Source organism: Hibiscus syriacus, unplaced genomic scaffold (genome assembly GCF_006381635.1).
Source record: "Hibiscus syriacus cultivar Baekdansim isolate YM2019G1 unplaced genomic scaffold, ASM638163v2 tig00110670_pilon, whole genome shotgun sequence".
Classification (NCBI taxonomy): domain Eukaryota; kingdom Viridiplantae; phylum Streptophyta; class Magnoliopsida; order Malvales; family Malvaceae; genus Hibiscus; species Hibiscus syriacus.
In genome coordinates, this window is record NW_024062818.1 from 336,850 (window position 1) to 474,424 (window position 137,575).

The 137,575-nt window shown below is 33.1% G+C and overlaps 6 protein-coding genes, 1 non-coding gene and 7 pseudogenes across 8 annotated transcripts; 2 read left to right on the forward strand and 12 right to left on the reverse strand.

The window, feature by feature from the left end:
• Positions 1–10,215: 10,215 nt before the first annotated feature.
• LOC120137436 lies at positions 10,216–11,139 on the forward strand (annotated as a pseudogene).
• A 1,051-nt stretch (positions 11,140–12,190) lies between these two features.
• On the forward strand, positions 12,191–12,263 carry TRNAR-ACG. Its single transcript has one exon. It is a non-coding gene; the product is annotated as a tRNA-Arg (tRNA).
• Positions 12,264–13,189: 926 nt separating this feature from the next.
• LOC120137437 lies at positions 13,190–29,583 on the reverse strand (annotated as a pseudogene).
• Positions 29,584–31,420: 1,837 nt separating this feature from the next.
• On the reverse strand, positions 31,421–33,383 carry LOC120137439 (cytochrome b561 domain-containing protein At4g18260-like). Its single transcript, XM_039153183.1, has 4 exons — positions 33,237–33,383; positions 32,969–33,130; positions 32,187–32,335; positions 31,421–32,038 (listed from the first exon to the last, which is right to left on the reverse strand). The coding sequence occupies exons 1-4, from the start codon at positions 33,381–33,383 to the stop codon at positions 31,666–31,668; spliced, it is 831 nt and encodes a 276-aa protein (XP_039009114.1). The 3' UTR covers positions 31,421–31,665.
• A 5,999-nt stretch (positions 33,384–39,382) lies between these two features.
• LOC120137418 (60S ribosomal protein L18a-like) lies at positions 39,383–41,208 on the reverse strand. The gene is made up of 4 exons (XM_039153168.1): positions 41,105–41,208; positions 40,748–40,863; positions 40,573–40,636; positions 39,383–39,851 (listed from the first exon to the last, which is right to left on the reverse strand). Exons 1-4 carry the CDS (start codon positions 41,117–41,119, stop codon positions 39,510–39,512), a joined length of 537 nt encoding a protein of 178 aa, XP_039009099.1. The 5' UTR covers positions 41,120–41,208; the 3' UTR covers positions 39,383–39,509.
• Positions 41,209–44,377: 3,169 nt separating this feature from the next.
• On the reverse strand, positions 44,378–45,074 carry LOC120137440 (annotated as a pseudogene).
• An 852-nt stretch (positions 45,075–45,926) lies between these two features.
• Positions 45,927–48,789, reverse strand: LOC120137415 (annotated as a pseudogene).
• A 2,945-nt stretch (positions 48,790–51,734) lies between these two features.
• LOC120137423 lies at positions 51,735–56,971 on the reverse strand (annotated as a pseudogene).
• A 6,343-nt stretch (positions 56,972–63,314) lies between these two features.
• Positions 63,315–66,826, reverse strand: LOC120137460. Its single transcript, XM_039153196.1, has 4 exons — positions 66,448–66,826; positions 66,135–66,338; positions 65,112–65,672; positions 63,315–63,724 (listed from the first exon to the last, which is right to left on the reverse strand). Exons 1-4 carry the CDS (start codon positions 66,701–66,703, stop codon positions 63,375–63,377), a joined length of 1,371 nt encoding a protein of 456 aa, XP_039009127.1. The 5' UTR covers positions 66,704–66,826; the 3' UTR covers positions 63,315–63,374.
• Positions 64,803–85,391, reverse strand: LOC120137458. 2 transcript variants are annotated; one of them, XM_039153194.1, is made up of 6 exons: positions 85,013–85,391; positions 84,700–84,903; positions 83,677–84,237; positions 81,920–82,288; positions 65,458–65,461; positions 64,803–64,813 (listed from the first exon to the last, which is right to left on the reverse strand). In XM_039153194.1, the coding sequence occupies exons 1-4, from the start codon at positions 85,266–85,268 to the stop codon at positions 81,939–81,941; spliced, it is 1,371 nt and encodes a 456-aa protein (XP_039009125.1). In that variant the 5' UTR covers positions 85,269–85,391; the 3' UTR covers positions 64,803–64,813; positions 65,458–65,461; positions 81,920–81,938. The 2 variants fall into 2 exon arrangements, with proteins under 2 accessions (XP_039009125.1, XP_039009126.1); XM_039153195.1 differs by lacking the exons at positions 64,803–64,813; positions 65,458–65,461 and having other exon boundaries at positions 81,810–82,288.
• Positions 70,504–75,503, reverse strand: LOC120137441. Its single transcript, XM_039153184.1, has 3 exons — positions 75,361–75,503; positions 71,895–72,395; positions 70,504–70,967 (listed from the first exon to the last, which is right to left on the reverse strand). The coding sequence occupies exons 1-3, from the start codon at positions 75,446–75,448 to the stop codon at positions 70,504–70,506; spliced, it is 1,053 nt and encodes a 350-aa protein (XP_039009115.1). The 5' UTR covers positions 75,449–75,503.
• Positions 85,392–94,075: 8,684 nt separating the features above from the next.
• On the reverse strand, positions 94,076–97,762 carry LOC120137461 (annotated as a pseudogene).
• Positions 97,763–115,104: 17,342 nt separating this feature from the next.
• On the reverse strand, positions 115,105–116,837 carry LOC120137451 (glucan endo-1,3-beta-glucosidase 11-like). Its single transcript, XM_039153191.1, has 3 exons — positions 116,756–116,837; positions 115,498–116,561; positions 115,105–115,228 (listed from the first exon to the last, which is right to left on the reverse strand). Exons 1-3 carry the CDS (start codon positions 116,796–116,798, stop codon positions 115,145–115,147), a joined length of 1,191 nt encoding a protein of 396 aa, XP_039009122.1. The 5' UTR covers positions 116,799–116,837; the 3' UTR covers positions 115,105–115,144.
• Positions 116,838–122,061: 5,224 nt separating this feature from the next.
• Positions 122,062–135,936, reverse strand: LOC120137442 (annotated as a pseudogene).
• Positions 135,937–137,575: the final 1,639 nt, after the last annotated feature.

A 137,575-nucleotide genomic window follows, 5' to 3' on the forward strand; every position in this document is an offset into this window, starting at 1 on the left:
CAAGCAGAAATATTTATTGTTTTCACACTTAAATGGCTACAATAACTTCATTAATGATCACCAACGTTTAGAAGTGATTCAAGGTGTATTTAAGCAAGCTTAGAAGCCATTGATCAACAACAAGAAACATCAAGAAACTAGAATCAAGAGAGAATCAAAGAGAAAGCATCAAACCTCAAGTTTGAGCATTTCAAGCCTATTTTTCATTCAATGTTCATTTTACTTTCAAGAACACTTATTGTGCTCAATAGTATTTATTCTTGAGTGTTCTTTCTTTGTTCTAGAATTGTGCATACATATTTGCCTTGTGAGGATTTTCTTGTAAGTTTGTAAATTTGTAATCTTCTCTTTGAGAAAAGAGTGTTCTCAAGAATTGGGGTATATTCTTGAGTGAGTTGTAAGGTTATCTCTTTGGCCTCAAAAGAAAGAACAAATTAGTGAATTTGTTGGAAAATCCTTAGTGTGGATAGCTAAGGTAGTGGACGTAGACTTTGGTTGATAAAGTCGAATCACTCTAAATCACTGTGTAATTAATTTCAATTTTCTGCAAAAGCTTACACAAAATTTTTAATTGCCAATTCACCCCCTCTTGGCCGATTCCGTCAATCGATTAACTCAACAATTGGTATTAGAGTCTAATTCATTTGAAGGTTTAATCGCCTCTTGAGTCGATTCGGGAAGAGTTATATCGATAATCAAAGTCATCAATGACCTCTGCTTCAAACTTCGACTCTGGTCTCGATTCGATGCCCGTCAACAAGCCTCTTTTCTTCAATGGGGCTAACTATGCCTATTGGAAAAATAGGATGATGTACTTCATTCAAGCAAGTGACATGAGAGCATGAAATGTCGTAGAAGAAATATACATCAAGCCTCTCACTCATCCAAGATTGTGGAGTGAAGGAGAGACAAAAATGTTACAGCTCAACTCCAAAGCCATCCATATCATATTTTGTGCTCTTGGACCATATGAATACGGAAGAGTTTCATCTTGTACAACCGCCAAAGAAATATGGGACAAACTTCAAGTCACTCATGAATGTACCGATGAGGTAAAGAAATCTAAAATTAGTATTCTAACGCATAGCTATGAAAATTTCAGGATGAGACCAAATGAAGATATCAAAGCTATGACGGATAGATTCTCAACGATTATCAATGGTCTCAAATCATATGGAGAGATCATTCCAAATGAAAAGCTTGTGAGGAAGCTAGTTTACTCCCTTCCAAAATCATGGCAATCAAAGAAGACGACAATCATCGAGTCTAAGGACCTAACGTCCTTAACTCTTGAAGAACTAATCGGTTCCCTCCTCACTCATGAAATAATGCTTGAAGATGAGGTGGACCTCGATAAGATTGACGAGACACCAAAGGAGAAGAAGAAGAAAAACATTGGAGTTGCTCTCAAATCCACAAAAGATGAGAGTGATTCTAATGAAGATGACGATGATGAGGAAATATCATTGTTTGCAAACTTGTGCTTGATGGCATTTGGGGAAGATTTTAAGGTAATCTCTAACTCATCTGATTTTGATGATTTATCCTATGATGAGTTATTAGAGGAATATAATGGGTTGGCTTCATATTATGAGAAATTGTTTTTAAAATATAAAAATGATGTTTCAAAATTGAAAAATGAAAATAAACTCATATCCAAAACCAACAACGATCTTGAAAGTAAAATCAAAGATTTGCAAATCAAACTATAAGAGTTTGAAAAGAAAAATTTGGATTTGCAAAATTTACTTTCAAATGTCAATGATGATCATCAAAAGAAAATTGATGATCTTAAAGCTTCTTTTGATAAAGTTGGAACAAAACATTTTGAAAATGGAGAAAATTCAAAATCCAATTTTGTTAGAAAAAAGTTTTAAAAACTACAATCATAGAGGTCCCCGAAAAACCTCTAATGGAAAAATCATTAGAAGTATATGGGTTCCCAAAGAACTCATTACTACTAAAAATAAGGATATCATACATCAATGGATACCTAAGGGGACTAGGATTTTGGAAACTAATGAATATGGACCCAAAAGAATTTGGGTACCAAAAAATTAGAAATTAATCTATGTTTGTAGGAAAATGAGCATTGCTACAAGGCACGGGAAACAAATTCAAATTCATGGTACCTTGATAGTGGATGCTCGAGACACATGACCGGAGACAAAAGCTGGTTCATAGAGCTTAACGCCAAAAATGGAGGAGAAGTGACTTTTGGTGATAATTCAAAAGGTCACATTGAAGGTATAAGTATAATAGGTAATACCTCTTCCATACAAATTAAAAATGTGTTATATGTGAATGAATTAAAGCATAATCTCTTGAGTATTAGTCAATTATGTGATAAGGGATTCAATGTCATATTTGAAACTAATGGTTGTAAAGTCATTGACATTGCATCTAATAGGATTATGCTTGTTGGTCATAGAATAGGAAACATATACATGGTGCATTTAGACTCTATAGAAATGACTAATTTATGCCTAGTTGCAAAGGATGAGCATGATAGTTGGTTATGGCATAGGAGACTAGGACATGCTAGCATGAGTGTTTTACAACGGTTAATTCAAGGAGAATTGGTTCGAGGGCTTCCTAAACTAAAATTTGATAATGATAAAATTTGTGATGCTTGTGCTAATGGAAAACAAAAGCGAGTTTCTTTTAAATCCATTAATGATGTGTCAACTAGTAGAGTATTACAATTGATCCATATAGATCTTTTTGGGCCAACTAGGACTACTAGCTTGGGTGGAAAGCAATATGCATTTGTCTTGGTAGATGACTATTCTAGATATACTTGGGTTCTATTCTTAAGTACTAAAGATGAAGCATTAGAAAATTTCATCACATTTTCAAAAGTAATCCAAAACGAAAAAGGTTACTTTATCACTAGTGTTTAGAAGTGATCATGGCACTGAATTTGAAAATCTTGGATTTAATGAGTTTTGTAATTCTAATGGTATTAGCAATAATTTTTCATCACCTAGAATCCCTAAACAAAATGGAGTTGTTGAGAGGAAAAATCGAACTTTAGAAGAAATGGTTAGAACCATGTTTTGTGAAAATAATTTGCCAAAATATTTTTGGGCGGAAGCCACAAATACCGCTTGTTATGTTGTAAATTGAGTAATGATTAGGCCAATTTTAAAGAAAACTCCATATGAAATTTTCAAAAACAAAAAGTCTAACATTAGCTATTTTCATCCTTTTGGAAGTAAATGTTTTGTTTTAAACAACGGTAAAGAAAACCTTGGCAAATTTGATGCTTAAAGTGATGAAGGAATTTTTCTGGGTTATTCCTTAAATTCTAAAGCGTATCGAGTATTTAATAAAATAACTTTAGTTGTAGAAGAGTCTATACATGTTGTTTTCGATGATAATCCCCTTTCAAGGAAGGATTCTTGTTTGAATGATGATGTAGGTATTATAAATACAAATGACGTTAGACATCACGTTGGAGAATCATCATCAAAGGAAGAAACAAAAGATGAGGAAACTCAAGATCCTCTCGAAAATCCAACCATTGAAGAAAGGGAAGTATCTTATCCAAGAGAGTACAACTATGTCAAGGATGGTGAAATTATAGGTGATCCATCAAAAGGGGTAACTACTTGATCTTGTCTTAGAAATATTTGTAATTTTGTTGCATTTATTTCATGCATAGAGCCTAAAAACATCAAATAAGCATTAAAAGATGAACATTGGATTATGGCTATGCAAGAAGAATTAAATCAATTTGAGAGAAGTAAAGTTTGGACATTAGTTGAAAGGCCTAGTAATAAATCTACTGTAGGTACTAGATGGGTGTTTAGAAATAAGCTTGATGAAAGTGGTAATATAGTGATAAACAAGGCTAGACTTGTTGCTCAAGGCTATACTCAAGAATAAGGCATAGACTATGATGAAACATACGCTCCCATAGCTAGGATGGAAGCAATTAGAATGTTATTAGCGTTTGCATGTTTCAATGAATTTAAATTATATCAAATGGATGTTAAAAGTGCATTCTTAAATGGTTTTATAAAAGAAGTGTATGTGGAACAACCTCCAGGTTTTGAAGATTCAAAATACCCTGATCATGTTTTAAAATTGACAAAAGCACTTTATGGTTTAAAACAAACTTCTAGAGCTTGGTATGAAAGATTGTCAATTTTTTTAATAGAAAAAGGTTTTTCAAAAGGGAAGGTTGACACTACATTGTTTTTAAAGAGAAAAGGTAAAGATTTATTAGTAGTTCAAATTTATGTTGATGATATAATTTTTGGTTCTACTAATGATGTTCTTTGCCAAGAATTTTCTAAGCTAATGCAAAGTGAATTCGAGATGAGCATGATGGGGGAGCTCTCATTTTTCTTGGGACTCTAAATCAAGCAAAGAAAAGATGACATCTTCATCAATCAAGCAAAATACGTCAAGGATATGCTTAAGAAATTTGGATTGGAAAATGGGAAACCTTATGCCACTCCAATGAGTTCTTATACAAAGCTTGACTTGGATGAAGAAGGTAAATGTGTGGATGTTAAATTATATAGATCCATGATTGGTTCATTGCTTTATCTAACCGCAAGTAGACCGGACATTATGTTTAGTGTTTGCTTATGTGCTAGATTTCAATCATGTCCTAAAGAATCACATTTACTAGCCGTTAAGATAATCTTTAGATACCTTAAGGACACTCCTAGTATAGGACTTTGGTATCCTATAGACTCTAGCTTTAGCTTGCATGCCTTCTCAGATGCGGTTTATGGAGGATGCAAATTAGATAGAAAAAGCACCTCCGGTACTTGTCAATTCTTTGGAAATATGTTGATTTCTTGGTTTTTCAAAGAAACAAAATTGTGTCGCATTATCTACCACTGAAGCGGAATATATTTCAACCGGTAGTTGTTGTGCACAAGTGTTATGGATGAAACAACAACTTTTTGATTATGGAATTGAAGTAAGTACTATTCCTATTAAGTGTGACAATACTAGTGCTATTTGTCTAAAAAAAATCACATCCAACACTCTAGAACTAAGCATATTTAAATTAGACATCACTTCATTAGAGACCATGTCGCTAAGGAAGATGTAGTTCTAGAATTTGTTGATACTTTGCACCAATTAGCGGATATTTTTACAAAACCCTTAGATAAGAAAAGATTTGGACACTTAGGAGAGAATTAGGTTTAACTGACATATCTTCACTTTGTGTTTAAATAATAATTTTAACACTTTTAAGAATAAATGAAAAATGCTTATAATAAATTTTAATTGCATTCTTTGCTATTAGTTAGGGAGAGTTTATGTTATTTGGTGAAAATTAACTTTATGTTCAAATACAGTTAAAAGAGTATTTTTTTATTGAACATAATTAATTGATGTTATATGAGTTGCCAATACCACTTAAGTAGTTTAAATTAGCCTTTTGAGTGTTCAAAAACGGATTTTTGACATTTATGTGCATAGAGTATCGATACCCCTGAAACAGGTATCGATACCCCCTTTGAATAGGTATCGATACCCTTTGAATAGGTATCGATACCCTCTTTGAATGAGTATCGATACCCCCCCTGATGGTATCAATACCCCCTATCGGGTTTAAGTATTAAATCCCTATTTTCTATTTTATTCTCTCAAACTCTTTAAACCCTCATACCCGCCGTTTGCTCTCTATCTACCCATACTCTCAAATCTTGCTCAAAATCTTCGTTTCTAGTTGGATTTAACTTGTTTCTCAACTCCAAATCCTGTTTGCATCATTAAAACATGCAAAATATCACTACATTCCACTCAAATCCGATTTTTCAAGGTATTATTCCAAAACTATTACTTTATTGATTTTTTGAACTTAGAACTAGTTTAGATTAGTTCTAGTTTGAAATAATTATCGGGCATTGATTATTTAATGATTATAAACTAGATTTTACAACAAATTTCGTCAAAAACACAATTTTTTTTCAAGATTTTCTTTGAATTTTGAAATACATAAAAAAAAGAAAATCTTTGATTCGTTCATATGTTTTTTATTCAATTATGTTGTTTTCATGAACACTATACATATTATGATTCTCAAACATTATTTTCAAAATAGTTTCAAAACTTTGCCCATTAGGATTGTTTTAGAGAACCTTGAAATATTGAGGACTCATTTGAGTTTTGGGATTGATATATTTGCATACATGTGTTTTTCATTAATGCAGGTTATCATTTCTGTTCCGATTTTCAAACCATGTCAAAACGTCCTAGGTCTTCCTCGAGTCGTTCGAGTCGGTCTAACCAACCTCCAAACTCTCCTCCAAATCCTCCACCTATTCCTCAAATTCCTAATCCTAATCCCGATGATCCAAATATGAACATTCGTAATTCTTGTTTTAATGAACCCGGTCCTAGGAGAAGTCTTTTCTTTAGGTTCTCTCAATACTTTGAGTCCAACAAAATTCGAGAAAAAAGAATTCCATCTCTTCAAGTCATGTTAGATATCAATTTTCGATATCTTCATACTCTTATGGAATGGAAATTTGACAAGCTCTTTGAACTAGAACCAATTATTTACCATCAACTTGTTCGTATATTCTATTCTAATGCCGTTTGTATTAAAAATCAGGATCAATCTCATACTATAGGAATTCGCTCTTACCTTCTAGGGCAATTTATCTATCTTGATCCGATTTACATAGCTAATGCATTAGGTCTAGATAATGATGGTTTATCCAATGAAAAACAAACAGTAAGTTCTAGATTCAAAAGAGGGGATAGTGTAAATGTTTTAGATCTTCATGATTGTTTCCTTTATCTTATGATCTCTTGGTGGTTTCGACCATCCGGAGGTAAATACTCTACCCTTCGTGCTTTAGATCTTTGGTGGCTACAGTGTATCCAAACCAAAACAAAATTTAACCTTCCTGAAATTATTTTTGCCGAGATTATTGAGACCATAAACCTTGCTCCTAATAAGAAACATTGTTCTTCTCTTGTTTACGGTTGTATTCTTAGTAATCTCTTTTCTAAAGCCGGTCTTAGAGTTGGTCTTGATGTTTCCTCTCCACTCAAAAATCAAATTAATCTCCTTTCCTTAACTCGATCGTGATGGACAAAGGATTCAGAAACCGATGAATGGGTTGAACAAACTCTGGGAGCTAGCTCTTCATGAGCACCTCCAGCACATTCTGACGATGAAGATGTACCGGAGTAGCCTGCAGAGCAAGTATAACAAATGGATCAAATGCCTCCTTATTTTCAATCTTTTATGGAGACATTTGATTTCCGATATGCATCCATGGATTCGCGCTTTACTTCTATTGAGACCCATTTATCCACTATGGGAGCTCAACAATTGGAAATTCTCCGGGAAATACGTGCGAACAATGAAGCAACAAACGCTCGTATTGATGAACTCTCACATGAAATGGCAGCTATGGGAGCTCATTTCTCTCCTCCCGGTCCTCCTACGGATGCTTGAACTTCGCTTTGCTTTAAATGTTTGGATTGAACTTAGGTTTACAGATCTTTGAATTGTTAAAACATTTTGAATACTTTTGGATTGTTTTACTTTGGTTGTTGGATGTTTTATGAATGTTTGAACTTTTGTTTAATTATTATTGCATCATTAGATATATATATGACCAATTTCCATTACATATTTATGAATATTGATTATGGAACTAATGACTAATCTTTCTCTTGATTTTGATCTTGGCAGCTTAAGCTTTATCTAATTAAAATCAATTGGCAAAAACTTGTTTTTATAAAAAAAAAAATTGAGTCTTCTTTTTGATTTAACAAAAAGGGGGAGAAAATATTAAAGTGTTTTTTAAAGGGGAGAAGTGTTAGAGTAAGGGGGAGTAATTTTCAATCTTGATTTTCAAAAATAATTTTCAATTAGAAAATCTTAAAACTACTAAAATGTTTTGTTATATAAAAAAGGGGAGATTGTTGAAAACATTTTAATGTTTCGATATAACAAATTAAGTGTTAATGAATTTTAAGATTTTATATTGAAAATTAAAATATATATTCGATTAACTTTTTCGAATATCAAAAATATTACTCAGAGTTTTCAAATGTCTTTTTCAATCCTTACTCAAGTGTAAAATTAAGTTTCAATCATAAAATAATTTTGAAACAAATTTTACAAAGTATTTCAAGTCAAAAATAAGTTTTATTTAGTATGGTATCGATACCCCCATATAGGGTACCGATACCCCTATGAACATTTTAGTTCCGAGAAATAATAGAATGCTCGGATGGTACCGATACCCCCTATAGGGTACCGATACCCCTATGAACATTTTGGTTCCGAGAAATAACAGAATGCTCGGATGGTACCGATACCACCTAGTAGGTATCGATACCCCCCATGATATAGTATCGATACCCCCTACTTAGGTACCGATACCCTCAGGCATTTAACGGTAGAAATATTTGAATTTTACACTACAGGTACCGATACCCTATGAAGGGGTATTGATTCCCCCTACGCTCCAAGCAGAAATATTTATTGTTTTCACACTTAAATGGCTACAATAACTTCATTAATGATCACCAACGTTCAGAAGTGATTCAAGGTGTATTTAAGCAAGCTTAGAAGCCATTGATCAACAACAAGAAACATCAAGCAACTAGAATCAAGAGAGAATCAAAGAGAAAGCATCAAACCTCAAGTTTGAGCATTTCAAGCCTATTTTTCATTCAATATTCATTTTACTTTCAAGAACACTTATTGTGCTCAATCGTATTTATTCTTGAGTGTTCTTTCTTTGTTCTAGAATTGTGCAAACATATTTGCCTTGTGAGATTTTTCTTGTAAGTTTGCAAATTTGTAATATTCTCTTTGAGAAAAGAGTGTTATCAAGAATTGAGGTATATTCTTGAGGGAGTTGTAAGGTTATCTTTTTGACATCAAAAGAAAGAACAAATTAGTGAATTTGTTGGAAAATCCTTAGTGTGGATAGCTAAGGTAGTGGACGTAGACTTTGATTGATAAAGTCGAACCACTCTAAATCGCTGTGCAATTTCTTTCAATTTTCTGCAAAAGCTTCCACAAAATTTTTAATTACCAATTCACACCCTCTTGACCGATTCCGTCAATCGATTAACTCAACAAATTCCAATTTAATTTCCTGCCAAATTGAATTTTAATTCATTCACAGATTTTAATTCAATAGTAAGCATTCCAACGAACCAAAGCCACTAAGTGTATTCTAACCCTCAGCCGTTTATCTCCTTCTTCCCCTCTTTTTCACTCCTCTATTCTCTTTATATTTCAACTGAAATCCTAGGAGTTTACCTACGCAGGAATTTATCCACGCTGTAAGATGGGCACTCCCTGAACTCCGATTACCTATATCGGTAATTAGTCGAACTCACACGCTGTAAGTTGGCTACTCTCTGAACTCCAATTACCTATAACGGTAATCAGTCGAACCCAAAGTCGAACTTACACGTTGTAAGTTGGATATTCTCTAAACTCCGATTACCTACGACGAACCCGACCGCCAGGTAAAGACCCAAACTCTCCTCTACATTCTGCTTTTACTTCAAAAATCCCTTATTTTATTATGCTTCTTTCAACAATAGAACACACACACTACGCTAAATTAAAAATGGACTCAGAATAAATATACCTTAAGAAATTGCTATTGCTTTGTGAATGAATGATCTTTACTTGCACTGGAAGAATGAAATAAAAAAAATGCTTTCCTTTATTCCTCCGAAAATGGTGGTCGAGAGACCTTTACAAAATTCTCTATCTGTTCCCCCTTGTTACTTTCCTGTTGATCTCGTTCCTTGTTAATGCTCTCTGGGTTTTTTTATTTATTTTTTGCTGTGGTTGATCTTCTTTTTTTACTTCTATTCCTGTTTTTGTCTAGCTGATGTATCCTCCCCTCGTTATTGTTCTGGTTCTCCTCTGAAATTGCCCCCTGTTTGAATCCTCTCTGTGCTATTTTATGATAACTTGTAATGGTTGTTCCACTGAGATCTGTTAAGTGGAAGATTAGGTTTCAATTTGTTATTGTTTGTGGGATTTGGGTGGATTTTATCTGAAGAATTGGGTTGATTTTTGGTATTATTTGCAGGTAATGGGCGTTTGTGTTAAAATAAGGGATGGTGGGAGCTTGATGGAAGATAGAGACATGGAATAATGGAAGGTAGTGGAAAAAAAAATGGGATGGTGCTTGGTGGAGGCATGAAACACGTGAATGGTGGAGTGGGTGGAGTATGGGCTGTTAAATAAAATATGGTGCTCACAAGGTGTTAATTCCTTCTCCATATTGGGGGAGTTACCTTGACATGGCGAAGCTGGCCAATGTAAGACCTGTTATTCTTCCAACACTCTCAGCTGAAAATTTCCTGTTGGATCCGTAGCTCCTCGACTCTAATATCACTGAAAACTCGAGGCTGTTGATTCTATGCAATGACCACTGCTCGAAAGAATTGCCGAAGTAAAGCATCCCAAGCTGCTGGTGCTATCCGATGAAATTTACGAGCATATAATTTATGCACCGGCAACTCACTCGAGCTTTGCATCACTGCCAGGCATGTGGGATCGGACTCTAACTCTCAACGGCTTTTCCAAGGCTTTTGCAATGACCGGTTGGCGGTTCGGATACATTGCAGAACCTAAGCACTTTGTTGAAGCAATTAATAAACTCCTGGCTCACATCAGTTCAGGTGCTACCAGTACTATAGCTCAAAAAGCTGGGGTTGCTGCACTCGGCTTGGGCTACGCTGGTGGGGAAGTGGTTTCCTTCATGGTGAAAGCATTTCGGGAACGGCGAGATTTCTTGGTTAAAAGCTTTAATGAACTAGAAGGCATAACGGTATCGGAACCGCAGGGAGCTTTCTATCCATTCATCGATTTCAGTTCTTACTACGGAATAGAAGCCGAAGATTTCGGTAAAATCTAGAATTTGGAGTCGCTTTCTCGATACATCCTGGAAAAGGCTCAGGTTGCATTAGTCCCCGGAATTGGATTCGGGGACGATAGCTGCATACGGATATCATATGTACCGCATCACTCACCAATTTACAAGCTGCTTTTGAGAGGATTAAGAAAGCACTATCTCCCTCAGGCCTGCTGTTCCTGTCAAACACACGGATATTGAATTTTTGAATAAAAGACTTGAAGGCATGTCCTTGAATATGTGCAACTAAATAAATCATAACCAACTACATCTATGCATTTCCTGGTACAAGAACGCTAAGGTTTCGATTTATTCATCATACTCGGAATCAGATTTCGGTTTCTCCATCTTCACCAATAAATTTCCTGCAAATAAACATGTTTCCACCATTAAATTGTACTGGCTAGCATATTACCAAGTTATCATAAGTTCATAACAGATACTGCAAAATCATTTTTGGAACATCATGAAAACAGACGGATTATATTTAGTTACGGAGCATGGTACAATATCATGCTGCAAGCGAACTGAAAATAGCAACAGGGAATAAAGAGAGCCGTTCAAGATTACATTACGCAAACCTCGTATATGCTATCGTCTTTCACTTCTCACCACATGCCTTCCCAATTCATTAGCATATATGCCTTCTATATAAGAACCAAAGCCCACTGTCCAGAATATATATATATATATATAATACGCAGATAGATTTTAGCTCTGAAACACAACAAAAATCTTCCAAAGTGAGGCCATAAAAATAAAGAAACAAAGACAAGCTAAGAAGCTAGAGCAACTGCAGCCAAGAGAAAAGGTACTACCAAGCAAACTTAACCAAATATATGAACAAAATGATACACAAGGTACACACACAAGAAGTAAAAGAAGCAGTAGGTGGAATCTAAAATTACAGATAGTGACAGCCAACTAAAATTATTGTCTAAACATTCCACAGGAAGAAAACAAAATTATGTTTTTCACACTTTTCGATTATATACTATATTGAATTTTATTTATGTATACGTCTCATTTCGTACTAATTTCCATAATAAATGGAATCTAAATTTAAATTTCCAAACAAATCATAGAATTCATTTAAAGAGACTTCAAATAATAATATGAGTAGGTAAAATGAAAAGAAGATAATAATGTAATTCCAATTTTTTAATTTTACAACGTTAAAATTAAAATTTAATATGAATATATTGCATTGATAATGTAAGGAGCTTTCCAACTTTTCGGGCAACGGTCATCCAATGGTATCAGATAGAAACAAGAAATTGCACAAACACTTTCAACGAAGTGACTCTGTGGCCCAATGGATAAGGCGCTGGTCTACGGAACCAGAGATTCTGGGTTCGATCCCCAGCAGAGTCGATGCGTTGGTGGCACAGTTTTTGACAAAGAAGTGTTAAAAAATGCTCCACTCTTTAAGTTCTATCTTGTTCTTCAGGAGCCAATTCGTTGTTCAATTTATTACAGTGATTTCATGCCGGTTTATCATGGCAGGTTACAAAAATTTGATATTTAAATTTTGCTTGTTATCATAAAGAATCGACAGAGATTAATGAGCATTAATAATAACAACAAAGATAACTGAGAAAACACAGAGCTGATCCGTCCAGGGTAAGCATGCGATATGCTTTGCTTGCAAAATAGTTTGATTGCACAATTGCTTCCAATGAATTGGCTCCGCGGCCCAATGATTAAGGCGCTGGTTTACGGAACAATTGCTTCCAGTTTTTTTAAGTAGACCACCCAGAATTCAAGAATACTAAACAGAGAAAGTTTAATCTATGAATTGATAGACTCAGCACAGCTCCTCCGCCCCACCGGCACCGGAGCCTCTTTATTTGTTTTATTTTTTAATCGTTGATTCAAACTGTCGAGTTAACAGTTGAGAAATCAAAATCAAACGGATCGATAATTGTCAATGTCAAATGGTTGAGAATTATATTTAAATAGATATTACCTTGTACTTATATCAGAATAATAAAAAGAAAAAGAAATTAGAACCGATCTTATTTGTAAACCGGTGACTAAAATTGAACCGACCAAAACCATAAAGGACTACCTGTATAATTTACCCTTTATAAAAAATATGTGTTAAAGTACCTTCAAAGATGCGATAAAAATCGATAATTTATTAACATTATGACTTACTTCGATAGAATAAAATAAAATTTTCAATCTTCATCGTCCACAATACCAATTGCTTTGAATAAACGACAAACTCAAGTACTCAACCAATCAACCAAACTCAAACAAAAAGATATTTTTTTTAAAATACAAAGAAATGATGTTCAAAAGAAGCATGCAGCCAATGAAGCTAAGGCAGCTAACGCAGCAGGAACAGCCAGAGCCACTCCCGCATTATCCATGGGAGATGGCGTCACCGCTCGTTGCTCTTCCCTCAAAGCAGTGGCTCCGGTGGCCAAAGCGGCAATGGCCATTTTGCTAGCCTCCATTTTACTTGGCAAACTCAAAAGTGAACAGAGAATAACAAAAGTGAGAGAAGATGAAAAAGCTTGTGTGTTTTGAGCTTCACTTGGACTGCAGATATTACAAAGCGTTTTTATAATGGCCAAGTATTATGCCAGCTTTGTTTTTGTTGGTTTTGAAACAAACCAAATCCTATGGAGGCATGTTCATGTGTTGTCAAGCTAATTTGTTTCCACACTCTTGGAAACTCTAAACCAGCCTGGACAAAACATATCAAACCATGATTGTTAAATTCATTCCAATCACTATAATATGCGATCGAATATCATATTCAAAGATATAACAATTGAAATTTCTCATATTCAATGGTTTAGAATAGGAACTCCCAAGGTTCTGGAATACCACAGCTGGCATGTGGAGGCGATGACTGGGATGTATAGAAGCTTGGAGACAGTGGCATGGACCTAAATTAGTAACCTGCATCATATGTGTTGTGGAACACTTCTACAACGCCATTCTTATAGTTTCTGATCAATAAATGTAAGTAATCTTCCACTTTAGCCTCTCTCTGAATTTTAAGTTTTGGTTGATTAACTCAAGTGGTTTTCGAATTTAAATCACTGTTACGTTGATTTCAAGATATAAACATTGTTCTGTTTTAATTTCTAACGTGAAAACAAAATAAAGATTCAATTGTCTATTCAATTCATTATATATTTTAGAATGAAACAAAGGATGGATATATGGCTTTTTAGTCTCATAAGTCATAATCTCCCTATGATTCCCAAATTTGAAAAGTCAAAATCCTTTTTACCTTTTGCTTATACTGTGTCACTCATATACTTGGCATTGATGTAAATGGGTTTTAAATATCTACTTCGTTCTTAGATTATTAAAGGTGTAATCGAAAATTACTTTTGATTCTTTAAAAATTTCTCGATTTCTCATATAGTTTAATTTGTAATTATTAAATGTTGATGTTATTTATTTATTTATTTGGATTTTAGTTTGCTTGCTGATTTCATAAGATGAAACTCTAATACCTAATAAATCTTATACATTTTTTATGCATTCTTGTCCCGGATAATATTGATACGAGTATAAATTGGCGTAAGGCGATATTGTAAATAGGTAGAAGTGTGGTGTCTTTAATTAGTTGTACATATTTTCTTTACATGTTAATATGTTTACATATGTATGAGCATGCGAATAATTAATTTAAGGATCACATGAGTTCATTCCTGCATCAATTTTGTACAATTTGTATGATACCCTCATGTGCATAACTCGACTTATAAATACATAATCGGACTAAGGGTAATACCATTTTAATTTAAAATTGTCTTGAGTGACTTGTCTTAATTGATTAGAGAGTCGTTTTGACTATTTTAAATTAAAAGTGTATCCCAAAAGTGAAACAAAAAAACTTGATTCGTCACCTAAAATTTGAGAACGAAAGAAAATGAAATGTTCGTTTATTTAAATTTATCGAGAAAATATTGTTATAACTTTTAAGATCTAATCTCGATATTTGTAAATAATTGAACATTCTTTATCTTTCTAAAACGACTCGGTAATTTTAATTTAATTTATTTGAGTGCTTTTGAATGTTTTTAAATTTACATCTTTGTTTTATGGGATCAAAAATCAAATTGAATTCGAATTTGTAAAGTTCATTGCAAATACGCCAATTAATCGACTAGGTACCATTTTAGGGCGTTGTGGGGGTGCTAATCCTTCCATGCACGTAATTGACTCCCGAACTCGTATTTTGGTAACGCAGACCTTAATTTGTTGTTTTAATTAAAATTATTTTTTATTTAAAATAACAAACATTTTTGGGTGCCCAATCACACCCTAATCAAGGATTGGTGGCGACTCTTCGAACCATTTTTTTATCCTAAAAGAAATCTAAATTTTTTCGAAACGAGAGGTTTTTTAAATCACATTTGTTTTTAAATTAAAAATCAATTGAAAGAGGTAAATTAAAAATTAATGTGGTTTTTAACATTTCACTTTTTCACTTTTTAAGGAAAAATTGTTTCGACAGCTTGGCGACTCCGCTAGGGACATTTTTTTAGATAGTCAGGCCGATAGTCGATTAATTAATTGTCTTTGCAATTGAAAGTTATAAATTCGTTTTAATTTGGTTTTTGATCCCTTGTTTGGTTTTTAATAAGTTTTGTTTGTATTTTGGTTTTTTTAATTTAATTTGATTAACAATTAATAGTTGTAATGATCTATTTGCTAATGGTTTCAGAATAATTGTGTGTTTTGGGAATTGATTGAGTGTTTTTATTGTTTGTTTTTTCTATTTTCCTCACACACTGTACAACTGCATTATCATAACATGAGCTAAAACCCCGCTCCGTCCTAATTAATTAGGAGTGAGAGACTATGCCCTCGTGTGGTTTTCACCTCCGCATGGGATAGTGGATTGCTCCTGGAGCTCACACCTTATGGTCCTCGTGATGGTATTCACCTCCGCATGGACATAAGGAGGTGTGTTCCCTCAAAATTGAACTCGATCCCCTAAAGCCTGTGATGGGTTAGGATTGAGGGTTCGATAGTCCAAGGGGGCACCGACAAGGACAATTCGAGAACCTATTACTTTAGAACTGAACCCATCATATAGTAAACATAGAGCTTGAATTTAGGTCGAGCCTAACCCGAACCTTAAGAGTCCCGTGAGGAGGGTACACAAGGAAAAGCTTTTTGAGTCATTCAATTTTGCTTTTTGAATAAATTTATGCGAACTAAAAATCATGCGGTTAGGTTTATTTTTCTCAAACAAGCATGCGAATTAGATATCATGCGGTTAGGATTTTTTGTGAATGACAAAGTATGGGGTAGATATCATGTTGGGTAGGATCAACTAAAGTATGATTGGGTAGCCAGCATGTGAGGGTAGGTTTTATTTGATGTTTATGGTACTTATTATTTTGTTGTTTATATTATGTGCACTAACCCATTTTTGTTCTATGTTTATTTTATTTTGATTTAATTGCATTCATATCTTCATGTCATCACAAGGTGTTAATTCATAAGTGATTGACTAATAAGAAGGCTGGACATATTGAGACAAGAAATTCTCAACCATGTAGTCAAAACCGAGAGATCCAAAGATGTTCAAATGATCCATGAAGAAGGACATCCGATGAATGAAGAAATCTGAAGCTGATTGAAGACTTCTTTTAAAGAAGTGAAGGCTAAGATATTCCCTCAGAAGATAGATACAGTTATACCAAGGACAAGAAGACCCTTCACAAAGACATAAAGATCACTTTGTATTGAAAGTAAAATGGAGACCTCAAGATTCAATTTAAGGACATCCGGCGTCATCAAAGGTGATAAAGTACGCCGACAACTTTGGGTGCAATATTAGATTTCATGAAGAGTACGGCTCAAGGAAATGAAGAATCGCATTTATACTTTGACTACATGGTGTACTGAATTCTTGTTGTCTAAATGAAGGTTGTTCTATGGTGGTCACTTTTAGAATTAACCCCTTGTGCATTTGCATTTGCATTTTCATTCTTATTAGCATTAATTTATTTATTTTGCTATTGTTGTTTTTTGTCATTTTGTTATCTAATTTGTATTAACTTGTTTTTATATTGTTTTTTCTCTTTGTCCGCATTGCATGATCATGACATATTCAAAAGGTGTTGATTTGTGAGTGGTCATCATAGTAAAAGATTTTCATGATGGACAAGGGGTTTCGTGATCAAACAGACTATAACACAATCAAGAAATGGCATCCTGAGAAAGCTTCGAAAATAGTGGAGAGTTGCGTGCATAAAGATCATATGTCTGACGAAGAGCACAAGGAGATAAGAGAGATAAAAAAGCAAATGTCCAAGATGATGGATAGAATAGATGTTTTGTCCAAAGGAAGAGAGACTTCTACAAAAGAAAAGAAAGAACTCAATGAAAACAATCTCGAGGTGTCAGATACGCAAGGGACTACTTTAGAACCTGTTGATTCTAGTCAGTATGAGAAATCACGCACAATCATTGTTCGTATCAACAAGTTGTTTGAAAATGACAAGGAAATAATGGCAACTATATAAGTTCAGAAGGATGAAAAGAATACATGCAGTCAAAACTCGTTGGTGTTTGATAGTTTACTCCAAACAACAAGGAAAATAAAACTGGAAACTCCAGTTCAACCCAAGTTGAGAGGTGACTCTCGTTGTGATTCCATCCCAATATCATATAAGGAATTGTATGATGAATTGTTAGAAGCCCGAGAAGTGGCCTCGCATTATGTGAAACCTTTGCAACCTCCATATCCAAGTTGGTATGACGTCAACGTTCGTTGTGAGTATCATGCTGGAATTCAAGGACATTCTATTGAGAATTGTTCTACCTTCAAACGTCGAGTCCAACTTCTTCTAGATAATGGAGTATTGGAGTTTGAATTGAAAGGACAACCCAGTTTGAAAACGGATTATCCTGTTGAGTTTGAACCAAAATTGACCAAAGGTAAGGGTATTAGTGAGGACATCCAGGAAGAAAATTGTTTGCCAAAATACGAAACTCTGATTCGCCATTTAAAGAGTGAAAATGATAAATTGAGTAGAGAGATAGAAGCTATGCAAGATGTTTTTCAAATGATCAGTCAAGCTTTTAAATTTGTTGGTATAGAAAATATCCCAGATGAGTGGATAATAGGGGTCACTAAACTTAAGAATGATATTGAACAATTGAGAAACAATTGTAAGGTGCAAGAAGGTCGAGCCGAGAAGTTTTCTCATGATTTAAAAATTGTAGAAAAAATACGCAATATAGTTGTTGATAATTTGGGAAGATATCAAGCCGAAATTCAGACGTTGAACACATCCATTGCCAATATAGAAATCTCATATCAGCGCTACAAGCGGGAGACTAACGCTGAGCTAGAAGCCACTAGAGCCAAGAACAAGAAGTTAATAAAGATTATAGATGACTGTAATGACCTTATATAAGAGCTTCATAACCACAATGACTTTCTTACAAGGAAGATTCAACAGCAGTGTCTACAGCTCCGAGAATCGACACTCAAGATAGAGAAAAAAGACAACGTAATGAAAGAAGCTATGACCCAAGCAAGCAATGTGGCTCAGAAATGGGTTGATTTAGTTGGCTTTGCAAGAGAATTGAAGCATATTGACAACTCGACCCCCGAGCATGAGTGGAAATTAAATTGGCTTTTGAAGGAGATAGAAAAATTTGGATTGAAAGATGTCCGTTATATGTAAAGTTTGTTTGATGTACCGAGACCTTTATGTTCAATGAAAGTTGTTTTAAGATGGTCACTCTGGAATGGAACCTTTTGTATTTGCATTTGGCATTTGTGTTTGCATTACATGTATTTATTTAAGCATTTTACATGCATTAATTATAAAAACATAGAAATAATTTATGGAATGATATGTCGCAGTAATCACAAGATCATCCATTCATACTACTTCCTCGTCGTCATGAATAAACAAATGGAAACAATGGAGCAATCTCATAAGGGATCACAAGATCAGTTGCAAGAGCAGTTATTTGGGTCACAACAAGATACGAGGAATCAAGCATCGGGTTCTTTGCAAGGCGTATCGAATCAAATGATCCAGGTACTGGTACCACAGGCTGCTGGTAAAGAGAAAATGGAGGATAAATGAAATCAATCTCATCAGACTGGTACATCAAGAGTGATAATTTGCCCTGGAGCATCTAAGTCAGACCTAGGGATGAGCCTCATCAATTTTGAGCAATTTGAAGACAAATTCAGGTGGTTGAATGAAGCCATTAAAGATATGAAGGTTGTTAATGCCCCTCGCAAGGAGTTAGAAGCTAGAGAACTCAGTTTGGTTCCTGATTTGGACATCCCACATGAATTTAGGGTGCCTAATTTTGAGAAATATGATGGCACTAGTTGTCCCATAATTCATCTAAAGATGTTTTGTAGAAAGATGGAAGAGTACCTAAATAATGACAATATGTTGGTTCATTACTTCCATGATAGTCTTGCTGGGCCAGCTGTAGTATGGTATAACCGTTTGAACAAAGAGCAGATCAAGACGTGGGTCAACTTAGCTGATGCTTTTATGGGGCAATATCAATATGTTAAAGGCTTAGCCCCAAAACGTCATGACCTTCAAAGAATAAGAATGAAAGCTACTGAGAGCTTTAAAGAATATGCCCTAAGATGGAGAGGAATGGCAGCACAAGTTCAACCTCCTTTGTTAGAAGAAGAAATATCATATATGTTTCATAATTCTCTTTCAGCTTCTTTCTTTGAGTTAATGCTGGGAAATTCGACGAAGGGCTTCAAGGATCTTATGATGACTTGAGAGATAATTGAAGATGCAATCAACAAAGGAAACTTGAAAGACACTTCCAAACGTTCAACTGATCAAAAGGAAAAGGCTGGTGAGGTGAATGAGTGTCACATCCATAGCTCCCACAATCGCAAACGAAAAGGGGTAGCGGGTTACTCGAGACGTCCACAGAAAGTCCCAAGATCGAAAAATACTTTGAAAGTGTTCCAAACTCCTATCTCAGATCTGTATCCCCATTTGATTGAAGGTCAATACCTCATACCGAGGCATTGGGGGCATTGGGACATTCTACGGGAAATTGTAGGCCGCTGTTAAAGGAGATAGAGATGCTTGTGGAAAATGGGACGTTAACAGAGGAATTGGTGGAACAGTGGATGACGAGCTTGAGTGAGGCATCAAAGAACAATATGTAACATCCGTTTGAGTTAAGTACCACAACATTAGATGGGTAATGGGGCATCCTAATTAGGAAGAGATCATTTCATTCATCATGGAGCTTTATTTCATTTGCAACATCATGTTTGAACTTGTTTTTCATCATTTCTCAGTTTTTTTTTATAATGATGTTTAAGTAAATTCATGTTACTTTGAGGATGGTGGGCATTGAATCGAATTTACAACTTGAAATTCTTTGAATATCTACTGAATTAAAAAACTCTGTAAATGATTAGAGTTATAAATCTTTGACAATATGACAAGGTTGAAACCTGATAAAACAAAGACCTTTACCTTATCTCCAGAAGATACAATCGAACACCATACCCTTCTATTGCAGGGACCGATATAGCCTTCTTCTATCGTAAGGAGATGAACAATAGGTTTGGTATTCAGGTATGTATAGGAGCGGATAACATGGGGCATCTTTTGTGTATGATGTTACAAAACCGACTAGATTACACTTCTGTTGATGACGTTCAATGATGATTATGATCCTTACAGATGGAATAGTAGAGTAGGTGAATCTAGTTTAGGTCAGTTGCTTGGAAATTGAACTCTAATGATGAGATTTTCTGACTTTCAACAACACCTAAACTATGACAGGTTCTTCTTGACAAACTTAAGAAATTGGACCCGTATACCCAAATTATAATATTATATGTATACAATAAATCTTGAGCTGTCCCTCTAGAGCAATTGGTTAAACGCCCCGGCTTTATGGACAGAATTTAGCTAGCCTAATAAATGTGATGATATTATATATATACAATAAAGCTGAGCTATTCCGCTAAAGCAATTGGTTATAGAAAAAACTCGAAAGCCCTGGCTTTATGAATAGATTATATTCAAACCATAGCCTTGATCGGGTACCTGGCAATTTGGTGTATGCTCCACTGTGATTGTCAAGTCAAAGACTTTGTGATGAGATGAACCCTTCAGCTAGCCCGATAGAGGCAAATTACAATAAAGCTTATTTCAGCTAGCCAGACACTGGAAAATTAAATCAATTTTATGAATAAGGTAAATCGGTAAAAATGGACTAAAGGAGTTAAGGAACACCTGTTATAGTGAATTTCACACGGGCACTCAGGAATTTCATTTTTAGACCGATATTTTTGCACTACCTTTGTTAGAGGAGTCTACGAGGCTTGAACAAATGGAAGATTTCAGAGAACTGAAATAGAAGTGTTCTAGAAAGTCTAGTAATTGATTATGAAAGTTGCGTCATTTTGTCCGTATCCGATTAAAATACCAAGCTAAGAAAGAGGTCCATGTTAAAATGTTCACGAAGACTGAGAAAGAAATGAAATTTTGGTGGCCAAAACCTTAAAAAAGGAAAGCCAACCTGAAGCCAACTCATCAATTTCAGCACTTGTCAAAGGGTTATAACTCTGAAAACATTAAAAAGAGCTATTGATTCTTTTTGATATTATTTGAACTCATGTTTATGATTTGATTTAATTGTGAGCTTGAATTAAGGGGTAATTTTTTATAAAATTCTTTCATTCTTTGATCCCTAAAATAAGATAAAGAGAAAAACATTTTCAAACAGGACAATCTCAAATGTCAAAGGTCCTTGAAGCTGGAAAGATTCATTCTGCCTCTGTTGTAAAAAAAATAAATGATGCCAGAATAGTGAAGCATTTCACAGTATTGAAAGCAAGTAGTCCGAGAGATTAGAAAGACTAAAGAATATAACTTGTAATATTTCCTTGTGACGTTATTAGTAACCCGCCAATAAGAAGATGGTCTCATTATTCGGAAGGGGCATTATCCCAACTTGTATAAAAATACAAGACATTTTGTTAAAAGAGTTGGCCACTTCTTAAGTGTTTGTGGAGATATGAAGAGAAACCCTCGAGCTATTTGATAATACTTTTGTTTAGTGACACCAGATTGAGACTATTCAAGTTATGATATGTTGGGCACAAAGAAATCCATGAGTACCCACTTTGGGGCATGACCAGAAATCCAGATCATGTTGGGATGACAAGATTTAAACCAAGAAGATATTGAGAATGGGTCTCACAACTTGAAGTGTCAGGGGCAGACCGTGAATTTGAGTAGAGCTTAAGTTGTAGAGGAAGCCAACCAAGCATCAATCAATGGCAGAGTCCTTAAAGAACAACTCAGAAATCATAATTGAGCCAAGGACAGAAATGGGGCAACACAGTGGTATTTCTGATCATAGCAAGAAGTTGATAGAGAAAGAGATTTCTCCGAAATGAAGATAGAAAACGAAGACAACAAGAAGATAGAATAAGATCATAAGGCTCTTCAAAAATGCAAGTTGAAAATTGTGAGTTGTTATACAAATATCTAAAGCAAACCCCAGAGAGGAATGATCAAGTAGAAAAAGATTGAGCTCACCACTTTGAAGTCAAATGAAGATTGAATCGACATTTATGCATTCATAAGAACATCATTTGCATAAAAGAAAATGCATTACACTGATACATTTCATTGCATTCATGTTTCATACATAAACACATGGTTTTGAAAGATCTTCAAGTGAAAAGTGAAGATGCAGGATGTTAAAATCCCGATAATTGAAAGGTAGAAGTTAAATATCAAATACATGGAATCATGTTTAGAGAGGCAGAACCCGAGGAACGCAGGGGTCAATCCGTAAATGAAGCATTACTTTGAAGCGGGGAACGAGGCTTGACCTTTAAGTTATTTTATGAAGTGAAATGAGAAGGATTTCTCATTAAAATATGAAATTTGAGATTTTGAAAAATAAGTAAGGTTTCTTACCCAGTAAACAATTTAAGTCCTTCGGGACATCAATAAGTCTTTCGAGCATGATGATGAAATCCTTCGGGTCATCTGTAAGCCTTTAAAGCAAGATGATAAGTCATTCGGGTCATCCATAAGACCTTCGGGTAGGATGTTTTCACATGAGTTTGAAAAATAAGAAAGTGATATTTTAAGAAAATGAAACCTTTGAAAACTAAGAAGGATTTTTTCCAAAATTCCGCACTTAGTAAGTCCTTCGGGCCATCAATAATTCTTTTGAGCATGATGATGAAGTCTTTCGGGCCATCAGTAAGTCTTTCGAGCATGATGATTAAATCCTTAGGGTAATTTGTAAGCCTTCACAGAAGAGTAGTGAAACAAATCCATCAGTAAGTCTTTCTAGCATGATGATGAAATCCTTCGGGTCATTTGTAAGTCTTTCGAGCAAGATGATAAGTCCTACGGGCCATTTTAAGCCTTCACGGAAGAGTAGTGAAGCAAACTATCTTAAACCTTCACAGAAGAGTGGTGAAGCAGAATCACACCAGAAGATTGTTCGAGTTCTACTCCCTAAAGCAAGAGGGAGCGAACCCATAGGCAGAAGATTATTCGAGTTCTACTCCTTGAAGCAATAGGGAGCGAACCCGTAGGCAGAAGACTGTTTGAGTTCTACTCCCTGAAGCAAGAGGGAGCGAACCCATTGGTCGAAGATTGTTCAAATAAGAGAGAGCAAATCCCTCATCAAGTTTCAAAGCACGAAGATGGAACTGGACAAAAACGTAGTCTTTTTTATCTTTGCCCTATTCTTGTTAATACAAGAATGGGCAAAGAGGGGCAGCTGTAGACACCCGTTTTTTATTCGGGTTATAAATATTATATTATAATTATTAATATTATATTATAACTATTATTATTATTATAACAATTAAAATTAAAATTATTATTAGTATTATTATTAATATTGCTTATGTTTTTATTGCTTGCAAGCTTTATAACAAGTCCAAATCGAGCCAGTAACCCCGAACCAAAGCAATCCATACTTCTAGAGGCTAATAGTCTTGTTCTTTGTGCAACCGCTTTGATGTGCCTACAACAAACAACCAGATAGTGGGGGGATCAGTTTTTATCAATTAATAACCGAAAGGTAGAGGGGGAATAGTGGGTAAAAAAAAAGAGGAAACCGTTTGTAAAGGGGGCATTACATTTTGAAGGGAGGCATCAGAAAAGGGAGGGATGGTGGAAAAAGAGAGAATTATCGGAGAGATATACCAGCAATCATCCAAAGCAATCACCAGAAGAACGAGGAACAATTTTTAGAAAAGGAATAAGAACTCTCATTCTGAACGGCCTACTTTCCTTATCTCTAACCCCTCAACTAACTCCTAAAAGGAAAAAACTCGAGAACTGCCAAAAAGAGACTGGAGATTTTCGACTTTGAAGGCTTTGGTGACCTCTGGGGCTTTCCTCCACCCCTGACAACGAGCCTAGCTCCGACGTCCGAGTACTAAAGCAAAGAGCATGCAAAGATGAGACGGACTCGGGATCCAGTGCTGACATGGAATGTGAAGATCTGATAGAGGTTTGGAGAAGGTTCTGGAATACCACAGCTGGCATGTGGAGGCGATGACTGGGATGTATAGAAGCTTGGAGACAGTGGCATGGACCTAAATTAGTAACCTGCATCATATGTGTTGTGGAACACTTCTACAACGCCATTCTTATAGTTTCTGATCAATAAATGTAAGTAATCTTCCACTTTAGCCTCTCTCTGAATTTTAAGTTTTTGGTTGATTAACTCAAGTGGTTTTCGAATTTAAATCACTGTTACGTTGATTTCAAGATATAAACATTGTTCTGTTTTAATTTCTAACGTGAAAACAAAATAAAGATTCAATTGTCTATTCAATTCATTATATATTTTAGAATGAAACAAAGGATGAATATATGGCTTTTAAGTCTCATAAGTCATAATCTCCCTATGATTCCCAAATTTGAAAAGTCAAAATCCTTTTTACCTTTTGCTTATACTGTGTCACTCATATACTTGGCATTGATGTAAATTGGTTTTAAATATCTATTTCGTTCTTAGATTGTTAAAGGTGTAATCGAAAATTACTTTTGATTCTGTAAAAATTACTCGATTTCTCATATAGTTTAATTTGTAATTATTAAATGTTGACGTTATTTATTTATTTATTTGGATTTTAGTTTGCTTGCTGATTTCATAAGATGAAACTCTAATACCAAATAAATCTTATACATTTTTTATGCATTCTTGTCCCATAATATTGATACGAGTATAAATTGGCATAAGGCGATATTGTAAATAGGTAGAAGTGTGGTGTCTTTAATTAGTTGTACATATTTGCTTTACACGTTAATATGTTTACATATGTATGAGCATGCGAATAATTAATTTAAGGATCACAAGAGTTCATTCCTGCATCAATTTTGTACAATTTGTATGATACCCTCATGTGCATAACTCGACTTATAAATACATAATCGGACTAAGGATAATACCCTTTTAATTTAAAATTATCTTGAGTGGTTTGTCTTAACTGATTAGAGAGTCGTTTTTGACTATTTTAAATTAAAAGTGTATCCCGAAAGTGAAACAAAAAAACTTGATTCGTCACCTAAAATTTGAGAATGAAAGAAAAGAAAATGTTCGTTTATTTAAATTTATCGAGAAAAGGTTGTTATAACTTTTAAGATCTGATATCGATATTTGTAAATAATTGAACATTCTTTATCTTTCTAAAACGACTCGGTAATTTTAATTTAATTTATTTGAGTACTTTTGAATGTTTTTAAATTTACATCTTTATTTTATGGGATCAAAAATCAAATTGAATTCGAATTTGTAGAGTTCATTGCAAAGACGCTAATTAATCGACTAGGTACCATTTTAAGGCGAGGCGTTGTGGGGGTGCTAATCATTCCCTGCACGAAATCGACTCCCGAACTCGGATTTTGGTAACGCATATCTTAATTTGTTGTTTTAATGAAAATTAATTTTTATTTAAAATAATAAACATTTTTGGGTGCCCAATCACACCCTAATCAAGGATTGATGACGACTCTTCGAACCGTTTTTTTTATCCTAAAAGAAATCTAAAATTTTTCAAAACAAGAGGTTTTTTAAATCGCATTTGTTTTTAAATTAAAAATCAATTGAAAGAGTTAAATTAAAAATTAATGTGATTTTTAAAATTTCACTTTTTTACTTTTTAAGGAAAAATCGTTTCGACATATAATTTACACACATTGTCAACAAGAAAAAAAGTTTTGTTTACGGTTTTGTTGATTAGAGTGTAAATCAATGATTCTTATGATATTAATATCATAACCATTGAGTAATTGATGCAACTAATGAGAATAATATCAATGGTTTTATTTCAGAATATGGTGAAGGATACAGTCAACTACTCGACCAACTTGAGCAAATATGAAGGGTCCTCAATCACGCATGCGAAGTGCATCACGTTACATGACTCCCAAATCTGCTCCGACTGCAAGTGCGAAGTCAGCCTTGTTTATCACCTATTAAGAAAATGTTACAAATTCATGTTAGAACTACCAATAAGTGCACTCAATGCAATGGAACAACAGAATAAATAAAATCAAATACCAGGAGATCAGCTTGGGTTATGCCAGGGCCACCCTTCCGAGGGATCTTATCACCACCAGATACATCTATTATATGGATAATATACTCAGCTAGTTCTCTGCTGAAGTTGGCAGCTAAATTATCTGCATCCATAGAAGTTCGCATAACTAAATCAGTAAGTTATTTTTCATTTTCCAATTAGCACAAAAACACCTTGTTCGGTACTTTCAAAATGTGGTACGTCCTCAAAGTTTTCATGCCAAATCACTTTAATAGAAAAATTGTACCTACCTCCTCCGGATTCACAAAGAAGTAAATCTGTTCTGTACAAGTTAGAAAGCTCCTCAAGAGGACCGAGATTGATGCTGATGTCTTCACGGATAGCAGCATGCGGCAACATCCTGTTTCTACAGCGTGTATTCTTTCCTCGGAAGTGCCCCGTGTTTCACCAAGAACTTGCCGTCCTCTTTTGTGAATGTCATTAGTCACCTGAAGTTTACAAGATTCTTCTCAATGCATCGATTCAAGTTTGGGTTAGCTGCTCAAATCATAACTTGTTTAAAGACTGACCACTAAGACACAATTGAATCAATTATGCTCACAGTTTAGATAACATTAAGAAAACTTTTACCTTCCGTAGCAGATAAATAGATATCAAAGAGCCAAGAAAGAGTCTAATTTAACATAAGGTGAACACTTATCATCAAACGGTAGACTGGAAGCTCAAAGTACAAGATGCACAATACTTACAGCAGCAAGACTGTACTTGTCTCGCAAGAATGTGCACAATGTCAGCATTAAAGCCGTTTTCCTGCATGGAACATTAAAATATTTCATCAGATTCCAATTCTTAGGATGTTTTAGGATATCACCAAGAGTTGTATAATAGTCATACAAATAAACTAGAGGAAAAACAACGGATAGACCATGACTAGGAAAAGAACAAAAGAGAGCTTGGACACAAACAAAGATATTTCAGGGGCTCAAAAAACTAGCTTCATAAAACAAAGACCAAAAAACCTTTTAAAGGAAGGGAAAAATCAGCTGATGTAAGATTTTATTAAAAATAAATCCGCGGTAAACAATGATGAGGAGAGGTCCATATTACAACACCATAGAAAATGGAATACAACAATGAGAACAGAGTAAAAAACAAAACAACTTTGGCTAAGGCATTCAGTTTACCACAACCCAAACTTCGGTAAAGGCATCTGCCAAACTGTTGGGTTAGCTGAACATATTTAGAAAGGAAACCTCGCCTATTTTAGAGAGTAAACTACTATTACTATACATATGTGTTATTTGGTCAGTGGATTCTACAGTCTTAACCAGCAAATACTAAGTCTAAGTCTCCACTGCTAATTCAGGTACAATAAAGCATAATCTTTGTTGAAAATTCTTATATAGCAGCTTAATCTTTATAGCCAAAGAAATAATAGATAGTATTATACAAAATAAAGAACAAGTGAACCCAAGTAGAAGATGCCACTGATTGGGGTACTCTAAAGCATCATGTTTGTTGAAAATTCTAATAAATATCAGATGGAATTATAAAAAATGCAGAATAATCAAGGTGAAAATAGGAAATACCCAGTACCAACAGGGCCGCCAATACCAACAGTGAAAGCTCTCTCATTGAAATCCCTGTTGACAAGCGACGGAGCTCTTCTGGTGAAGTATCCAGGCGAGTAAATTTGTTCATGTGAGTGCGGCGCCAGTCCATCATGGCTATGGTAAACCTTCCCATCAGCTCCCACCCATGATGTTGTCGATTTGCTGTTGCACAACCAAACATATATATATATAACCTGATAACCAAAACCCAGACGGTCAAAAGAGTTAAAACTCCATTAAAACAACTGCCAAAACTTGTATGGGAATATAGATTTACTTACTCATCATGGTCATGCTCATGCTCATGATATCGCTGGAAGCCATGTTGACTACTGTCTGAAAACGTGGTTGTTTTCAGAGTGAGGAAATTGAGAAGTAATCTCAGTTGTCTTGTTTTAGTCTTTTAGATAGATGAGATTATGATGCCAACAATGCCCTCGTGTCTCGAACCGCGAGTAACTCTAACCCCTGACACTTGTCACGTCTGATTTGGAGCATCTTTTGGATTTATAAAATTTGACTCTAATTAAGTTTAATTGAATTAAGGGTAAATTACACCATTACTTATTGAATTATACATTCTCTCTTATTTTACTCATCGTAAATATAATTTGTTTAATTTACCTACTGAATTTTCAAAATTATTCTTATTTTGATTACTCCAAATTATTTATTATTATTTTGGTATGACATGAAATTTATAGTATTATTTAATATAAAATTATTTAAAATATAAAGTAAAAAACAAAAGGTAGCTGGACGTCATCGTAACATCGACCGTCATAGATGATGGCTGCCGTTTGGTCCCAAATTTCATGTGTTACTTTGTCTCGACCCCCTGAGTTCGAATCTGTTGGTTGTTGCACTGAAAAATGTCCAAAAACCTGTGAATCTTGATTAAAACGTTTCGGCCTCCTTACTTTCAATCTTCAATTCGTGGAATTCAGAGCAATTTACGACATAATGGAGGTCAAATTTGGACTCACAATGTCAAGGTGAAGCAACCCATAAAATTTGGGGCGAACGACCACCACCTACGGCGGTCGTCTACGACCTAAGGTGGTGTTCGACCACCTTCTATTTTTATTTTATATTTTAAATTATTTTAATTAAATAAGAATAAAAAAACTATGTCATATGAAAATAATAATAAAATAATTTGAAGTGATCAAAAATAATTTAGTGAGCAAATTAGAAAAACTGAAAGTAGGGTGAGTAAATTAGGAGAGAGAATATAGTTGAATAGTACGCCTCTAGTCGGTAGTATTTCGGAATTCGGATAGAATTGGGTGGGGCCCTGATCGAAAGCGTACGTTTTCAGTTTCAAGCGCGTATAAGATTAAAAAACCTGGTACTCCTGAAGTTGGGGTATCTCCATGGGAGGTGCTGAGGAAGTTTAGAGGCCTACCTCGAACAAGGATGCTGCTTTAGACGATCTGTAAAGTCGCCTTCTTTCCACATGGAGTGTGTGCGCCGTCACCTTTCGGATGATCCAAGCTGTGCGATTTGAGGCTCGGTTGTGGAAAGAGTGTCCCATGCGTCCTATTGCGAAAGCAGCATGGAAGGAAGTTGTGAAGCCACAACGTTTAGAGGAGTTCATTTCAAGCAATGTGACAGATTGGATTGTAATAAACTTGCAGCGTCCTGATTACTTCCCGAAAATCAGTGAAGATTGGGATCTTTTATTTGGATCCCTGGTATGGTGTCTTTGGACCCGTCGTAATAGGTTAATTTTCGATGCAGAGTTTAAGGAGAGCGAGAGTATCCTGCAAAGGAGTATCCGTTTGCAGCAGGAGGTCCGAACGACGTTGTATTCCAGGCAAAGTCTGCAGATTGTTCAGCTGCAAAAGGCTAATCGTGAGGAAAAATGGAGGACTCCTCCGATTGGCTGGATGAAGTTGAACACTGATGGATCACGAAATTCAGACACGTGGTTTGCGTTGTGCGGAGGTATTGTGCGCAACCAAGATGGTGAGTGGGTGATTGGCTTTTCCAAATGCATTGGTGTATGTTCGGTTTTAGATGCTGAACTATGGGGAGTTTATATGGGTTTGAAGGTTGCATGGGAAAGAAATTTTCGGCGCTTAATTGTTGAGGTGGATCATATGGAAGTGGTTGGTGTTCTTCAAGGAAATAAGGAATTCGGGAGTATTTCCACCTTGGCGCCGCATGTTCAAGACTTTCTTAACCGTGATTGGCAGCTGCGTTTTCGTTTCATGCCACGGGAGTGTAACAAAATGGTGGATGGAGTTACCAGGCTAGCTTGGACAAGCTTTGATGATTCCACGTTGTACTGCTCTATGCCTATGGAGGTCTCCAATTTTATTTCTGATGAAATAGGGGTGCACGTTAGAGAGTAATGGCGTGTGTGGCCATCTTTTTTATTCAAAAAAATAATTAAATATATTTTTATAATGTTATGATGGAGGTTGATTTCATTTTAATAATCTTTCTTTAATTATTTATGGAATACATATACATTTTTATATTATTTTTCACTTCTTTAACTAATGATTAATAATGTTATTTAATAAACATCATTTAAAATTATATAACATTATTTTTTAATGATAAAATGTTTCTGAGAGTATAAATGAATTAATGAATTGATGGAAAGAAATAATACGTAAAATAGTAATTGTTGAATGATCAATTAGAACAAAACATAAAACTAAATGACTAAATTCAAAAGAAGAGAAAAATTAGAATTACACATTTATTCTATTGTAGTTGTATAACATACGATTTAAATTTAATCTAAAATAAATTTTAAATTAAAAATAAATAATAATAATAATAATAATGATCAAATTATACAATAGTTAAATTATTTATCTAAAAAATATATATATATTTAAAGTTTAATTTAACTTAGATAACTTAAATTTAAAAAAATAAGTACTTTTTTCAAACTAAATCACCTGCTTAGCCCAAAACTTTGACCACGGCTGACTGACTCAAGCGAATATGCCTGGGCATTACTATTGGGCTTTGTTAACCCAAAGTTTTCTTCATAAATTAATTCAAAAGCCATAATTTATAGTATTTTGTATAGCTGATATTATAAATAATTATAATTAAATTTGAATATAAATTTATAAAAAAATATTCAAATTGACTCCACTGAAATTTCATAAATTCAACTTAAAAATGTTCAAATAAAGTTTAAATGATAAATAACATTGAACATCTCAGCTATCTCAATTTTTTATTGAATTCGGTTGGACTCGATTGAATATTCATACCTACTTCAAACAACAAATCTATATATGAAAAGTTTGTTTTACAATTCTTATATTTCTCAAACATAATCACACACTTTAAATGTCACTATCTCAAATTGTTTCTCACAATATCCTTCAAATCAATTACCCAAAAATCCAAATTTTCATCCAACAAAAAGAAACGAAAAGAAAGAGGACAAGTTATGAATAGATCATACCCCACTTTTTGATACATGACAGATACTCCATCAATAGTATAATTCAAGGAGCTGTGCTCTTTCTATAAGCATTGAAAGGCATCAAAAAGTAGAGTATGAATCTTTTTCATTACTCAATCAATATATAAATATAAACTAAAAATAACAATAAAAATAAAATAAAAGAATCCCAAGCTGTTAGTCAAACAAATTCCCAAGAGCATTACGCTTGGCACATGGTTGAGGCAACACCACCTTTGGGATATCCCTTTGAGAGACTGCATTCTCTTGGTCTCGATTTGAAGGTGGAGTAGGATTCTGGGGACTACAATTGCTATTATTGCCAAGTACCAGCCCTTGCTTCTGTATATATTCCCATTTGTCTTGGAAGAGATAAAAGCTGGCAATGAAAGAGATTTCGAGAGTGAAAAGTATGGTCCATATAGCAGTGCTTTTTGATGTTTTCTTATGGTATGCTTTTAAGCCAGTGTAGATGTTAATAATCCCCATCACTGATATTATTGTTCCAACAATCCAATGTGTTAAATACCATGCAGTTCTTCTACTTCCTCTGAAAAAATAAGAAAAAAATCAATGGTAAAGAGGCAGCACCAAGGAAGCATGAAATAGGGTTGTTCGTAAAAACTCGAACCGCACTCACATCAATTTTCATAAAGGGATGAAATTCAGAATTAGACCATTAAGTAAGTTTTACGTACCTACGAGGCCTGAAGAAGCCAATGATGGCTTGCATCGAAATGGCAACATAAAGGGCTAACCCTAATCGTTGGTGATGGTTATTGAATGAATTCTCAAAGTTCCTGATGGACATGACGGCTCCCACTGTTGCAAGAAGGACCGCAAGTATCTGCAGAACATGGTGATAATGATTATGTGGAGAAATAGAGTGCGTCATCTCATCTCTCTTTTCTTCATATTTAAGTCTTCATGATTAAGTTGGTTTAGATCAGTTAATTAATGGGATGTTTGAAGAAAAATTCAAGGCTGTGGACATCATCATTAAAGTGAAAGTTGATTTATAATATCCTATGAAAAACGGAGTTGCTTGACGCGTGTACTAAACATTATCTGGATATTTTGTAGTGAAGTTTATCTTCTAAGATTTAATAAACACTCCTATAATGCAGAATTGTTGGTGTGAAAATTAAGGTTGTGAATTGTGATGGAGGTTAGTCGATCAATTAAGGAGGAGAGAGTTTGAAGAAAAACCTTTAGTAGTGCTCGCTGGTTTATTAATGAATGGATTCGAGTCCGACCATCGTATAAGAAACTTGTAATGAAATTAACAACAATCAGATTAAGAGATTATAATTACCCGGAGAATATGAGAGTTCTAGTAGCTTGGAAATACTTCGAAAAATATAAAATTCCAAAGGATTTGAAAATTTTTATCAACATGGACAATTGTTCTTTAATAAAAGATATTTCAACGCTATATCATCACGAAATGCTCGAACAAAAGGAAAGAAGAAGATGATACCTGGAATATAGCATGGAGATATAATAAAAATTTAAGCCTTCTCCCAGCTTCCTCTTTATCAGCCATTCTAATAGTAAGTATCCCAACAGGAATCAAGAATCCCATGGAAGCCCAAAGCAGAAGTCCATGAACAGAAAAATAAGATATCATTTGGGAACTAAGCTGCAAATATCAATGTTAATCAAAGAAAAACATGGTTAAAAATACTCAAATCATATATATATATAGGCATATAGCTATACATGATGCATAGGAATTTGGCATAAACCTTATTTGCATTTTGTTTAATGTTATTGTGAGTTCTGGAAGCAGTGATTCCTCCATGAGATAAACAAGAAACAAGTGGTGAAAGAAGAACAAAGAATAACACAAGAATGGTGATGAATGGCCTTAGAGAATGAGAAACTTGCTGCATCTTTATCAGTAATATCAAAGCTTGCAGTTGCAAAAGATCTGATTAAAAGACAACCCTCTTTTTCTTTTTGGACTCTCGAAAGGTTTGCATTTGAGTGGACATTAGAGAATTAGAGAGAGGAAGTGAAAGAGAAAATAGAGTATGTGAATGTGTCGGCTCTTCAAAGAAACTACAACTTTAAAATCTTTTTGTGTAAAGAAGCTATTGTGATATGATTACAATAGATGAAATACAAAACAAAAAAGGTGGTGCCACGTACCATTCATTCAGTATGGGCTCAAGGATGTATAGAAAACATGGGACAATATTCATGGTGGTTGTAAGAACAAGGTTATTTTATACATTAAAGGATTGGATATACCACTTAATTAGTATCGGTCGTCATTAACGGATCTATAAATTTTTCTCTTAGACACATATATGTTAATAACATAAAATTTTGAATACGGGTGTGTAACATCTCAAATTTCAGATTTACCTGAGAGACAAGTAGATCCCGCAGAATTTAAAAATTCAAGTCGTTGGGCTTAATTAGGTTGATCTTGAGCCTAATAAGAAATAAAGAGTGGATTTTGCATAGTAGGAAGATGAGAAGAGACCAACAGTGTAATTACCCTATTTTTTAAGATGAGAGCTTTTATATTCTCTCATTTCATTTTCTTCCTCCTCAAGCTTTTTAAGCCAAGGTGAGTCCATTGAACCATTTCTTACCTCTTTCAAGTTTAATTTTCGTTCTTAATCCCTCAAGCAACATGGATTTAATAATTCAAGCCATGAATTCTTTGTTTGCAAGAGAAAATTGGGGGTTTTATCATCCAAGTCATGGTGGGGGATGATTTCTAGTTAAAAAAGTTCATTTTCATGATTCAATCAGCAAGGTAGTGTATTTTTAATCCTTTAGATTATTAAGTTTCCATGAATTTCAAGAATTTGCTAAGATTTGTATAGTTGAGCATATTAAGGATGTTTAAACATGATTTCAAGATTAAATCACATTTTAGGTGTTAAGGAAGTTCTTTTATGACACCTACGGACCCAAAATAACTTACTAGAACTTCATAATCAGTTTAGGAACCAACCCAAGTCATTTAGGATGATTTTGGGTGTTTTCTTGAGCCTAAAAAATAATTTCAGGGTTCGAGTATCGATATTGGGATGAACAATATTGATACTGGTTAAATTGGGGCTAAAATTAGGGTTTTAAGAGGAGAGTATCGATATTGTCCCTGTAATATCGATACTCAGGATAGCATTATCGATACTGAGGCCCCAATTCTGTAGCAGAATACATTTTTTGTACCGATGCCCATGGGGTATCGATACTTGACCCTAGGGTATCGATACTACAACTAGAGTATTAATACTACCCACCTAAGATGATCAAATTTGACCCAATTAAGGTCCGTAAAAGCTTGGGATGTTCCGTAATGATAAATCTTAGTCCTTGAGGAATAAAAATGGCCAAAGGGGCCCAGAGACACTCATAGGAGTGGATTACAACCAGTGTAACCAAAAGCAGGCATAATGCGTCCAAGTATCTTCAGTATGCATGTATAAGATATTTATGGATGAAAGATCAGTGGACAGGGTGTACCGTTGAGAGCTAAGAATAAGAAATCAGTTTATGAAACAACAGTGTCGTATACCACAAGAACGACTGAGAGTGTTGGACGCATAATATTAGTGAATAGAGTATCGCTACCCAAAAATAAACCTGAGTTAGCTATCGGGCCAACTAGAACCAAAACCAATAAACAATAACCTCAGTAATCATCGTGAAGTCTCGAACGCGTAGAGATTTCCCCAGAGTCAAAGAATGACTGAAATACCCTTAAGTAGCGAGCAACTAGACCTGTACAAATTATCAATAATAACTCAGAACAACTAGGAAAAAGAAACAACAACAACTAGGATGTCATAAAACTAACCTTTATGTGACACTCGAGAAACAGACAGGACACCCGAGTTACTTTAGCAATAAGGCGATTGTCTTGTTGTTAATATGTACAGTTTTCATTCAGTGCCAAAGCACTTCTTTTGCTAGCTGGGCGCAGATGCCCCGAGACTTGATGGGGTGTACATTTCTGATACAGCTCCGAATTTCACCCCATATATTCGAGGGGACGGGTATACATTTCTGATAGAGTTCCAAATCTTACCTCAAGTACCCGAGGATATTCCGGCATAATATAGGGGTGCGTGAGCTCCAAGATGCAGCCTCTAAGCCACACCATGATGTCTGCCACAACTTTATGCTTTTTTTGTTGTGTATCATATATTAGTATCTGGTAGGTTAGAGGGGTGTGTGAGCATGAGATGTAGCCCTTCAGTAGCACCATGATGACTACCTTAGCTAATGTATAAGTCGCAACAGAGTTAGGATTACATTCAGATAATGCACAACACAGTTAGTATACATTCAGATAATGCACAATAGAGCCAATATCGTATTTAGATAATGCGTAGGGGGATTCAGACATTAGGGTTAGAGACCCCTACTTCAGAGACAGAACAACTCCACCTTAAGTAGGTAGCACTTGATCTAGATCATGCTTGAACCTACTGCTTAGAGTCACGTCTTCATCATGCTTGTGTTTATCAAATTCTTATGATGCTCTAGATTAATGACTATACTGCTGGGCTTTGTAAGCTCAGCCTTCGGATGTTTTTCCGTTGGCAGGTTAGTAGCATGAGCAGTTCGTGGAGCAGCGTCGCTGCAGGACTTCCAGCATCTCCTTCAGAGTATTGTATCGTAGTTTAGTGGGCATATGTATTCATATTACCTTACTTATGTATTTAGTTTATTAAACTCAGAGTTGTATTATTTTGATTTTAAATTATGTATCAAGGAGATCTGGTTTTGTAAATTGATTTTCATAACAATATGTATGTTTTATTTATGATACCATTCACTATGTTTGAAAATCGATCCAACAACGTAACTTATATTATCAAAGCTTCAATGGAAAATAGAGAAGCCGAGACTAGCATGAAGAACATCCATTGAATTATAGAGTTTTTTAATAAAAAGAAGATGAGTGGGAAAACAGGTGGGCTTTACAATTTACATACATGCATGTGCTAGTATTCGCTAAAATCAAAGTTAGTGATTGAATAATGTGGACACATATTTTCGTCCATGTGGCGATTACATTTATATTTATGTGTTATTATTTATAATATATATGTGTATACATATCATATGATTTATTATAAATTATATAACACATTTCTTCATTTGGGTTTTATTACACTTTGTATAGGCCCAACAAAACAACCCTCTTCACTCCTTGATCCAACAGTGGCCCAATATAATAGCCCAGGTAGAGGATTAGGGTTTCTAGAAACCCTGGCTCTCCTCATCTTATGCTTCCAGCAGCCATCAACAATGACTGTTGGATCTAGGTGAGATCCAACGGTCCACAGCAAAGGTATCAAGGGTTGTCTCCAAACCCTAGTTCCAAGCTCTATCATCACTGCATTCCACCCACCGTGGACTCCTCGCCACCCACGCATCTCACTCCGAACATTTCGCGCAACACAGCAACGACGTGGGTACCCAGGACTCATCCACAACCACGCAACAACCCCATCATTCTTGGCCTCCAACCGACGTGAGCATTTGGAACTCCAACAACCGGAGTTCTCTGGCGCACGCATCACCAACGAGCACAACAACTAATATTAGTATTTTAATCGAAATAAAACTCCCAAAAATAGGAGCTATGCCTACTATAAATGCATGTAATCAACCCCATTTGTAAACACGGATTTTCATACGGGAAAAATACACAAATATTACGAGCAAAATCGAAAAGCAAGCCTTGTAATTTTTTCGAAGCTAAATAAAGAGAAAAGGTATAATTTTTACCTATTTGTCGTTCGGTTGCTTGCATGTAGTCTTCTTTGCCCTCTGATTCGAAAAGAAACCGAACAAAAAACGTTTTGAGCCAATGATCAAAAGGGAGTTTTCGAAATTTTAATTTCAGATCTACGCTCCCCAGAGGCTTTTTTGCAAAAACAAAACACGTATTTAAACCGAGAGAACGAAGAGCTTTTAAAAAATCAAACTTTTTCCGAGTTTCGTCGCCGATGAACAGCGGCGGGATCGCCATAATCTGGGTTGCGCGGCGGTTGTTCATCGTGCATGAAGAACACGATGAACATGGGCAGAGGATTTGGTTTTTTTTATGTTTGATCTGGTTTGGGGGGATGAAAATGAATTATGTTTATGGTTATTGGTATTTATAGTACCCATCCAGCCGACCCATGACCTGACCCAATACTATATGACCCGCGTGTTTCCAAAATAAATAGGGTGAACTCCGCTTTTGGACCTCGTGCTTTTGAAAAAGCTTATCTGGACCCCGAATTCGATCCTAAGCCCGAATTTCTCTTTAAATTGACCCTAGAATTTGACTTTTTATTTAATTTAGTACCTTTGTTATTATTATATATATTATCTATTTATTTTTTTTATATTTGTATATATTATTTTCATTATTAGTATTTCTATTACTATTTCTATTTTTAACGTTATTTGTATTATTTATATCTTTTATTTTTTCCTTATATATTTTACTATTTTTTTATATTTTTTCTTTTCTTTATTTTTATCCTTTTTATCATTTTTATCCTTTTACATTTATTTTATTACTTTATTTATTCTTATTTTATCCTTTTTTACGTGCATTGCTATTTTTCTTTATATTATTTATTTAATTTTGTATTTTTATTTTTTTATTACTTTTACTTTTTTTATCGCTCGTTTTTGTGTTTTATTTTTTTTATCTTCACTTCATTTTTTATATCCTTTTATTTATTTATTATTTTATTTTCTTCATTTTATTTTATTACTTTTTTATCTAACTCTTTTCTTGAGTTTTTAAGGGTGCATTTTTAATCAATCAAGGGTAAGTTTTGAATCGTTATTTTACCTTTTAAATTAAACTTTTAACTTTTTTAAGTAAAGACAACTGAAAATTACACAGTACCGAAAGGGGCAATTCAAGAGTGTTAACCCTTCCTTGACTGTAATCGACTTCCGAATTCGACATATCATTGGTAAGACGCAGATCAAGTAAGAAATAAGGTATCCAATCTACCTATTCGTTTTATAATAAAAGATCAGTGACGACTCTTAACCCACTTATTTAAGTCGAAGCTCAATTCCGAAACCCAACCGAAAGAGGGTTCCGACAAATAACTTAGCCAGGGCACTGCTCTCGACCAAGTTCTTCAGGTTCATGATAATATCTCGCAGAGAAAGTTTACATATAAATGAATATTGCTCAATCCCAATTCTCAAAATTAATCTTGTTGAAATGTAGTAATTTGACGGTCTAATTATGAATATCATCAACTTTACACAGATATAGAAGATACTTGTCAGAAACTAGTGCAATTGGATAACGTTAACCTTGTGTATAGGATGGTTATTAGTCAAGTCAGGCCGAATACCTGGCTCATTTAAACACCATCTGAGTACAACACCCCTCCAATCACACAACTCAAGATATGTATAGAAAAACTCAACTCAGACAAAAAGTCAACCCGAATTTTAAGATAAATATTTGCACTATAAATATATTTGAACAAGAAACACACATATATATCTAATTTTTATTAAATAAAACAAGGACATTATATATATATATATATGGGTTTCATAACAATTATTCTTAACTATACAAAGGTCAATTATACTATTATTCCCACATTTAATCTTGTACTTTTGACCCTAAAACCTAGACCCAACTTTCTCCTTTAAAAAATCCAACTCAACTCAAAAGTAAAATCAACCCTATAAAGTCGGGATTATTCAGATTAGAACCCGGATCCAAGTAAAATATCCAGCCCTTGTTTTTCATGGCTGAGGGAGGAATGCAGATTTTAGCAGGAAGATGCAGGAAATCAAATAGAAAGAGTTTTCAAATATTAAACAATACATTAATGTTAAAGACAAACGAAAATCATATAGTAAACAAAATGAGATATTAAAATCCAAAAGATTAAAAATGTTCTCAAGCAAAACAATATCCGATCAACAAACCTATAGATGTTCGCTACCAAAAATTGTAGAACAACAATTACCTTAACTCTCTCTCATTCATCAAATGAAAGAAATTACATAAACAAGTTGGGCCTCGATGCCTTGTAGGTTGTCTTCAGCTTCCTGGTAGGTGGCCTCACCTTCTTGACCACCAACGGGAACTTGATTTTCGAGTTGTGGAACTGCTTGGTGTTGTCCCTCTTGCATAGCTTAGCCGGGATAGTCGCGGTTTTGATAATCTGGATGCAAGGGAACCTGACTCTGTGACGAGAAGCCATCTCGGTGTACATCTGTTCAACAGCTCCGTTCAAAGTAGTGTCACGGTATTCCTTATACATGTTGTGATAACCAGTACGGCTTTGATACCGAAGCCAGATACCATAGTTCTTGATCTTGGTAGGATTCTTCTCAAAAATCTGCAGAAAGATTTAAACGAGAGCATTGAAAAATAAAATCAAAGAATGCACCAGAAATCATTTTCCCTCGGGTGTATCAGCTAATCAATGTGCAGCCACTAGGTCCATTACCATAGAGCTTTTCTTTTTTGACAAAGATTCCAATGTATAGTGTAAATGAATTTCACTCAACAAGCAAAGAAAAGAACTAGGGGATCCAAACGAAGTAAAATTTATAACTTGATACAAGCATCAAACTATAAAAAGTTCCAAACCTATTTTGATTCCAAGAACTGCTTTTCTAATTCAGTGTAATTTGCACAGACATGAGCTAAATAATGGAAGTTTGCACAAAATAGTTTCGAACTTTAATCAACATGAAATCATTACCTATAGCTTCTATTTTTCGACAAAGTTTCCAAACTACAAAAAGTAAATGATTTCCAATCAACAAGCAAAGAAAAATTTATAACTTGTTGAACCCTGTAATTATAAATGTTTCAAACCCATTTCAATTAAAAGAACAGATTTTCTAATTCAGTGGATTTTGCACAGACTTTAACTAAATGTCGGTAATTTGCGCAAAATAGTTTCCAACATTAATCAAATAACCCTAAATAAAAAATTAAAGGCATACAATAAAAAGAGTGCTTATTCCTATTGAAATTTCAAGACATCATCCCACAATAAATCAGTTGGTAGAGGGTACATTATCAAATGGATAAATACTAGTCGTATATACCTCGTTGATGGCAAGGACTTGGCCATTGCTCTTCTTAACCTTCTTCAGCTTCCTCAAGAAGTACCTAACAAATTTATTCAACACAAAAAAAATCAGAACCCATCAACAATTTCAATCAGAAGTAAATTAAATTTAACCAGAAAAAACACAGATGGCAACGAAAATAATCACTAACCAGAACTTGGATTTGGCCCGAACCTCATTGGTGGCCCAAAGCTTCATCCTGTAAATCTTGGGATGCTCATCGCTCTCCGTTGGGTGAGCCCTTCCAACAACTTGGAACTGGTGAAACTGCAACATAAACAAAACAAACAAAAATCAAATACTTCCATTTTCTAATACTAATTACAGCTAACAAATTCCAAACAAAATCTCGAATGGATCAAAACCAAGCATGACATAACAAAACCGCCATCCAATCTTAAGAACAATGAGTGAAACCACTAATGATAGTAGAATTCAGAAGTCAAAACAGGGAAAAGAAGAAGGAAACCGGGATGATCTGAGAAGAGAGAAGGCGGTGGGCAATTACCCTGAAAGTAACCATTTTTCGAGTAACGATAATATCTGAAGAATTCACGACCTCACCCTCCCAATTAGGGTTTTGTTAGATCAAAAGGTTTATATAGTACTCTGGATTCGTTGAATCGGGTTGGGTTTTGTCTTTAGATTAATTTTAGGGTTTTTTTCAATACCCATGTGGATAAATTATTTGGGTAATAAGGCGACTCGTTTTTTATTTTGGAGAATACGGTAAATACTACATTATAGTTGGAATTCGTCACTCTTGGATATTATTTTTAAAATGTCTCTGAGTTATAAGTCCCACATGGGCAATTATTTTAATGTCATTTAAAAATATTTTTTAAAATTACAAAAAAAAAATTAAAAAAATCTTTCAAATTAAAACAAATGGTCTTTTTGTAGTCGTTGCTCAACGAATAGATGCAAGGTGACGAGTTCGAGAAGATAAAAATTTAAAAAAATAAATTTTAAAGAAAAATGAATTTATTTATATTTTAAAAAATACAAAGTAAATAAATAATTGAAAAAAAAATTATTTACAGAAAAATTACAAAGAAAATTTATTTATATTTTCGAAGTTCTTTATGACGCCAAGGAGTTTTCGAATGATAATGGCGTGGGGTTCATATAGTACGCCAGGGCCGTAGGTCTTAATCGTTGTCTTTGTCTTCATATTGCCGAAGAGGTATACTTAACACACTCTGAGATCGACTTTTGAAATACAATGATGGGTTTATGATATTTGACGTCATCATTTCCGTTACTGATTCGACTTGGTTGCTACTTTGTTCACCACATAGGATATGATCTCACTCACTCGCAACCGCATGTTCTGTCGAAGATGCTTGACTGTATTGCGGTGTATCCCATGAACCTCCAACCCAAGTTGGTTGATTCTTAGTTAAAGTATAATATGGATGATAGAAACCGAAACTAGCCTGAGATGCATAATAGTAATCTTTAACTGCAGATGTTGAATCAAAAAACGACGACGATTCTTTCTTCTTGGACTTAGACTTGGTGTATGTGGTTTGATGATGTTTTCATTCTCCCCTCTTTTGTGGTGTCGTGAGATATGGTTTCTCATTTGCTTCGTAATTTTAGAGATTGAGAGATTGGTCAAAATCTAGGTCCGACAGTGTAATATCGTAACGCGAGGGACTGATAGTTTACGCTGATTCCATTGTTGGATATAGTAAGTGAGCTTCACCGGCCAATTTTCGGAATGTTTCCCACGTGTATCATTTCTATGGAGGGCGTCCATATCAACGATATGCGTAGGAATCGACTGATGCAACGCAAACTGTCATAAAACTCTATTAGCGGCGTGCCACTCAACAATCGCAAAATGTAATAACGGCATCGTGACACACCATAAATCGGACCTCTAAAAAAATCACGGTGGCAATAACTATTGTATCTCGTCATCAGCATATGGAAGTCAAGAAAACTATAAGTATTAAATATCAAAGTTAATACATATAAAGTTAAAAATTTTGAAAAAATAATAATAAAAGAACAAATGTATACCGCATATCAACTGATGATATTGATCCTCATCCATATTTCTCGTGCAATGGCACCCCCCAACTTCATCTCGTTGTTTTATGACATCATCTAAAATATTTTAAAAAAATATTATAAACAAATAAAAAAGTAATTAAATTAATCAAGTTCAAAAAAATGTTAAACAAATGAAGTTAAAAATTTTACATCGGCTTTTCGACCGAGGCTGATGTAATTGGCATAAAAAACGGGAATCAATACCAAGCCTAGGACTGTAGTAGTATTAGATAGCCTGCTACATCTGCTTTTCGATCTAGCTGGATAATTGCAGCATTGCAAAGATCCCAATATAGAAAGGCTAAAATCGTCGAGCCCCAACTAGTATTACGACACACAGTGAAGTCTTCCAAAATTTACAGATACTGAGTGTGCGCCAAATTACCTGATTTATCTGGTAATAATAACCCTCCGATTAGTCGGAGAAGATATGCTCGGGACGAAAAAATAACCTCTTCCTTGATAGAGTTGTCTGTCACTTGGAATTCAGATTACAACCACGTCATCCGTACACGATAACCCTTGATTACATCGGATGGTGGCACGTTGCCCAACACTTGGTAGACCAACATTGTGGGATTATAATTGTTCTGCCTCACCACGAGGCATTCACAGGAACACTAAGTCGGTAAACAATGTCTTCTATAGTAATCGTCGCTTCACCACTCGAGAAATGAAACATGTGCGTCTCAGGCCACCAATCTTCGATCAGAGCTCAATCAACACTGAGTACACTTTGAAGCCACGTAAAATATGGCTGGAAATAGACCGTATTGCAACATATATATATATATATATATATATCAAACATTCGCTGATGCGGATATATGTATGTCATCTTGCTCTGACGAATACTCTATTCAATTTCTTGCCAGAGTTCGATCAATGAAATATGAACGTTATCCAGGAGCAACATTTCTTCTTGGGAAGCCATTTTTGGAATGTTCACAGAACATAGGATTTTTTTCACAGTTTTTTTTCGGATTTAGAGTTTGATGAAAAACCAAAGCCCCTATTTATAGTCTTAGCCTCAAAAGTTATAAACGGCTAGTTGGTTCAAAAAGACGAGTTCTAAGTGATTGTTGCCTCTGCCCGTTAACCAACAACTACAAAGATGGTTAGCTTTTTTGAATTTAGAGGAACTCGTCACCACTAATTTTTTTAATTAATTTTTTTTTGTAATTTAAAAAAATAAAATTTTAATAGAGGTGACGAGTCATATTAATGAAATTAAAATAATGATTCACATGAGGTTCACAACTCGAGGACCATTTAAAAATAATATCTTATTGAACTCATCACTTCGAGGTGATGAGTTCCAGTTACACTGTAGCATTTGTTGTATTCCCTAAAATAAAAAACAAACCGCCCAATTACCCAAAATAATTTACCCGCATGAGGTATTGGGTTAAAAATATCTAATTTTAGGGTTATCAAATGTGTTTGGTAAAATTCCAAATGTAAGCCCAAATTGTTATAAATTGAGTAAGAAAAATAGAATTTTTAAAAAAATTAATTAAAAAATAGGTATTTTGAACCGTAATCATTAAAATTATCTCTAATTTTTTTATAAATTTTGACAAAATTATTCATAAAAATTGAGATATAAAATTTTCAATAATTTTATGTGAATTTTACCAAAATCGTGAACAACTACCAACGATATAAGTACTAAAAATGTAGGATAGTGATCACAAAACCAATCTTTATGTATAATACAATTACACGGTTGAGGGAAACAGAGCCTCTCCATTTTTAGTACCTTAGATGCCGTTGAGAGTCACCACCACTCTACGAACTGTCGGGGCATTGCGATGCTCACGAAGCCAAATGCCCTGCCAAGTTCCCATGTTAAGCTTTCCATCTGTAATAGGAAGCCTATAGAATAATAACATGAAGATAGGGTGAAAATGGAGACTGAAGACCAGATCTTCCCAGCCAATTCAAAGGAAAAAAATAGATGGACCTCATCGAACTGAAATATACGCACGTTAGGGTACAGTCAAACATTGATGATTTGATATGGACTGGCATGTCATCTGGGCCTTCAAGCGTATGCTTCCAAGGCGCGGACCTTCCCTCTGGAACTATTTTGTTGAGAAATGTATTCGTGTCTCCACGAACATCCGAATCATAATTCTCATTGATGGTAAGAGAAGCACTTGTGTGTTGCAGGAATAGATGAGCAAAACCGCTCTTAAATTCTGATAAATCGGGTCTAATTTCCTTCAATATCTGAGACGCAACGAGATGGTAGCCTCGCCGAAGAGTAGCGGTCTTCTGATCCCATTTGGGGCGTTTCCGGAAACGGTAGCAGCCATGGGATTGGAATCGACGGACGTTGTGCTGTATTGTGCTTTTACCCACGCTGGATTCGGTGAAAATAGTGCGGAGGTTTGTTGCATCAGCATCATTTTGATTCTCTTAAACCTTGTAATCTAACCTACTTCTTTCAAATAGCTGAGCTATTTGTCATTGAGTTGCAGAAGCCCATACCTAGAGCAGAGGGTGTTTCGAACGGCCTTTTATATGCTGCAACTTTAGGAACCCTTTTTTCCCTGACCGAAAGCCGCTGTGGACCTGGTGGGAGCTTGGTTTCACTTTGTTTACTTCGTTTCTAATTGAACTTAAAGCTTGAAACACGAACTTGTTAAGAAATCCATGTCTCTCTCACTCTGTACAATAATGGTGGAAGAAGAAGAAGAAGAGAGAGGGGGTTTAACGGGAGTTAACTGCCACAGCAAAAACTAATAGAGATAACGATAGAAACCTTTCTGAAAACAAACTAAAAATTTAATGATTGTATTACAAATTTCAAAAAGTTGAGTGACTAAACCCTAAAAGTTTAAAAACTATTTATATACTTTACCTTTAAATATATAAACGAGTGAAATTAGCCATCATATTATCAAAATGTGAAAGCGTTAACGTTTAATTGGACTAAGAAGCACAATGAATCCCGACTTCTTTGTATCTTATAAAAAATGCAATAACCAAAATCAATCTAATTCTAATTATTAATCTACAGAGCTTTTTATGCCAGAGAAAACCGGAAAGAGTAGATAATCAGTTAATTACATCAAAAAGAACAATAAATTACTCCTATATCACATCCAATTAATCACAACCAAATTATTTTCTCTACAAATTTAATTTATATGAACATAATTCGAAAACAAAAGCCATGTATGAGCTATTTTTACCATCGATGCCAGTTTGCAAAAGATATAGAAAGCTAACAGCATCGCCAAAAAAACCATAGACTAGGTTTCAAAGTCTTTGAAACCATATTTATAAGAAAACCCCCTTCTTCCAGCTTCCCACGTCTGTACAGTTTTACAATCACAACAACCAACACATAATGCAGAGAGATTACACCAGGGCACATGCACAACTCGGTAAGGACTACTTAGAGACGAGCGGTCGTCCACGTCCTATTGTGAATCCCCTAGTTCCGTCAGGCATTCTAGGGCCCGGGGTGGCTTTGCTGGTTCAATGGCATGAGATGAGGATGTCGTTCCATGGCCTGTATAACATAATATATTGAAGTAAATTATTACCATATGAGAGAAAAAGGAAAGAATATACAGAAAAAGATTAGTGCTGCGGATTGTTCTGATACCAAGTCCACTGGTACCACCACGTGTTTTCGGTTTCCTTGCACGTCCTTTGTTTCTAGGTCGCTGCCCATTTTTCTCCTTGGACAAATGCTCACCATCCTAAAATGTAAAATTCAATTATGCCAAATTCAAGAAACCTTCAGGAACATGAAAACTGAAAATATAGCCCACCTCAACATCCGGTAAACCTTCATGATGCTGACTCAAGGTATGATTCTCATCATCTCCTATTTGATCAGATGCTCGAGCATTACTGTTCTTTTCAGGCTCAGGTCCCCTCCAAGGTTGCTTTCGCAGAGCATGCTTGCCCTATGACAAGGGAGAAAAATTAATACCAGATCATTCCTAAGTTTGAATAGTAAAACAAACAGGAATATCACCATTCGCTTAAGAAGCTTAACATGCATGCCATTTCTCCAGTCGCGTTCATCATTAAAAGTAGTCACCTGGTCCCGTATTCAAAGAAGGGCTCAGAATCAAGTATGAAACTAAGTAAGCCTGATTTGGTTAAGTGGACGACTTTGCTGACACTTACAGCTTTTTCAGCAGCCTCCACGGTCTCATACTCTACTAGAGCATGTAACTAGAACCAAAAACAAGGAAATTAAGACAGAACGAAAAAAAAACAATTAGTTAATCAAAAACTTCTGAGTAGATAGAGTCCAGTTCCATACCTTGCTGCTGACCAAGATATCTGCTCTGGCATTTTTCTTCGACTCTTCCACATCATGAGGATCACGGAGGGATATGTTCTTTATGCTGAAAATTCAGAAAGTGATCTACAATCATTCAAACCAGGAAGCATAAACCCCAAAAATAACATCAATAATGAATGGACGTGCTGTCCTTTATAAGAAAAAAGACATACTGTCCAACTTCACTAAATATCCTCCAAATGTTATCAACTGAATGATCCTCGGAAAGGTTTTCTACCAAAACAGTGAATAACTAGGGTCCACAAATTAGATGTCAATTGAAGAAGAAAAAAACGAGAGTGAAGTCATTAAGTTCCAATGTTCCATAAGAGAAGTACCTTAGGGTCCCTGACCTCAATGGGTGGAAGAGGATTGCGGCGCTTCACCTTCCCATCAGAACTAAGAACCTGAAAATTTTCAAAAAATTTGGAAATTACATAGCAGAAAAAACAAATAAATTCTAGATCTATTTGAATTTCAATTGTAGTCTTTGAACCCCTACAACATCAGCCAGTCAGGGTCATAAGGCAGTCCTATAAAATGGTTGTCTTTGTAAGAAATGAGAGTCTAGAAACATACAAGCATGGACGACTCTTTAAGCGAGGCAACTATTAATGGATAGCTTCTGGTGAGTCTTCTCATTCTCCTAAAAGAAGCAATCATCGATATAGAAACTGCAAGGAATAAAAAATAAAAAGAAATGTATGAAGATAATAAGGTACCATGATAATAGGAACAGCTATTTCCATCTGAAATGTGAAGGCTAACCTTACTATAATAATAATAATAATAATAATAATAATAATAATAATAATAAATAGCAACATCAATTGTAGGTTTATGTGACCAATTTTGGCAACCATCCATTCGGGACATGAATATATGAATTCACTGTTCTTTGTTGGAGAAAAACTCAAATGATGATTTTCTGAGGGTTTCACTCAAAACCACCCGCAAAATTAAACAATCTTATGTAATTCATGGATTTGAAATACATACTTATACTTGTTATTTATCAACTCCATCATTTACAAATTTTTATACATCGTCCATGTCTGTCCATTTACTTCAAAACCAAATTCAAGTCCACAGTCTTCAATCTTCCATTTAGTGAAAGCAGTAAAAAATTGAAATGTGTGATATTGCGGAATCTCCTTTATTGTCTTTTAGTCTTTTGTGATATTGGCATTTTAACTCCATGGTGATCGAACAGGTCTGGTCATTTCCACAGAGCAAAACTAATCGAGGCTACCAGTCAAAACGCAAATTCAAACGTGAAATCAGCCTTCAATACATTTTGCAGATGGTGTAATCAGTCAGCAGCCTAAATTCTTAATTCTAGGCAGTAAATTGTATTTACTCACCAAAACCTTCTTTGTTCTTCTTAATCAGACTCATCATATACTTATCCGTCGGCAAATTTTCATCGCTAAAATAATATTCCACCTAAAAAATAAATATAAACTACAACTGAGAATCAAATATCAGTAAACTTCATCTAACAAGAGGCAGAAGTCTAAGGGTCAATAATTCAGGAACGCAGGGAGGATGATTTTGAGGCCTTGCCTGCTTAATGATCTTGTTTTTGAGATCATCGGTGAGGACAGCATTCGCCGACGAGTTCTCGTGATTCTGCTTTTGATCCCGATCTTGACCGTGAGCGTGGTCGTGATCCTCATCGGACAGCGTAGATAGATCTCGATCTCCTCCTCCGTCTCAGCGGATCCGACGTGAACGAGATCAGGAGAATCATGCGGCGGAGAGAGCGGCGTAGGGCCGGCGGTGACGGTCGTAGGCTCCACGTGGCTGCCCATCTCGGAGAGAGAGTAGGGAGGCAAGGAAAAGTAAATTATTAAAAGGAAGCAAAAAAAAAAAAACGCCCTCCCTTCCTCTTTATTTTTCTTTCGCCTGCTCTCTCTGGAAAAACGGAATGCATTCAGCGGGACCCTTTTATAGTGAAACAGAAAATTTTCCAATTTGATCCAACAAGGGTGTTCTTGTCATATTTGACAAAAATATTGATATTAGAACATCTAAATATTTTTAAAAGATTTTATATTTGTATTGAAATAAACATAGATCTTTGGTTAGGTATTTTTGAAATTTGAAATTTAAACCTTATGATTTACCGATTTATGAATTTAAACTTTTAGATTTGAATTATTTTAAATTAATTTTAAAATTTTCAAAATAAATTTCTTAAATGGACCGTTAATTTTTTTAAAATTCTAATTGTAATTACAAGTATTATATTATAAATATTTTTTTAATAAAAATTAAACAATACAATATACAAACAATATTATAATACAGAGTAAATTATACCGTTAGGGAACGTTTAGTTCACGGAATGTAAGATTACCAGTGGGAATAAAAGATTACCAGGGAATAGGATTACTGGAATGTTGTATTTTGTGTTTGGTTGGTTTAGCATGAATGTAAGATTATCGTGTTTGGCTAAAAGAATAAAAGATTATTGGAATGTATATTTAACCAAATTGTCCTTATTATATATTTGTATACTATTACAAATTGTAAAATATTTATATATTTTTAAAAAAAATTAAATTCATAATATTTATATAATTTTTTTTACAAAATTAAAAATATAAAAAATGTTTAATGAAAGGGTAAAAAAAATTTTAACTCCTGAACTTCATATAAAATTTTAATTATAGACTTCTTTTTGTAAATCTAAAATAATTTAAGGATAAATTTGTAATTTAACCTTTTTAGAATTTTTATTATTCAATGACAGAAGAATAATATTTTTGAAAAAAAATAAAAAATTAAGGGCATTTTAGTCCAAAACGCCAGTAATGTTACAATACCTAAGGGAAAAGAGGTAATGAAATTCTCGATAATATACCCTAAAAAATCTACTATTGGTAATAAAACATTATCAGAAATGAGATTCCCGACCAACTAAACATGGGAATGTGGGATTCTCATCCCATGGTAATCCCACAATCATTGAACCAAATCCTCTTAGTTTTAAAAGAAGCAAGGCGTAAAGGGTATTTGAAGTTTAGGCGCAAGGCGTAGGGTAAAGGTGTGTCTTTTGTAGGGTAAGGCACAATTTTATACTAAAACACCTATATATCAATTATACAATATATTTTATACTTAAAACAACTAAATAGTCATATTATAGATGTTTCAATATCATAATATTCAAGATAATTACACTAATAACATACATTAACATAAAAAAAACATAGTTCAAATAAAAGAAAGATGTTCAAATACTTAACACCAACAATATAAACAACCATAATATTATATAATATACTTTAACTATAACTATATTATAATATTTATAAAATTTGAATGCCCTTTAAATGAATATTCACAATAATAAATGTAGGCAATAAACTACAACTTCCAATAAAAACAAACCCCGCAAATTTAATGTCACACGGTCATTATATATTAACTAAACGTAATTATAATTAGTAAATATTTAATGCAGTTGAACAAATCATCCTTTAGAATTTTTGAAAATTTAAAAGTAATCTCTAGTCTCTACCATCCAACGTATATAAAAAGTATAATTAATTAAAAGTAATATCAATTACAGGTTTTAATTTAGAATTTCATTTTCCTTGGTTAAGTCACAGAGTTCTTAAATAGACCATTTGTAAACATTTCTCCTTATTTTTTATCTTTATCAATTAGTATCTTCCACTTTTTTTTTTAAAGAAAAAACCCCTAAAAAACTCCCTTAGCGTCTTCTCATCCCACAAGCCATAAATTGGCCAACATCAGTTTCAGCGTCCTTTCTCCGATCAGGGATTACAAATGGAAGCATAAAGTCTCTCCAAAACGTACCAAATGAAGACTGTGGTACCAAAATCAATATTTTTTATTAATTTATTTCTCCATATGCACAAGAAGCGCAGCGCCTTCGCCCATGTAGAAAAATGCTAAAAATGTCGGAAAAGCGCGCCTACTGTTCATCGCCTCGCCTGTGTCGCAGGGGGCGATTTTTCCGACGCCAACCTGCGTACAACGCCTTAGGCATGCCAAAACGCGTTTATTAAAACTAAGATTATACCCATGATCATTTGATAAATATATGGATGTGATAATTAATAAAAAAAATATATAATTATATAATTAATTTTTATTGTTGATATATTTTATTACTTTAATGTTAATAATTTTTAATTACATGTGTTACTGTCTTATTATAAATTTCAATTTATTGAATTAAATTGATAAAAAATTTAATAAAGATCAAACGTGTAATTATATTAATTTTGTTAACGGTCATACTACTTCTCCGTCAAATGTTATCGGTAATTAATATCATTTAAAAAAATAGTAATATAATTGATAAAACTAAAAAAAAATTGATAGCTAGATTAAAATTTATCCATAATTAAATGATCACGAATATAATTTACATGTATAATTAATGCAATATTACAATTAACTAAAATCAACCATTAGAATGTGTTAATAGACACGTTAACAATCAATCTATTCAAACCCAACTTAGAATAGCTCTAGACAAGACTTATCTATAATAAGACTTAAATAATAATTTAATACTAATAAATCTAAAAACGCGTAACCCTGTGTGTTGAGAGGAACCAGAATCTGTGAAACATATTATTGTTCAAAGTTGCGTATTAACTCCGCAGGCATTTGTTGAGTTGGGTATCAACATCTCTTTTTCATGTTTCACATGAGCGGAAACAATGGTTAGCCATGTTGTTTGAGAACACGAGCATCGAAAATTATAATTGAAAAATGAAAAATGCAACTTAAGCTACCTTCTTTTACTCAAAGCAAAGCTCCAAAAACACATACAACGAAACTTGGGATATATTTGCCTTTGCCGGCAACTAAAACGCCTTAAAAACTGAAACCTTACATATTGCAAAAGCATAACTTTACCCTTTAACATAAACTTATCTAATTTTAAACCAAAACCAAAAGATAAGCCCAAAAGGCAAGTCCAAGCCCTAACAATATCCGAGCCTCAATTCTACCGGATCCCGAAAACCAAACACGAACATCGTCCACCACCGGACCGCATAGTGAGCTCATATCGTCGGTTCGGGTATTGTAATACACGCTGTAGAATGCGATCCGGGTCCTCTCGGCCTTGGCTGTGAAGTTGACATTGGCGACTTGAAAGGTGGAGTTGGAATCCGGGGTGTAGTGAAAACTTTGTGCCTGATCTCCTGCAAAGGCCATGACTGCTAGTGGTTCCTTGCATTTATCCCTAGCATGGCCTAAAGAAAAGGTCAAGCTATATAGCTTGTTTGGTGTGGTTTCGACCATTTGGGAAATGATGCCTTCCTTGCCCGAGACTAACTCGACGGCACGTTTTCCTTCTGGCACCGCATAGTGATTGGAGTCAATGTATCGAACCGCTCTGTTCGATTCGACCATCCATCCAGGTAGCGGGATGTCTCTTCGTCGAGGTTGGTCGGTAGCAGGACACCAAGAGATACGTTTTGAAACATCCAAGGACCGAACTCAAAGCCAGCGTTAACAACTGCATTGTCTGAAGAAAACATAGCAGCAAAGTGAACTCGATCAACATCGTGAGCGAAGAAAAATAGCCAGCAAACCCCACTAAAATAAATTTTAGACGGGATCAACCATCTTTGGTCAATTACAGTTTTGTTGATCAAATTCGGAATTTAGTCCTTATATTCTAATTTCACATAATTTGATTTTTTTCTTTTACAATATCATTAATTAGTTCAAATAATTAACACCGCTAACTAATATATTAACAAACTAACCTAGATTTCTTTTAAAAAAAACCTTTTAACTTATTATGCTAACATAATTTTTTTAGTTGACAACAGTAATTTAAAGAATAAAGAAATATTAACTAATGAGACCAACTAATAATAAAAATTAACGGGTCATATTATGTCAAATTAAAATACAATGATAAAACAATAAGACCCAAACCGTGATTTGACCATCCTTTTCAATGATAAAAAATATTAAACCTTTAAAAGCCATGATTTTGAACAGCAACATTAGCGGAATGCGTATATGTTATTAATAAATTCAAATTATAATCACTATAAATTACTAAAATGAATTCAAGATTTGATGTTGCCTATGAATGACTATATGGTTCACTTATCCAAGGGCTTTGTCCAGTTGTCCTTCCGAATAATTATATAATTTCTGTTAAGTCCTTTCCAAAATTAGACACTCTGGCCCTCCTAAAAGTTAATAATTCAACCGACCCGTAACTATAATTCTTCCTGCACTAATCGCAGGATCTTATTTTTCCGGTACTGCGGCACTGATACTGCAACTAAACGAGCTTTTAACACCTTCGGTGGAACCCCACACACCGAAATCACGCATGCATAAAGGAAATAAAGTGGATGAAAAAGCAAAAGCAAGAGAAAAAAATAAGGGATTTGTAGTTTCACTTACCCTTGGGCGTATCGGGGGTGACGAGTTTCTTGATGGCGATATCATCGATGATGGGCCCGCATTCCGGGTCATCTTCCATGCCCGGATTCCTAAAAACCAGCCGCGCTTTGTCCTCCTCAGCCTCGAAAGAAATCGAGTACGGGTCCCACCCCTGCACGTTGTACAACGTCTGCAGGTCCACTGTCCGCGATGCGGGCGGCACGGACACGTTCAGCGACTCCAACTGCGCGCAGGTGCGTGCCGCGCTGAACGTGATCGCGTACGTCGATCCTTTCTCCACCTGCACTTCCTGGCTGATCTCCGCGTCGTTTCCCAATCGAACGGCGTGCGTGCCACGGGGCACGATGAGTAACACCCCGCCGCTCACTTTCTCGCCGGCCGATACCAGCTCCACCATGCCCTTCGTACTCCAGCTGGGGATCTCGGTGGGGCCGTCGGATATTGAATCGCTAGGGAAGCCGTTCGATGGTCGCGTTTCAAAATCACCGTTGGCAACCAGCCCTACAAAATAATTTACCATTTATTTTTGGCTTCCATGAATCATCACAAAGGCAAGCTTGCATATCCGTACACGTGCGCATACGGATGACGGCAAGATAATTTGACGATTAAGTAAAACACATGCGCGGATCTCTCTAATCGTCATCGGTTGATTCACTGGTCCATCCCACTATCAGACAATAAATGAATTGATAACAATTACTTTGGATAATGCTATCCAAGTTACTAGCCTTAATGTGTAGAAGAGTCTCATATCATAATCAAATCAAGGAAATTACAACGTAAGGAATGCAATATTTTAAAAAAAATATGTATTATTCGGAAATTTAAAAAATTTAAAATGTTAAATTAAATTATTAATATAAAATATTTAAAAATACTATAAAAGTTTAAAAATTTATAAATACAACTCGATCCATCTCCATCTCAAGCCAAAATAATGAATGAAGAGGATAAACCCTAATACGGCCACTTGCATAGACAGGGACATCAATCCAATATCCAGATAAGGACAAAAATAATTTAAGATTTTGATTCGATAGCACACTAAAAGGGACGTGGACCGGACCCACCCAAGTTTGTTCAACGTGTGGGTCCTACCCCACCGATTCATCCCATATTTCTATAGTCATACCTACTTTGACTAAAGGTAATAAGATAATAAAAAAATATAGTAGATATGTGTGCACCTTTTTCTCTAAATTCCTAGTACATAATAGTATGGATTTTTTTATCATATAAAATTCTTTTTTTGAGAAATACTTAATAACTACTATGATCTCGGTGTTTATGAGTAATACATTAGACTTTTGTGGGACAACTGTGAGCTTATCTGGGACAGTGTCCTGAAAACACGGAATTAGAGAAACAAACCCTACTCGTTGGTTAAATTAACGGGAAGAGGATGATATTTTTGGCGGGAATATGACCAGTTTGGTTATTTCACTTACCCCGAAATGAGGGGGAAAGGGCAACATGAAGGACCCATTTGTCAAAAATTCTCACTATTATTCGAACTTTACCAATTTTCCACTCACACTGTTTCCTATGCTTATATATATATATATATATATTCGGGTACTTCTCCTGGTCTGTCATCATTTCACACTGCAAAGTTTACAAATTCAATACCTGTACCTTGCTGGATACACAAACTTAATTTATAAATAAAAATTTATTATTATTTTAATAAAATCGATAAAAAAATTATTAAAAAATTATTATTTCAATCTAAAATATTAATATTTTTTAATATTTTCAGTAAAATACTTAATAATAACAAAACCGATAAAATTTTCTCGGACATGATAACAAAACCGATAAAATACCTAATAATAACAAAATCGATAAAAATAATAATGTTTACTATAATTTTTTACCAATTCCGTTAAAAAATAACACCAAAACCATTAATGATTTTCATTAGGCGTATATTAAAGTTGCATTTTCCCGCACCTTGGTATAATCAAAACATACTCGTAAATCATTCAACCACTTTGTGAAAATCTCTAGTTCACCCATATGTAAGATGAAAGTAATTAACGATATATTTCCACGAAAATTAATAATCTCCTAAAATTATATCCTCTGCTTTCGAGATTTAAAGTTAAAATTTTACTTTAAGAAATATTACTTATTTTTTACCACTCAACCCAATAAAACATCAATTCTTCACAAATAAGTAGGGTGATTAATAATGTAGTGTAGGCCACAATGACAAGGATGAACACGGATAAGATATTTTGTCGATCAAAATTTGACTCAAATATTTTATCAATCTATTCATCATTTGATCTAAATTTATGGGGTTTTACTTTTACTCAATTCGATTTAAATTTCTAGATAAACCCGTTCTTTGAAATAAACTCAAATAAGATTCACCGTTCCATTAAAAAAATCGGATAATGACATTGAAAATAATTCAACTTGGAGGAATTATTGTGATGGGTGAGTTAGATTTTCTATTTAAAGCTTTAGGTTTGTAAAATAAATAAATAATTGAATCTGGTAATAAAATAATTTTAACTAATTAATAAGCATTTAGAGCAATAACATTCGTACAGTTTTGCATACTAAATGTGAGAGCTGATCTTCGACAAACACTCAATTATGGTGGGACAGGCAATCCGAGGATCGATGGCTATATTCTAAGTCTATTTGAAATTAATCCAAAAATATTTCATCATAACATTTTCTCACATCATTTTTAAAAGGTGAACTATACCTAATACTATATTCTAGTTTCATTTTATTCGACCACTGTTAAAAAATATATAGATATATTGATGTGATATTTTTCAAAAAAATACAATGATACCGTGTCATTACATTACGATGATACGTTATAATCACCGGAAATTTTTTAATAGGGGCGACCAAAATATAACCATATTTTTGAAAAAAATAATTAAATGACCAAAACGGAAAAAAATAAAGTTAAGGTACTAAATATGTAGTTTACACTTTTTGAGACTAAGGATACTTAATTTATTTTAATACAAAATTTCTAGCTTGGACACTATCGAAAGCTCACTCTTAAAACATATTCCAGTAAAATGGGAGTGATTTAATGGATTTATCCGGGGGGAAACAAAAGGAATCATCGAATCTGCTGGGGGGACAAGCAAAGGAAGAAGAAGGCATTTGCTGGGAACTGAATGAACAAAGAATCGTTACTGAAATAAATGGGCATTAAAACGTGGGAACCTAAGTTTTAAAACCGTGAGTTTATTAATTACTCCTTGAAGAAATGACCTCCCCAATGGAAGAACTCAATCTATTAGCTAAAATCAACTGAAACACGATTCATAAAGCTACTGCAGCTAGAGTAACAAACAGATCTCAAACAATAGCAACAAACCAAGAAAGAATAATCCACGAACAATGCAAATTAGAACTTCAAAAAACGGAGGGAAGTGATTGTACATACCATCTTCAGCTAGTGATGATGAAGAAGAATGAGCAAATATGAGCACAAAAACGAAGACCCATTTGCTTCTCGACCAGCTCTCAGCCATTGGTAAAGTCCTACACCCTTTCTCCGGAGTTGCTTTCTTTTCTCTCTCTCTTTAATTATTGCTCTGTTTTTATGATGGGAGCAAGCCAGGGCAGTGGGTGCCTTTTATCCGAAAATTTGAGTACTATATCGTCTTTTGCAATTTTTCGACTATCGAGATAAACTGTTACTAATATTTATTTCAATTTTATTTGAAAAAATGACTATTTTTTCCGTAAAAAAAGTGTGTTCCCACTTTGCCACCATGATTAATAATGGAGTTTAGATTCCGTGAAGCGTGGTCTTTCGGCGGGGGCAGTCTACTGCCGTGTGACCCTATGTTGACAGTGTTCAAACCAATTGCCATTTTCCCTTTGGGTTCAACTAGCGAAACTTTCGGACCTGGTTCCATTGGTATTATCAATGTAGCCATTTAGTTAAAGTGGAAACGTTGCTGTTTATTGACACATCTAAACGCTACACAATAATGTAAACTATATTTGGGACGCATGTAAACACTGTATTGTAGTTGTATAAAAGTGTAATTGTCACCTTTGTAATTACATAAATATAATTTTAAGAAAACTAATTTTTTAGATATATTTGATCTATATGGTATAATTATTTTGTAATTCTTTGTGTAATGTTTAGTAATACAAATTGTAATTATATAATTGTATAAATTTAAATTTTAAATAATGTTTTATAATTGTACGAATCAACTTACTTTATTGGTTAAATGAATCGTTGTTATTCCTAGAGATTATGAGTTTGTACACTAGCAACTGCAACATAGTGATTGAGCGTTCATTGTCAAGTGATTGAGAGTATTTAATACATATACTATTTTATAATTACCTTAATTTAATAAAAAAAAATATTATATGGTCTACTCGGTGTATCCATTTACTCTTTCTCTTCTTTTTTTTTTCTTTACAATTTATGTTGTTTTTTATTAACCGAATAAACTTTTTATTTTTTGATTTTGTTTAATCGACGAAGGTACCAGTTTGTTATTAGTTACCAACCGTCGGTTGTCTTTTTTTTTTCTTTTCTAGTTTTTTTAATAAGAATAATTTTACTTTTGTAACACGTTTATCTTTGTATTTGTGTCACGTTTATCTCTGTCTTTTGGTAGTTTTCGATTTTTTTGTCGTTGCTTTCGTTTAGCTTTTTTCTCATGGTTTGATTTGACATCACCACAACTGATTAAGATGACACTTATTTGTTATCATGTTAATCTTCCCTGGTGATAATGAGACTTATCTTTTATGTTAATATTAATGAGACTTATCTTTTATGCTGATAATGGTCTTTATTTGGTATCATTTAATATTTTGAGTTGTTTAATTAATTTTTAGCATGATACCAAAAAATAGTCCCAACGTTTATCAAAATAGTTATTTTGATCTTCATGGTATAATTATTTATAAAAAAAACTAAATTTTTAGATATATTTGATCTCATTATGCGAATATACCGATAATATACTCCATTTCATCTAATATTAACCAATTATTATAGCCTCGGTTGCAAGCACCTAATTTCCAGGTTGATTAATTGACTTTACATTTTAAGCACGGACAATCAACGACGACATGGTATTGTTTTCAACTATTCCCTACCAATCAACATTTCACAACACCTGCTTTTCATTATTATTGCTTTCATTATCTAATGTCGATGCCAATAGAATCACTATATCTAATTTGATATTATTCTTAAATTTTGATAAATTCATACCAGTCTAAAATATAGTAATTACGTATTTGTATTGAGACAAAAAATAATTCTTGATCAAGTCAGTGTCATTGCATTGTGAGGATATTAACCCTTTTCTACACATAATTATGTCCTCAAATTTAGTTTTGATTCTCCTAGACTAAATAATATTCTTATTTATTCAAGATTGTTGTTTTGGTTAAATAAGAATATTTTATATGATAGTTAGTTCAATCACACCAAAAATGATTGATAACTATTTTTAATCTATATTTTATTTCGTCAACAAGTCTAATAGTCTCAAAATCATTACGACAATAGAGGTATCAAATACAAATATATTTATAATATTTAGGGTAAGCTATCCTATTTGTTATTGAGTTTTAGTTTGTGTATCGATTTGATCACTAAATTTTGAAACACTTCAATTGTAACACTAAACTTTTTATAATATTTTTTGTCACTGAAACTTTAAATCATTAACAGTGGGACGACGTTATTGTTTCTTGTTAGGATTTATGAAGCTCAAATTGACAACCGAAAATGTGTCAAGATGGAGTGAATTGACAATTTAAAGTTTAAGAAGTAAGGAGTAAAAAGATTAGGAAATTTGCATAATGATTTATAGTGGGTCGACTTCTCAACTAAGTCTACATCCAATATCTTAGCTCCTCACTAAGGATTTTCCAACAAATTCACTAATTTGTTCTTTTTTTCCAAGGATAAAGAGATAACATTTACAACTCCATAGTTTTTCACTTGGCTAAACTATAACCAAACCCTTTTACAAAAGGAAAATAAATGTAAACAAGAAAACACTTACAAGTTAGGTGTTTACTAGATTAAGCTCATAAAAAACATAACTATTTACAAGAGAAAGGAAAATAGGAATAAAAGTCTCTTCTCTTGTGTTTGATTTCTTAGATAGGTGTTCTAACCCTTCTTTAAGTGTCATCAACTTGTTTTTATATGTTGGAATGTGTTTATGGTTGTTTCTAGCCGTTGGAGTTGATTTGGAGCCGTTGGGCTTGACTAGTATCGATATTACTTTGTGAAGTAGTATTGATACCTATTTTGCATTCTGGAATTTGAGCTATTTGTAAAACATATGGTAGTATCGATACTACCTAGAGAGCATCAATACTTCTCTTACCTTTGGTATCGGTACCACGTGAACAATATTAGTATTGTTCATGCAGTATCGATACTGTAAGAACATTATCGATACTACTTACCCAAAAAACAATTTTGTGCTCAAATTAAATTTTAGTGGAATTTGAATTATTTTTGAAAACTTTTGAAAAACTTTGAACAAATTCAATTCAAGTCCAAAAAATTTTTGCCTTAATTTGTTATATCAAAATATTATAAAACTGGTTCAACAATCTCCCCATTTTTGATATAACAAAACATTTGAAAAATTATTTTTGACAAAACTCCCCCTTAATAAAACATTTTATGAAAAATATAAATATTTGAAAAATATTAAAACTCCTCGTTTTTCTTTCTCTTGAAATTGAATTTTTTAAACTCATACTTCTCCCCCTTTTTATTATATAAAAATAATTATATAATAAATAGGAAAATTTTGAAAGTTTTGGGGGGTAAATTAGATATAAAATCATTGGCCAATGACCTAAGTGATCAATTTGTTACTTTTGTAACTTCAGTGGAGAAAACGGAAACTTACTCAAACATTAGTGACTATTTGTTTAGTTTACCTTTTTATTTTTTATAAATTTGTTGTGCCACATTAATAATTCGTTAAAGGTCTAACGACAATTTATCATCAATGATCACATCTTAATTAAATAATGAACATAAGTGACTTAATATGATATTTTTAAATTCAATAAGAAAAAATGTACAAAACTTATACGAAATTGATCAATCTTGTAGTTTACCCTAATAAATCATGCTATCAAAATTGTATGAGTTCGAAAATAATTATAAAAAATTGATATGTAAACTATTTTAAAGTAAAAGTTGTTATTTTATTATGAGATTATATACATTAAATGAAATAAGGTGAGAAAGAAATTAAAAAAAAAAAACAATGTGAGAATTCCTTAAAATCCCTCCTCTAAATATATTATATGGTCATGAAATTATTTTTATTTTTTTTAATTTATTGATATTGTAAAAACATCTTTTAAATATAGTTATTTAAACTTGATTTTCAAGGAAGAAAATAACATTCCTTTTTATCATTAGGCTTAATACAAAATAAATGCCTAAACTATACCTCGAGATATAATTTGGTGCCTAAAAAGTTTTCGTTAAAAATAGGTGTCTAGCGTTTTATCCATTATACTTTTAGGTGTTCATCGTTATATTTTTTTAATCTTTTAACTTTTTACTACTACTACTAATAATAATAATAACTTTTCAAAAAATAAGGTTTTTAAATAAGACCCCCTTCTTCCATGTCGTCCCTATCCCTCCCGTCGCCCCACCTTCGATGACGAACGATCATTATCAATTGAGTTTTGTTCGTAGCACGATGCGGAACACAACAGTGGTGGTTGTGTCTTGTACGAACGACTGTAGTCATCGAAATCGCCATAAAGCATAAACAAAAACCTAAAAATTAGACAATCCTTGTGGCGTTTTTAATGACAATCGACACAGTTTTACGGTGGGTGGTGGGTGGTGGGTGGGGGTTGAGGTTTGGTCACGATGGCGAGATAGTTCTGATTGTGTCAATGGTGACAACTACGAACCATCAGTGGTCGATCGACGACGGAACATGTAAAATGGTTTTTTGATTTTTTAATTATAATATTAAAATTTTAAATAAAATAATTTTTGAAATTTTGTATTCCTGACAGGTGTCAGATGAGGTCAAATTTAATGGTCGTTACGGTATAGACACTTAAAAGTATAACGTTGAAAACGTTATAAATCTATTTTAATAAAAAATTATTTAGGCATAAAATCGTATTTCGATATATAATTTAAACACTTATTTTTGTATTAAACCGTTAAGGCCACTCAATTGATTTGGGATAACAAATTATTAAATCAATCCACTTGATTGTTTTTTAAACTCAACTAACTTAAAACACTGTATTATTGTTATTAATTTTCGGTTCATCCAACAGCTCATATGGGAATGGGCTTAACTAACTATAACGGAGTCAGATGCCCAACTTAAGACACTGCAGGCCAAGGTTCTAAATTGAATAAATCAATTTCAAGTGAGGATAGTATAAATTATGGTCTAAATTTTTTGAATTTTTAAAAGTATGAATTTCTTGTAAATAATTACTTGAATAACTTAGAAAATTAGGTTGCTTGAGTAAATATAAGGATAAAATAACAAAAGAATATATATTAGTATAAAATATTAGGTTTGTCTTTTACCTTTGATTAGGAGTATTCTTCTTAATGATGGTTTGATATGTGTTGCAGGGTTGTTCTTTTTGACAAGTTTCTAAATCATCTGGAGGGAGATGGGTGTGCTCGAGTTTGTTGTAATTACGGACTAAGGCTGCCTCGAACTTAAGCCTCATGGTTGATGCTTCAGCTTCGATTTCCAGCATTTGGAATGTCATTCGTGTGCGTGGAGATAACACTCTTGTCTCTTTAAATGGACTGGTGTGGTATTCAGGTCATATTCCGAGAAATTCTGTCATCGCTTGATGGCGGTTTTGGATACGCTGCCAACGAGAAGTCCTCTCATTTCATTTGGATTCAACATAGAGGGGACTTGTGTGCTGTGTTTGAATGAGCTTGAGAGTCGTCGTCATCTTTTTTTTTAATGTGCTTATTCTAGATATATTCGGAAATGGGTTTTGTATGCTTGTGGTTTATCTAGACCAGTTTTGTGTTGGGATTAGGAGCTCCAATGGGCTTGTAGGAATGCCAAGGGCAAGTCGTTCGGTGGGCTGTCCGAAGGATGTTGTTCGCCAAAAATAACCGCTTCTAAGAAAGCAACATGCATTATTTGCTCTTTATTTTAATAGCTTCGGTGAATTAATGGAGAACTTCGAAGAGAATAATACAACTGCGCCGCCGAAATTTCGTAAATGATACCCTGCCAACCTGTGCTTTTTGTCAGCTTTTCTCTGTGATATGTCGTTAGGCTGGTTAGATTCTTTCCTCTTTATCTTTATTTTTTTCCACACTAATCGGGGAGAACGACTATTTTATAATTAAACTTAAATTTTAAAATTTTTAATTAAAGTCTATTCGAGTCTTTCAACTTTTAAGTTAAAAATTTTATTTTTTAGTCAAATTTTATTCATTTCTATTTTAAGTGCTAACGAAACTTCCAATTTGTAATAATGATGAATCAACATTTAAGCACAAACCAAGTGGGCTCGTGATAAAGGAAGTGTTATTATCTCTTGAGGACTCGGGTTTAATCACCATAAATGTCAGGGGTTTAAGCGTTCAATGTCAAAAGGTTGAGAGTTTATATTTGAACATGTAATGTCTTGTACTGACCCCAAATTAATAAAAAAAACAATATTTAATGTTTAAATTAATGATTAAATAACATAAAAATAATTGAGATAATATTAAAATCTTAAAAATTAAATTAAAATGTTATAAAATTCTAAAATTTAATTTTAAACTTGAACAATAGTTGGAGAACGTTGTGCGATGAACCCAAACAATCTGTATTTAAAACAAAAATAATTATTTATATATTTTTCTATATATAACTTTAATAATTATTGATTTGGCACTTCTGCGCTACATTCTCCTCCAATTTGGTAAGACACTTAAACTAAAGAGAATCAAATAAAATCAACTGTGGGATTCACCCCACATAGTCAAAAGATAGTTCTGACACCTGCTTTCATTCAAAAAGAAGTGTCCATGGCTAGCCCTTTTGGTCCTTTTGGGTCCGACGCGTACCGAACCAGCCCTATTGTCTCCAATCTTTTTAAGGTTGTGCCTATATTCCACAACAATCTTCTCGAACACTTCCACTTCAAACATGTTGAGTTTTAGCTTAGGGTTCATCTTGTCTCTCACGAATGCAAAACCCAGTTGGTCCCTCGGGTTAAAAGCTTCCAACTCGTTGAACAAAAGGCACGAGAAGAGATTGCTTCTCAGTCCATGTTCTCTCAAGATCAATGCACTATCTGGTACATCTGCAAATCAAACACAAACATATTTAGGAATTAGGGTTGAGTCATGATTATATAATATGATACAGATATTCACAAAAGACTGGGATTTTATTTGTGTAAACTCGACTAAATCAATTTAGAACTTGGTTAAAATAGCTTAATCTGGCAATTGTTTGTTTATGAAATTTATAATTAAATTTATGAATTTAACCGAATAAAATCATCTCATGTAATAGTATTAAAAAAATTATGAACAGTTTAATAATGTTATGTGTTTTGTTTAGGGTTATGAGATTTACCATTAAGATTTAAGGTTTAAAATTTATGAATAAAAATTAAAATATATCGTTCTTATGTATGTTAGATGACATCTAAATATACATACTTATGAAATATTTTTTTCTATCGTCAACATATAAAATAATAATTATGTTTTTATTTTATTTTAAATATATAATAAATACATTATACAATTTAAATTAACATGATATAAAATTTAAACTTTTAAAAATCAATCAATTAATTTAATACATTAAATCAACTATTAAATATTTAATTTAAATATTTTTTAAAAAAATTAATTCTACCAACATGAGTTGGTTCAAATGGTAAGCAGTTTGAGTAAGGTCTTAAGTTCGAGTCATTGTATGCAGAAAATCCCTACTGAGAGACTCACCCACCAAAGACAGGTGTGCGATGTGAGTCGGCCCGGATTAATCAAAGTGAAACCTTAAAATCGAGAGGGCAACAAAAAAAATAATAATTAATCTATAAATATTGAAATTAATAAAGGTTAAAATTACTGCTCCATTAGATACAAAATTTAACATTTCGTGGCCCCCCCAATAGATCTGTCCTACTTATTAGGATTTAGGACCCCATTAATAAATATTCGGGTAAGACGTCTCTATTGCACATTTTTTTGGTGGTTACAATGGGGTTATCTATCAAATCCCTACATATCTTTCAACAATGACTTGATGTTGTAGCCGTCACGTTAGGTTAAAAATAATGTGAGTAGAAATATAAGAAGAAAGAACTAATCCCAATAAGATTGTGTATTTGCTTTCAAGGAACTTCACAGCTACGCAAAGTAGCCATGCTTTGCTTCTCGAAGCACATGATACAGTGGGTAGAAACCAATCAAAATGAACCTTATAGTAATATTAATTTTCATTTCTAATGATCATAGTCCTAACACATTTAACAAAGGGAATTGTATATTAATTCATGGAATTTATGACTTTGGTCTAAATTAAAATAATGGATTTTTGTAGGGTACTAAAACTAGACCTAATCAAAATATTATATAATATTCATACAGCACAGCTTGTGTACTCAAAGTTGGCTAAAATTGTCTCTTAATTCATGCAATGCAAGCAAAAGTATTCATAATTAAAAAAATTACCTGTGGTATAAGGGTGCTTGTGAATAGTCCATGGCTGCAATCCATTTTCACAGTAAGTTTCCATTTGCCTCGTCAAGCTGTCGATATCGGACCATTTCCTCCACCGTGCCGTCGCCATCGCCTCTTCCATTGTATGGACATAGTACGGATGCTTCGATATTGCCATATCCGCGTTCTTTGATACAACAAGAGAGTGTATCAATAACAACGGATCGACTGTTAGTTGAAGCTTCGCATCGATCCAGATGCTGAATTTTGAGTTCGGGAAAAGTCTATGAACCAAGTATTTCGGTATCACCCCGTTCATCGCAGGGTTTCCGTATAGTTCATCGGAAAACACTTTGACAATTCTCCAAACTCCGACTTTATAATCAGGCGAGCTTTGCGGGATTAGTTTATGATAATAAAGTCCTTGAAGGGTTATATCATCTATAAACACGAAGAAACAAGTAATCTCAAGGGTTTTCGACCCGAGACCTACAGGTTGCCGGATTTTGTCATGATCATTGAAGATTGCGGATGCTACAACAACTCCATTGCAGCTTTCCATGGCAATTCGATCTGAACCACATCACAAGCAAATAAGTTAATAGAAGAAATCAACCACAACATTGATTTCGAGAATTATTGAAAATAATGTTAAAAATTATTTAAAAAATCATTCAAAAAATCGATGAACTAAACCGATTCCAGGGGATGGAGTTTCATTCAATTCAACTTTACATTCAATTTCGATTCCGGTTTCAAGATGGGGCAACCAATATTCTTAGTGAGTGGCACGAAGAGTTTAATCACACTCTGAGAATTTTAAATTATCATATAATTTATATATTTTTTGAATTTTTATTTATAATATAATTTCGTGTAGCTTAAATTTTATAATTTCATATCTTTAAAATTTTAATATAGATTTTTAAATTCGTACCCTAACATAAAATCTTATGTTCGTTTTTAAAATAAATGAAATGGTAGAAGATGAAACTAAATTGTAAATTCTCAGAGAATTCAGATGAAGAAACTAACCAGAATCACCAACTGGAAACTCCTTTAAAAATCCACAAGGGACGTTGATATCATTCTTGGTATCATTAAAATAAGAAATCCTCTCCTTGAAACTGAAATTTCCTCCAAAAGTGTCAAGTTTCCCCTGCAAATACTTCAAATCCGGCACAAATGCAGAAGAATTCTTGCACAAATTATGAATCTCCTCCGCCACTTCTCGATAACCTGATCACAGAATCAAACACCCTTTACTCCCAAAATCACTGAAACGACAATCAATCGAAAATTGAACCAAAAAATCCATTAAAAAAGAGCTGAGAAAAAGGCATCGTACCGGAGAACATAACGGGGGAGGAACAAGAATTGCGGTGGGTGGTGATGGCATATTTGTGTTCTCCATAGGAAGGTGGGTAATGGAAGAGTGGAGATTGAATCGGATCGAACGGTGAGGACCGAAAGAGGCAATTGTTTGGGGAGACTTTGTGGTAAAATGCAAGGAACAGAGCGGTGAAGAGATACAGAAGGGAGAGACAGAGGAATTTTGATTGGCAGAATGGAGGAGTTCTGGTGGTGGTCGTTGCCTTCCCCATAAAGAGCGGTTTTTACTATTTTTCCGCTAGTTCTGTAACCTTCCTTCTATAACGTTTTCCCATGTTGATGTTGCCATCATCATCTTCGTTTGTCACTTCTTGCTTTGGCTTTTTAAATATTATTTTTTTTTTCTAAAGTAGCTCTTTCTTTTTACTTAATGATCTCGTGAATTTTAGGTCATAATAAACTTGTATTATGTTGTTGATGTAAAAAAAAAGTTATTAATAAAAAATATATATAAAAAATCACCGTCACCACTCTCCCTCTTCTTAATCTAATTTTTTCTTCAACTTTTATGCGTTACTTTCTTTTCTCCCTTTAGTTTTTGTTTAACCAACTACACACCAATTTTAATATTGATTGTCGACTATCAATAATTATTAATTTTTTTTAATACTATATTATTTATTTTCGATTTTTCGATTTTTTTTTCTTATTTTTGAATAAAAAAAATTTATCCTTATGACATGCTTTTCTATGTTCTTGTGGAACGTATTTTATCTGCTCTTGTGGCACGATCCACATGGCTTTTCGTATATTTTTTCCATACGTTTGTGGTCGGTGCTTGCACAAAAGCAATAGCACAATAGTTAGATTTTCTCTTTGATAAAAGGTTGTTTGTCGATACAATCAGAATTGTGTAGCGAAGCACCTGCCAACTAATTTGGTTCGCTCACCACTCCTTTATCACTTCGTAAAGTGTCTCATTCGACAAATACAATGAATTTTTATGAAGGTTACTGGATTCTTTTAATGTTGTTGGTTATTATCAATGAAATATTTTATTTTTCTTCGTATATTTGAATTTAATATTTTTATTTTTGTATGAGTTTTTAGAGACTATTATTTCTAATTGTTTCTCTATATCTAAAAGCATTGCAATTCTTTTTTTATTAATAAAATCCAGTTACCATTAAAAAAAATAAGGGGAAAGGGATTAATTACAATAAATGTCCCACAAATCATCATTCATATTCATAAATTTTCTCTAAATTTTGAAACAATATAATTGAGTATTCAAAATATTATATTAATTTGTCGGTCAAATCGTAACCATTCGTGTATATATCGCATGAATCATTTGATTTGACGTGCTTAAAAACTGATATCAATCAAAAGTTAGGTGAAAATGTTTTACTGCTTCGTTTTTTATACATGAAATTGGAACCAATGAAAGATCTAAAAATTTAAGAATCATGTCTAAAAATTAAATATTCTTTTTTTAAAATTAATGAATATGCAAATTCTTTATTTTTTTTACCACATCATATGAAATTTAATCATTTTTAAAAAATAATAAGGATGCACTTGATTCCTAAGAGGCTTAGTGCATCTACCCTGGATCCGAACCAACCATAATTGTAACGACAAAACAAGAATTTTTTTTGTAGGGGTCGCAATAAAGTGATATATTTTTTTGAGTTGTCAAAGCTAGACATTTATTTTTTTAAAAAGGGTTATATTAAATAAATATTTTTTAAGGGACCAAAAATGAAAAGTTTCCATTTAGCTAAAGGGTTCAAATAACTTAAATCGAATAATTCATATTTTGGAGTGACAAAGTAAAATTTGCGCTTTAACTAATTGACCAATGCTCTCTTATACAATAGGCACACGTATTTTAAATGGGTTTTAATCAAAAACAAAATGTGATAATCATATTGGAGTAGATGATTTACACTTAAGTTAATCACTGAGTTGATGGTAGAACTTTTGACTGGTACTATATTGATACTTTTAGGATTTAATAGAATATTTTAAAATTTATGATCAATTTAAAATCTAAATCATAATGTGAGGATGTCTGTTGAATTGACCCAAAAACAACATATATGTTAAATCGTAATTTAAGATCAATTTAAGATCGATATAAAAATGGCTTTTAATTAATTTTTAACACAAAAACGGCAAAATGTAATATATGTACGAACTGTTTTTGGGTTTTCTCTCCTTAAGTCCCCTTAGTTTTCCCGCCTATTTGCTTTATGGTTTACTGATTGTTTTTGTTAAATCACATTCTGAGCCTCTAAAGTTCATCATGTTTTTATGTTTTGATCCCTACTCCTAATTTCAAGATATGTGGAAAATCCTCCTTAGGTCCCTGATATTCTAGAGTTTTTTTACGCTTTAGTCCCTCCTTTTTAATTATTGTTATTTTCTAATCTGGCACTCTGTTTTGTTTCATTTTTTATTTTGGTCACATTTATTTTCTGTTATGTTATTTTAATATTGACACTAGTTTCTGCTTTATTGCATTTTGGTTACTGTTTTACTATTATTAATATTCAAACGTTAATACGGCTTTATGGTGACCCGCCTTGGGGTACGATGCACATTATTATGGCTCGGGTAAAATTCTAACTACTAATTTCTAACTTTGCTATTTTTTTAACCGCTAACTTTGCTAACTTTTATTTATTTGTTCATACTAACATTCTAACTTTTATTTTATTGTTCATACTAACTCACTAACATTTTATTTTATTGCTCAAACTAACCCGCTAATTCCCTAACATTCAAATATTCAATGACCTTGCGATGATTCGTCCCGGGGTATGATCTGCATTATTTATGGTCCAGATTAAGATGTTAATTAAAATGACCCCTAACTTTTAAATTTATGTAATTTAATATTTTTGTTTTTATTATTTTTATTCCATCACTTTATTTAGTATTTTATTTTTATGTCCCTTTAATTCCTGCATGTTATTTTAGTCCTTTGAAATTCCAACAATTATTTTTTCTGTGTTCTCATTTTATGCATCTTACTTTGCACTTCATTTTATTTTAGCCACCAATATTGGTCGTTGTTCATTTATTTCCAGCACCTGAGTTTTTTATTATTTATATTTTAAGCCTTGTTTATATCATTTTTTTGTTTGTCTCACGCTTTAAATTCTGGCCGTAAACTCGCAAAATATTCATGTTAGTCCCTCATTTATGTCATTAGAGAACAAAAAGTGGATTTATATTTTAGACATATCAAACATGTGTGTTCTCCCTAAAAAAATTAAATGAATATTATCTTGTATGATAAATTTATGTTAAAACGCACCTTAACTAACAATGAATGTGTTTTCAAGAATTAACCACGCAAAATAACATTTTTTTTTACTCCAATGATTTTTTTGTTTCATTTCATTCACTCTTATATATATATATAATTTAAGAAAACATGGTAATGATATTTGGTATGGAAAATCCATAAAAACATGCCTTAACTAGCAAGGAGTGTGTTTTTGAAGATGGTCCGTACGAAGTAATACATTTTTCAAAAAAAATTTCTAATACGATCATAATTCAAATATATATTCAAATTTTCCAATTTCAAAATTCAGATGACGATAATCGCCTAGGTACTGATTTTGGGTGCTGTGGGATACTAGCAAGGAGTGTGTTTTTTTTACAATTTATGTTGTTTTTTATTAACCGAATAAACTTTTTATTTTTTGATTTTGTTTAATCGACGAAGGTACCAGTTTGTTATTAGTTACCAACCGTCGGTTGTCTTTTTTTTTTCTTTTCTAGTTTTTTTAATAAGAATAATTTTACTTTTGTAACACGTTTATCTTTGTATTTGTGTCACGTTTATCTCTGTCTTTTGGTAGTTTTCGATTTTTTTGTCGTTGCTTTCGTTTAGCTTTTTTCTCATGGTTTGATTTGACATCACCACAACTGATTAAGATGACACTTATTTGTTATCATGTTAATCTTCCCTGGTGATAATGAGACTTATTTGTTATCATGTTAATCTTCCCTTGTGATAATGAGACTTATCTCATGGTTTATCTTTTTTTTTCTAGTTTTGTCGGGTATTGTAATACACGCTGTAGAATGCGATCCGGGTCCTCTCGGCCTTGGCTGTGAAGTTGACATTGGCGACTTGAAAGGTGGAGTTGGAATCCGGGGTGTAGTGAAAACTTTGTGCCTGATCTCCTGCAAAGGCCATGACTGCTAGTGGTTCCTTGCATTTATCCCTAGCATGGCCTAAAGAAAAGGTCAAGCTATATAGCTTGTTTGGTGTGGTTTCGACCATTTGGGAAATGATGCCTTCCTTGCCCGATACTAACTCGACGGCACGTTTTCCTTCTGGAACCGCATAGTGATTGGAGTCAATGTATCGAACCGCTCTGTTCGATTCGACCATCCATCCAGGTAGCGGGGATGTCTCTTCGTCGAGGTTGGTCGGTAGCAGGACACCAAGAGATACGTTTTGAAACATCCAAGGACCGAACTCAAAGCCAGCGTTAACAACTGCATTGTCTGAAGAAAACATAGCAGCAAAGTGAACTCGATCAACATCGTGAGCGAAGAAAAATAGCCAGCAAACCCCACTAAAATAAATTTTAGACGGGATCAACCATCTTTGGTCAATTACAGTTTTGTTGATCAAATTCGGAATTTTGTCCTTATATTCTAATTTCACATAATTTGATTTTTTTTCTTTTACAATATCATTAATTAATTCAAATAATTAACACCGCTAACTAATATATTAACAAACTAACCTAGATTTCTTTTAAAAAAAACCTTTTAACTTATTATGCTAACATAATTTTTTAGTTGACAACAGTATTTTAAAGAATAAAGAAATATTAACTAATGAGACCAACTAATAATAAAAAATTAACGGGTCATATTATGTCGAATTAAAATACAATGATAAAACAATAAGACCCAAACCGTGATTTGACCATCCTTTTCAATGATAAAAAAAATATTAAACCTTTAAAAGCCATGATTTTGAACAGCAACATTAGCGGAATGCGTATATGTTATTAATAAATTAAGAAAATCATTAATAAATTCAAATTATAATCACTATAAATTACTAAAATGAATTCAAGATTTGATGTTGCCTATGAATGACTATATGGTTCACTTATCCAAGGGCCTTGTCCAGTTGTCCTTCCGAATAATTATATAATTTCTGTTAAGTCCTTTCCAAAATTAGACACTCTGGCCCTCCTAAAAGTTAATAATTCAACCGACCCGTAACTATAATTCTTCCTGCACTAATCGCAGGATCTTATTTTTTCCGGTACTGCGGCACTGATACTGCAACTAAACGAGCTTTTAACACCTTCGGTGGAACCCCACACACCGAAATCACGCATGCATAAAGCACATAAAGTGGATGAAAAAGCAAAAGCAAGAGAAAAAAATACAGGGATTTGTAGTTTCACTTACCCTTGGGCGTATCGGGGGTGACGAGTTTCTTGATGGCGATATCATCGATGATGGGCCCGCATTCCGGGTCATCTTCCATGCCCGGATTCCTAAAAACCAGCCGCGCTTTGTCCTCCTCAGCCTCGAAAGAAATCGAGTACGGGTCCCACCCCTGCACGTTGTACAACGTCTGCAGGTCCACTGTCCGCGATGCGGGCGGCACGGACACGTTCAGCGACTCCAACTGCGCGCAGGTGCGTGCCGCGCTGAACGTGATCGCGTACGTCGATCCTTTCTCCACCTGCACTTCCTGGCTGATCTCCGCGTCGTTTCCCAATCGAACGGCGTGCGTGCCACGGGGCACGATGAGTAACACCCCGCCGCTCACTTTCTCGCCGGCCGATACCAGCTCCACCATGCCCTTCGTACTCCAGCTGGGGATCTCGGTGGGGCCGTCGGATATTGAATCGCTAGGGAAGCCGTTCGATGGTCGCGTTTCAAAATCACCGTTGGCAACCAGCCCTACAAAATAATTTACCATTTATTTTTGGCTTCCATGAATCATCACAAAGGCAAGCTTGCATATCCGTACACGTGCGCATACGGATGACGGCAAGATAATTTGACGATTAAGTAAAACACATGCGCGGATCTCTCTAATCGTCATCGGTTGATTCACAGGTCAATCCCACTATCAGACAATAAATGAATTGACAACAATTACTTTGGATAATGCTATTCAAGTTACTAGCCTTAATGTGTAGAAGAGTCTCATATCATAATCAAATCAAGGAAATTACAACGTAAGGAATGCAATATTTTAAAAAAAAACATGTATTATTCGAAAATTTAAAAAATTTAAAATGAAAAATTAAATTATTAATATAAAATATTTAAAAATACTATAAAAGTTTAAAAATTTTATAAATACAACTCGATCCATCTCTATCTCAAGCCAAAATAATGAATGAAGAGGATAAACCCTAATACGGCCACTTGCATAGACAGGGACATCAATCCAATATCCAGATAAGGACAAAAATAATTTAAGATTTTGATTCGATAGCACACTAAAAGGGACGTGGACCGGACCCACCCAAGTTTGTTCAACGTGTGGGTCCTACACCACCGCTTCATCCCATATTTCTATAGTCATACCTACTTTGACTAAAGGTAATAAGATAAAAAAAAATATAGTAGATATGTGTGCACCTTTTTCTCTAAATTCCTAGTACATAATAGTATGGATTTTTTTATCATATAAAATTCATTTTTTTAAGAAATACTTAATAACTACTATGATTCTCGGTGTTTGTAAGTAATACATTAGACTTTTGTGGGACAACTGTGAGCTTATCTGGGACAGTGTCCTGAAAACACGGAATTAGAGAAACAAACCCTACTCGTTGGTTAAATTAACGGGAAGAGGATGATATTTTTGGCGGGAATATGACCAGTTTGGTTATTTCACTTACCCCGAAATGAGGGGGAAAGGGCAACATGAAGGACCCATTTGTCAAAAATTCTCACTATTATTCGAACTTTACCAATTTTCCACTCACACTGTTTCCTATGCTTATATATATATATATATATATATATATTTCGGGTACTTCTCCTGGTCTGTCATCATTTCACACTGCAAAGTTTACAAATTCAATACCTGTACCTTGCTGGATACAAAAACTTAATTTATAAATAAAAATATTATCGATTTTGTTATTATTTTTTTAATAAAATCGATAAAAAAATTATTAAAAAATAATTATTTCAATCTAAAATATTAATATTTTTTAATATTTTTAATAAAATACTTAATAATAACAAAACCGATAAAATTTTCTCGGACATGATAACAAAACTGATAAAATACCTAATAATAACAAAATCGATAAAAATAATAATGTTTACTATAATTTTTTACCAATTTCGTTAAAAAATAACACCAAAACCATTAATGATTTTCATTAGGTGTATATTAAAGTTGCATTTTCCCGCACCTTGGTATAATCAAAACATACTCGTAAATCATTCAACCACTTTGTGAAAATCTCTAGTTCACCCATATGTAAGATGAAAGTAATTAACGATATATTTCCACGAAAAATTAATAATCTCCTAAAATTATATCCTCTGCTTTCGAGATTTAAAGTTAAAATTTTACTTTTAAGAAATATTACTTATTTTTTACCACTCAACCCAATAAAACATCAATTCTTCACAAATAAGTAGGGTGATTAATAATGTAGTGTAGGCCACAATGACAAGGATGAACACGTATAAGATATTTTGTCGATCAAAATTTGACTCAAATATTTTATCAATCTATTCATCATTTGATCTAAATTTATGGGGGTTTACTTTTACTCAATTCGATTTAAATTTCTAGATAAACCCGTTCTTTGAAATAAACTCAAATAAGATTCACCGTTCCATTAAAAAAATCGGATAATGACATTGAAAATAATTCAACTTGGAGGGAATTATTGTGATGGGTGAGTTAGATTTTCTATTTAAAGCTTTCTAGGTTTGTAAAATAAATAAATAATTGAATCTGGTATTAAAAATAATTTTAACTAATTAATAAGCATTTAGAGCAATAACATTCGTACAGTTTTGCATACTAAATGTGAGAGCTGATCTTCAACAAACACTCAATTATGGTGGGACAGGCAATCCGAGGATCGATGGCTATATTCTAAGTCTATTTGAAATTAATCCAAAAATATTTCATCATAACATTTTCTCACATCATTTTTAAAAGGTGAACTATACCTAATACTATATTCTAGTTTCATTTTATTCGACCACTGTTAAAAAATATATAGATATATTGATGTGATATTTTTTCAAAAAAATACAATGATACCGTGTCATTACATTATGATGATACGTTAGAATCACCGGAAATTTTTTAATAGGGGCGACCAAAATATAACCATATAATTTTGAAAAAAAATAATTAAATGACCAAAACGGAAAAAAATAAAAGTTAAGGTACTAAATATGTAGTTTACACTTTTTAAGACTAAGGATACTTAATTTATTTTAATACAAAAATTTCTAGCTTGGACACTATCGAAAGCTCACTCTTAAAACATATTCCAGTAAAATGGGAGTGATTTAATGGATTTATCCGGGGGGAAACAAAAAGGAATCATCGAATCTGCTGGGGGGACAAGCAAAGGAAGAAGAAGGCATTTGCTGGGAACTGAATGAACAAAGAATCGTTACTGAAATAAATGGGCTTTAAAACGTGGGAACCTAAGTTTTAAAACCGTGAGTTTATTAATTACTCCTTGAAGAAATGACCTCCCCAATGGAAGAACTCAATCTATTAGCTAAAATCAACTGAAACACGATTCATAAAGCTACTGCAGCTAGAGTAACAAACAGATCTCAAACAATAGCAACAAACCAAGAAAGAATAATCCACGAACAATGCAAATTAGAACTTCAAAAAACGGAGGGAAGTGATTGTACATACCATCTTCAGCTAGTGATGATGAAGAAGAATGAGCAAATATGAGCACAAAAACGAAGACCCATTTGCTTCTCGACCAGCTCTCAGCCATTGGTAAAGTCCTACACCCTTTCTCCGGAGTTGCTTTCTTTTCTCTCTCTCTTTAATTATTGCTCTGTTTTTATGATGGGAGCAAGCCAGGGCAGTGGGTGCCTTTTATCCGAAAATTTGAGTACTATATCGTCTTTTGCAATTTTTCGACTATCGAGATAAACTGTTACTAATATTTTATTTCAATTTTATTTGAAAAAAATGACTATTTTTTCCGTAAAAAAAGTGTGTTCCCACTTTGCCACCATGATTAATAATGGAGTTTAGATTCCGTGAAGCGTGGTCTTTCGGCGGGGGCAGTCTACTGCCGTGTGACCCTATGTTGACAGTGTTCAAACCAATTGCCATTTTCCCTTTGGGTTCAACTAGCGAAACTTTCGGACCTGGTTCCATTGGTATTATCAATGTAGCCATTTAGTTAAAGTGGAAACGTTGCTGTTTATTGACACATCTAAACGCTACACAATAATGTAAACTATATTTGGGACGCATGTAAACACTGTATTGTAGTTGTATAAAAGTGTAATTGTCACCTTTGTAATTACATAAATATAATTTTAAGAAAACTAATTTTTTAGATATATTTGATCTATATGGTATAATTATTTTGTAATTCTTTGTGTAATGTTTAGTAATACAAATTGTAATTATATAATTGTATAAATTTAAATTTTAAATAATGTTTTATAATTGTACGAATCAACTTACTTTATTGGTTAAATGAATCGTTGTTATTCCTTGAGATTATGAGTTTGTACACTAACAGCTGCAACATGGTGATTGAGCATTCATTGTCAAGTGATTGAGAGTATTTAATACATATACTATTTTATAATTACCTTAATTTAATAAAAAAAATATTATATGGTCTACTCGGTGTATCCATTTACTCTTTCTCTTCTTTTTTTTTTCTTTACAATTTATGTTGTTTTCTATTAACCGAATAAACTTTTTATTTTTTGATTTTGTTTAATCGACGAAGGTACCAGTTTGTTATTAGTTACCAACCGTCGGTTGTCTTTTTTTTTCTTTTTTAGTTTTTTTAATAAGAATAATTTTACTTTTGTAACACGTTTATCTTTGTATTTGTGTCACGTTTTTCTCTGTCTTTTGGTAGTTTTCGATTTTTTTGTCGTTGCTTTCGTTTAGCTTTTTTCTCATGGTTTGATTTGACATCACCACAACTGATTAAGATGACACTTATTTGTTATCATGTTAATATTCCCTGTTGATAATGAGACTTATCTTTTATGTTAATATTAATGAGACTTATCTTTTATGCTGATAATGGTCTTTATTTGGTATCATTTAATATTTTGAGTTGTTTAATTAATTTTTAGCATGATACCAAAAAATAGTCCCAACGTTTATCAAAATAGTTATTTTGATCTTCATGGTATAATTATTTATAAAAAAAAAACTAAATTTTTAGATATATTTGATCTCATTATGCGAATATACCGATAATATACTCCATTTCATCTAATATTAACCAATTATTATAGCCTCGGTTGCAAGCACCTAATTTCCAGGTTGATTAATTGACTTTACATTTTAAGCACGGACAATCAACGACGACATGGTATTGTTTTCAACTATTCCCTACCAAATCAACATTTCACAACACCTGCTTTTCATTATTATTGCTTTCATTATCTAATGTCGATGCCAATAGAATCACTATATCTAATTTGATATTATTCTTAAATTTTGATAAATTCATACCAGTCTAAAATATAGTAATTACGTATTTGTATTGAGACAAAAAATAATTCTTGATCAAGTCAGTGTCATTTTACAAGCATTGCGAGGATATTAACCCTTTTCTACACATAATTATGTCCTCAAATTTAGTTTTGATTCTCCTAGACTAAATAATATTCTTATTTATTCAAGATTGTTGTTTTGGTTAAATAAGAATATTTTATATGATAGTTAGTTCAATCACACCAAAAATGATTGATAACTATTTTTAATCTATATTTTATTTCGTCAACAAGTCTAATAGTCTCAAAATCATTACGACAATAGAGGTATCAAATACAAATATATTTATAATATTTAGGGTAAGCTATCCTATTTGTTATTGAGTTTTAGTTTGTGTATCGATTTGATCACTAAATTTTGAAACACTTCAATTGTAACACTAAACTTTTTATAATATTTTTTGTCACTGAAACTTTAAATCATTAACAGTGGGACGACGTTATTGTTTCTTGTTAGGATTTATGAAGCTCAAATTGACAACCGAAAATGTGTCAAGATGGAGTGAATTGACAATTTAAAGTTTAAGAAGTAAGGAGTAAAAAGATAAGGAAATTTGCATAATGATTTATAGTGGGTCGACTTCTCAACTAAGTCTACATCCAATATCTTAGCTCCTCACTAAGGATTTCCCAATAAATTCACTAATTTATTCTTTTTTTTCCAAGGATAAAGAGATAACATTTACAACTCCCTAGTTTTTCACTTGGCTAAACTATAACCAAACCCTTTTACAAAAGGAAAATAAATGTAAACAAGAAAACACTTACAAGTTAGGTGTTTACTAGATTAAGCTCATAAAAAACATAACTATTTACAAGAGAAAGGAAAATAGGAATAAAAGTCTCTTCTCTTGTGTTTGATTTCTTGGATAGGTGTTCTAACCCTTCTTTAAGTGTCATCAACTTGTTTTTATATGTTGGAATGTGTTTATGGTTGTTTCTAGCCGTTGGAGTTGATTTGGAGCCGTTGGGCTTGACTAGTATCGATATTACTTTGTGAAGTAGTATTGATACTCCTTTGAGTATTGATACCTATTTTGCATTCTGGAATTTTAGCTATTTGTAAAACATATGGTAGTATCGATACTACCTAGAGAGCATCAATACTTCTCTTACCTTTGGTATCGGTACCACGTGAACAATATTAGTATTGTTCATGCAGTATCGATACTGTAAGAACATTATCGATACTACTTACCCAAAAAACAATTTTGTGCTCAAATTAAATTTTAGTGGAATTTGAATTATTTTTGAAAACTTTTGAAAAACTTTGAACAAATTCAATTCAAGTCCAAAAATTTTTTGCCTTAATTTGTTATATCAAAATATTATAAAACTGGTTCAACAATCTCCCCATTTTTGATATAACAAAACATTTGAAAAATTATTTTTGACAAAACTCCCCCTTAATAAAACATTTTATGAAAAATATAAATATTTGAAAAATATTAAAACTCCTCGTTTTTCTTTCTCTTGAAATTGAATTTTTAAACTCATACTTCTCCCCCTTTTTATTATATAAAAATAATTATATAATAAATAGGAAAATTTTGAAAGTTTTGGGGGGGTAAATTAGATATAAAATCATTGGCCAATGACCTAAGTGATCAATTTGTTACTTTTGTAACTTCAGTGGAGAAAACGAAAACTTACTCAAACATTAGTGACTATTTGTGTAGTTTACCTTTTTATTTTTTATAAATTTGTTGTGCCACATTAATAATTCGTTAAAGGTCTAACGACAATTTATCATCAATGATCACATCTTAATTAAATAATGAACATAAGTGACTTAATATGATATTTTTTAAATTCAATAAGGAAAAAATGTACAAAACTTATACGAAATTGATCAATCTTGTAGTTTACCCTAATAAATCATGCTATCAAAATTGTATGAGTTCGAAAATAATTATAAAAAAATTGATATGTAAACTATTTTAAAGTAAAAGTTGTTATTTTATTATGAGATTATATACATTAAATGAAATAAGGTCAGAAAGAAATAAAAAAAAAACAATGTGAGAATTCCTTAAAATCCCTCCTCTAAATATATTATATGGTCATGAAATTATTTTTAATTTTTTTTATTTATTGATATTGTAAACACATCTTTTAAATATAGTTATTTAAACTTGATTTTCAAGGAAGAAAATAACATTCCTTTTTATCATTAGGCTTAATACAAAATAAATGCCTAAACTATACCTCGAGATATAATTTGGTGCCTAAAAAGTTTTCGTTAAAAACAGGTGTCTAGCGTTTTATCCGTTATACTTTTAGGTGTCCATCGTTATATTTTTTAATCTTTTAACTTTTTACTACTACTAATAATAATAATAATAACTTTTCAAAAAATAAGGTTTTTTAAATAAGACCCCCTTCTTCCATGTCGTCCCTATCCCTCCCGTCGCCCCACCTTCGATGACGAACGATCACTATCAATCGAGTTTTGTTCGTAGCACGATGCGGAACACAACAGTGGTGGTTGTGTCTTGTACGAACGACTGTAGTCATCGAAATCGCCATAAAGCATAAACAAAAACCTAAAAATTAGACAATCCTTTGTGGCGTTTTTAATGACAATCGACACAGTTTTACGGTGGGTGGTGGGTGGTGGGTGGGGGTTGAGGTTTGGTCACGATGGCGAGATAGTTCTGATTGTGTCAATGGTGACAACTACGAACCATCAGTGGTCGATCGACGACGGAACATGTAAAATGGTTTTTTGATTTTTTAATTATAATATTAAAATTTTAAATAAAATAATTTTTGAAATTTTGTATTCCTGACAGGTGTCAGATGAGGTCAAATTTAATGGTCGTTACGGTATAGACACTTAAAAGTATAACGTTGAAAACGTTATAAATCTATTTTAATAAAAAATTATTTAGGCATAAAATCGTATTTCGATATATAATTTAAACACTTATTTTTGTATTAAACCGTTAAGGCCACTCAATTGATTTGGGATAACAAATTATTAAATCAATCCACTTGATTGTTTTTTAAACTCAACTAACTTAAAACACTGTATTATTGTTATTAATTTTCGGTTCATCCAACAGCTCATATGGGAATGGGCTTAACTAACTATAACGGAGTCAGATGCCCAACTTAAGACACTGCAGGCCAAGGTTCTAAATTGAATAAATCAATTTCAAGTGAGGATAGTATAAATTATGGTCTAAATTTTTTGAATTTTTAAAAGTATGAATTTCTTGTAAATAATTACTTGAATAACTTAGAAAATTAGGTTGCTTGAGTAAATATAAGGATAAAATAACAAAAGAATATATATTAGTATAAAATATTAGGTTTGTCTTTTACCTTTGATTAGGAGTATTCTTCTTAATGATGGTTTGATATGTGTTGCAGGGTTGTTCTTTTTGACAAGTTTCTAAATCATCTGGAGGGAGATGGGTGTGCTCGAGTTTGTTGTAATTACGGACTAAGGCTGCCTCGAACTTAAGCCTCATGGTTGATGCTTCAGCTTCGATTTCCAGCATTTGGAATGTCATTCGTGTGCGTGGAGATAACACTCTTGTCTCTTTAAATGGACTGGTGTGGTATTCAGGTCATATTCCGAGAAATTCTGTCATCGCTTGATGGCGGTTTTGGATACGCTGCCAACGAGAAGTCCTCTCATTTCATTTGGATTCAACATAGAGGGGACTTGTGTGCTGTGTTTGAATGAGCTTGAGAGTCGTCGTCATCTTTTTTTTTTAATGTGCTTATTCTAGATATATTCGGAAATGGGTTTTGTATGCTTGTGGTTTATCTAGACCAGTTTTGTGTTGGGATTAGGAGCTCCAATGGGCTTGTAGGAATGCCAAGGGCAAGTCGTTCGGTGGGCTGTCCGAAGGATGTTGTTCGCCAAAAATAACCGCTTCTAAGAAAGCAACATGCATTATTTGCTCTTTATTTTAATAGCTTCGGTGAATTAATGGAGAACTTCGAAGAGAATAATACAACTGCGCCGCCGAAATTTCGTAAATGATACCCTGCCAACCTGTGCTTTTTGTCAGCTTTTCTCTGTGATATGTCGTTAGGCTGGTTAGATTCTTTCCTCTTTATCTTTATTTTTTTCCCACACTAATCGGGGAGAACGACTATTTTATAATTAAACTTAAATTTTAAAATTTTTAATTAAAGTCTATTCGAGTCTTTCAACTTTTAAGTTAAAAATTTTATTTTTTAGTCAAATTTTATTCATTTCTATTTTAAGTGCTAACGAAACTTCCAATTTGTAATAATGATGAATCAACATTTAAGCACAAACCAAGTGGGCTCGTGATAAAGGAAGTGTTATTATCTCTTGAGGACTCGGGTTTAATCACCATAAATGTCAGGGGTTTAAGCGTTCAATGTCAAAAGGTTGAGAGTTTATATTTGAACATATAATGTCTTGTACTGACCCCAAATTAATAAAAAAACAATATTTAATGTTTAAATTAATGATTAAATAACATAAAAATAATTGAGATAATATTAAAATCTTAAAAATTAAATTAAAATGTTATAAAATTCTAAAATTTAATTTTAAACTTGAACAATAGTTGGAGAACGTTGTGCGATGAACCCAAACAATCTGTATTTAAAACAAAAATAATTATTTATATATTTTTCTCTATATATAACTTTAATAATTATTGATTTGGCACTTCTGCGCTACATTCTCCTCCAATTTGGTAAGACACTTAAACTAAAGAGAATCAAATAAAATCAACTGTGGGATTCACCCCACATAGTCAAAAGATAGTTCTGACACCTGCTTTCATTCAAAAAGAAGTGTCCATGGCTAGCCCTTTTGGTCCTTTTGGGTCCGACGCGTACCGAACCAGCCCTATTGTCTCCAATCTTTTTAAGGTTGTGCCTATATTCCACAACAATCTTCTCGAACACTTCCACTTCAAACATGTTGAGTATTAGCTTAGGGTTCATCTTGTCTCTCACGAATGCAAAACCCAGTTGGTCCCTCGGGTTAAAAGCTTCCAACTCGTTGAACAAAAGGCACGAGAAGAGATTGCTTCTCAGTCCATGTTCTCTCAAGATCAATGCACTATCTGGTACATCTGCAAATCAAACACAAACATATTTAGGAATTAGGGTTGAGTCATGATTATATAATATGATACAGATATTCACAAAAGACTGGGATTTTATTTGTGTAAACTCGACTAAATCAATTTAGAACTTGGTTAAAATAGCTTAATCTGGCAATTGTTTGTTTATGAAATTTATAATTAAATTTATGAATTTAACCGAATAAAATCATCTCATGTAATAGTATTAAAAAAATTATGAACAGTTTAATAATGTTATGTGTTTTGTTTAGGGTTATGAGATTTACCATTAAGATTTAAGGTTTAAAATTTATGAATAAAAATTAAAATATATCGTTCTTATGTATGTTAGATGACATCTAAATATACATACTTATGAAATATTTTTTTCTATCGTCAACATATAAAATAATAATTATGTTTTTATTTTATTTTAAATATATAATAAATACATTATACAATTTAAATTAACATGATATAAAATTTAAACTTTTAAAAATCAATCAATTAATTTAATACATTAAATCAACTATTAAATATTTAATTTAAATATTTTTTAAAAAAATTAATTCTACCAACATGAGTTGGTTCAAATGGTAAGCAGTTTGAGTAAGGTCTTAAGTTCGAGTCATTGTATGCAGAAAATCCCTACTGAGAGACTCACCCACCAAAGACAGGTGTGCGATGTGAGTCGGCCCGGATTAATCAAAGTGAAACCTTAAAATCGAGAGGGCAACAAAAAAAATAATAATTAATCTATAAATATTGAAATTAATAAAGGTTAAAATTACTGCTCCATTAGATACAAAATTTAACATTTCGTGGCCCCCCCAATAGATCTGTCCTACTTATTAGGATTTAGGACCCCATTAATAAATATTCGGGTAAGACGTCTCTATTGCACATTTTTTTGGTGGTTACAATGGGGTTATCTATCAAATCCCTACATATCTTTCAACAATGACTTGATGTTGTAGCCGTCACGTTAGGTTAAAAATAATGTGAGTAGAAATATAAGAAGAAAGAACTAATCCCAATAAGATTGTGTATTTGCTTTCAAGGAACTTCACAGCTACGCAAAGTAGCCATGCTTTGCTTCTCGAAGCACATGATACAGTGGGTAGAAACCAATCAAAATGAACCTTATAGTAATATTAATTTTCATTTCTAATGATCATAGTCCTAACACATTTAACAAAGGGAATTGTATATTAATTCATGGAATTTATGACTTTGGTCTAAATTAAAATAATGGATTTTTGTAGGGTACTAAAACTAGACCTAATCAAAATATTATATAATATTCATACAGCACAGCTTGTGTACTCAAAGTTGGCTAAAATTGTCTCTTAATTCATGCAATGCAAGCAAAAGTATTCATAATTAAAAAAAATTACCTGTGGTATAAGGGTGCTTGTGAATAGTCCATGGCTGCAATCCATTTTCACAGTAAGTTTCCATTTGCCTCGTCAAGCTGTCGATATCGGACCATTTCCTCCACCGTGCCGTCGCCATCGCCTCTTCCATTGTATGGACATAGTACGGATGCTTCGATATTGCCATATCCGCGTTCTTTGATACAACAAGAGAGTGTATCAATAACAACGGATCGACTGTTAGTTGAAGCTTCGCATCGATCCAGATGCTGAATTTTGAGTTCGGGAAAAGTCTATGAACCAAGTATTTCGGTATCACCCCGTTCATCGCAGGGTTTCCGTATAGTTCATCGGAAAACACTTTGACAATTCTCCAAACTCCGACTTTATAATCAGGCGAGCTTTGCGGGATTAGTTTATGATAATAAAGTCCTTGAAGGGTTATATCATCTATAAACACGAAGAAACAAGTAATCTCAAGGGTTTTCGACCCGAGACCTACAGGTTGCCGGATTTTGTCATGATCATTGAAGATTGCGGATGCTACAACAACTCCATTGCAGCTTTCCATGGCAATTCGATCTGAACCACATCACAAGCAAATAAGTTAATAGAAGAAATCAACCACAACATTGATTTCGAGAATTATTGAAAATAATGTTAAAAATTATTTAAAAAATCATTCAAAAAATCGATGAACTAAACCGATTCCAGGGGATGGAGTTTCATTCAATTCAACTTTACATTCAATTTCGATTCCGGTTTCAAGATGGGGCAACCAATATTCTTAGTGAGTGGCACGAAGAGTTTAATCACACTCTGAGAATTTTAAATTATCATATAATTTATATATTTTTTGAATTTTTATTTATAATATAATTTCGTGTAGCTTAAATTTTATAATTTCATATCTTTAAAATTTTAATATAGATTTTTAAATTCGTACCCTAACATAAAATCTTATGTTCGTTTTTAAAATAAATGAAATGGTAGAAGATGAAACTAAATTGTAAATTCTCAGAGAATTCAGATGAAGAAACTAACCAGAATCACCAACTGGAAACTCCTTTAAAAATCCACAAGGGACGTTGATATCATTCTTGGTATCATTAAAATAAGAAATCCTCTCCTTGAAACTGAAATTTCCTCCAAAAGTGTCAAGTTTCCCCTGCAAATACTTCAAATCCGGCACAAATGCAGAAGAATTCTTGCACAAATTATGAATCTCCTCCGCCACTTCTCGATAACCTGATCACAGAATCAAACACCCTTTACTCCCAAAATCACTGAAACGACAATCAATCGAAAATTGAACCAAAAAATCCATTAAAAAAGAGCTGAGAAAAAGGCATCGTACCGGAGAACATAACGGGGGAGGAACAAGAATTGCGGTGGGTGGTGATGGCATATTTGTGTTCTCCATAGGAAGGTGGGTAATGGAAGAGTGGAGATTGAATCGGATCGAACGGTGAGGACCGAAAGAGGCAATTGTTTGGGGAGACTTTGTGGTAAAATGCAAGGAACAGAGCGGTGAAGAGATACAGAAGGGAGAGACAGAGGAATTTTGATTGGCAGAATGGAGGAGTTCTGGTGGTGGTCGTTGCCTTCCCCATAAAGAGCGGTTTTTACTATTTTTCCGCTAGTTCTGTAACCTTCCTTCTATAACGTTTTCCCATGTTGATGTTGCCATCATCATCTTCGTTTGTCACTTCTTGCTTTGGCTTTTTAAATATTATTTTTTTTTCTAAAGTAGCTCTTTCTTTTTACTTAATGATCTCGTGAATTTTAGGTCATAATAAACTTGTATTATGTTGTTGATGTAAAAAAAAAGTTATTAATAAAAAATATATATAAAAAATCACCGTCACCACTCTCCCTCTTCTTAATCTAATTTTTTCTTCAACTTTTATGCGTTACTTTCTTTTCTCCCTTTAGTTTTTGTTTAACCAACTACACACCAATTTTAATATTGATTGTCGACTATCAATAATTATTAATTTTTTTTAATACTATATTATTTATTTTCGATTTTTCGATTTTTTTTTCTTATTTTGAATAAAAAAAATTTATCCTTATGACATGCTTTTCTATGTTCTTGTGGAACGTATTTTATCTGCTCTTGTGGCACGATCCACATGGCTTTTCGTATATTTTTTCCATACGTTTGTGGTCGGTGCTTGCACAAAAGCAATAGCACAATAGTTAGATTTTCTCTTTGATAAAAGGTTGTTTGTCGATACAATCAGAATTGTGTAGCGAAGCACCTGCCAACTAATTTGGTTCGCTCACCACTCCTTTATCACTTCGTAAAGTGTCTCATTCGACAAATACAATGAATTTTTATGAAGGTTACTGGATTCTTTTAATGTTGTTGGTTATTATCAATGAAATATTTTATTTTTCTTCGTATATTTGAATTTAATATTTTTATTTTTGTATGAGTTTTTAGAGACTATTATTTCTAATTGTTTCTCTATATCTAAAAGCATTGCAATTCTTTTTTTATTAATAAAATCCAATTACCATTAAAAAAATAAAGGGAAATGGATTAATAACAATAAATGTCCCACAAATCATCATTCATATGCATATTTTCTCTAAATTTTGAAACAAATAATTGAGTATTCAAAATATTATATTAATTTGTCGGTCAAATCGTAACCATTCGTGTATATATCGCATGAATCATTTGATTTGACGTGTTTAAAAACTGATATCAATCAAAGTTAGGTGAAAATGTTTTACTGCTTCGTTTTTTATACATGAAATTGGAACCAATGAAAGATCTAAAAATTTAAGAATCATGTCTAAAAATTAAATATTCTTTTTTTAAAATTAATGAATATGCAAATTCTTTATTTTTTTTACATCATATGAAATTTAATCATTTTTAAAAAATAACAAGGATGCACTTGATTCCTAAGAGGCTTAGTGCATCTACCCTGGATCCGAACCAACCATAATTGTAACGACAAAACAAGAATTTTTTTGTAGGGTCGCAATAAAGTGATATATTTTTTTGAGTTGTCAAAGCTAGACATTTATTTTTTAAAAAGGGTTATATTAAATAAATATTTTTTAAGGGACCAAAAATGAAAAGTTTCCATTTAGCTAAAGGGCTCAAATAACTTAAATCGAATAATTCATATTTTGGAGTGACAAAGTAAAATTTGCGCTTTAACTAATTGACCAATGCTCTCTTATACAATAGGCACACGTATTTTAAATGGGTTTTAATCAAAAACAAAATGTGATAATCATATTGGAGTAGATGATTTACACTTAAGTTAATCACTGAGTTGATGGTAGAACTTTTGACTGGTACTATATTGATACTTTTAGGATTTAATAGAATATTTTAAAATTTATGATCAATTTAAAATCTAAATCATAATGTGAGGATGTCTGTTGAATTGACCCAAAAACAACATATATGTTAAATCGTAATTTAAGATCAATTTAAGATCGATATAAAAATGGCTTTTAATTAATTTTTAACACAAAAACGGCAAAATGTAATATATGTACGAACTGTTTTTGGGTTTTCTCTCCTTAAGTCCCCTTAGTTTTCCCGCCTATTTGCTTTATGGTTTACTGATTGTTTTTGTTAAATCACATTCTGAGCCTCTAAAGTTCATCATGTTTTTATGTTTTGATCCCTACTCCTAATTTCAAGATATGTGGAAAATCCTCCTTAGGTCCCTGATATTCTAGAGTTTTTTTACGCTTTAGTCCCTCCTTTTTAATTATTGTTATTTTCTAATCTGGCACTCTGTTTTGTTTCATTTTTTATTTTGGTCACATTTATTTTCTGTTATGTTATTTTAATATTGACACTAGTTTCTACTTTATTGCATTTTGGTTACTGTTTTAATATTATTAATATTCAAACGTTAATACGGCTTTATGGTGACCCGCCTTGGGGTACGATGCACATTATTATGGCTCGGGTAAAATTCTAACTACTAATTTCTAACTTTGCTAACTTTTATTTATTTGTTCATACTAACATTCTAACTTTTATTTTATTGTTCATACTAACTCACTAACATTTTATTTTATTGCTCAAACTAACCCGCTAATTCCCTAACATTCAAATATTCAATGACCTTGCGATGATTCGTCCCGTGGTATGATCTGCATTATTTATGGTCCAGATTAAGATGTTAATTAAAATGACCCCTAACTTTTAAATTTATGTAATTTAATATTTTTGTTTTTATTATTTTTATTCCATCACTTTATTTAGTATTTTATTTTTATGTCCCTTTAATTCCTGCATGTTATTTTAGTCCTTTGAAATTCCAACAATTATTTTTTCTGTGTTCTCATTTTATGCATCTTACTTTGCACTTCATTTTATTTTAGCCACCAATATTGGTCGTTGTTCATTTATTTCCAGCACCTGAGTTTTTTATTATTTATATTTTAAGCCTTGTTTATATCATTTTTTTGTTTGTCTCACGCTTTAAATTCTGGCCGTAAACTCGCAAAATATTCATGTTAGTCCCTCATTTATGTCATTAGAGAACAAAAAGTGGATTTATATTTTAGACATATCAAACATGTGTGTTCTCCCTAAAAAAATTAAATGAATATTATCTTGTATGATAAATTTATGTTAAAACGCACCTTAACTAACAATGAATGTGTTTTCAAGAATTAACCACGCAAAATAACATTTTTTTTTACTCCAATGATTTTTTTGTTTCATTTCATTCACTCTTATATATATATATAATTTAAGAAAAACATGGTAATGATATTTGGTATGGAAAATCCATAAAAACATGCCTTAACTAGCAAGGAGTGTGTTTTTGAAGATGGTCCGTACGAAGTAATACATTTTTCAAAAAAAATTTCTAATACGATCATAATTCAAATATATATTCAAATTTTCCAATTTCAAAATTCAGATGACGATAATCGCCTAGGTACTGATTTTGGGTGCTGTGGGGTACTAGCAAGGAGTGTGTTTTTTTTACAATTTATGTTGTTTTTTATTAACCGAATAAACTTTTTATTTTTTGATTTTGTTTAATCGACGAAGGTACCAGTTTGTTATTAGTTACCAACCGTCGGTTGTCTTTTTTTTTTCTTTTCTAGTTTTTTTAATAAGAATAATTTTACTTTTGTAACACGTTTATCTTTGTATTTGTGTCACGTTTATCTCTGTCTTTTGGTAGTTTTCGATTTTTTTGTCGTTGCTTTCGTTTAGCTTTTTTCTCATGGTTTGATTTGACATCACCACAACTGATTAAGATGACACTTATTTGTTATCATGTTAATCTTCCCTGGTGATAATGAGACTTATCTTTTATGTTAATATTAATGAGACTTATCTTTTATGCTGATAATGGTCTTTATTTGGTATCATTTAATATTTTGAGTTGTTTAATTAATTTTTAGCATGATACCAAAAAATAGTCCCAACGTTTATCAAAATAGTTATTTTGATCTTCATGGTATAATTATTTTAAAAAAAACTAAATTTTTAGATATATTTGATCTCATTATGCGAATATACCGATAATATACTCCATTTCATCTAATATTAACCAATTATTATAGCCTCGGTTGCAAGCACCTAATTTCCAGGTTGATTAATTGACTTTACATTTTAAGCACGGACAATCAACGACGACATGGTATTGTTTTCAACTATTCCCTACCAAATCAACATTTCACAACACCTGCTTTTCATTATTATTGCTTTCATTATCTAATGTCGATGCCAATAGAATCACTATATCTAATTTGATATTATTCTTAAATTTTGATAAATTCATACCAGTCTAAAATATAGTAATTACGTATTTGTATTGAGACAAAAAATAATTCTTGATCAAGTCAGTGTCATTTTACAAGCATTGCGAGGATATTAACCCTTTTCTACACATAATTATGTCCTCAAATTTAGTTTTGATTCTCCTAGACTAAATAATATTCTTATTTATTCAAGATTGTTGTTTTGGTTAAATAAGAATATTTTATATGATAGTTAGTTCAATCACACCAAAAATGATTGATAACTATTTTTAATCTATATTTATTTCGTCAACAAGTCTAATAGTCTCAAAATCATTACGACAATAGAGGTATCAAATACAAATATATTTATAATATTTAGGGTAAGCTATCCTATTTGTTATTGAGTTTTAGTTTGTGTATCGATTTGATCACTAAATTTTGAAACACTTCAATTGTAACACTAAACTTTTTATAATATTTTTTGTCACTGAAACTTTAAATCATTAACAGTGGGACGACGTTATTGTTTCTTGTTAGGATTTATGAAGCTCAAATTGACAACCGAAAATGTGTCAAGATGGAGTGAATTGACAATTTAAAGTTTAAGAAGTAAGGAGTAAAAAGATAAGGAAATTTGCATAATGATTTATAGTGGGTCGACTTCTCAACTAAGTCTACATCCAATATCTTAGCTCCTCACTAAGGATTTCCCAATAAATTCACTAATTTATTCTTTTTTTTCCAAGGATAAAGAGATAACATTTACAACTCCCTAGTTTTTCACTTGGCTAAACTATAACCAAACCCTTTTACAAAAGGAAAATAAATGTAAACAAGAAAACACTTACAAGTTAGGTGTTTACTAGATTAAGCTCATAAAAAACATAACTATTTACAAGAGAAAGGAAAATAGGAATAAAAGTCTCTTCTCTTGTGTTTGATTTCTTGGATAGGTGTTCTAACCCTTCTTTAAGTGTCATCAACTTGTTTTTATATGTTGGAATGTGTTTATGGTTGTTTCTAGCCGTTGGAGTTGATTTGGAGCCGTTGGGCTTGACTAGTATCGATATTACTTTGTGAAGTAGTATTGATACTCCTTTGAGTATTGATACCTATTTTGCATTCTGGAATTTTAGCTATTTGTAAAACATATGGTAGTATCGATACTACCTAGAGAGCATCAATACTTCTCTTACCTTTGGTATCGGTACCACGTGAACAATATTAGTATTGTTCATGCAGTATCGATACTGTAAGAACATTATCGATACTACTTACCCAAAAAACAATTTTGTGCTCAAATTAAATTTTAGTGGAATTTGAATTATTTTTGAAAACTTTTGAAAAACTTTGAACAAATTCAATTCAAGTCCAAAAATTTTTTGCCTTAATTTGTTATATCAAAATATTATAAAACTGGTTCAACAATCTCCCCATTTTTGATATAACAAAACATTTGAAAAATTATTTTTGACAAAACTCCCCCTTAATAAAACATTTTATGAAAAATATAAATATTTGAAAAATATTAAAACTCCTCGTTTTTCTTTCTCTTGAAATTGAATTTTTAAACTCATACTTCTCCCCCTTTTTATTATATAAAAATAATTATATAATAAATAGGAAAATTTTGAAAGTTTTGGGGGGGTAAATTAGATATAAAATCATTGGCCAATGACCTAAGTGATCAATTTGTTACTTTTGTAACTTCAGTGGAGAAAACGAAAACTTACTCAAACATTAGTGACTATTTGTGTAGTTTACCTTTTTATTTTTTATAAATTTGTTGTGCCACATTAATAATTCGTTAAAGGTCTAACGACAATTTATCATCAATGATCACATCTTAATTAAATAATGAACATAAGTGACTTAATATGATATTTTTTAAATTCAATAAGGAAAAAATGTACAAAACTTATACGAAATTGATCAATCTTGTAGTTTACCCTAATAAATCATGCTATCAAAATTGTATGAGTTCGAAAATAATTATAAAAAAATTGATATGTAAACTATTTTAAAGTAAAAGTTGTTATTTTATTATGAGATTATATACATTAAATGAAATAAGGTCAGAAAGAAATAAAAAAAAAAACAATGTGAGAATTCCTTAAAATCCCTCCTCTAAATATATTATATGGTCATGAAATTATTTTTATTTTTTTTTATTTATTGATATTGTAAACACATCTTTTAAATATAGTTATTTAAACTTGATTTTCAAGGAAGAAAATAACATTCCTTTTTATCATTAGGCTTAATACAAAATAAATGCCTAAACTATACCTCGAGATATAATTTGGTGCCTAAAAAGTTTTCGTTAAAAACAGGTGTCTAGCGTTTTATCCGTTATACTTTTAGGTGTCCATCGTTATATTTTTTAATCTTTTAACTTTTTACTACTACTAATAATAATAATAATAACTTTTCAAAAAATAATGTTTTTTAAATAAGACCCCCTTCTTCCATGTCGTCCCTATCCCTCCCGTCGCCCCACCTTCGATGACGAACGATCACTATCAATCGAGTTTTGTTCGTAGCACGATGCGGAACACAACAGTGGTGGTTGTGTCTTGTACGAACGACTGTAGTCATCGAAATCGCCATAAAGCATAAACAAAAACCTAAAAATTAGACAATCCTTTGTGGCGTTTTTAATGACAATCGACACAGTTTTACGGTGGGTGGTGGGTGGGGGTTGAGGTTTGGTCACGATGGCGAGATAGTTCTGATTGTGTCAATGGTGACAACTACGAACCATCAGTGGTCGATCGACGACGGAACATGTAAAATGGTTTTTTGATTTTTTAATTATAATATTAAAATTTTAAATAAAATAATTTTTGAAATTTTGTATTCCTGACAGGTGTCAGATGAGGTCAAATTTAATGGTCGTTACGGTATAGACACTTAAAAGTATAACGTTGAAAACGTTATAAATCTATTTTAATAAAAAATTATTTAGGCATAAAATCGTATTTCGATATATAATTTAAACACTTATTTTTGTATTAAACCGTTAAGGCCACTCAATTGATTTGGGATAACAAATTATTAAATCAATCCACTTGATTGTTTTTTAAACTCAACTAACTTAAAACACTGTATTATTGTTATTAATTTTCGGTTCATCCAACAGCTCATATGGGAATGGGCTTAACTAACTATAACGGAGTCAGATGCCCAACTTAAGACACTGCAGGCCAAGGTTCTAAATTGAATAAATCAATTTCAAGTGAGGATAGTATAAATTATGGTCTAAATTTTTTGAATTTTTAAAAGTATGAATTTCTTGTAAATAATTACTTGAATAACTTAGAAAATTAGGTTGCTTGAGTAAATATAAGGATAAAATAACAAAAGAATATATATTAGTATAAAATATTAGGTTTGTCTTTTACCTTTGATTAGGAGTATTCTTCTTAATGATGGTTTGATATGTGTTGCAGGGTTGTTCTTTTTGACAAGTTTCTAAATCATCTGGAGGGAGATGGGTGTGCTCGAGTTTGTTGTAATTACGGACTAAGGCTGCCTCGAACTTAAGCCTCATGGTTGATGCTTCAGCTTCGATTTCCAGCATTTGGAATGTCATTCGTGTGCGTGGAGATAACACTCTTGTCTCTTTAAATGGACTGGTGTGGTATTCAGGTCATATTCCGAGAAATTCTGTCATCGCTTGATGGCGGTTTTGGATACGCTGCCAACGAGAAGTCCTCTCATTTCATTTGGATTCAACATAGAGGGGACTTGTGTGCTGTGTTTGAATGAGCTTGAGAGTCGTCGTCATCTTTTTTTTAATGTGCTTATTCTAGATATATTCGGAAATGGGTTTTGTATGCTTGTGGTTTATCTAGACCAGTTTTGTGTTGGGATTAGGAGCTCCAATGGGCTTGTAGGAATGCCAAGGGCAAGTCGTTCGGTGGGCTGTCCGAAGGATGTTGTTCGCCAAAAATAACCGCTTCTAAGAAAGCAACATGCATTATTTGCTCTTTATTTTAATAGCTTCGGTGAATTAATGGAGAACTTCGAAGAGAATAATACAACTGCGCCGCCGAAATTTCGTAAATGATACCCTGCCAACCTGTGCTTTTTGTCAGCTTTTCTCTGTGATATGTCGTTAGGCTGGTTAGATTCTTTCCTCTTTATCTTTATTTTTTTCCCACACTAATCGGGGAGAACGACTATTTTATAATTAAACTTAAATTTTAAAATTTTTAATTAAAGTCTATTCGAGTCTTTCAACTTTTAAGTTAAAAATTTTATTTTTTAGTCAAATTTTATTCATTTCTATTTTAAGTGCTAACGAAACTTCCAATTTGTAATAATGATGAATCAACATTTAAGCACAAACCAAGTGGGCTCGTGATAAAGGAAGTGTTATTATCTCTTGAGGACTCGGGTTTAATCACCATAAATGTCAGGGGTTTAAGCGTTCAATGTCAAAAGGTTGAGAGTTTATATTTGAACATATAATGTCTTGTACTGACCCCAAATTAATAAAAAAAACAATATTTAATGTTTAAATTAATGATTAAATAACATAAAAATAATTGAGATAATATTAAAATCTTAAAAATTAAATTAAAATGTTATAAAATTCTAAAATTTAATTTTAAACTTGAACAATAGTTGGAGAACGTTGTGCGATGAACCCAAACAATCTGTATTTAAAACAAAAATAATTATTTATATATTTTTCTCTATATATAACTTTAATAATTATTGATTTGGCACTTCTGCGCTACATTCTCCTCCAATTTGGTAAGACACTTAAACTAAAGAGAATCAAATAAAATCAACTGTGGGATTCACCCCACATAGTCAAAAGATAGTTCTGACACCTGCTTTCATTCAAAAAGAAGTGTCCATGGCTAGCCCTTTTGGTCCTTTTGGGTCCGACGCGTACCGAACCAGCCCTATTGTCTCCAATCTTTTTAAGGTTGTGCCTATATTCCACAACAATCTTCTCGAACACTTCCACTTCAAACATGTTGAGTTTTAGCTTAGGGTTCATCTTGTCTCTCACGAATGCAAAACCCAGTTGGTCCCTCGGGTTAAAAGCTTCCAACTCGTTGAACAAAGGCACGAGAAGAGATTGCTTCTCAGTCCATGTTCTCTCAAGATCAATGCACTATCTGGTACATCTGCAAATCAAACACAAACATATTTAGGAATTAGGGTTGAGTCATGATTATATAATATGATACAGATATTCACAAAAGACTGGGATTTTATTTGTGTAAACTCGACTAAATCAAACACAAACATATTTAGAAATTAGGGTTGAGTCATGATTATATAATATGATACAGATATTCACAAAAGACTGGGATTTTATTTGTGTAAACTCGACTAAATCAATTTAGAACTTGGTTAAAATAGCTTAATCTGGCAATTGTTTGTTTATGAAGTTTATAATTAAATTTATGAATTTAACCGAATAAAATTATCTCATGTAATAGTATTAAAAAATTATGAACAGTTTAATAATGTTATGTGTTTTGTTTAGGGTTATGAGATTTACCATTAAGATTTAAGGTTTAAAATTTATGAATAAAAATTAAAATATATCGTTCTTATGTATGTTAGATGACATCTAAATATACATACTTATGAAATATTTTTTCTATCGTCAACATATAAAATAATAATTATGTTTTTATTTTATTTTAAATATATAATAAATACATTATACAATTTAAATTAACATGATATAAAATTTAAACTTTTAAAAATTAATCAATTAACTTAATACATTAAATCAACTTTTAAATATTTAATTTAAATATTTTTTTTTTTAAAAATAATTCTACCAACATGAGTTGGTTCAAATGGTAAGCAGTTTGAGTAAGGTCTCAAGTTCGAGTCCTTGTATGCAGAAAATCCCTACTGGGAGACTCACCCACCAAGGACAGGTGTGCGACGCGAGTCGATCCGGATTAATCAAGGTGAAACCTTAAAACCGAGAGGGCAACCGAAAAATAATAATTAATCTATAAATATTGAAATTAATAAAGGTTAAAATTACTGCTCCATTAGATACAAAATTTAACATTTCGTGCCCCCCAATAGATCTGTCCTACTTATTAGGATTTAGGACCCCATTAATTAATATTCGGGTAAGACGTCTCTATTGCACATTTTTTTGGTGGTTACAATGGGGTTATCTATCAAATCCCTACATATCTTTCAACAATGACTTGATGTTGTAGCCGTCACGTTAGGTTAAAAATAATGTGAGTAGAAAAATAAGAAGAAAGAACTAATCCCAATAAGATTGTGTATTTGCTTTCAAGGAACTTCACAGCTACGCAAAGTAGCCATGATTTGCTTCTTGAAGCACATGATACAGTGGGTAAAAAAAATCAAAATAAACCTTATAGTACTATTATTAATTTTCATTTCTAATGATCATAGACCTAACACATTTAACTGAGGGAATTGTATATTAATTTATGGAATTTATGATGTTAGTCCAAATTAAAATAATGGATTTTTGTAGGGTACTAAAACTAGACCTAATCAAAATATTATATAATATTCATACAGCATAACTTGTGTACTCAAAGTTGGCTAAAATTGTCTCTTCATTCATGCAATGCAAGCAAAAAGTATTCATAATTTTTTTAAAAAAATTACCTGTAGTATAAGGGTGCTTGTCAATAGTCCATGGCTGCAATCCATTTTCACAATAAGTTTCCATTTGCCTCGTCAAGCTGTTGATATCGGACCATTTCCTCCACCGTGCCGTCGCCATCGCCTCTTCCATTGTATGGACATAGTACGGATGCTTCGATATTGCCATATCCGCGTTCTTTGATACAACAAGAGAGTGTATCAATAACAACGGATCGACTGTTAGTTGAAGCTTCGCATCGATCCAGATGCTGAATTTTGAGTTCGGGAAAAGTCTATGAACCAAGTATTTCGGTATCACCCCGTTCATCGCAGGGTTTCCGTATAGTTCATCGGAAAACACTTTGACAATTCTCCAAACTCCGACTTTATAATCAGGCGAGCTTTGCGGGATTAGTTTATGATAATAAAGTCCTTGAAGGGTTATATCATCTATAAACACGAAGAAACAAGTAATCTCAAGGGTTTTCGACCCGAGACCTACAGGTTGCCGGATTTTGTCATGATCATTGAAGATTGCGGATGCTACAACAACTCCATTGCAGCTTTCCATGGCAATTCGATCTGAACCACATCACAAGCAAATAAGTTAATAGAAGAAATCAACCACAACATTGATTTCGAGAATTATTGAAAATAATGTTAAAAATTATTTAAAAAATCATTCAAAAAATCGATGAACTAAACCGATTCCAGGGGATGGAGTTTCATTCAATTCAACTTTACATTCAATTTCGATTCCGGTTTCAAGATGGGGCAACCAATATTCTCAGTGAGTGGCACGAAGAGTTCAATCACACTCTGAGAATTTTAAATTATCATATAATTTATATATTTTTGAATTTTTATTTATAATATAATTTCGTGTAGCTTAAATTTTATAATTTCATATCTCTAAAATTTTAATATAGATTTTTAAATTCGTATCCTAACATAAAATCTTATGTTCGTTTTTAAAAGAAATGAAATGGTAGAAGATGAGACTAAATTGTAAATTCTCAGAGAATTCAGATGAAGAAACTAACCAGAATCACCAACTGGAAACTCCTTTAAAAATCCACAAGGGACGTTGATATCATTCTTGGTATCATTAAAATAAGAAATCCTCTCCTTGAAACTGAAATTTCCTCCAAAAGTGTCACGTTTCCCCTGCAAATACTTCAAATCCGGCACAAATGCAGAAGAATTCTTGCACAAATTATGAAGCTCCTCCGCCACTTCTCGATAACCTGATCACAGAATCAAACACCCTTTACTTCCAAAATCACTGAAACGACAATCAATCGAAAATTGAACAAAAAAATCCATTAAAAAAGAGCTGAGAAAAAGGCATCGTACCGGAGAACATAACGGGGGAGGAACAAGAATTGCGGTGGGTGGTGATGGCATATTTGTGTTCTCCATAGGAAGGTGGGTAATGGAAGAGTGGAGATTGAATCGGATCGAACGGTGAGGACCGAAAGAGGCAATTGTTTGGGGAGACTTTGTGGTAAAATGCAAGGAACAGAGCGGTGAAGAGATACAGAAGGGAGAGACAGAGGAATTTTGATTGGCAGAATGGAGGAGTTCTGGTGGTGGTCGTTGCCTTCCCCATAAAGAGCGGTTTTTACTATTTTTCCGCTAGTTCTGTAACCTTCCTTCTATAACGTTTTCCCATGTTGATGTTGCCATCATCATCTTCGTTTGTCACTTCTTGCTTTGGCTTTTTAAATATTATTTTTTTTTCTAAAGTAGCTCTTTCTTTTTACTTAATGATCTCGTGAATTTTAGGTCATAATAAACTTGTATTATGTTGTTGATGTAAAAAAAAGTTATTAATAAAAAAAATATATAAAAAATCACCGTCACCACTCTCCCTCTTCTTAATCTAATTTTTTCTTCAACTTTTATGCGTTACTTTCTTTTCTCCCTTTAGTTTTTGTTTAACCAACTACACATCAATTTTAATATTGATTGTCGACTACCAATAATTATTAATTTTTTTGTTTTTTTAATACTATATTATTTATTTTCGATTTTTCAATTTTTTTTCTTCTTATTTTGAATAAAAAAATTTATCCTTATTACATGTTTTTCTATGTTCTTGTGGAACGTATTTTATCTGATCTTGTGGCACGATCCACATGGCTTTTCGTATATTTTTTCCATACGTTTGTGGTCGTTTCGGTGCTTGCACAAAAGCCATAGCACAATAGTTAGATTTTCTCTTTGATAAAAGGTTGTTTGTCGATACAATCAGAATTGTGTAGCGAAGCACCTGCCAACTAATTTGGTTCGCTCACCACTCCTTTATCACTTCGTAAAGTGTCTCATTCGACAAATACAATGAATTTTTATGAAGGTTACTGGATTCTTTTAATGTTGTTGGTTATTATCAATGAAATATTTTATTTTTCTTCGTATATTTGAATTTAATATTTTTATTTTTGTATGAGTTTTTAGAGACTATTATTTCTAATTGTTTCTCTATATCTAAAAGCATTGCAATTCTTTTTTTATTAATAAAATCCAGTTACCATTAAAAAAAATAAGGGGAAAGGGATTAATTACAATAAATGTCCCACAAATCATCATTCATATTCATAAATTTTCTCTAAATTTTGAAACAATATAATTGAGTATTCAAAATATTATATTAATTTGTCGGTCAAATCGTAACCATTCGTGTATATATCGCATGTATCATTTGATTTGACGTGTTTAAAAACTGATATCAATCAAAGTTAGGTGAAAATGTTTTACTGCTTCGTTTTTTATACATGAAATTCAAACCAATGAAAGATCTAAAAATTTAAGAATCATGTCTAAAAATTAAATATCTTTTTTTAAAATTAATGAATATGCAAATTCTTTATTTTTTTTACCACATCATATGAAATTTAATCATTTTTAAAAATAACAAGGATGCACTTGATTCCTAAGAGGCTTAGTGCATCTACCCTGGATCCGAACCAACCATAATTGTAACGACAAAACAAGAATTTTTTTGTAGGGGTCGCAATAAAGTGATATATTTTTTTGAGTTGTCAAAGCTAGACATTTATTTTTTAAAAAGGGTTATATTAAATAAATATTTTTTAAGGGACCAAAAATGAAAAGTTTCCATTTAGCTAAAGGGCTCAAATAACTTAAATCGAATAATTCATATTTTGGAGTGACAAAGTAAAATTTGCGCTTTAACTAATTGACCAATGCTCTCTTATACAATAGGCACACGTATTTTAAATGGGTTTTAATCAAAAACAAAATGTGATAATCATATTGGAGTAGATGATTTACACTTAAGTTAATCACTGAGTTGATGGTAGAACTTTTGACTGGTACTATATTGATACTTTTAGGATTTAATAGAATATTTTAAAATTTATGATCAATTTAAAATCTAAATCATAATGTGAGGATGTCTGTTGAATTGACCCAAAAACAACATATATGTTAAATCGTAATTTAAGATCAATTTAAGATCGATATAAAAATGGCTTTTAATTAATTTTTAACACAAAAACGGCAAAATGTAATATATGTACCAACTGTTTTTGGGTTTTCTCTCCTTAAGTCCCCTTAGTTTTCCCGCCTATTTGCTTTATGGTTTACTGATTGTTTTTGTTAAATCACATTCTGAGCCTCTAAAGTTCATCATGTTTTATGTTTTGATCCCTACTCCTAATTTCAAGATATGTGGAAAATCCTCCTTAGGTCCCTGATATTCTAGAGTTTTTTACGCTTTAGTCCTCCTTTTTAATTATTGTTATTTTCTAATCTGTCACTCTGTTTTGTTTCATTTTTTATTTTGGTCACATTTATTTTCTGTTATGTTATTTTAATATTGACACTAGTTTCTACTTTATTGCATTTTGGTTACTGTTTTAATATTATTAATATTCAACGTTAATACGGCTTTATGGTGACCCGCCTTGGGGTACGATGCACATTATTATGGCTCGGGTAAAATTATAACTACTAATTTCTAACTTTGCTATTTTTTTAACCGCTAACTTTGCTAACTTTTATTTATTTGTTCATATTAACATTCTAACTTTTATTTTATTGTTCATACTAACTCACTAACATTTTATTTTATTGCTCAAACTAACCCGCTAATTCCCTAACATTCAAATATTCAATGACCTTGCGATGATTCGTCCCGGGGTATGATCTGCATTATTTATGGTCCAAATTAAGATGTTAATTAAAATGACCCCCTAACTTTTAAATTTATGTAATTTAATATTTTTGTTTTTATTATTTTTATTCCATCACTTTATTTAGTATTTTATTTTTATGTCCCTTTAATTCCTGCATGTTATTTTAGTCCTTGAAATTCCAACAATTATTTTTTCTGTGTTCTCATTTTATGCATCTTACTTTGCACTTCATTTTATTTTAGCCACCAATATTGGTCGTTGTTCATTTATTTCCAGCACCTGAGTTTTTTATTATTTATATTTTAAGCCTTGTTTATATCATTTTTTTGTTTGTCTCACGCTTTAAATTCTGGCCGTAAACTCGCAAAATATTCATGTTAGTCCCTCATTTATGTCATTAGAGAACAAAAAGTGGATTTATATTTTAGACATATCAAACATGTGTGTTCTCCCTAAAAAAATTAAATGAATATTATCTTGTATGATAAATTTATGTTAAAACGCACCTTAACTAACAATGAATGTGTTTTTCAAGAATTAACCACGCAAAATAACATTTTTTTTACTCCAATGATTTTTTTGTTTCATTTCATTCACTCTTATATATATATATAATTTAAGAAAAACATGGTAATGATATTTGGTATGGAAAATCCATAAAAACATGCCTTAACTAGCAAGGAGTGTGTTTTTGAAGATGGTCCGTACGAAGTAATACATTTTTCAAAAAAAATTTCTAATACGATCATAATTCAAATATATATATTCAAATTTTCCAATTTCAAAATTCAGATGACGATAATCGCCTAGGTACTGATTTTGGGTGCTGTGGGGTGCTAATCCTTCCTCACACGTAATCGACTTTCGAACCCTTTTAAAACAAGTTTCTGGTTAAATGCGTATCACTTTTATCTTTTAAAATTATTTTTCTCAAAATTATTTTAAAATATATTTTTTAGGTATTCGACCTATCTAACCCAAAGGTTGATGACGACTCCGAATCTATTTATTTATTCTTTATTTTAAAACCCAATATTTCTTAAAATTAAATTGGATCGCTCTCCGCCATAACAAAAAAAAAAGTTCAAGGACGGTTCTGACCCATCATATTTAAGGCGTGAAAATCCGCATGGAAATGAATATCCACAGGGTATATCATTGAAGTTCCAAATTACTGTTCATTGCTACAAACAACAACGGACTCAGTCCTATCGCATGAAAAGCAACAAAACTGATGTAAGATTTTATGTTTATAAAATTTTGGAGGGCAAAAATAGATTGTCAATAAAAAACACAAAAGAAATTTTTTAAAATATATAAAAATTTGAAATTTTCAAAGATAGATTACCTTCATCCGTCCCCTGATCTATCCTGTGCTATCTTGCTATCATACACCATTGCTTTTGCCAAACTGAAATAGTTTGCTTCTCTCTTGGCTTTGGGCAAACGACATATGCTCAACCTGCTTTTGCAAATCTGTTTCTCTTTGCCGATTTGAAGCTAAAGTTCTGGATAAACTCTTTCATAGCCAACAGTTCAGCTCTTTTCATCTCTGCCTCAGCTATCTCTGCATCACTCATATAACCATTGTAGCCTTGAAGTTCCATTAAAGTTGACTTCAGCTGCGAGAAACATCAGTTAAAATCGACACATTCCATGGAACCAATTTCATCGAATAGAGGCAGTGTAGATTATAACCAATTAAAAGTTAGATTGTACTTGGATAAACTTGTTAATAGTTCAAATTTAGGATTCTTAATTTGAAATTCTCAAATTCAAACTTTTCAATTTACCTCATCTACACAATTCTTCAATTCTTGCATTCGATTTCGAGTTTCCATAGAAAACCTCTCCACATTTTCTCTAAACTCATTGATTTCTGAAATTTTCATTTCGTAAAACTTATCTCTCTTCTTCTTCACCTCTTCAAGCACCTCAATCTCACTTTTCAATTCCCTAAATATTCAACACAATGCATCTCAGTTCAAAATTAGAACTCTAAATCTAAAACTAAAAGAAAATCAAAATCTTACTTGAATTGTCGAGAACTAGAATCATATTTAGCGTTGAGATTTTCGATTTCAGATCTGAGAGCAAAGATTCTAAAATTTTGCGACACGATCTTTTGATCAAGCATCAAGCAACTTCTTTCCATGGAACGAATACGAGCCAGCTTCGATTCCAAAACCTGACATTTATTTGCTTGAGGCTCTTTCTCTGCCTATGAATGAACATGAGAAGGAAACAACGATTACGATTTTCTAGCCTTTATTTAATCGGGAACCAAACAGAAGAAAATGAAGTTTAGATTTGACCTGGAGGAGAATTAGACGTTCATTTCTAGAATGTTCCATTTGTTCAAGTCTTTCTCGAAATGCAGAGGAAAGCGCCATCGCCTTCAACTAAAGCTCTAATGTTCTATCTTCTCAACTGTGGAGTTTGAATTTGGTAGTTTATATAGGGGGACGAATTGGGTCGCCTTCAGAACTCTGAGTCCGGCCGGGTCGTAATCTAGTTTCAAAGATTTTTATGTTCGGCCCATTTTATTATTCATAAATTGATAAAATATTTTTTACCAAAAAATGGTAAATTGTTTTTATAATTAAATTTAATGGTGGTAATTGTAATTGATAACTTTTGCTAACCGTGATTATTAAACAGATTGTACCTTAAAATTTTAAAAACATGACGATGACCATAGGCTAATTGTTTCTAAAGTGGTATAATTATAATTCATATAATTTGAATAACTGTTACCAGAATTAATATTACAACAAATGATTTGGATTAATAATCAAAATCTATTTAAATTTAGATTAAAAATATTAGGTACATTGACAAGATACAATGTATTCTCAAAGAGAAAATATACGTTCAAACCTTAAAATGATATTTTTCTATTGGAGTGAGCGTACGATCGAGTCGAGTCAAAAAATTTCGAGTTATTCGAGTTGATGAGTCTTATTTTACAACTCGAAATTGACTTGAAATTTTTTCGAGTCGATTCGAGTCGAAATTTCGAGTTTATGTTTAAATTTCATTATAAATATTTATAATATTATGATATTATTTTTTAGAGTTTAAATGGTTTTTTATAACCATATACAACACATATGTATTTCTTCATATATGATATACATTTATGATATAGAGTCGAGATACTCAACTCAAACTTGAAAATTAATCCACTAATTACTAAAAATTTTGAGTTATTCGATTTATTATTCAAGTTGTATTTTACAATTCGGTTTGAACTTGATATTTGTCGATTCGAATTTAAAAAATTACAACTTGAAGTTAATTCAAGTCGAGGTTTTACATGTTCAATTGAATTAAAAAATCGATTTTTCGAGTTTTTCTCACCTATTTTTCGAAGGATAGACCCAAAGCTCAATAAATTTGGGCTAATAACCAATGTTTTCAAAATCGGACCGGACATTGAACCGGTGAAGGTACTGGTTCAACCGCGGTTGAACCGGATTTTATATAAAATATTTTTTTTTAATTTTACATAATATTCAAAGCAATATTAATATATATGTAACACTTTTTTTAAGTTTACAATATTAAAAGGTATAAAAATATCACAAGTCATAACATGTAAAAATGAAAAACCATAAAATCAAGTGAAACAAAATGATTCAAATCAACTACAACATAATATTTAAGGTAAACCATATTAAATAAAATATTATATAACTATAATCAAAAAAATAAAATTGGGTTTAAAAAATCATAACAAATGATGTCATTTGGTTTAATTGTTTTAAAAAACCACATGGCTAAGAAACATAGAAGAGTATCCCAAAAGTTTAAAGAGTAAAAATATGAGAACAAAACAATCCCACATGGCTAAGAAACATAGAAGAGCATCCCAACTTACTTCTATAAATAATAGAGGTAATTTGAAATTCAAAATCATGGAGTCTTTTGGTGAGCACAAAGCGAACTATTCTTTCGCTTCAATTGAGCTCAAATTTTAGGCTTCAATCGAACTTCTAATTTTTTTTTGAGTTCGAGCCTTTTCGATTTCAAGTTTTAATATTATATTTCGAGTTGATAATTTTTAGCTCGTGAGTTTTTGAGTCGAGTTGAGCTTACTTTTAAAGTTTTCGAGTTCGAGTCGAGCTCAACAATACTCGAATTTGACTCGGCTCGTTGAACAAACAACGTCGTTTGGTTTAATTTTTTTTTAAAAGAAAAAAAGTGAACCAACGGTTCAAACCGGTTTTGCCGGTTTTCAGCCGGTTTTACCGGTTTTCAGCCGATTTTACCGGTTTTCAGCCGGTTTTCCCGGTTTTCAGCCGGTTATTCCGGTTCTTTACCGATTCTGTGCTAATCCGGTTTTGGGAGTTAATCGGACCGGACAGGCCACCGGTTCACGGTTCAACCGGTCGAACCGGTCGATCCGGTCCGATTTTAATAACATTGCTAATAACTGACAAATGCTTTTGACGACAAGATATATAGAAAATCATTATTTCCAGTTCAACCCAATATGTGCGAAAAATTAAAAGAGAAGGGTAAATAGGTTCCTCACTCTACTTTACTCTCTCTCCTATTTTGTTCACCGAACTATCAATTTTTCTAATTTGCTCACTGAACCTTACAAATTGAATCATTTTGCTTACTTCTCCATTTTCTCTCTAACGTGTTTTATTATCAAATAATTAAAAAAATAAAACAAAAATAGAAGGTGGTCGAATACCATCGCCGACTACCGTTGACTGCCATAGATGGTGGTCGTTTGGTCCCAAAATGGGATGGGTAGCTTCGCCTTGACGTCAGAAGTTGATCTGAAGTCCACAAAATTGAGATTTAAAGTGAGGAAACAAAAAAGGTTTAGTCCAAATTCACGTGTTTTGGGATATTTTCCGGTGAAACAAACAATAGATCCGAATTCAGGGGGCCGAGACAAACCGACCCATCCCCTTTTGGGATTGAATGACCATAATCTACGACGGTCGATGGTGGCTGGAATGAAAATGATGTGGTGGCCGACAGAGAGAAAATGGAGAAGAGAAGCGAAAAGGGTAAATTACACCATGAGCCATTAAACTTTACTCTATCTCATATTTTACTCACAAAAAGACTCGTTTTAGAGTTTATTTGAGTTTTTCAAAACGACATCATTTTGATTCCTGTGTCACATCATAACGCATTTAAAAAGTTACGAAAGAGTAAGCAAAATGATTCAATCTGTAAAGTTTAGTAAGCCAATTAAAAAAATTAAAAGTTTAGTGAGGAAAATAGGAGAAAGAATAAATTAGAGTGAAAAACTGTGTAATTTACCCAAAAGAGAATTGCAAGGCATACCTTACATTATGTCAAAAGTACCCTCTATCTTTTTCAAACTTAAATTTTCTCTCCATGTTTTTATATTAATAATCTCTTTAATGACACATTTCTCTATGCTTTTATGATATGTGTTTTCTCAGTTCTTGTGACACAATTCTTATATGACTTTTGATATGTTTTTTTTCATACCTTTGTGTTCATTTTGATACTTGCACAAAGACTCTCATGACATTTATTTTTTTGATTGGTTTGTCAGTGGTAATGTATTGTCAGATCCCCTCTTTGGTAAAATGTTGTTTGCCAATATAATCAAAATTCTGTAGTGAAGTAGACTACAAGATAATTTGATTCGTTCACCACTTATTTATCACTTCATAAAACATCTTGTTAGATAGAGACAATGAATTTCCCCCCAAGGTTATTAGGTTTTTTTATGTTAGTTGTCATTGTCAAGAGAATGTTTCATTTTTCTTTGTATCTTTAGGTTTAATAATTTGTTTTTATATGAGTTTTTTTGCGACTATTGTCCCCATTTACTCTTCATGTTTGGGTGTATTGTAATTTTAATTCCTTTCAATATTCTATTAATAAAATGGGTAAAGTACACAAATGGTCCCCTAACTATAGTGTAATACTTTATTAAGTTTCTCGACTATTAAAAGTTACAAAATGATCATTTGACTATAAAGTGTTGTTTTGTTGAGTTCCTTGACCATTAAAAGTTATAAAAATGGTCTCCCAACTATTCATTATGTTCAAAACTTGTCATTTTATATTAAAATATAGATGGTATTCTGAGTTGTACATTAACCCGCTGACTATGATATGATAAAATATAATCCTAGAATCTCAGTGGCTATTATATCTCAGCCATCATGTTAACGTCCAACTTAGACAACTACTAATTTTAACGAAAAAGGACAAGTTTAGAACATAATGAATAGTCGGGTACCATTTTGTAACTTTTAATAGCCGAGAGACTTAATAAAACAACATTCTATAATCAAATGATCATTTTATATCTTTTAATAGTAGTGAGACTTAATAAATAATACCCTATAGTCGGAAGACCATTTGTGTATTTTGCCCCAATAAAATCTAGTTGTCATTGTTTAAAAAAAGTTATAATTGTCATTTTCAATTGATTTTTCATATTTTTGAACATTTTGATTTCATCCCCAAACTATGATCCTTATTCTAAATTGGTCTTCAAACTTTTGAATGTTTCAATCTCATCTCAAACTATCGATATATGCTAATCACATCTCTTATTTATAAATTCGTTATAAAATTTTTTTAAAATATTTCTTAACATATTGACAACGTATACACGCCCTGCAGACGCAACTGCTCGAATCCGAATCTTTTAGGAAGAACAAAATTCTCTCTTTATAAAGTAGTATCAATTTGACGACGTGTGAATACATTTCAAAATAACCATATTTTGATTATATTTGAAGTTGATGTGGAAAAGTCAAACAAGTTGTGCATAATTTCGGTGCATGAATTGTATAGAAAAAAGAAGAATGGAGAATTGAAATTTTCAGCAAAGTAGGCACCGAAAATTAGGTAGTTGTTTTTTGTTGAATTTGAGAAATGGTATAATTTAATTTAGTAATTGTACTTTAGGGTATTTATAAGATTAGTCCTTAAGCTTCAACTATAAATACCCTAGCTCATTTAGCTTCAAAATCAACTCAAAGCATTCTAGCTTTCTTCCAATATTAGAGAGAATTTAGAGAGTTTCTTGAGAGTTATTTTCTCCTATTTATCAAGAGAGAATTATCATTGTTTTCCCTTGGTAGATCGAGAAAAATTGTAATTCCTATTTTCTCATAGTGAAATTCTTCTACCGTTGTCCGTGGTTTTTACCCTATTTGAGAGTCTCTTTTATCTTCATTTTTATTTTCTCAAATTATCAGTTGCGATTTTGCTTTATCCGATGGTAGTCTTCCGCAAAAATTGGTATCAGAGCCAGATTTGAGTGTGTAATATCTGCTTATTGTCTTTGTGGTTGCCACCAAAAGGTGGATCCTCCAACATAAGAAAGTAATAAGTTATTACACATTCTTTGAAGGTTCTAGAGAACTATTCACGATAGTGAAATAGTGGGAGCTATCCGTAATTGAAGCTATGACAACGAAATTTGATATTGAAAAATTCAATGGGAGAAATTTCTCATTGTGGAAATTGAAGATGAAGGCCATCCTGAGGAAAGACGGGTGTCTAGCAGCTATCAATGAAAGGCCGGTAGATTTCACAGATGACAACAAATGGATCGATATGGACGAGAATGTTATTGCAAACTTTCATCTAGCATTAGCAGATGAAGTATTGTCAAGCATCGAGGAGAAGAAGACAACTAAGGAGATATGGGATCATCTCACTAAACTGTACGAGGCCACATCGCTGCACAATAAAATTTTCCTTAAGAGAAAACTGTACACTCTCTGTATGCCAAAATCTACTTCAGTGACGGAGCACTTAAATACACTGAACACTTTATTTTCTCAGTTTACATCCTCAAGCTGTAAAATAAGAGAACAAGAACGTGTTGAACTTCTACTTCAAAGTCTATCGGATTCGTATGATCAACTCATCATCAACTTGACAAATAGTAATGTCACTAGTCTAGTCTTCGATGACATTGCAGCTGCTGTTCTACAAGAAGAAAATTGGCGCAAGAACAAGGAAGACAGACAAGTAAATCTGCAACAAGCAGAAGCGTTGACAACGATGAGAGGGAGATCAACAGAATGTGACCAAAGCAGAAGTCACAAACATGGTAGATCGAAGTCGAGAAGCAAGAAGAATTTAAAGTGCTACAACTATGAAAAGAAGGGTCACTTGAAAAAGGATTGTTGGAGTCTAAATAAAAACTCCAATCCACAAGGCAATACCGCAAACACTTCAGATGATGGAGATGCTCTATGTTGTGAAGCGTCAACCACCGTGGAAGGCAGAAAAAGATTTGCAGATATATGGCTCATTGATTTGGGAGTAACATATCACATGACCTCAAGAAGAGAATGGTTTCATCATTATGAACCTGTCTCAGGAGGATCTGTGTATAGTTGCAATGATCATGCCTTAGAGATCATTGGCGTAGGAACCATCAAATTGAAGATGTATGATGGAACAATTAAACTTGTTCAAGATGTGCGACACGTGAAAGGCCTGAAGAAAAATTTATTATCCTACGGATTGTTGGATAATAATGCAAACAAGATTGAAATACGGAAAAGAATCATGACTACTCCAGGAGATGTTGGGTGTACCCTATTAAGAAGAAGTCAGATGTGTTTTCAACTTTCAAAATCTTCAAAGCGCGGGTAGAACTTGATTCTGGAAATAAGATCAAGTGTTCCAGAACAGATAACGAATGAGAATACACAAGCGAAGAATTTGATGACTTTTGCAGGAAAAATGCATCAAAAGACAGTTCACAGTGGTGAACACTCCTCAACAAAATGGAGTAGCAGAGCGGATGAACAGAACCTTGTTAGAAAGAACAAGAGCAATATAGGCCTAGAAAAATCATTATGGGCAGAAGCAGTCAATACCGCCTGTTATTTGGTTAATCGAGCTCCATCAACTGTAATAGAGCTGAAGACACTAATGGAGATGTGGACTGGTAAACCAGTTGATTATTTAAACCTCCATGTATTTGGAAGTATTGTATACGTGATGTACAACTCCCAAGAAATTTCAAAGTTGGATCCAAAATTCATGAAATACAAATTCTTGGGGTATGCTGATGGTGTAAAGGGGTATCGCTTGTGGGATCCGACTGCCCGCAAAGTGATCATCAGCAGGGATGTTATCTTTGTAGAAGATAACCTACAAAGAAAAGAAGAAAATGATAGCGCTGAAAAGTCAGAGACTACACAGATACATGTGGAAAAAGAGGTTGAACAAGGAGATTCTTCTGAAGCAGAACCAGTACATGATGAACAAGAACCAGAGAGTTCTGAAGCTCCAACAACTCGTCAATCAGATCGTGTGAGAAGACGTCCCAATTGGAACTCAGATTATGTTATAGAAGGAAATGTTGCATACTGCCTTTTAACAGAAGACAGTGAGCCATCAACATACCAGGAGGCAATAAACAGCTTAGATGCTTCACTGTGGATGATGGCGATGCAAGAAGAAATCGAATCCCTTCATAAAAATAATACATGGGACTTGTGCCACTACCACAAGGAAGGAATCCAATTGGTAACAAATGAGTATTCAAAATCAAGCGAAATGGTGATGGTCAAGTGGAGAGGTATCGTGCAAGACTGGTGGTCAAAGGATATGCTCAAAAAGAAGGTATTGATTTCAATGAAATTTTTTCTCTTGTGGTTCGACTAACAATAGTTCAAGTAGTCTTGGCAATGTGTGCTACATTGAACTTACATCTAGAGCAGCTAGATGTTAAAACAGCTTTTCTTCATGGAAATCTTGAAGAAGAGATTTACATGCTCCAGCCTGAAGGTTTTGAAGAAAAAAAAAGAAGAACTTGGTTTGCAGGTTGAACAAATCTATGTACGGTCTAAAGCAAGTGCCAAGGTGTTAGTATAAGAGATTTGATTTATTAATTATGTGCCTTGGATACAACAGACTTAATGCAGACCCTTGTGCTTATTTCAAGAGGTCTGGTGATAATGATTTTGTTATATTGCTGTTGTATGCGGATGACATGTTGGTTGTAGGACCCAACAAAGATCATATTGAAGAATTGAAGGCACAACTGGCTAGGGAATTTGAAATGAAGGACTTGGGATCAGCAAACATGATTCTAGGGATGCAAATTCACCGAGACAGAAGTAATAGGAAGATTTGGCTTTCACAAAAGATTTACTTGAAGAAGATCTTGTCAAGATTCAACATGCAAGATTGTAAGCCAATTTCTACCCTTCTTCCTATTAACTTCAAATTATCCTCCAGTATGAGTCCTAGAAGTGAATAATAGATGATGGAGATGTCTCAAGTACCGTATGCATCAACAGTGGGAAGTTTAATGTTCGCTATGATATGTACAAGACCAGACATTGCACAAGCAGTGGGAGTGGTTAGTCGGTACATGGCGAATACATGCAAAGAGTATTGGAATATAGTAAAGAGGGTTTTAAGATACATCAAAAGGACCTCAAATGTTGCATTATGTTACGGAGGATCAAATTTACTTATCAATGGGTATGTTGATTTTGACTATGCAGGGGATTTGGATAAAAACAAATATACTACAGGATATGTGTTCAAAATTGCTGGTGGAGCTGTAAGTTGGGTTTCAAAATTGCAGTCAGTTGTGGCTACATCCACAACAGAGGCAGAATATGTAGCAGTTACACAAGCCAGTAAAGAAGCAATTTGGTTAAAGATGCTATTGGAGGAGCTTGGGCACAATCAAGAGTATGTCTCTCTATTTTGTGATAGTCAAAGCGCCTTGCATCTAGCAAGGAATCCATCATTTCATTCAAGGATAAAGCACATACGAGTTCAGTACCATTGCATTCGTGAAAATATGGAAGAAGGGACGGTAGATATGTAGAAGATCCATACCAAAGACAACATAACAGATTTCATGACGAAGGCGATCAATGCTGATAAATTTACTTGGTGTCGATCCTCTTGTGGCCTGTCATAAACATAAGCAACACGATGGTACAAGGTAGAAAGAATGGTGTGAAGATATGATTGTTCTAATCAAATCTTCAAGTGGGAGATTATGGAAAAGTCAAACAAGTTGTGCATAATTTCGGTGCATGAATTGTGTAGAAAAAAAGAAGAATGAAGAATTGAAATTTTCAGCAAGGTAGGCACCGAAAATTAGGTAGTTGTTTTTTGTTGAATTTGAGAAATGGTATAATTTAATTTAGTCATTGTACTTTAGGGTATTTATAAGATTAGTCTTTAAGCTTTAACTATAAATACCCTAGCTCATTTAGCTTCAAAATCATCCCAAAGCATTCTAGCTTTCTTCATATACTTTGGGAGAATTTAAAGAGTTTCTTGAGAGTTGTTTTCTCCTATTTATCAAGAGAGAATTATCATTGTTTTCTCCTTGGTAGATCGAGAGAAGTTGTAATTCCTATTTTCTCATAGTGAAATTCTTCTACCGTTGTCCGTGGTTTTTACCCTATATTATTTAGGGGTTTTCCACGTAAATTTTGTGTCTCTTTTATCTTCATTTTTATTTTCTCAAATTATCAGTTGCGATTTTGCTCTATCCGATAGTCGTCTTCCGCAACAGTTGAGATTTTAAAAATTTTCGTCGTCATTATATCTAAAATTTTAAAACTGAACTTGTAACCAATTTTTTTTTATAAAAAAAAACCTAAACCAACTATACCGATCAAATAATTGTCGAAAGCAAAGAACCGAACCTAGTAGTTAGTGTCACACTAGTTCCATTTCCATGGTACCAAACTACCAATCCATGTAGAAAGGAGCGAATCTTACTTTATCATAACAGCATCTTCCTCATATTGTGCTAAAACACATAAAATTCGTCTTTAAGAAAAGTATAAAAGAACAATGACTCATAGGGATGTTTTCTTTTCTTTATAAATAACATGCAATTTGGGTGTTTTGACCCGTTTTTAGAAATGAAAAGAGTGGGTGAAATTCAAGCTTTTTCCATTGTTTTATAAAAAATCTTCAACTTTAACGTCAATTCCATTATTAGAACATAGTACTATAAAAGAAAGATCTTGTGGAACTCCACCTCATGCAAGTGAGTGACCATGTCCTTTGAAATTGCAGCTGTGGTTTTATGATGTGGTTGTTGGTCAGATAGATCTTCGTGAATAAGGAAAATAGTACGTCGATTTGCATGTGGTTGGGGTTGATTTCGATGTTGTGAAAGTAGGAGTCAAATTACCGGTTTATTGTTCGCTAAATCGAATTATCATTAGTTGCTTTACTCTAAGTTCTCTAGGAATAACAACATCTCTTTTTATTGCTTGAAATCGCTCTATAAATTTGAACTATTGTTTTAATAATAATTAATTGTAAATTTTGAAGAAATTAAATAAAAATAAATAAAAAATCTATTTTTTTAATCGATCACGGCGGTTAACATAATTTTTAATTTTACCTCATTGGTTCAATAAATTTAATTTACTAATCCGATCTGATTATGATATTTATGGTTGTTATTGATGACATTATCATCATCATTATTATTAGATTAAATCTTGTAAACGATATTTTATCTTATCAATTATTAATTGGTTTAATGAAATCAAACATTAAATCTTATGATTAATATATAAATTCAAATACCGATAATATTTGAAATAAAAAAAAAAACTAAATTGAAAAAATTACTATATAATTATTTTTATGATACCTAAATTTAAATTATTCGTGCCTTGAATAACAAAATAATAATAATATTAATCGCTAAAAACTCATTTAATGCCCGAGATAGAAATGACTTGATCATTATATCTCCCACTAACCTCTATCTTAAAAACTGGGTACAATGATAATCAACATGTAATAATGATAGTGTAACCCTTGATTTGCTTATTAGAAAAATAAAAGAAAATTAATTAAAAATTAAAATCCAAACCTATCGCTGATGAAAAATCCATCTCGGTCATGATCAAATTCTTCACTTTTGTTGTAAGCAAAATGAAAAATAATTAATGTGGAAAACTATGATTAATCCCACGTCAAAAGTTTAGGATAATATATATACAAAGGAAGGAGAGGTAGCTATAAATTGATTCCTTTGTTTACTTTTCTCCAAAGAACCAAACACAGCTTGAATATTCCCCATTGATCTCGCATTGGGACCAGAGATGAACGATATTATTAACAAAGGATTAGAGGATTTAAGGAAAGCATAAAATATCACGGACCAACTTATCTCAATAGTTAAAAGAATTGTTGATGTTTCTAGAAGTTATGAGTTCGAGCACCAGCGGTTACAACAAGGTGATTAAACGTTTATTGTCAAATGGTTGAGAGTAAAATGTAAGTACAATATTAATGAGCTTATACCAGTCCTTAACGAATATAAATCAACCGTAAACTAAAAAATATCGACAAAAGAATAAAAAATATTACATCGAAAAGTATGAAACGATTTATGTTTAAATGCACTTTAGGGTTTAATCGATTTATTTATAAATTCTAATACTTAGTATTTATTTTTAGAGATAAATTTCTTATTTACAAAATAAACGCATAAAAAAATATATTCTAATTGAGTTTATTATTCTTTACCAGTTCGAAAAGGAAAGAAAGTATCATTAAGTGAGTTTCTTCCCTCTCCCACCACAAATCTCCAGTTTCTTCTTAATTATCTTAGTCCGAGTAAAAAAAAATTAGATCACACAAATCTAACAATAAACTTTTCCACTTAATTCCATTCATGCCATTTTTGCACTCACAAAACTCAATATCCTCTACGCTTTCCGACTCCATTACAGAGGAACTCGATTGATAACATTGAGTGTAAGTGGATTTTTTTTTATTATTTGTTACCCTCCAGTTCTAAGGCTTAGCTCTGACTAAGATGGATCGACCCGGGTCGTACACTTGATTTTGGTGGGTGAGTCTTCTAACAGGGATTTTTTATATACATAAGGACTCGAAACTGAAACCTTGGTTAAGTGATATCAAACTGCTTACCACATGAACCAACCCATTGGTTGGATTTTTCTTTTTTATATATATAGGACTTATATTTGATAAATTTCATACGCCATAAACTAGACGACCACATGTTATGATAAAATTTTAAAATTAAATTTATTGGAATTATTTTTAATGATATACCGTAATCTTATTCATTAAAAATATAGAATTATACACCATGGATATCATATTTTTAAAGTTTTGGTAGTGGATGCATGTGCACCACGTTAGGCGATGTAGGAACAAGAAGTCCATCGATCCCATCACCATTAACGAAGTATTAGCTTACATTGTCTCCCATACATCCCTTAACAGATAAAAGACAACCAAAAAGAAATTAAGAGAAAAAAGCTCCTTTTTGGGAAAAGGATGGCATAATGCTGACGGCCATTTGGCCAAAGGGAATAAAGTGGCCTCTTACCGATTTCAACCTCGGGGATTCAAAAATAAAGTCGTAAACTTTTCTTATTATATGTATAGAAATGATCTTCCTTATTGGTGTTTGGGGAGAGAAGATAAGGAAGAGAAAGTTAACAGTCATGGATTCCACGTCCAAAAGTGTAACAAAAGAAAGCTTTCTTTGTAACCGAATAGTAAAACCTGCTATTCGTATTCGAATCACCGAGTTAATCGTTAAATGATGGATTCTGATTGAAATAATTCTTCTACAATAGCTAAAATGAAAAGAAATACAATGGGGATTTGTTTGCTTAGTCTAGGAAATTACAGATAATTATAAGCTATATATCATCTTCAAACACCATCAACAATAAAACCAACGCAATTCACAAAAAGGGTATGTTTTTGTTTTGAAATTATACCCATTTGGATCATAATGGCGAATTTGATCCATTGTTGGAGAAGATTCTCATCATGAAACAATCATCAGCTTTTCAATGCCGTGAAGGTCAACTTGTGAAGAACTTGGGGGCATCTTTCATCTTGATCAAGTGGTCTTGTGGAAGGATAAATGACCCAATACCAAAAGGTAATATTTACAGGCAGTCGCCATTTTTGCTTTAATGTCGTCTTGGAAAAAGTTGGAAAGCCAGAAAATACACAAACATGCAATACACCGATCTTTCGTACCCCATTTTTGTTGCCTGCTTCACACAATAAATGACATTTAAAGAGGTAAAAGAAATAGTTTAAGCCAAGAAATTAGTTAAATAATTGCTCATTAACATTTTATTGAGTTACATAACAAATGTGAAAGTTTATGTGAAGAATGTAGGCCACATTATTTATTTATGTCGGTGTGTTACGTGTTATTATCTTTTTAAATTTATTTGTAAAATAATTAATCATAACCGGTTGATCGAAAGTGTAATATCATTGACATAAAACAACAAAACAAAAACTATGGGTTTACCTTATCTGCAGAGGATGTAAGGGAAAAGGAAGAAGACGACGATGGCGATGTCGACGTTGATGAAGTTGTGGACAAGACAGAGAGTCCGACATTGTAGGCAATGGTTCCGTCAGGTTCAAAAAGACCATAGTTTCTCTCCGAGGTCGGTCCGGGCTTCATATCCTCATTGAACAACGCAAACAAGTACACTTCAAGCCTAGTGTTTGGTCTCAAAGGTGTCCCCTCATTCCTCATTTGCCTCCTCAGCAAATTCTTGTTGTAAACGGCAGCGTTCGCCAGTGTCGCTCCGACTTCATCCGCATCGCCTTTCGACGGCCAACCAGTCTCCGACACCCTCACCTCTATCCCACTATAACCCAGCCTGAACATGGCGTAAACGACAGCATCTACCTGTGCGTACAACATGTTGTCATAATGTAGCTTGGTGTAAGGATCGACCATGCCCAGATTTTTGTTGAATAGAACATAGTCCAATGAAACGTTTTCCGGGGCACCTTTGTAAGCGAAATAAGGGTATGCATTGATCCAAAACGGGGAGCCGGTGCTCGCCAGAAACTGAAGATACTCTGGCATGATCGCCGAGACTTCGCCTTTGAAACTCCCGGCCGACGGAGGGAACGATTCTTGAAGAACAGCCAATGAGTTGGGTGTCGAAACCTGAATGTACTTGTCTAGTCCCAATTGAACTAACGCATCATGGATTCCGACCATTGCCGGGACGAGATATCCAATAAGAGACGTGTCGTCGTCGGTGAACACTTCGTTCCCGACCGCGATCTCGGTGATCTTCGTGGCTGGGAAATAAGGCTTGACGTGGGTGCTGACCCATTGAAGTGCTTGTTGGGGGTCCATTACCACGGACAGCATCTGGTTTTCAACCGTGACAATGAGCTCAACGTCGGAGTTGGCGAATGTTGTCAGAATTTGAGGATTTGTGTCGTAGATTTTCACTTTTGTGATCTTAAGGGAACTTAACAGATCAAGAACCTTGTCGGGCGGCGGCAAATTGCTGCCAACTTGACCATAGTTGATCCCTAATGAAGCAACTCGTGATACACCATATTCTGTAAAAACAAAGACCAAAACACACATTAGAGACAACAAAGATTTCAAAATGGTCAGTGATAAAAAAATGTTGTTCTTTTTAAAAGACTCAAAATCGAGCAATTACGTTTGTAAAATATGCGTATAGAACAACATAGACATCATTAATGACACTTGTCAACTAATCACTGGTGTAATAATAAAAAAAAGGTACCTGAAAACCATAGAGAAAGGAGAAGGAAAACAAGGAACATCATGGAAATTGTTGTTGAACCCGTTGAAATTCAAGAAAGAGAAAACTAGAGTAAGTTGAGGAGGAAAAAGAAGAAGGAAAACATGGAACATCATGGAGTTATGCTTGGTTCTTTTGCCATGTCTTTTTATTTGGGTTTTGGACTAGCTTGTCTCTTTCCAACGCACACCAACTTCTTACAATTTCTCATGTGGTTTCATCATTATTACACAATTGCCCCCATCCACTTGCTTCACACAAAAGGAAAGCTAAAATCCCACTTATGGTTAATTAAATATGCATTACTTTTTTCTATAATTTTCTTTTAATATGAGACTCAAATAGTTACATATGTTGAGGAATTGGACTACCTAAATGCTAATGGTAAAATTGGTGTATAGGTCCATGTACTATAGTGCAAAGTAAAATTTAGTACTTGTAATTTTAAAATAAGCACAAATGTGTCTATACTTCTCAAATTTTGAAATTAAAACGCTTAGTTTTATAATTTTTTTAAAATGTTAGTTTTATGAGGTAGACTTAATTAAATGAAGTGGCATTAGCTTAATTATGACGTGTGCCCAACCCATTTAACCTTATGAGATCTGGTAAAATTTGAAATTTTTTAAACTATAACGATTCGGATAAATATATCTCATCATATTTTACATTAGTGTTAAATTCAACTTATAGAATTATCAGCTAAACGTTATGATGCTGAGCATATAATCCAGCCATTATCCTTAGAAGATAAACGAATTCTACTTTAATCTATCCAATAAACTATTTTGTGTTATCAACGAAAAAGTTTTACTTGGATATAATCCATTCTGAAATTAAATTATAGACTAATCTTTCGCTAATTGACCAATGCAGTTGAATTCTTATTATATATATGATATTTACATTGGATAATATGTCAGGACATTAAAATTCACTAGTGCACCACGAGTCTGACAAAGTTAATTGAGTTGTGGTTCTCTTCAAAGGTAGAAAGGAAGAATATGTTGGAATTAAAATTTAAGTTGCCTCAAATAATTTGATTTAAATAATTTATTTTTTAAAAAAATAATTTTTGAATCGAATTAAATTTGTTCACCCATATAGTACAAGCTTATAAATTTGTAATAAAAAAGTGGGAAATATAGGAGGCAATATGGTCAAGTTGGATAAAGTTTGTTTTCCTCTGCAAAAAGATTTTATTATAAAATTATAAAATTAAGGTCTAAGTAGAATGCCTCATCAAGTTGAATAAAGTTAGGACACTGCTTTAGGAAAGAGTTGACAAACAAGGAGTGGGTAACAATGGATTGGCCTAGTTTTTGGTCTTCTGAAAACCAAGAAATTAGTCCTCCTAATTTGTCAGAATTTGATTCTCATATTTTACGAAAACTGAGAAATTAATGTAATTGTATAATATTGTTAAAAGAATGATCTGAAAATTAGTAACTTAACAATTTATTCATAAAAATTAGCAAAATTAAAAAAATAGTTGAACGTATTATACGCTACAAATTGGTAAATACCAACAATACAAATTCATGTGTTTACTAATGATCAGACTAACTTAAATTCTTTTTAAAGTATGAGGACCAAATTCTAACAAATTAAAGTGCACGGACTAACTTGTCAGTTTTTGTAAATTAGTGAGAAATCCAAATGAAAAGTAAGGTTTGGTGAGTGGATGTCTGGATGAGGAATGGTATACGTAATACGTTGAATTTCATTACAAAGGCAAGTGTGCTCATCTTAAGTTAGAGTTTCTTTCAATTTTTTTTCTTAAAGTAAACATGATTTCTAAACAAAAAACTTCGTTAAAATTTTCCAAGGGGCAGAGGTATAAGGGTAAATTATATCATATGTTATTAAACTTTTCTCAAATGATTGTTCTAATCATTAAGTTTTTAAAAATTATAAAATGATCTATAATTTATTGAATTATTTTAAAATGATTATGAAATTTATCAAACTTTTATATTTATTTTAATATCGCATGAACATTTTATATTTAATAGTCATTTTATAACTTTAAAGCTTCTCTAATCAAAATAATAGTTTAATTATAATTCGATGATCTCTAATATACTTTATTGTATATATATAAACGAGAAACGGGTTCGGTTTCATTTCATTTACAAGCACGCAGGCAGGCAAATCCAAATAACAGTAAAAGAGAGAGAGAGACTTTCGAATTCTATTACTGCACATGTCCAAATTAGTGGCTATCTTTTGGCTTTAGGGTTTTGAGTTGATTTATTGATTGACTTTAGGGTTAAACCGACGTGTAATTTATGTACAAGCCATGCATGCATGACAGATGGGACTTCATTCATGTTTATTTTTTTCATGCAAGTTTGCAGTTGTCATTTATCGATCAACGTAGCCCGTTAGCCATGGCGAGACATTTTTTAATCGATTATCTCCTATTATAGCACCCTTTCACTTATATTTTTCGAAATAGCATCTTTTGTGTTGAGGTGGCGGAAGGCGCATCCCCGGGGACATGTTTTCCATGAATTTATGCTGACTCAGGTGACACGGTGGTATGTTTTTAATAATAAAATTTTTATTTTTATTGTTATTATAAATTAGTAATATATTATGTAAATTGTTTCGGCTATAATTTAATAATTATCGAATGAATTTTTTTAATGTGTGTTAAAGGTGAAGTGTATTATTCACATTAATCGGATAGAACAATAGATGAAAACTAATTTTCATTTTATTGTAGTTATATGAAAAATGTATAAAATTATTATATTACACGTATGGTTATATTATTATTTTTTATTTTGATTATCAATCTATTAATTTTATCACTTAATTATTTAAATATTATCAATCTAGTCGTCTGTTATTATTATTTTAACCAAAATATTGATGCATAAGTTAATAAAATTAGTATAATTACACATTTAATCTGTTATTATTATTATAAATTGAGAAATTATAGCAAATAATTATTGATGATAATATCGCTAAAATGTCTGGAGATATGGTCAGCATCCAATCGCAGCAGAATTTCACTTTTCATTATAACTGTAGACAAAAAAAAATAATTAACACAAAAAAATAATTAATTAATAAATTTAAATAAATAATAATTTATATAAATATTATTTTAATAAAAAATAATATTTATATAATTATATTAATATAAAATATAATAACTATGTAAAAAAATACTATCTTAAAAATAAATTTCTTACCACTAATAAAAAATTTAAAACTCAAAGATTTGAAGAATTTGAATTATATAAGAGAGAAGAAGATGATTTTGGTGTGAAGAATGAGGGGATTGAGGGGGTTTATATAGGGGGAGGAGGAGGGGTAGTTGGGGAAAAATCGGATGGGCATTAAAGTCATTTAATGAAAGGCGCGTCCTTGGGGATGCACCTTTCACACGTTTCACCTGAGTCAGCATAAATTCATGGAAAGCGTGTCCCCGAGGATGCACCTTCCGCCATCTCAACACAAAGGGTACTATTTCGAGAAATATAGGTGAAAAGATGCTATAATGGGAGATAATCGATTAAAGGGTGTCAGTTTGATAAAATCTCCGTTAGCCATGCCCTATCAGTCAGACTCTGAAGGAGTCAATTCACCAGCCGTCCAAGCATGCAAAAAAACACTAGTCACTTGATTACTTGATAAATTACACAGTTGGCACTCAACTATTAAAAACTTCCGTTTTGGTCATTGAAAATGAAAAAGTGAAAACATGGCGTCAAACTTAGATTTTGTGTTCATTTTAGTAATTCATGGAGTCATGATTAAGTTCCATTAGTAAAATGTGTTATCCTACACTAATTTGCATTGTTTGTTTGTAAAGCTGAAGTATGTATGATTGTGTTTTTTTAGCAACCAATATTGAATGTTTGTGGTGGTTGCTAATACTGTAACAAATACTATGCTTTCTTTGGGTAATAAATCAACAATTATGGAGAAAATAATAAAATTATATTTTAATCCTTTAAAAAATTATAATTTACTCTTGACTCCTAAAAAGGTTATGACTTTATCCCTCCTCTATGAAGACGTAATCATATATCATGAAAAAATAACATCAAGTAAATTCTATTTTAGTGAAATGTTTGATCGTTTGGATGGTTGGAAACTTATGGGTGATAGGGTACCCCATGAAGTAAGGGGAGTTCACACAATTAGCTCCATGAACTGTTTAAAATGTACTCAGCTTTGAGTCATTGGAAAACCTTTTAAATATATCTGCATGCCTTTTTGTGAAACTAAGTGGCATAACCCTCGAACTTGCATGTGATCTGACTGTTCAAAGAGATCGTCGAAGAAAAAGGAAAAGATTCATCTTGCAAAAGAAGTTATGAGCTTTATCAATTCTCTCTCTATATATACATGTTGATAGGATATATAAATGTCTATAGATAGGAGAAATAAAAGTTGAAGCTGCTTTTAAAAGTTGTGTTTCCACCAAGAGAGTTCAAATTTCAACATTTAAAACCTTTTCTTTTCTTATTCTAAGGGTTTTTTTTAAAGAATGTATTTTCCTTAGCTTACAATTAGCTGACCAATGCCATATGCCCATAAATATATATATGTATATTGATGCTCATCAGCTCATGACTCTGTGAACATACCATGTTAGAGTTAAGGAGAGTAAATCTCGACGAGAGATAATACCGATATCGATGTTTTCGACTGAATCCTTCCATGATTCTCAATACCACCGGGACATCAACAGTACATATATATGGTTTGCAGGCATTTACAAATGTATGGATATCATAAGACAATGAGAGTGCGTGAGAGAGAGATCATAAAAGAAGATTTATAAAGAAACATGATTTTGTTAACGACATTATGATGCTAAATAAAGGTTGCAAAGATTCATGGAAGAAGGGAAAAGGGGGGATTAATCATTGAAGGTTCAATGCATGAAACTTTTACATATACATGAACATATTGCCCAGAGAATCATAGTTTACCCAAAGAGATACCTGACCCCAATTCCCTAAGGGGATTTTTACTTTGGAAAAAGCAATGCAAATGTGTAGTCAAATTCATCTAAACGATGGTTTGCAAACAAAGATTATCATGTTAAGATAAGGTGAATGGAAGAAATGAAAAGCATGAATGGTTATTGCTTATAGAGTTCATCAATATATATATATATATATATATATATATATATATATATATATATATATATATATATATTCTTTTCAGAATTAAGTAGAGACCAAATTTTTATTACTGAAAATATTAGAAGGTACAATAAAATGTTGCATATATTATCGATGTTTCACAAGCCCTTATATCAAGATTGGCTTCCAGTTTAGGAAATCCTTCATTGGGTCTTCGTGGTGTACCTTTTTCATCCGATACGCCTCCATTTCCTCAACAGTAGCCTCATCATTGTATCTGACATTATACTTCCGTTTTCCTCCATTTCGTGGTGTACCAGTTCAACGGGAACATCGATACGCAAGTAACATATTTCTTTTACTCCACAGGAGTAGGAGCATCTGTACATTAAAGTTGGAAATCCAATAGGATTAAAAGCAGCAAAAAACTAAAGTCAGAGAGAAAATCATGGAACAAAAAGCAGCAAACTCTCCAAAGTAACACAAAAACGAGTCAGAATGCATGAATGCTTAAAGTTGGACTTTATCGAACGGTTCCCGTGCATGAATATTGAGCTGCTTCAACTCTAATGCTTCGCCAATCTGTCTATATTCATTACCAGCCTTCAAGGTAACACATAAACAAGTCATAATTGCATAATTTATTAACTTTTGTCACATCAAAATATGAAAACAATTTAAGGGAAAAATTTTCTGCACGGTACCCACTCCGTATAACTTCTTATTAGGATCCGCATCAGGTTCAACAACTTCAGCATGTATCGAGTTTTGGTATCATAATAAGCACAATTGACATCTAAATTCAAAATATTTTTACGGATTGAATTTGTTGTGCCAAATTTCAAATCTTTTGAATCTGACGTCAATTCTGGTTATGATGACCCCAAAACTCAATTCTTGCGTGAAGATCATCTTCCTCCCAGGTGCGATCTAATGAAAAGCTCTACGGAAAGGTAATCCTTAAGGAGGTTGAACGATCGTGAGCATTCGCAAAGAAACGGGATTTTTAGGTGATGACCGATGACTGATGAGCGGGCCGTTATTGCGGAGTTTACAAGATTAGATGGATATTAGGTTCTGGGTTTCGAATAAGGGACGATTGTTTGATTTTATGAGGCGGTTTTAAAGAAGTTTAAATGTTGTATGGTATCAAAATTTCTAGAGTGTTCTGATTTAATCTTTCAAGTTGTAAGATTGTCGTAGATGTAAGGATCAATATATCGTGGTTATAAACACTTTTTAAGCTCTAAATTTTCCTCAACAATATTTACATTTACCCAGAGACGGACGTAAGATTTTATATCAGGAGTGCGAACTTTTATACTCAATAAAACTATAATGATATAAGTTAATATAAAATAACAACTATAATAACTAGTAAAAGAAATATGCACTTCAAATAACATTCTTCCCCATTCTTCTCTTTTCTTTTTTTTTTAGCTCGGCAAAATCCAAAAGCTTTATTACTCTTAGCAAAGACATTCTCAACCCCAACTAAGAGCCTCATTAAAAACCCTCCTAAACCTATATGGGGGAAAAGAGTGCTCCACAGTTGAGGGATATTACAACCGAACTGCAGCAATCAAGAACAAACAAGAATCTAAATAACATCTCCTACTAAACATTCAAGCAAAAACCAAACCAGTCCACCCTTCTGCATTAAAGTTAAACCTGCTATCTTACCAAGAAGCTTTAAACATAACATTTCTTCTCGATCCAATTTTGGCGAGATGATCGGCCATGCTGTTTCTTAACCTTGGCGTGAACTCAAAACTAACATCCTTAATCTTTAATACCATCCCATCAATTTCTTCAAAGGTTGATCCCCATTTCCAAGGCCGACCAGAATAAGATTGTAACCAATTTAATACAACTGCAGAATCGGATTCAATGATCAAAACTACATTCCTCAGCCACTTAGATCCACAAAATAATTCCAATGCAAATTTAATTGCAACCAGCTCTGCAAAATCAACATTAACCAGAGAAACAGGCCCGAAAAACATTGCCACCACATGACCCTCAGAATTTCGTAGCACACCACCACACCCCGCTGCCTCTTTATTAGCCGATCCATCCACGTTAAACTTCATTTTCCCCAATCCTGGAGGCTGCCAAATTAACTTCTGTCTTCTCTTCTCTTCACAAGAATCAACACAAAACCCCGGACACGCCCACCAACGTTTCTCATCCAGTTCATTAAACTCCTTGAGTGTCTTACACCATACCAAAGCTCGCATTTTGACTATACAAACAACATCTTTAAGTTTTGCTCTTTTCTCCCTGAAAACGAATTCGTTTCTGACCAGCCAAATACTCCACAATGCTGCCGCAAAGCTAACTTGCCATGCTAGTAATCTTGGAACAGACCAGCGAACCTGGAACCCGAATTCAAACATCTCGTCGACAGTAGACATACTACACCCCTCAATTTGCCACCACCTGCAAAAAGACATCCAGAAAAACGCCATATATCTGCAAGAAACAAACAAGTGATCCGCATCTTCTTCAACATCACCACACCATGGACATAAGCATTGATGCTCATTTAACTTAATCCCTCTACTTTTAAGAAACGCTTTTGTTGGTACTCTATTTTGTTTTAGCATCCATAAGAAACATTTCACCTTCGGGGGAACCTTGAGACTCCATATTTTGTCATATTTAGGTTGGTCAGCTTCAATGATGTTATCATTCCCCAGCAATAATTCAGTCATTTTTTTAACCGAGAACTTCCCATCCTTCTCGTGAATCCAGATAATGCGATCAGCTACGTCCGGTTTGATTTGAGCCTCACCTATTTCTCCTTTAATTACGTTGAAAATGCTTCTTTCTCTATCCAAAAGTTGTCTAACAAATAACACTGAAGAATCACGCCACTCACTTTCCCTTAACACCTCGAAAACTGTCCGAAATTTTCTTGAGACTGACCTGTAAATTCGAGGAAACCTATTCATAAAAGATTTCTCACCCAACCACACATCCTCCCAAAACCACACTGTCTTCCCGTCACCCACTTGCCATCTAAAGGAATCAAAGCTCATCCATTTAGATAATTCTTCACTCCTTAGGTTGTTAATAATCCCTCTCCAAATAATTGAAGCTTCCTTGATTTTATCTGTACTCACCATCCAAGGGAGCTTGTCCGAACCATATTTAAAACTTATCACCGACCTCCACAAGGCATCTTTTTCATTTGCAAACCTCCACCCCCATTTTGCTAATAAGGCCTTGTTTTTAGCTCCTAAATCAATAATACCAGCTCCTCCTTTCTTTTTCGGTTTACACATCTTTCCCCAATTAATTCTTGACATCTTCCTGCCCGAACCATAAGAACCCCAGAGGAAATCTCTTCTTATTTTATCTATCTTCCATAATACTGTTTTTGGAACAGAATATAATGACATGTAATACAGTGGCAGCGAAGATAAAACAGAGTTAATAAGCACTATTCTCCCTACAAAGGATAAAAATCTGCTTTTCCATCTCGACAGCTTTGTTATGCATTTATCAATAACCGGATCCCACACTGAAACTCTTCTCGGATCAACACCCAGAGGAATGCCTAAATATTTAAATGGTAGCCTACTCGCCGTACACCCACACACAGCTGCTAATTGACGCACTGAATCCTCCTCCATCCCCACCCCTACTAGACATGACTTTGTAAAATTTATTGTTAACCCCGAACCCAGCTCAAAACATCTCAAAATTCTCTTTACATTTCTGAGCCCATCCTGATCTGGCCGAAGAAATAAAATCGTGTCATCCGCGAACTGCAAGTGCAAAATAATTGTATTCGGAGCCACGTTATGAATGCCTTCAATGTAACCTTTACTCACTGCCCCTTCCAGCATGAGATGAAGTGTCTCTGTGACCATCAAGAACAAGAAAGGAGATAATGGATCTCCCTGCCTTAATCCCCTAAGCATTTTAAACTCTTTGGTAGGAGAACCATTTAACAAAACGGATACTCTTACTGTCGAAATACATTCCCATACCCACCCTCTCCACCTGCTTCCAAACCCCATTTGCTGCTGAACCAAATCAAAAAACTCCCAACAAACACAGTCGTAGGCCTTTGCGAAGTCAAGCTTTAAAATCAATCCACCTCTCGCATCTGACTCCTTGTACAACGAGTGAATTACCTCGTTTGCCACCAAGATACCGTCAAATATTTGCCTTCCCGCTAAAAATGCACATTGTGTCTCGCTAATGACTTTCCCGATCACCCTTTTCAGTCTTCCAGCCAGAACCTTCGCTATTATTTTATATAAACAACTTACTAAAGAGATCGGCCTATATTCTGCAATTTCGGAAGGACTATCCACTTTCGGAATTAGCGCAAATAAGGAATTATTAACATTTTTTCCCAATTTCCCAAATTTAAGAAAACGCGCCACTGTCTTCAAAAGATCGCCTTTTAACCATTCCCACGATTTCTTAAAAAACAGTATATTAAAGCCATCTGGACTCGGTGCTTTGGACTCATCACAGCTCTATACTGCTTCTTTAATTTCTTCGATTGTAATCGGCGCTTCCATCTCTTCAACGTCTGATGTTGATACTCGCTTGAAAGGAAGTTTAAGAACCGTGTTCCACTGTTTCCTTCTTCTTTGAAAGTGATTACTAAAAAAATTAAAAACTTTCGCCCTCAATTTCAATGGATCTGTTTCGTTTGCCTCTCCCAGATTTACACCTAAAATCAACCTCTTTTTTACTTCTTAATTTTACAGCTCTATGAAAGAAAGCCGAATTTTCATCCCCAAGTTTCAACCACTTCAATCTAGATTTCTGTCTCCATATCTCCTCTTTCTCTTTTAACAACTCCCACAGCCTTCTTGTGCACTCAACCACCTCCTTCCTCTCATGATCATCCAAACCTGTAATTTCTCCCTTTCTATCTAACTCGTTAATCCTCTTTTCCATTTCTTTAACTTCATTGTCTACATTCCAATAGTTTGTCTTTATTCCATTTTTGCAGCGCATCCTTCACCCTTCTTAGTTTTGTACTCAAATCTTCGTTTTTTGTAAACTCGAGTTGTAGTGTATCCTTGATGACCTCAACACAATTTTTCTGGTCAAGCCAACTATTAATCATCTTGAACAGACTTGGCCCCCAATCGATTAACTCCTTGCCCAATACAATGGGAATATGATCTGAAACGGTTCTCGGTAAACCCCATAGCGACACTTCACAATTTTCCTGTAACCAGTCATCCTCCACAAAAATTCTATCTAATCGACTTCTCCTGTTACTCGGACCAAACCAATTAAATTTCCTCCCCGCTAATGGCATATCCAATAGATTGCAATTTTCTATAAATTTATTAAAAGCTTCGATCTCCATTTTATTGAAATGACATCCACTTCTCTCGCTCCGATTTCTAACAGTGTTAAAATCTCCAGCCATAAACCACCTATTCATATCTCTTCTCTTTTCCAACTCAATCGCATTCCACAACGTGTATTGATCTCTGCCTTCACATGGAGCATACACGTTAACTATTGAAACTGACGAGTTGTCCACCGTATAATTCCCACTTATCAGTATGAATCTGTCGTTAATGATACTGCTTTCCACTTTGAATCTGTTTTTATCCCAAATCGACAGTAGTCCCCCAGACTTCCCAATAGCTTTTGAAAATCTAAATTCAAAATCATCGTCACTCCACATACACCCTATTTCAACTTCATTAAAAACCTCTTTCTTCGTCTCCTGAATCAACGCAAATTCAATCTTATGAAACCTAATAATCCTCCTAAGTTCAGAGATTTTAACCGCAGAGCCCATACCTCTTATATTCCAGGATAGAATCTTCATCCTGGAACATCCCCCTCCAATATCAATTTAAAAGGCAATGGAAAGCGATTGTGAGACGCCTTCCGATTCCTCCGCTGCCACAATCTCCGCACTAAAATTCTTCTGAACCTTCAAACTCTATTCCCAAAGCTCTTCCAATCTGCAGTGTTTTCTTTGCTTCCCTCTTCTGTCTCTGCCATCTAGCTTGAAGATCGGAATCTGATAAAGATCTTCCTTCTATTTCAGTCCATTCTTCCTCACATATAATCTTCTTCTTGTTCTTCTTTCCACGATTGCTTCTGCTCTTCCTTGGATTATTTGTTAAACTATCTTCAATACATTGTAAAGAAACATATTTTTATTTCTCCCGACCCTCGCTCTTATATTTTGTCTGTTTTTATTCATCTTAAAATCCTCACCCAACTGCATAGGGACATTTATCCTTTGGACCCGATCCTCCCCTACATCCTTCAAATTGGGCTTCACTATAGTTCGATCTGTTGTCATCCCTTCCTCAAGATCTTCTTCCATCTTATTTGAATCTTTAGCACAATTAGTTTTCAGGCCCATACCCATAATATCCTCCATTATCCTATCATTACAATTACCCTCCCAAATACATAAGTCTCTATAATTTCCTCCCTCCTCCATGTTGGCACTCGAATGATCATTTAAAAACCTTCTATCATTAACATCAGCTTTCTCCACATTTTCAGCCTCCCCATTTATTTCCCTCTGCACCTTTCCAATGTCAACTTCATACGTTCTCAGCCCCATAATTATTTCTTCTCCAATATTCCTTTCTCCCAAATCCTCACCCGACAAGCAGCCGCCTCCTGATAGATTTCCCATGCAACATAATTGGACTTCATCTTCCCCAAACCTCTTTTCTGTAGTATCTTCCTCCGATGAAGTCTTGCTTTTACCAGCCGACGACAGAGAATCATCGGCCATCTGAAACTCTTTTTTATCTCTCTTGTAAATTCTCGTTTCACTGCTGCCGATTATCTGCTCTACAATTCTAATTTTAAACACCTCTCGACCCGCTTCCAATTCGATTACATCATCGATTGTTCCTTTCCTATCTGTGGCAATGAGAATTGTTACCTCGTCGCATCCCATCTCTTGCAAAGCGTTTTCTCCCATCGCTACGAATTCACCCCACCGTTCTGCTATCCTCTTAAAACTAACATGATTCCAACAATACAGCGGAACTCCATATAATTTGATCCACGTTATTTCTTTACGGCGATCTATATGATTCTGTCCAGTATTGAACATCGATGAAAACTTCCTTCAGATACGACCAATTACTCTCCTTCAGAATCCTGTGTAACTCATCATCATCAATTTCTACCAAGAAGTCTCTCCCTCCCAAGAATTTAACTCTTATTTCACCTAAACCTCCAGCCCGTAATCTATCTTCCACTTGACTAGAAGAACATACTATTGCCATTGTCCCTACCAAGCATTTTTGAAGCTTACATACAGCATTCTCATCTACTTCCCCCTGAACACATTTGCTTCTCCTTAAGGCTTGCTCCTCCTTGTTATCTCCATCTATACTATTCTTTTCTTGATCTGACGATGATACAGCTTTGGAGCCTGATGCCGTATAAAATTTCCTGCCTGGTCTCTTATCTTTGTATCTAGCTTCTTTGACTGTAAGCCGATATCCGAATATCCAAAAACCATTTAACCTAAAAGTTGCTCTATCTGCATCCTTCCTGTTGGAGAAACCGACAAAACCAAAACGCTTTCCTGCTTTGTCATTCTTTCTTGCTATGAACGAACTCACCACATCTCCATGCCTGCCAAAGAGTTGCCTCAAACCTCTCTAGTGATATCTCGGTGGAATATTCTGAACAAACAATATTGATGTTTCGCTTGCTGTCTCGCCTTCCTTCACCGCCATAATTCTTTTTCAAAATTTGTTTTTAGCTTTACAATTTTTTAAGGTCGCTATGTGAAAGCGTCTTTTGAGTCTATTGATCAATTAACTCTTAAAATACTAGAGTTTTATCTGTTAGAGATGAAGAAAACTTACTAACTATAGAAATTGGAGTTATAAGATAACTCTTAAAATACTTAAGAACAAAGTTAAAACAACTTTACGGATATGCAATAATTAGGAAGTTACAAAATATTACAAAGACTATATTCTTACTTGTCAAAAAGTAAGCATTTGAAATTGTGCTCGACGCTCATTCATTAGATCAAAGACATCAAATAAGAGAATGTATTGACGAATCACGAGCAATTTCCTTTTCAATATATGTTATTAAGTAGCTCCGCAAAAACTCATACTCTATTTTATTACGCAAGTGAGTCTTCACTAGCTTCATGGCTGAGCAAGTTCGTTTCGTGGTCGCATTAGAAACAAGAAGAGTTGAAACCAGACAAACAAGTCGATCAAGAAGATGATAAATAAATGACTTTTGAGTCTTTGCTAACACTTGACAAAGTTATGAAATTGTTGACGTCCTTCTCAATTCAAGGCTCCCTCGAGCTTCTTATTCAAATTGTTCTAATTGAAATTTTAAGTGCAATCTTTCCTGATCCGTTAAGTCTTATAGGTAAAATTTATCAGCAAGCTTGCATATATCATCAATGCAAAATGATTTAAGAACATCCCTTGGATCCAAAGCAGAACTAAGCTTTTGTAACTCCACCATGTCATCTTTGAATTTAATGTTCATCTCATGCATTTGAGAATCAATTGTAACGGTAAATATATCAACACGGTAGCGATGGCCAACTAAGATGGAATCTTGTTGAAGATGAAACCTCCCTCTTCCACCTTTATATAATGAATTCATATTATCGCTATATAACGTTTGTTACCTCTTCAAGTCAAGGATCCCATCCTTCCTCTCTAAACTTTTGTATAAGTATTTTTGAACCTTATAAGCATTTACTATTACGTTAAAAAGTTTGACTAAGATCATCAATGATACTTAGAATATTTATCATGAGATGTATTCTTTGAGTCAATTTGAACATGCTAAACCTCAATTAAACATTCTATTATTATCATTGGATCATAAGAATTAATTTAGAAAGAATAATCTACCTAGTAACCCTAAAATTCATACTAACAAAAGTTAAGAATTGTTATAAAAATTTGTTAAGGAAGAATTTTTAAAATTGATTATCAATATGATGATTTTAAGTTAAGAATAGATTATAAATCTCTTATTAAACATAGAAGATAACTAATGAAGTTAAAAAATCAAAGAAATTTAATGAAACTAAGATTTCACCATGGAAGCTCCTAATAAAGTAAACTTAAGGTTGAAGATAACATACATTTTTTAAAATATAAATGAAAATGAAATTTTAAAGTTTTAAATAACTTGAAAATACATCAAGAAACATTTCTTACCTCGATTTTGAACTTTCTCGAATTAAAATTGAAAAATCAAGAAAAGCTGGTCCATGAGAAAGATGAATAAAATCGGGATTTGGGGGTGATTTTGTTACGCTCTCAAGAATAATTCTCGAAAGAGAAAGTAAGATTTGATTCTTTGATGTTTGAATTTTAAGAAACAATCAAGAAAACACAAGAAATTTGAAAAAAAATTGAGGGAAAATTGGGGCAAAATATAGCTCAAATAACTTTCTTTTTGTCGTGAAAAACAAAACTCCAGTGCCCTTTGTATTTTTTTTCTCAGCAAAATAATATTTATTAATTAAAACCTAGATTAAGAGCCTCAATTAAAATCTCTCTAGTCCTGGAAAATAGTACTCTTAACTAGGGAATGGTACAACACCAAAACAAGCTTATGCCTCAAAAACAACAAAACTACTCTGCACCACACAAACCACATCCAAGCCATAACACAGACAGCACACCACCCCTAAGAAGCCCATAATAAGCCAATTACACACAACAACCGAACAACAAACTCCATGCTTGGATATAGAATCATAGCCCAGACAAATAAGACCAAAGAATCGCCTGGATGAAACCTATACACACGAGCTGATAAAAGCATAGCCCATGCTAATTCTTAAGCCATTACTACAGACCAACCACTCAAAATAGAGAGAAAATGGCTTCAACGGGAACATAAAAGCAGCAGATCAGACCAAGATAAACCAGCCCAGACAAAAGCAGCAGCGAAAGGGGAAATTGTTTCATAACTCCCCCATTTTCATTGTTTTCAAAAACAATCCAACTATTTTGTACATTCAATTCTCATGCCTTTTTATTCAATTTAATCCCAAATCCACTTCTAATTTCATCTAAATTTGGTATATATCTTTAATTTAGATTGAAAGATAAGTTTATAAATATTAGGGGTGCGAAATATAAAATTCTAGGGGTGCGAGATTAGATTATCAATAGAAAAAAAGAAAGAAAATATTTAAAGCTATAAAGAAATTTGAAAATTTTAGGGGTGCGACCGCATCCCTCGGTCCATCCCTACATGTACCTTGCTTTGATAATCAATTTATTATTCATTACCTAATTATTTTAAACATATTAAATATATTTCAAAAGCATGCATAAATATTTATTATTGGAAAGTATAAATAAATTTATAATAATCAAGTGAGTTATTTTCCCCTCCCTTTCCGACAACGTTTATTTTCTCTCACATGATGGTCGTTGTTGGTTCATACACTTGTACACGATACAACCACATGAACCCGTGAACGTGATCCCCAATTTGCCTTTCCCACTTTTTAATTACGGGGTTCATTTCTCAGTTTTAATTAATTTAACATATTGAACTAAATATGTTTGGGTAATTCGATATGTCACTGAATTAATTCAGTTAGAAAATGATTAATTTTTTTAATATTTTAATTCGGTTTGAAATTAATTAATTATCGAATTAATAAAAAAAATATATTATATATATTAAATACATATTTTAGACTCAAATTCATTAAAATTATTTTGTATGTGTGCAATTTAATCATACAAAACTCCTTTTCAAAAAAAAGAAGAAGAATTAAGATCAAATTGTTTTTTAAACACACTAGACCCATTAAATTATCAATACCTAATTAAATTTCAACTGAAATAAAAAAGAAATCATTTATTAAACTCAAAATAATCTAACTAAAAAATTCTTTAAAATTTTTATTAAAAAATCAATTAATTCGTTTACCTACCGAATTAATCAAACTTTGTTCGGTTCTGTTAATTTTTTAAAAAATTTGATTCAATCAATGATTAATTTTTTTAATTAATTCGGTTAATAGTTATTTGATTAGATCGATGACTGAATTAACCGTATGAACACCCATATTCCCAACAACATTGATTCATCTTTAACATCTCATCACGCATTAGTGTCCCCAAAAATCATTAAAAAGTTTAGGGATGAAATTGAAGCATTCAAAATATTGGGGATCAATATAAAATGAGGGTCATACTTTGATGATGAATTTGGAATGTTCAAACATTTGAAGACCAATTTAAAACAAGAATCATAATTTGGGAATAAAATTGAAATGTTTAAGACTTTATGGCCCAATTTAAAATGAGGATCCTAAATTGAGGATCAACAATATATATATATATATAGTTTGCATGCATTTAGAAATGTATGAATTTCATAAGGCAATGAGAGTGCGTGAGAGAACTCATGAAAAGAAGATTTCTAAAGAAACATGCTATTGTTAAAGAAATTATGGTGTTAAAGAAACGATGCAAAGATTCATGGAAGAAGGGGGAAAGGGGGATTAATCATTGAAGGTTCAATGCATGAAACTTTTACGTATATACATGAATATGTTGCCCACAGAATCATAATTTACCCAGAGAGATACCTTATCTCAATTCCCCAAGAGGATTTTTCACTTTGAAAGAAGCAACGCAAATGTGTAGTCAAATTCATCTAAATGATGGTTTGCAAACAAAAGGTTATCATGATAAGATAAGCTGATTCGAAGAAACGAAAAGCTTAGGGCAGACAAGTCTCCACCGTCACGAGCCAGCTTATTTAGAATCAAGTCCTCGGGAACACCGGTACCCCCAAGGAGCAGGAGCATCTGTGCATTAAAGTTGGCAATCCAATCAGAGTAGAGATACAAGGACTAAAAGCAGTAGAGGACTAAACTCGGAGAGAAAATCATGGAACCAAAAGCAGAAAATTATCCAAAGTAAAGGGATAAGGGAAAGTTTGAAGTATCAATGTAAACAATATGAAAACTCACCTTAGGACGCTTTACGTGCAATATTGTCTTCATCAAGTTTGTTGCTGCTTCTGCAGCCTCAATTCCGGCTGCACCAGTACAGTAACTATTGCGTATGGTTTGCTTACAGCACTTGTAAGCCCATTGGTGATCCTTCCACCATGAACCCCACACAGCAGTGTGGTTATTAATGAAGGCAACCTCTTCATACTTGCTTTTTGGAACGGATGTTTCCTACAGAAAAAACGAAAAAAAGTTATCAAGGAAATAAAATATAAAACGGTAAGAAAGCACTCAAATTTCAATGACACTCGATACAGTTTACATATACAGGCATGCATCCTAGCATTACCAAAAGCATGAAGAAATCATGTTACCTTTAGCAAGAAGAACAAAATAACATCTCAAGTTAACTAGAATAAGCAGAAACTTATAGTCATACATACCATTCCCTTTATAATCCTTCCAGCACGATCATACTCCGCTTGCCTCTCGCTTTGTCCCAATAGAAGCTCCATTGGGATCGCTTCTTCAGTTGCTGCATTCCCATTCTTCTCCATGATTGCATCATTAGTCTTTGACTTTAACTTCTCTTTAATGATCTTATAATTTCTGAAGAGGAGTTCAGCTTGGGAGGGAGAAGCCTGCATATGAATATCTTGACCTTTATCGAACTCTTCCCATGCATGAATATTGAGCTGCTTGAACTCTAATGCTTGGCCATTCAGTCTATATTCATTATCACCCTGCAAGGTAACACATAAACAAGTCAGATTTGCATGATTAATCAATTTTATTACATAAAAATAACAAACAATTTACGGGGGGAAAATTTCTGCAAAGCACTCACTCCGTAAAACTTCTCTGTAGGATCAGCATCAGGAAGAGGATCTTCCCGGATCGATCGTGTTTTAGGATCGTAATAAGCTGAACCGCATCGAGATTCAAAAGATACTTTGCAATGTCTTCTCGAATATTCAAATTCCTAAAAGAGAAGCAAATATGAAGTGAGAATACTTGTGTCGCGACCGTCTTTCGGTTGGACCCCGGAATTGGGCTTCGGCCTGAATTGAATTGGGTTAGGAGTCGCCACCGACCATTTTAAAACGAATTTAGGCGGGTCGGACACCATCTTACTTGATCTGCGTTGTACCAGAAACGTGTCGGGTTCGGGAGTCAGTTACGGTCAAGGAAGGATTAGCACCCTTGACCCGCCCTTTCGGTACCAATTAATTTTCCGGTTGCCTTAGTTATAAAATTTTAAAATTTAAAAATATTCTATTCGAATTACTTACCTTTGATTAATTGAGAATTTCACTACAAAGTTAAAATATTAGAGGAAATAAAAAAAACTACTAAATAAATCAAAAGAGAGAAAAAAAAATAAAAAAAATAAGTCAAAGGAAAAATAAAATAAGAAAAGAAAAAAATGATGATAAAAATAATAAATAAGTAAAAACTATAAAATGACAGAAAAAAATAAGAAGTAAGTAGTAGTAATAATATATATATATATATGAAGAAAAATACAAAATAAATAAAATAAATAAATGTAATAAATAAATAGGAAATGTATATACAAAATAAATAAAAAACTAAAGTAATAAATCAAAATAATAATAATAATAATAATAAACTAAATATATATATATAAATATGAAGGTAAATAAAAAATATTAAATAAAATAATAATAATAACAAAGTAATAAAGAAAAGGAAAAATAAGAAAAAAACAATAATATAATAATAATAATAAAATATGCATGAGTGACGAAATCAGAAGAAAATGAAAATGGAAGGTCCAGTTCAAAAATCATCAAACTTGACATAATATGTATATTAGTGACTGAAATAAAAACAACTGAAATTAGCGGCTCAAAATAAAATAAAATAAACCTTCATTCACTGGCTAACAGGTAAAGTTGCAGAGAATAAGGGATTCGAAGCGCTATTACTCCTAATGTGAAATTACACAGGCAGTCCTTGGGAAAACGGCGTCGTTTCCCAGGGGATATAAAAGCCCAAAGCTAGGCTTATTTGCTCATCCCTTCCTCATTTCACCATTTCGTCTCTCTCTCTACAAACATTTCTCTCTCGTCTCTCCCTACCCGGGAGATTCTCGGCCGCCGTCAGACGCTACCGCCGACCACCACTGGCGGTGGCCGAAAAAACAAAAAGGCCCCTCACGCGTCCTTTTCAACACCGTGAACCCAAAACTAACTACCAAACCTCCAAAATCGACCTCAACAATCGTAGATCTAACATGCAAGTCTCGGTTTTTACCTTTTTCGTCGATGTCTGCCTGACTTCCGGTGGGGTTGTTGATGTTTTTTTGGTTTTGCTCACTGTTTTTTTGTGTTGTTGTGATGTGTCTTTGGTTCTCTGTTTGGTCTCGTTGATGGTACTTATGTAGATTCTCTCGTGGGTACTCTGTTTTCGGTGATGGTTGATGTTTGTTGATTGTGGGTTTGTTGGTTCTGTTTACTGTGTACTGATGTTGGTATTTTGGTTTTTGTTAGCCGATTGTTTTTTTGGTTTGGTTCTGTGTGCGGTACTGTGGTTGCCGTCGGTTTTTGATATTCTGACAGTGCTCTCGGGGGTTCCCCCGTTGATGGTTTTTTGTGTACGTATTTATAATGCCCCGACGGGGACTGTTTCCGGCTATCTTGGGGTCGATCCCGGATTATTCAGGGTTGTTCTTGTTACGGGCTGTTGTGATTCCTTGTTTCACGCCGGCCTCCTCGGGATGGTTCAGTCCCGTTGGTGTGTCCGGAAAGTGCGCTGGGTGTTGACTGTGTTGTTGGCTCGATGATGCTTGAGATTGCTTCTGGCCATTAGATTGGGTCAGATCCAACGGTCCAGATCTGTCTGGATAAATGATGTTTTAGGGTTTATAAACCCTAATCCCTTACTGTGACACTATTAAAACCCCAATCTAAACTATGGGATGCCCGAGTTGGGCTCATCCTTGGACCATTTGGACCCTACCTTTGGACCTGAACCAAAAGGAAAAAAAAAGAAAATAGATAAATAAATAAATGAAATAAATAAATAAATAAATAGATAAATAAATTAAAAACATTTTTTAAAACTATGCAATATATGTTTTAAAAAATAATTTTCAAAACCATATAATATATATTTTAAAAACTAATTTTCAAAACTATATAATATATATATATATATATATTTAAAAGCTAATTTTCAAAACTATATAATATATATATTTAAAAACTAATTTTCAAAACTATATAATATATATGTTTTTCAAAAGTGTTTTCAAAACTATATAATATATATATTTAAAAACTAATTTTCAAAACTATATAATATATATGTTTTTCAAAAATGTTTTCAAAACTATATAATATATATTTTTAAAAACTAATTTTCAAAACTATATATATATATATATTATAGTTTGAAATCATTTTGAAAAATTATATAATATATGGGTTTTTTAAATATATATGTTTTTCAAAAATGTTTTCAAAACTATATATATATTTTTAAAGATTTCCATGGAATAGGATTACTGTGAATATTGTATTTTGTGTTTGGTTGGTTTAGTAGGAATGTAAAATTACCGTGTTTGGTTAAAGAAATAAAAGATTATTGGAATGTATATTTGACCAAATTGTCCTTATTATATATTTATATAATATTACAAATTGAAAAATATTTATACATTTTCTTTAAAAAATTAAATTCATAATATTTATATAA

What these genes read in the sequence shown, in the direction of transcription:
- LOC120137418 (XM_039153168.1), bottom strand. An exon ending in CGGGCCAAATCCAAGTTCTG is followed by an intron (nt 40,637 to 40,747) that starts GTTAGTGATTAT and finishes TAAATTTGTTAG; the next exon opens with GTACTTCTTGAGGAAGCTGA. An exon ending in AAGTCCTTGCCATCAACGAG is followed by an intron (nt 39,852 to 40,572) that starts GTATATACGACT and finishes ATCTTTCTGCAG; the next exon opens with ATTTTTGAGAAGAATCCTAC.
- LOC120137458 (XM_039153194.1), bottom strand. Translation starts at nt 85,268, where the DNA reads ATGGGGAAGGCAACGACCACCACCAGAACTCCTCCATTCTGCCAATCA. An exon ending in CTCCCCCGTTATGTTCTCCG is followed by an intron (nt 84,904 to 85,012) that starts GTACGATGCCTT and finishes TTCTGTGATCAG; the next exon opens with GTTATCGAGAAGTGGCGGAG. An exon ending in CAAGCACCCTTATACCACAG is followed by an intron (nt 82,289 to 83,676) that starts GTAATTTTTTTT and finishes TTTGATTTGCAG; the next exon opens with ATGTACCAGATAGTGCATTG.
- LOC120137441 (XM_039153184.1), bottom strand. Translation starts at nt 75,448, where the DNA reads ATGGCTGAGAGCTGGTCGAGAAGCAAATGGGTCTTCGTTTTTGTGCTC. An exon ending in ATCATCACTAGCTGAAGATG is followed by an intron (nt 72,396 to 75,360) that starts GTATGTACAATC and finishes ATTATTTTGTAG; the next exon opens with GGCTGGTTGCCAACGGTGAT. An exon ending in CACCCCCGATACGCCCAAGG is followed by an intron (nt 70,968 to 71,894) that starts GTAAGTGAAACT and finishes TGTTTTCTTCAG; the next exon opens with ACAATGCAGTTGTTAACGCT.
- LOC120137460 (XM_039153196.1), bottom strand. Translation starts at nt 66,703, where the DNA reads ATGGGGAAGGCAACGACCACCACCAGAACTCCTCCATTCTGCCAATCA. An exon ending in GTTTCCAGTTGGTGATTCTG is followed by an intron (nt 65,673 to 66,134) that starts GTTAGTTTCTTC and finishes GATGTGGTTCAG; the next exon opens with ATCGAATTGCCATGGAAAGC. An exon ending in CAAGCACCCTTATACCACAG is followed by an intron (nt 63,725 to 65,111) that starts GTAATTTTTTTA and finishes TTTGATTTGCAG; the next exon opens with ATGTACCAGATAGTGCATTG.
- LOC120137451 (XM_039153191.1), bottom strand. Translation starts at nt 116,798, where the DNA reads ATGATGTTCCTTGTTTTCCTTCTCCTTTCTCTATGGTTTTCAG. An exon ending in CCTTTCTCTATGGTTTTCAG is followed by an intron (nt 116,562 to 116,755) that starts GTACCTTTTTTT and finishes TTGTTTTTACAG; the next exon opens with AATATGGTGTATCACGAGTT. An exon ending in TTACATCCTCTGCAGATAAG is followed by an intron (nt 115,229 to 115,497) that starts GTAAACCCATAG and finishes TGTGTGAAGCAG; the next exon opens with GCAACAAAAATGGGGTACGA.
- LOC120137439 (XM_039153183.1), bottom strand. Translation starts at nt 33,383, where the DNA reads ATGCAGCAAGTTTCTCATTCTCTAAGGCCATTCATCACCATTCTTGTG. An exon ending in TTAAACAAAATGCAAATAAG is followed by an intron (nt 33,131 to 33,236) that starts GTTTATGCCAAA and finishes TGATATTTGCAG; the next exon opens with CTTAGTTCCCAAATGATATC. An exon ending in ATCTCCATGCTATATTCCAG is followed by an intron (nt 32,336 to 32,968) that starts GTATCATCTTCT and finishes CATGTTCTGCAG; the next exon opens with ATACTTGCGGTCCTTCTTGC.